The 117,076-nt window shown below is 41.6% G+C and overlaps 1 protein-coding gene across 1 annotated transcript; it reads left to right on the forward strand.

Annotated features, from left to right (window-relative positions):
* The first annotated feature begins 26,723 nt into the window (after window positions 1–26,723).
* On the forward strand, window positions 26,724–102,209 carry smox (spermine oxidase). The gene is made up of 7 exons (XM_062983670.1): window positions 26,724–26,884; window positions 71,734–71,968; window positions 82,250–82,476; window positions 86,283–86,456; window positions 89,043–89,742; window positions 98,629–98,789; window positions 101,696–102,209. Exons 2-7 carry the CDS (start codon window positions 71,761–71,763, stop codon window positions 101,831–101,833), a joined length of 1,608 nt encoding a protein of 535 aa, XP_062839740.1. The 5' UTR covers window positions 26,724–26,884; window positions 71,734–71,760; the 3' UTR covers window positions 101,834–102,209.
* The last annotated feature ends 14,867 nt before the right edge of the window (window positions 102,210–117,076 follow it).

The following is a 117,076-nucleotide window of genomic DNA, read 5'->3' on the forward strand; positions in this document are numbered from 1 at the left end:
TCCTCGGGCGCGGACAGAGGGCGAGGGGACCCTTAGGCGTCTGTCCCTCGGCAACAGCGTCGACAACCGCCTCTCAAGGCGATGGGACAGTGTAAGAAGAAAATTTAGAAAAGTGGTGGACAAGGCCGAGGTGTCCCGCTTTCAGCGGTGCGGTGATTCCACCCTCTTCTATCGTCGCTGCCAACAAGGCAGCAAGAAGCACTTCCGTAGCCAGAGGACATGCGCCCAGAGGTCACTAGCAGCCGCAAAGGCACACGCCCTGACGGGCAAACGCCACCGCCCGCGTGCGCGGAAAGATTGCGGGGGAAAAAAAATGCGGTCGTCACGCGGCCGCAGCGTCGAGTACACTGCCTTTAAAGGCGATGGGAAAGTGGAAGAAGAAAATTTAGAAAAGTGGTGGACAAGGCCGAGGTGTCCTGCTTTCAGCGGTGCGGTGATTCCACCCTCTTCTATTGTCCCTGCCAACAAGCCAGCAAATTGAAGTTCCCACGCCACAGAACCTGCGCCCAGAGGTCACTAGCAGCCGCAAAGGCACACGCCCTGACGGGCAAACGCCACCGCCCGCGTGCGCGGAAAGATTGAAAGGGCGACCAAAGGCGGCCGTTCCGCAGCAACAGCGTCAATCACAGCCTTTCAGGGTGATGGGACCCAAGGTTTACATTTTGTAAAATTTGTTCAAATTCGATGGTGTTCCACTGACTTTGACGATTTGACCCTCTGAGTTATACCAACAAGCCAGCAAAATGCGGTTCGCACTTGACAGAACCTGCGCCCAGAGGTCACTAGCAGCCGCAAAGGCACACACCCTGACGGGCAAACGCCACCGCCCGCATGCGCGGCCAGAGGGAAAGGGCGACCAAAGGCGGCCGTTCCGCAGCAACAGCGTCAAGCAAAACCGCTCAAGCCGATGGGACAGTGAAAGATGAAACTTTAGAGAAGTGCTGGCCAAAGTCGAGGTGTTGTATTAATCCCCGTGGCAAAACACGTCCTCAAAGGTTCTGATGGACAGATATATCAAAAAAATATGACTCTGGCGTATTCCTTCACCTTAAATGAATATCCGAAGTATCCTCATCAAATATATCACAGCTCTTTCTGTACAGGAACTCATAGGATCTGGAGAAGACCAAACATTCCTGGCTCATGAGGGAAATAATTTTGTAACCAAAAAAATTAATAAAGGGAATGGAATGAAATCCGAAATGAACCCAAAGAGGATGCATATCCTACCTAGGATTTCATGCAGTAATTTCTCACAAAAAATCCTTCAACCTCTAGAGCGTCAGTATTGAGGGAGAGAAATAACTTTGTAACTTCAGACTACAGAGATGGCCCAAAAGTAACTTTATTAAGTTCAACAGGGACAAATGAAAGAAACTACACTTTGTTAAACATAATGTAAATCCAAGCGACATTTCTTGGGACGCCTAGCTTGACAGCACTGTGTGAGAAAACTGTCTGTGAGTCCTCGTGGACAACAACATAACAATGAGCCTACTATGGTTTGCGCCAGAGCAAATATCCAATGGGCTTTAGGCATGCATTAATTAACAGGGGAATATCGTCGTCTAGATCCAAGGCAGTCCTGTTCCCACTCTACTCTGCCGTGGTCAGACCGCACCAGGAATAATATGTCCAACTTTGGGCAACGCAGATAAATGGAGATGCGGTCAAGCTTGAAAGTGTATAGAGGATTCTGACTACAATGAAAAAGGGTCTGATCAAGCAGTATGAGTAGAGGCTTTATTAGCTGGTAATCATTGCTTAACCTGCAGAAGAGAAGGCTGAGAGGAGAAATGTTAGCAATGTACAAATATGTGAGGGGTAGTGATAGGGAGGAGGAAGCAAGCTTATTTTCTGCTGCCCAGAACACAACAGGACGGAGCAGTGTGTTCCAACAAGTGGAATGGTGATTCCACCGGTACATCAGGAAGAACTTCCTGACTGTGAAGACTGTTCTGGAGTGGAACTGTCTCCCCCGGACTGTGTTGGGGCCTCCTTCTTTTGAAGCTTTTAAGCATAGGCTCGATGGCCATCTGTCGGGAATGCTTTGAATGATACTTCCTGTGTGTCTGTTGGGTGAGAACTCGATGGCCCATGAGTTCTATTCCAACTCTACTTTTCTATGGTTCCATGATTCAATGATTCGGGAAACGGCGCCTTGTGATTGATGAACCCAAAAACAACAGTGGGCAACGGTGAGTGATGATAAAGACGAGAAAGGAAGGAAAAAGAGAGAGGAAAGCATTGTAGGTTAGAGGAGAGAGTTCTTTGACAGAGTGCAAAGGGGCAACCCCTCCCCTGGCCACCCACCAAATTAGCCAAAGTTACTCTGAAGCAGAGCTGATTAAAGGAGAACTATTGCTCTATGAGCCGTCGGTGTCAAAATCCAAATCTGGGATATTCAACACGGGAAGGTTGGCCTTCAGGAAAACCAGTTTCTCAACAGTTTGCGGGTCCAGCAAGCTGCGGTGGGGCATGACTACATCTCCCGCTAGGCTGAAGACCCTTTCGCTCTGCACGCTCGTGGGAGGACAGCTGAGGAACTGGCGGGCTACGTGTGACAGGTCCGGCCACATGTGTTCGCGTGAAGCCCAATAGGCCAATGGATCACAAGATATTATCTCAGGAGGCTCCTCAAAGTACCTGTTGACCGAGCATTCGGCCGAGTCTACCTTTTGAGCAGAAGCCAGCAAAGAGGATTCTTCAGAGCAGGCTAGTATGGCCACCGTCTCCGCAAAAAAAACGTTTCCTGGTCGCTGCTGGAGATCCGTATCCCTACGGCAAACACCTCCAGGCTCCACGGGACTTTCTGTCTCGCCACTAGCGCTAGTGCTGGGGGTTACAGGCATTTCCGGAAGAGGGGCCGCTGTGCCCGTTTCCTCCACCCTGGCAGCAAAGACCTCCCTTACAAGGTTAACTAGTTGGGCCTTCCACACGGTAAAGTCTTTTGGGCAGACGTTGTACTTTAGCCGGGGATCACACAAGGCCGCCAGCATATGGACCTTGCTGGAAAGAAGTGGCTCAAGGCGTTTCCGTACAGCAAAGGACAATCTCCTCACCACCTCCTGGGCCGGCGGTGTCAGCGGTCCAGCCAGGGAGTCCATTGTTCGACCGGCCCCAAGCCTTTCTAGGTGCCTCCTTAGCCTCAAGACCATGGGCACTGCCTGGCTAAGAAGGGCTTTTGAGTCCGAAAGGGTGTCAGTGGCATGTTTGAATGGCTTTAGTATGTCTACTAGCTGGGAGATGGTGTCCCACTCTTGCTTATTAGGAACAAGTTTGCTAACTGGCGCAACCAATGTGAGGGAGATGCCGTGTACCGCCTTCTGCTGCTCGACCATGCGTTCAAGCATTTTAAAGGTTGAATTCCACCGAGTTGAGACGTCCTGGAGCAGCTTGTGCTGCGGGAGGCCTTCAAGGCTCTGCCTCTCTCTCAGCTGCCGGGCTGCCTTGATGCTCCTGTGGAAGTAGCCCGCGATCTTTCTACAGCGCTCAATCAGCAGGGAGATGTTTGCGTTGCTGGCTGGCTGCTCTTCCGGGCTCTTTAAACCTTCCTTGACGGTATTGTGAAGCATGTGGGCCATGCAGGACACATTCTGAAACCCGGCACTTTCAACCGCTTTGATCATATTTTTCCCAGCGTCAGTCACCATAAAGCCCCTCCTTATTTCTTCCGGCCTATACTGCATCCACTCCCCCATAATGTTTTCCAGAGAGCTGCAGATGGTCTCTGCCTTGTGATCTCGATCCACAACCTCCAACGCGAGGAGTGCCCAACGATGGGATGTATCCATACTGCCTTCCTTCTCCCACCAATGTGCTGTGAGAGAGAGGTAGGAATGGCCTCCTCCCAAGCTTGACCAAATGTCAGAGGTAAAATGGATGTGTCCTCCCATGGCGCTACGCAACATCTGGGAAATGCGTTCCTTACAGCCCTCGTACAATCCGGGAATTACTTTTCTGGAAAAGGTGTGACGGGAGGGGATTTTGTATCGGGGGCACAGCCGTTTCATAAGGCGTATGAAGCCTTCTTGTTCAACCAGGCGGAAGGGATGGTGATCAAGGGCAATCATCTCTCCCACAGTTTGGGTTATCTGCTGGGGTGTGAGTAATGTTTCCCCCGTTTTCTTTCTGGGTAATGGAATGGCCCAATCCTCCAAGGTGGACTGTGTCTGCCTTCCACCATCTTCACCAGGAGAACTTTGTGTGCTAATGCTGCCACTGGAAGGGCTTGCAGTTCCCCCTCCTACCGATATGGAGGGATGGTGTCGCTTCAAGTGAGAACTCAACCCCGAGGTCGAAAGATGTCTCAGGTCTCTGCCTCTGCTGATATTTGCCCCACAGTGCCTACAAACAGCCAAGGTAGCACTCTGAGAGTGCACATGGAAATGGTCCCAAATATAAGACCTAGGCCTCCCCACAGCCACTGTGGGGACGCCCACTGAGATAGGAGTCGTGGGCACCCTTTCGTCAGCTTGAGAAAGTTTTTCTTTGGATGGTACAACCTCCTCTACCTCCTCCTCACTGTCAGTAGTGGGTGGAGGGGTGGGGTTATCTATATCCTCACTATCCACCACCTGTAGTTCCAGGACGGCTAAACCTGTATGTTCCATTGATCTTCCTGTGGTCTCAGCTCTATAAGACAACTGGCTCGGTGTGGAGGGCTGTGTACTTTCTGCATGCGAACAGCCGGCTTCTTCATCAAGTCCACCCACTCCCATAGTTCGGCGTTCAAGACGGATGGGACCCACCCTTACTTTTTTGGCCCCCCACAGTGTCCTGGCTGTGCCTTTTCCACTATCAGGACTTGCTCCCCCAGACCCGCGTACAGCTGAACGTTTCATGACAGCAGGAGGGTTTTCAGGAGACAGATGGGGGGATGGAAAGGTGTCGTGGAAGTGGTGATAAATATTTCTTGTTTCTTGATTGGCAACGTGTTATGTTATTAAGGGTATCTTAACTGCCGCAAAACCGTCTATTTATTTTTTAGCTAAATTTATTTTTTTACAAGGGGATACCTGTACTTTCCAGTTCTGGCAAGGATTAATGGGAGCTGCAGTTCTTTTTGGCCAAGTTGGCTTTGGAAACACAGAAAGCGACCCTTTCACGGAGAGACTGCCCTATTAGAGCAATGAAAGGGCCAAAGTGGGTCCCTTGTTCCCCCAAAAGGAGTTTGTTGTAGTTGTGCCAAGGACTAATGGGAGCTGCAGTTCTTTTTGGCCAAGTTGGCTTTGGAAACACAGAAAGCGCCCCTTTCACGGAGAGACTGCCCTATTTGAGCAATGAAAGGGCCAAAGTGGGTCCCTTGTTCCCCCAAAAGGAGTTTGTTGTAGTTGTGCCAAGGACTAATGGGAGCTGCAGTTCTTTTTGGCCAAGTTGGCTTTGGAAACACAGAAAGCGCCCCTTTCACGGAGAGACTGCCCTATTAGAGCTATGAAAGGGCCAAAGTGGGTCCCTTGTTCCCCCAAAAGGAGTTTGTTGTAGTTGTGCCAAGGACTAATGGGAGCTGCAGTTCTTTTTGGCCAAGTTGGCTTTGGAAACACAGAAAGCGCCCCTTTCACGGAGAGACTGCCCTATTTGAGCAATGAAAGGGCCAAAGTGGGTCCCTTGTTCCCCCAAAAGGAGTTTGTTGTAGTTGTGCCAAGGACTAATGGGAGCTGCAGTTCTTTTTGGCCAAGTTGGCTTTGGAAACACAGAAAGCGCCCCTTTCACGGAGAGACTGCCCTATTAGAGCTATGAAAGGGCCAAAGTGGGTCCCTTGTTCCCCCAAAAGGAGTTTGTTGTAGTTGTGCCAAGGACTAATGGGAGCTGCAGTTCTTTTTGGCCAAGTTGGCTTTGGAAACACAGAAAGCGACCCTTTCACGGAGAGACTGCCCTATTTGAGCAATGAAAGGGCCAAAGTGGGTCCCTTGTTCCCCCAGAAGGAGTTTGTTGTAGTTGTGCCAAGGACTAATGGGAGCTGCAGTTCTTTTTGGCCAAGTTGGCTTTGGAAACACAGAAAGCACCCCTTTCACGGAGAGACTGCCCTATTAGAGCTATGAAAGGGCCAAAGTGGGTCCCTTGTTTCCCCAAAAGGAGTTTGTTGTAGTTGTGCCAAGGACTAATGGGAGCTGCAATTCTTTTTGGCCAAGTTGGCTTTGGAAACACAGAAAGCGCCCCTTTCACGGAGAGACTGCCCTATTAGAGCTATGAAAGGGCCAAAGTGGGTCCCTTGTTCCCCCAAAAGGAGTTTGTTGTAGTTGTGCCAAGGACTAATGGGAGCTGCAGTTCTTTTTGGCCAAGTTGGCTTTGGAAACACAGGAAGCGACCCTTTCACGGAGAGACTGCCCTATTAGAGCAATGAAAGGGCCAAAGTGGGTCCCTTGTTCCCCCAAAAGGAGTTTGTTGTAGTTGTGCCAAGGACTAATGGGAGCTGCAGTTCTTTTTGGCCAAGTTGGCTTTGGAAACACAGGAAGCGACCCTTTCACGGAGAGACTGCCCTATTAGAGCAATGAAAGGGCCAAAGTGGGTCCCTTGTTCCCCCAAAAGGAGTTTGTTGTAGTTGTGCCAAGGACTAATGGGAGCTGCAGTTCTTTTTGGCCAAGTTGGCTTTGGAAACACAGGAAGCGACCCTTTCACGGAGAGACTGCCCTATTAGAGCAATGAAAGGGCCAAAGTGGGTCCCTTGTTCCCCCAAAAGGAGTTTGTTGTAGTTGTGCCAAGGACTAATGGGAGCTGCAGTTCTTTTTGGCCAAGTTGGCTTTGGAAACACAGAAAGCGCCCCTTTCACGGAGAGACTGCCCTATTAGAGCTATGAAAGGGCCAAAGTGGGTCCCTTGTTCCCCCAAAAGGAGTTTGTTGTAGTTGTGCCAAGGACTAATGGGAGCTGCAGTTCTTTTTGGCCAAGTTGGCTTTGGAAACACAGAAAGCGCCCCTTTCACGGAGAGACTGCCCTATTAGAGCTATGAAAGGGCCAAAGTGGGTCCCTTGTTCCCCCAAAAGGAGTTTGTTGTAGTTGTGCCAAGGACTAATGGGAGCTGCAGTTCTTTTTGGCCAAGTTGGCTTTGGAAACACAGGAAGCGACCCTTTCACGGAGAGACTGCCCTATTAGAGCTATGAAAGGGCCAAAGTGGGTCCCTTGTTCCCCCAAAAGGAGTTTGTTGAAGTTGTGCCAAGGACTAATGGGAGCTGCAGTTCTTTTTGGCCAAGTTGGCTTTGGAAACACAGAAAGCGCCCCTTTCACGGAGAGACTGCCCTATTAGAGCAATGAAAGGGCCAAAGTGGGTCCCTTGTTCCCCCAAAAGGAGTTTGTTGAAGTTGTGCCAAGGACTAATGGGAGCTGCAATTCTTTTTGGCAAAGTTGCCTTTTTATTCAGAGACCCTGGCACAGAAAAAACAGCCCTGCATGAGGCAAGGGCCAAATCACCAGGCTCCCTTGTTTCCAAAAACCCTTTCGAAGAAAAAAAAGGCGCAGCAGAAAGATTGCTGGCCGTGTGGGAAAATTGCAAACGCCAATCTCGTGAGGAAAAAAACACCCACAGGCCCTTTGCAAAAAATTATAAAAGCAACACCCAACACCCAACTGTTTCCCCACACCTCCCAAACTCACCCACCCAAAGTTTTCTCCCGGTCTTCAGCTAGCTCAGCTCTAGAAAACAGCCAAGGATGCTGTGACGCAGCAAAGTTTACTGCCTGCCTGCCTGCTACCCAAACTCCCTTCCACCCTCTTCAGAATCCCCGGAGCGAATGAGCCACGAGGCTGAGTGCAGGCTCTTTTCATTCAGGACGTCCTACCAGCCCCTCCCCCTGGTTTAACGTGCTCTCTGATTGGCCACAAGGTGCCAACAACACGCTAGGTTGCCCCAGTGCCATTAAACAAGTTTGGGTGATTTGCAAAAGCATTTTTTAAAAACGAAAAAAAAGGCGCCATAACGGAAAACGGCCAATCGCGGTTCGAAACCGCGATATCCAGGCGTGTGGACAACCAAGGTTCAATATTGCTTCAAAACTAACGAAAATAACGAATTAATAACGGATAACGGGAAAAACGAATTATTTGAGCAAGCCTAGTAATTTCTGTGCCCAAACCAAGCGTAAATCCTGATTAAAATGGATTTACAAATTCAAGCCCATTCACACGGTTATTGACGCACAACCTGTTCATGTTCTCATCCCAGAAAGAGGCCCTTTAGCTGTCGGCTTGGAGATCTTGAGATTTTCTGGGTCTGAGGAGCAGCTATGCTTCTGAGTCCTTTATGGAATTGCTAAAATAAGTGAAAAATATGACATGCTGTTCCTTTTTCCTATACTTTCGTTGCTCAGCAACCACAAATAAGTTTATTCTCCTTCCTGTTGAATGGAAAAAGTCTATGGACTTTATCACACATGGCTGGTACAATGGTAACCATTTCTGCTACCTAGGCAGCCATCTCTCCACGAATGTTGACATTGAGGCTTAAATGCAGCACCGTCTGAGCTCTGCGAGTGCAGTATTCTTTCAAATGAAGCAGAGGGAGTATGAGGATTGGGACATCTGTAGGGATACCAAGATGCTTGTTTATAAAGCTATTGTCTTTCCAACTCTGTTACATGCCTTCAAAACATGAGCCTTCTACAAATGTCACTCTCGACTTCTGGAAAGATTCCATCAGTGTTGTTTCCGAAAAATCCTGCAAATCTCTTGGAAGAAGACAGGTGGATAAATGTCAGCACCTGGAAGAAGAAGCAAAGACCACCAGTATTGTAATTCAGCCTGTGATTGTGTCTGATGTCAATGGGGATGATGGTTTTCCTGGGCCTGTGTCTGATGTCACTTGGGATGAGGGTTTTCCTGGGCCTGAGTCAAGTCCAGGCCTTGCTGAGAGGTTCAAGGAATTGAGTGCTTCTCTTGTAGATGCTCCAGGTCAAATTTCCGAGAGAAGCCCACAGCAGCCTTTCTCTAAGAAACTGTCTTCTGAGGATGATTTGTCAGGTGCAGAAGTTAATGAGATTGAAGATAGAAGACAAGACTTTTGTAAACTAAGGGAAAGTTCTCAAGCTCACCGAAAGTCAGCCCATCTCTGGGAAAAGAGGGATAAGAAATCATTATCTGGTTGTAGAGGAAAATGAAATGTTTTCTTTTCATTTCATGAGTCAGGAAAGGCTTTAAATGAAACAGGGAAATGATTTTAGCTCAGTCTCGGCAACATTGAACCTTCATGACAGTCTTGCTTCCAAGTGGATTTCTAGTTTCATGTTTCAGGTTTTGTCAGGTTCCAAGTTATGCATATTGGATCTTCATGCTGACTTGTTCTTTTGGGTTTGTTTTTACCTCTGTATCTTGGAAGTTTATGGACTACAGTAGAGTCTCTCTTATCCAACATTCACTTATCCAACATTCTGGATTATCCAACGCATTTTTGTAGTCAATGTTTTCAATACATTGTGATATTTTGGTGCTAAATTCATAAATACAGTAATTACTACATAGCATTACTGTGTTTTGAACTACTTTTTCTGTCAAATTTGTTGTATAACATGATGTTTTGGTGCTTAATTGGTAAAATCATAACCTAATTTGATGTTTAATAGACTTTTCCTTGATCCCTCCTTATTATCCAACATATTCGCTTATCCAACATTCTGCTGGCCCATCTATGTTGGATAAGTGAGACTCTACTGTATTTGTTACCTGTGGAAATTACTGTTTTTGGACTGAACTGATTCTTTCAATTTAATCGCTTTGCTCACATATATCCTTCAATAAACTGCTTGCTGATTTTACCATACCGGTGTGGTGTTTAAGGTCAGAGATGTTCCTGCTCTGGAGTATAACAAACAGCATTGAAGTGATGATCTTCTGCCATCAGCTTTGCTGGTCCAAATGCCACATTATCCTAAGGCCGCATCATGTCTCCCAAAAATTATATTACATGAAGGGTTCAATAAAGGATTCTTCAAATAATATGGGAAAATACAATATTGAAACAACTCACCATTCTGGTTTGGGAGAGATCCAAGAGTCCTATTCCAAGAAAGTAACTTTTCCAAGCTTTTTACCCTGTTTCCCCTAAAATAAGACATCCCCAGAAAATAAGACGTAGTAGAGGTTTTGCTGAATTGCTAAATATCAGGTCTCCCCTGAAAGTTAGACCTAGCAAAGTTTTTGTTTGGAAGCATGTCTATCGAACAGAACACCAAAGCATGCAGGATCGATAAATGTACATACCATATACATGGAAATAATGGTAGTAACAAGAAATTCTTGATAGGATTCACAGTTTGTCTGGTTATGCTGGTTTGTGATGACAACTACTGTACAGTATATAATAAATGTTCATTTTTTTGTTCAACAATAAACATCAATTTTTCTTCATGGAAAAATAAGACATCCCCTGAAAATAAGACCTAGCGCATCTTTACAAGCAAAAATTAATATAAGACACTGTCTTATTTTTGGGGAAACACGGTATTTTGGACAGTTTCTTTTTGACTTAAACTAAGATTTGCTTTTTATTTGCTTGCATTAAAAAATTCAAAATTGAAAGCTCACACGTGGAACATTTCTGTCTTAGACTGAGATGGAACCTCCTACTCTGGAAGTTTTTAAACAGGGGCTGAATGCCTATCTGTTGGGAGGGCTTGGATTGTGTTTTCTTGTATGGAAGAAGCGTTTTGGACCGGATGGTCCTTGGGGTCTTTTCAAAATGTAGGATTCTATTATTGATTGGATAGTGCTGGTGAAATCATGGCTAAAGACCCTTAGATGACCCTGAGCTGAGGTCATCCTGCAACAATGCCATGAAACAGGCTCATTTTTCCTCCTTCTCTGAGAAAAGTTCATGCGCGAGGCATTTCCTGTCTTCTCCGGCTGACACGTGGCTGGCCTCCCACAGCCCATAATCTCCAGGCGCATGGGCTTGGCAAACTTGCGGCTTTAATCGAAACAAGCTTTGGCCTTGTGTGCGTAGACAAACACAAAAGGGAACAATGAGAGGAATTAAGCAAGGACCTGGCTGGAGGAGAGCGAAGCCAAGAAAGAGCTTTAAAAATAACCCAATTGAAAGCAAACCGTAAAATAAAATCTTATCCAGATGGGTCTGGGGAAAGAGCATCTGAAACTCTTTAAAGGGGAATGTCCCCAAAAAGGCCTACATTGCTACGCCTTGGTGCTTTGGAACAAAAGCACTGATTTTTGTATCCAATAGAATACGGAGACTTATAGAAGTACAGGATACTGGGTGCTGCAGTTCAAAAAGGAGATTGACAAGCTGGGATGCATCCAGAGGAAAGCAGCTAAGAGGGTCAAAGGGCTGGCAAGCAAGTCTTGCAAAAGAGTGCAACGACACTGTAGAAGGAATGCAGTTTGATACCACTTTAACCTCCATGGCTCTGTGCTATGAAACTGTAGGAGTTATAGTTTTGTGAGGCATCTGTACTCTTTAACAGAGACAGCTAAAAGCTTTGCAAATCACAAATCCCATGATCCTATAGTACTGAGTCTTGGCAGTGAAAGTGGCAGCAAACTGCATTTGTTCTACACTGTAGATGCAGCCAATATTTAATTTGGAGAAGTCTGAGAGGTGATAAAATAGCTTTATCTGAAGGGATGTCATATAGATGATGGAGTGTGTCTGTTTCTGCTAAACTCTGCTAAAACAGATAAAAACAGAGCTTTGGATTAATCACCAGTATCTCCTAAACATACAGGACGGCCCTTGTATGTGTTCCTGAACTTACCATGGAATCAGGAAAGTATAAGCAATAGTGAACCCAACTGAAAATAATGGTGTCCGCCAGAAGTTACCATACAGTCACCCTAGAGGACCTAGAAATTTGCTAGAAAGATATCCTCTCTTGGATATGTTGCCTTGGTGGATTGAGAAGTGTTAAACAAATGCCTTAAGTAAATAACATAGTAATATGTATCAATGGCATGCTTTTGCCAACCTAGCAGTTTGAAAACATGCCAATGTGAGTAGATCAATAGGTACAGCTCCTATTGGCGGGAAGGTAACGGCGCTCCATGCAGTCATGCCAATGGCCACATGACCTTGGAGGTGTCTAGGGACAACGTCGGCTCTTCGGCTTAGAAATGGAGATGAGCACCAACCCCCAGAGTCAGACATGATTGGACTTAACGTCAGGGGAAACCGTTACCTTTTATCAATGGCATCTTAAGGGACAAGCCTTCACCAAGCATTGAAAAAAGAGGAACGTCGGTGATATAGCTGGGAATACATCACCAAGAAAGCCATCTTGGGTCATCTTCACTCTGAGGAGTCTGAAGAAGGAAGTCTAAAGGTATAGAGTAGTGGTTCTCAACCTGTGGGTCCTCAGATGTTTTGGCCTTCAACTCTCAAAAATCCTAACAGCTGGTAAACTGGATGGGATTTCTGGGAGTTCTAGGCCAAAACACCTGGGAACTGAGTGTGCTTCTTAGGCCAACTTTATAGCAGCTGTTGTCCAAGGTGCTGATCCAAATTTGGGGCAAAGGTTGAGCATGACCACATTTGAGAGGGTTCAAGCAAAACTCCAGATTGTATTCAATGCCTCATGGACATGGGATCCACCAGCCACCTCTGCCACAGTAAATGGTATTTATAATAGGTTCTGATAGAACGGAATATAGTTTGCAAAAGCTTTCACCAAATTATAGCTAGCATCCTATTGATTAGTCCCAGCTACTGTAGACCCACGCAGCCAATTGTTTACCAGTACTTGAAACCCAGTTTGGGTGTATATAAATTAAATCAGTATATCAGCCAACGAATCAACTAACCATATTGTTAAGTGGTGAGTCAACATTTAGGTACATCTTGGGTCCATGCTATCGCTTTGTCAGCTGACATGTGATAATCCTCAAGATAGCCCAATGTAAAGTGCATCACAGAAGTCTAACTTTGAGGTTTCCACCATCTTTAGGTCTTTGGACTCTAGGATGTCACATCTCCTTGAGCTGACATTTGGAGAGACCAATCTAGGATCTCTTGTCCCAAGCTGAGGATACAGTCTTTTAGGGGGAATGTGACCCCATCTAGTACTGGTTGACACACCTCCACCACCAGATTAGGACCCTTGATGGCAAGCACCTTTGTTTTGTCTGGATTCAAGTTTGTTTTTTTCTCATCCAGCCCATTACCTCTTCCAAGCATTCATTCAGAAGAGACGTCATCGTCGTCTCACTTGTTCAGTCATTTCCGACTCTTCGTGACCTCCTGGGCCATCCCACGCCAGAGCTCCCTGTCGGCCGTTGCCGCCCCCAGTTCCTTCAGGGTCAAGCCAGTCACTTCAAGGATACCGTCCATCCATCTCACCCTTGGTCGGCCTCTCTTCCTTTTTCCTTCCATTTTCCCCAGCATCATGATCTTCTCCAAGCTTTCCAGTCTCCTCATGATGTGGCCATATCTTTGCCTCTAATATCCTTCCCTCCAGTGAGCAGCCATTGGGCATTATTTCCTGGAGGATGGACTGGTTGGATCTTCTTGCCAAGGTCCAAGGCACTCTCAGGACTTTGCTCCAGCACCAGAGTTCAAAAGCGTCTCTCTTCCTTCGCTCAGCCTTCCTTATGGTCTAGCTCTCGCATCCATAGGTTACTATGGGGAATACCATTGCTTTCACTACGTGGACCTTCGTTGCCAGTGTGATGTCTCTGCTTTTTATCGAGATTGGCCATTGCTCTCCTCCCAAGAAGTAAACGTCTTCTGATTTCCTGGCTGCCGTCTGCATCTGCAGTGATCTTCGCGCCTAGAAATATAAAGTCTGTCACTGCCTTCACGTTTTCTCCCTCTATTTGCCAGTTGTCAATCGGTCTGGTTGCCATGATCTTGGTTTTCTTGATGTTTAACTGTAGCCTGGCTTTTGCACTTTCTTCTTTCATCTTGGTGATAAGGCTCCTCAGCTCCTCCTCGCTTTTGGCCATCAGAGTGGTATCATCTGCATACCTAAGGTTGTTAATGTTTCTTCCAGAAATTTTAACTCCAACCTTGGATTCCTCAAGCCCCGCATATCGCATGATGTGTTCTCCGTACAAGTTGAATCGGGAGGATGAGAGGATGCAGCCCTGATGTCCGCACTCCTTTCCCAATCTTGAACCAGTCTGTTCCGTGGTCTGTTCTGACTGTGGCTACTTGGTCTTTACACAGATTTCTCAGGAGACAGACAAGGTGACTTGGTATCCCCAGACCACCAAGTACATGCCACAGTTTGTTATGGTCCACACAGTCGAAGGCTTTAGAGTAGTCAATAAATCAGAAGTAGATGTTTTTCTGGAACTCCCTGGCTTCCTCCATTATCCAGCAGATATTGGCAATTTGGGCTCTTGTTCCTCTGCCTTTTCTAAACCCAGCTTGGACATCTGGCAGCTCTCCAGAAGAGACACACTATCTTTAATTAAAGCTGCTTTGGAAAGCATGGAGAAATATATTTGGTGTCGAATGCTTACGAATGATCTCTCCCAGCGGTTTCATGCAAATGTTAAAAAGCATTTGGGACAGAATGACTCCTTGTGGGATGGTGGAACTATCCTGAGAGGTTTGATTGGAAAGATTGCAATACAGTGATTCCCAAGGCCCCCTTCATAGTGTTCCAGAAGGATACCATGGTCAATGGTGTTGAGAGATGTAGAAGAACCAACAGGGACACATTCCCTTTGTCAGTGTTGAGACACCAAGACCTCATCACACTATAGTTTGGATCCACTTTAAATCCACTTTAGGGAGGGGCCTTCAAACAGCTCAGCCAGACGGTCCTGGGCCTCACCAAACGACAAAACCCAGAATTCTTCAAGAGGCAGAAACTGGATTTAAAGTGGATCCATGCTCTGGTGTGATGAGGCAATAAGGCGACCATTGCGGTTTCAACTACATTAAATTGCATTACATTCAAAGAGATTATATCACTCAACTGCTGGGAATTCAACCCTCCAGATGAACCTTGTTTCCTACTGTTATTAATGCGCATTTTCCAATGATTGTGGAGGAAGAAGATGCAACTTAGCTCCAGGCTCGACCATAAGGCCATGCATATGCGGAGGGCTCCTTTTGTGAGATCACAGCCAAACCCCTTTGGAGACATGGCTCTCCTCACATCTCCTTCCTTTCCTGGTTTCTGTCTCCAAACAGCTGGTCCATAGGACCAGTTTTGCCAGATGTTTGAGGGCTACGCCCAAAGAATGGAGTCTGCTTTCGGACCCTGCAGCTCTGCCTGGGCAACCTCACCCGCCTTGTTTCGGCAAATCAGCAACTCCTTCACTATCTAGCTGGGAAACGGCTCTCTCTTGCAGAAGTATCTCTTAATGGAAAGAGCTGTATTTTTATCATCATTGCTTCGTGTTATGTCTATTTAAACTGTTCTAAATTACAGCAGTTTTTTTGTAAGGTAATTTATTTAATTGCCTTAAAATGACGGCTTCTTCTTCAAACCATTTTAAAACTGTTCTGGTGCTTATCTACGTTGCTAGCTTCCATATTCCAGAGAGTCAAGATATAAAACAAATGGCTGTATGAACAGAAAAATAAACCAAACTGTACATTCATTTTGTAAAGTAGTTCACTGATATTGTTAGCAAACAAGGTAACAAATAAAGCCAACTGGCTTCATTGACACAAGTATTCAAAACAAACTTCTTCAAACAGATCAGATATATTAAAAGGCAACTATACTAATCCCATTTACATCCCTTATACCATTTCCCCATTCCTTTCTCTTCCTTCCCTCCTTTTTCTCCCACCCTTTCTTTTTCTTCTTTTTCTCTTTCCATCTTCCTTCCCTTTCTATCATATACAGTAGAGTCTCACTTATCCAACACTCACTTATCCAACGTTCTGGATTATTCAACACATTTTTCTAGTCAATGTGTTCAATACATCGTGATATTTTGGAGCTAAATTTGTAAATACAGTAATTACTACATAGTATTACTGCGTATTAAACTACTTTTTCTGTCAAATTTGTTGTATAACATGATGTTTTGGTGCTTAATTTGTAAAATCATAACCTAATTTGATGTTTAATAGTCTTTTTCTTAATCTCTCCTTATTATCCAACATATTCACTTATCCAACGTTCTGCTGGCCCGTTTATGTTGGATAAGTGAGACTCTACTGTACATGTCACATAGCAGCAGCCAATCTGCTTCACCTTCTTTCTTTCCCAGTCACAAGACAGAGGGCCACTTCACCTAGCCACAGCCAATCAGCCTTGTTTATTTTCTTTTCTTCTGCTCTGGTCTGAAACAAGTGGATTTTCTACCTGATTCTAGAAATTCTTGTAAGTTGGGTAATGAAAGGTACGTGTACTGTAAAACCACGTAAAATCCTTTGTGGTGCAAGCCAACAAATATAGATACACACATAGAATAATAGAGTCATAGAGTTGGAAAAGACCTTGTGGGCCATCCAGACTAACCCCCTGCAAAGAAGCAGGAAAAGTGCATTCAAAGCACCCTAAGAGATGGCCATCCAGCCTCTGCTTAAAAGCCCCCAGCAAAGGAGCCTCCACCACACACCGGAACAGAGAGTTCCATTGCTGAACAGTTCCCTCTCACAGTGAGGAAGTTCTTCCTCATGTTCAGGTGGAATCTCCTTTCTTGTCATTTGAAGCCATTGTTCCGCATCCTAGTCTCCAGGGCAGCAGAAAACAAGCTTGCTCCCTCCTCCCTATGACTTCCCCTCACATATTTGTACATGGCTATCATCATGTCTCTTCTCAGCCTTCTCTTCTGAGGGCTCAACATGTCCAGCTTTTTAAGCCGCTCCTCATAGGGCTTGTTCTCCCTTCTCTGGACAAATTCCAGCTTGTCAACATCTCCCTTCAATTGCTGTGCCCAGAATGGACACAGTGTGATTCCAGGTGTGGCCTGACCAAGGCAGAATCGAGGGTAGCATGACTTCCCTGGATCTAGACACTAGACTCCTATTTATGCAGGCCAAAATCCCATTGGCTTTTTATTTTGCCTCCACATTGCATTGTTGGCTTTTGTTCCCCTTCCTCCCCACGATGACTCCAAGATCTTTTTCATACGTCCTGCTGTCGAGTAAAGCTTCCCCTATTCTATATCTTCGCATTTCATTTTCTTCTGCTCTGGCCTGAAAGAAGTAGATTTTCTACCTGAACCTTTGATAATGAAAGGTACGTGTACTATAAAACCAAGTCTTTGTGATGCAAACCAACAAACATAAATACACACATAGATACTTTGACTTTTACATGCCAGTATATAGATATGTAGGAACTGCAACATCTCCTCTCCTCCTTTTTTTTTAATGCTCCCCTTCACAAGTTATAGTGCACTAGTGCAATGGTACTTTAGCACTATAATACTATACACTATAATACTATACACCGGAGCCACCAGTAATGCAGTGCGTTAAACTCTTGTGAGAACAGGACAAATGACTTGAAGGTTGGGTTACTGACCTGAAGTTGCTGGTTTGAATCCAACCCGGGGAGAGCATGGATGAGCTCCCTCTATCAGCTCCAGCTTCATGCGAGGACATGAAAGAAGCCTCCCACAAGGAGGGTAAAAACATCAAAATATCCAGGCACCCCCTGGGCAACGTCCTTGCAGACAGCCAATTCTCTCAAACCAGAAGTGACTTGCAGTTTCTCAAGTGGCTCCTGACACACACACACATACACAAAACTATAATACTATGGCTCTAAAAAAGATGCCACTCAAACCATAGGATTATTTCTGTAAACCATGCCCCTAGTTCTTTGGTTAAAAAATAGTATTTGGAAGAGTTCTAATGGAAATTGAATAAATTACTACATATCTCTTCCCAAGAAAGGAATCCAGTGGAGGGAACCTGATGTACCCTGTTTCCCCTAAAATAAGACATCCCCAAAAAATAAGACCTAGTAGAGGTTTTGCTGAATTGCTAAATATAAGGCTTCCCCCAAAAGTAAGACCTAGCAAAGTTTTTGTTTGGAAGCATGCCCTGCGCCCACCAAACAAAACACCATAGCATGCAGGATTGGTAAATGTACATACCAGTTGTATATGGAAATAATGGTAGTAACAAGAAATCCTTGACAGAAGTCACAGTTTGTATGGTTTAGTTATATCGGTTTGTGATGACAACTAATGTGATGACAATAAATGTTCATTTTTTTTGTTTCAACAATAAATGTGAATTGTTCTTCATGGAAAAATAAGACATCCCCTGAAAATAGGATCTAGCGCATCTTTGGGAGTAAAAAATATTATAAGACACTGTCTTATTTTCGGGGAAACATGGTATGTGAATCCATAATAGAAAGGCAGTGTGGCTGGGATGCATTGATACTTATATCCATCAGTTAAAAAGGATGCTCCAGGAACAGTTGAGATATAAAGCAGCCATAGGATAAATATGGCATCATGTGGTGAGTAACATCCAAATATGGTATTACTTTGTGTAAATATTATAACGCTTTCCCATCCTCATCTGATAAAATCCTGAATCAATAAATGACCGCAGTAGTGACCTTTTGACTCACTTAAGTCCAAGACCTGGCCACTATTTTACCCCAATAAATGAGATGGTCTCATTTTTCAAACATGGACAAGGAACAGGATCAAAGAAGTAGATCAAACGTGGTTCAACCTAAACGTTAATTGGAGTCAAGATGTTGTCTTTTGCAAATCTCCAGTTTGGTTACTCTGGCTAGAGATAGACTGCACAAACGTAGAGGAGCCGGGCCAAGTCTGGAAGCACGCTCATTGTACAATTATCTCTTTTTCTCCCTCTCGCTCCCGGGTCATGTTTGCAGCAAAGGCCATCTGAGGACAGCGCTACTGGGTTAGGCTAACACTGGCGGTGTCGTTAGGAAACCACAATTTTGGAACGGTTTTAGAAACGTGTCCTTTGCTTGTTTAAAACAAACAAAAAAAAGAGCAGAGTTGAAAGAATGTATAAATAAATGCACACGTGGCGTTTAAAAAAAAGAGGATTCTGTGTGTCTGATGCTCTCAGGGAAAAGAGCAAAAAAGACTTGCTGCCCATTCTTTGTCATATAAGATCTGTTCTGCAAATGGCAAAACAAGGCTCATTTCATGGATGGACAAAACACAGTGATCTCTCTCCAAATATGAGGTCTCTCTCTGTCAACTTTGTGACTCCTCTCTTGGCAACGGTAGGGGTATGTATGAATCAAATAGAGTAGGCAATCATACCAATATAAAGCTATATCTGAACATTGAAGCGATGCTCCTACGCCATCAACTCTGCTGAACTGGCCATGCTGTCCAAATGCCCGATCACCATCTTCCAAAGCAGTTATTATACTCCCAATTCAAGAACGGAAAACAGAATGTTGGTAGACAAAAAAAGAGATTTTAAATATGGGATTAAAACCAACCTTAATAACTGTGGCATAGAAATCAAGAACTGGGGGAAGGCCTGGCCCTTGGAAGCCAGCTGTGACCAGCAGTGCTGTGGAAGCACGAATGGAGGGTGAAAGGGAGAAATGTGCCAAGAGGAAGGTGCGTCAAGCCAACCCTGACCGGAACCGCCGTCTGTCTGGAAACCAATGTCCTCACTGTGGAAGAAGAGGAGCCTCTAATGGTGCAGTGGGTTAAACCCTTGTGCAGGCAGGACTGATGACTTGAAGGTTGGGTTGCTGATCTGAAGGTTGCTGGTTCGAATCCAACCTGGGGAGAGAGCGGAAGAGCTCCCTCTATCAGCTCCAATTCCATGTGGGGACATGAGAGAAGCCTCCCACAAGGATGGTAAAACATCAAAATATCCGGGCATCCCCTGGGCAACGTCCTTGCAGACGGCCAATTCTCTCACACCAAAAGTGACTTGCAGTCGCTCAAGTCGCTCCTTACACAAAAAAATCCCCTGTGGAATAATAGGGTTCTACCTGCGGAAGAACATGTGAGTCAAGAATAGGGCTCGTACAGTCACCTAGTTTCTGATACAGAACATGTGCCATCCAGTAGTCGCCATCTGCTCGCCCATGAAAACCATATTTAATTAATTAGAGCTGATGTTGTAGCTCAGCCATCACGGCCTGCTCTTCAGCAGGAAATAGAGTTTGATTTGGATTTCGGGCCTACTCAAGACTTGGATCAAAGCCCGTTGGCTTTGCAGGTGCCCGAAGTTGTGCTTATAGAGGATCCAGTAATTGGGGAACATAGGAGTCGAAGGGAGAGTGTGAGAAGAAGTCAGCGCTTGGCTCTCAGGAGCACTAATGAGTAGGTTTCCCATGTGAAGTTCTGCCCGTTCTGACTCTCATTGTGTCTTAACCTTGGAAACTCTTTAAAGATGCCCCGCTCTTTGTTCTCGTTGTGGTGTCAACTTTGCCATCCTTGGGAGAAGAATCCTTGTTCCAGTACCTTGCTCCAAGTTTGCCTTGTTCCAGTGCCTTGCTTCGTAACTTCCTTGCCAAAACTGTGCCTTGCGTCTTCCGAGTTCTTCTTGCCTTGTTGACTCTGGATTCAGTGATACCTTGTTACTCCTTGTCCCTGTGGATTACACTTCGTGGATTACCAACATTTTGCTCTTGTTCCCTATGACTTTCAGCTGTTCCTGCTTGGACAGTGTTGTGGACTAGCTCTGACTGTGATTACAACTTTGGAAGACTTTATTGGACTTACATTCAAACAGTTAAGGACAGTGTTTTATGGACTTTTTACGCTGTTGACGTTAAACGCTATTTGCTTGCATATACAGTAGAGTCTCACTTATCCAAGCCTCGCTTATCCAAGCCTCTAGATTATCCAAGCCATTTTTGTAGTCAATGTTTTCAATATATCATGACATTTTGGTGCTAAATTTGTAAATACAGTAATTACAACATAACATTACTGCATATTGAACTACTTTTTCTGTCAAATTTGTTGTATAACATGATGTTTTGGTGCTTCATTTGTAAAATCATAACCTAATTTGATGTTTAATAGGCTTTTCCTTAATCCCTCATTATTATCCAAGATATTCACTTATCCAAGCTTCTGCAGGCCCGTTTAGCTTGGATAAGTGAGACTCTACTGTATATATATATATATATATACCGCTTGTTTGCTTATGATCCTGGCTCCAGTGTGGTTTTCAAGGTGTCCACGTAGCCTTGGGGTATAACAGCTGATGTGGTCTATCCAATGCAATTTTCTAAATCAGCACCCCAAATTACCTCATTGACAGGCCTAGGTGCCCCTGGTTCCAGGCGCCACATAGAACGGCTCCGCTCAGTGGGAGGGAGGAGGAGGAGAAGCAGCAGTCAGGAGGCTTGTTGTCGTGCCTTTTGTTGGTAGTCAGCCTCTCCCCTCCCGACATCCCCGTTGTCTCGGCACTATAAGAGGGTTTTGAGAGACTGGTTACTCTCCTTGCAACAGTGTAGTAACAGTGAGACTATGGACCATATTTTAGTTCTTGGGGACCACTGATGGTCCATGGATCACAGGTTGGGAACCACTGTGGTAGACGGTCTCCAAATGAGCATCGCTGCTTCTTTTCTCACCAGTAATCCTCTTGCATGATTCTGTTACAGTAATTTGTTTAAATTTATTTATTTGTCAGGAATTGTGCAATTTCGATATGTCGCCACTTAGCTATTGCTATAATTCCCCCCCTTTTAAGACCTAGGTTTCAGATTTTTGCAAATTGGAGGTTTCCCCTTTTTAAATCAAAATAAAAGAAATTATTAAAATTAAATTAAATTAAAATAAAAGCGGTATGGGCGGGGACTATACACATCTGTGTGATAGCTCAGAACGTGGAGGATTACTACGGAAATGAACAAAAGGTACATTGCGTGTGATGGGGGCGAATATGTTTTAATTGTAAACACAGCGCTACGGTTAGAAGACGATTCCCCTCGCTTCCTTCATGGGATGACATTCCTAGAGATTCCTAGTTATTTCAGGTTTAAAAAGTAGTGTTTTTTCATGATTTTTCCACTTTCTTATGCCCTTAACCCCAGTGAATGTGGTGGACGGTTTTACATAGCTCTTTTCCAATTTGTTTTCCAGAAGGACTCATATAAAGTTTCTGGCAGAATTGGTGGGAACAGGTACTTTTTGTTCAAAGGCTGTGAGCGATTCCAGCTTCTCCATCTCCACGTTCGTTCGACTGGAATCAACTCAGTTCGGCTCTTGACTCCCGATGTTGATGGGTGTGTTCACACTGGTAGTTTATGCTTGGAACCGCAACCGGTTTGGCTCTTAATTCCTGCTACAGCCTTTGCAACGGAGAGCAGTGGAGTTTAGCATTACATTTTCTGCCAAGGCAGAGGAGAACAGCACCAGGGCTTGGATTCCCAAGTCACACATATTTTTTGAATCATACAGGATTTCTCTGCTGGACCAAAACACCACCGTTTGATAAGGTAGGTGCGAATGCATCCTTTGGCTATTATACCAGACTCTCAGTTAACCAGAAATCTCAAGCAACCAGAAACTGCATTTATCCAGCATCTATCAATCCCCATGGGTTATGGTTAGCGGAGAATCTACTAAATATCATATTTAGTTATTGAAACTGCAATCATTAACTCACATATTTGGAATTAAAAAATTGGTAACTACACAGAAATAGGTTTGCTGTTAGTTTATTTATTATTATTATTATTATTATTATTATTATTATTACTACAATAGAGTCTCACTTATCCAAGCTAAACGGGCCGGCAGAAGCTTGGATAAGTGATTATCTTGGATAATAAGGAGAGATTAAGGAAAAGCCTATTAAACATCAAATTAGGTTATGATTTTACAAATTAAGCACCAAAACATCATGTTATACAACAAATTTGACAGAAAAAGTAGTTCAATACGAAGTAATGCTATGTAGTAATTACTGTATTTATGAATTTAGCACCAAAATATCATGATATATTGAAAACATTGACTGCAAAAATGGCTTGGATAATCCAGAAGCTTGGATAAGCGAGGCTTGGATAAGCGAGACTCTACTGTATTATTATTATTGTGTTGTCGAAGACTTTCACAGCCGTAATCACTGGGTTGCTGTGGGTTTTCCGGGCTGTAATGCCATGTTCCAGAAGCATTCTTTCCTGATGTTTCACCCACGTAGAAATTTATAGTCAGATCTAGGTGGGTCAAATGTCAGCAGTAAAAGGGTGCATCTACACTGTAGAATTAATGCAGTTTGATACCACTTGAACTACCATGGAGCAATGCTATAGAATCATGGGCTGTAGTTCTCTGTTAAAGAGTGATAGTGCCTCATCAAACTACACATCCCAGAGATCCCATATCATTGAGCCATGGCAATTAAAGTGGTATCAAAGTGTGTCAATTCTACAGTGCAGACACTACAGATACTGATTAATGTTTACTTTGAAAAAAATCGTGCTGACCTTAGTGTTAACTTTATTTCCAGCTTTAACAGAATGAACCAATATTTTTCAGTTTCAATTCCCCTCTGTTCAAATTCAACAGTAGAGAAATCCTTGTGGAGAGAAAAGGCAAGGTGTAAATACAGTAGAGTCTCACTTATCCAACACTTGCTTATCCAACGTTCTGGATTATCCAATGCATTTTTGGTCAATATTTTCAATACATCGTGATATTTTGGTGCTAAATTCGTAAATACAGTAATTACTACATAGCATTACTGCGTATTGAACTACTTTTTCTGCCAAATTTGTTGTATAACACAATGTTTTGGTGCTTAATTTGTAAAATCATAAACTAATTTGATGTTTAATAGGCTTTTCCTTAATCCCTCCTTATTATCCAACATATTCGCTTATCCAACGTTCTGCTGGCCCGTTTATGTTGGATAAGTGAGAATCTACTGTAACAATAATAATGGGTTGCTGTGAGTTTTCCAGGCTGTATGGCTATGTTCCAGAAGCATTCTCTCCTGACAGTTCACCCACATCTATGCCAGGCATCCTCAGAGGTGGTGAGGTCTGTTGGAAAACTATGCAAATGGGGTTTATATATCTGTGGAACTCTTGCCTGCTTGAGGCAAGTGTGAATGGTGCAATTGGACACCTTGATTAGCACTAAATGGCCTTACAGCTTCAAGGTCTGGCTTCCTCCTGCCTGGGGGAATCCTTTGTTTCCAACAGACCTCACAACCTCTGAGGATGCCTGCCATAGATGTGGGCGAAATGTCAGGAGAGAATGCTTCTGGAACATGGCCATACAGCCCAGAAAACTCACAGCAACCCAGTGATTCCGGTCATGAAATAATAATAATAATAATAAGCAATATATGCTATGTTACTGAAATAATGTATTTATTGCTCTCAGCGGAGCCTGTGAGTTATCTGGGAAATGTGAAAGGTGTGAAATTAAATTAGGCGAGGTTTGCAAGGCAGCATAAAAGGGATTTTTCATCGGCAGCCAATGTCTCGAAAGTCACTTTCTCTGTTTTGCACATTTCCTCGGAGTTTCCTTAAAGAATAAGGCGCCTCACTCTGGAAACCTTGTGTTAAAATAAAAATCTGTTCCTCTTGAATCAACTTAGCGGTTCATGGAAACAAGCCACCCGACTTGATGGAAAACCTTTGAAAGCTTCTGGCACCTGCGAGGGCGAATTTCCTCTTGCCTGGAAAGGCTTTTTCTGGCACCCAAAAAGGTGAAAAAAAAAAATAGAGAAGTCTTTATACATATTGCTAAGTCTGGACAACTTTTATGATTTGTGTACTCACGTATATTTCGTATCTACAGCGTGCAATGAATGGAATTTGGTCCCATGTTAACTGCCACGTGTCAAGTGCTATGAGATCTTGGGATTTGTAGTTTAGTGTTGTTCAGGACCTCACAACCTCTAAGGATGCCTGCCACAAATGTGGGAGAAACGTCAGGAGAGAATGCTTCTGCAACATGGCCTGGAAAACTCACAGCAACCCAAGGCTACAAGTTTTGCAAAACTATAAATCCCAGGATTGTATAGCATTGAGCCATGGCAGGTAAGGAACTTGGTTGGATGAAAGACACTTTGCATATGCTCTGAGGCACTAGGGAAAGAGGGTTTTATTCCTGGGCTGATAAAGAAGTGCGCTGAAACGAAAGGCACTCTGCACATGCTCTGTGATGCATCATAGCCAAACCGTATGTTTCCTGGGCACGAAAGGAGATAAATAGAAATGTGCTGAAACAAAAGGCATTCTGCACATGCTCTGTGATGCATCATATCCAAATGGTTTGTTTCCTGGGCACGGAAGGAGAAAAATAGAAATGTGCTGAAATGAAAGGCACTCTGCACATGCTCTGTGATGCATCATAGCCAAATGGTACGTTTCCTGGGCATGAAAGGAGAAAAATAGATGGGTGCTGAAATGAAAGGCACTCTGCACATGCTCTATGATGCATTGTAGTTTTGGGCATCTGGGACTAGCTAGGAAAAATACGATATAAACAATGTTGAATGAAGGGCACTCTGCATATGTTCTGAGGCACTGTTGTCAGAGGGTGTGGAGCCAGGAAAAGGGGAAAAGAAACCCACTGAAATTAAAAACACTCTGCACGTGCTCAGGCTTGGACCTAAGGAGGAAGTCTTTTAAATGCGGCATTTATATGCAAGGCACTCTGCACATGCTCAGGGGTAGAGGGAGGAAAAGGGGAAAAGAAACCCACTGAGATGAAAAAAGCACTCTGCACAGTCAGCTTTCATATAATATTATTTCTAGCACCCACATTTTGTTTGATATTTAAGCAGTGCTTCTTGTAAGTCAGAGCATGGTCCAGAAAATTCACTGAGATGGAAAAAAAACACACTCTGCACATGCTCTGAAAGACACTCTGCACATGCTCAAACTGGGACCTGGGGATGAAGTTTTAAAAATACAGCACCTTATATGCAAGGCACTCTGCACATGCTCAGGGGCTTCCTAGCAAGACGGTCCAGTTCCAGGGGAAGAAGAGGCAAAAGGAAAGCCATTGAAATGGAAAAGCACTTTGCACATGCTCAGGGACATCGTAGTAAGGTCCAGTTTCAGGGAAAGAAGCGAAAAGGAAACCCACTGAAAGGTAAAAACACTCTGCACATGCTCAGGGGCATCATCGCAAGAAGGTCTAGTTCCAGGGAAATAAGAGGCAAAAGGATACCCAGTGAAATGAAAAGCACTCTGTACATGCTCATGGGCCTCATAGCAAAAACGTCCAGTTTCAGGAAAAGAAGCAAAAAGAAAACCAATTCAAACGAAAAGCAGTCTGTACATGCTCTGGGGCATATTCGCCAGTTCCAGGGAAAGAAGAGGCCAAAGGAAACCTAGTGAAGGGAAAAAGACTCTGCACATGCTCAGGGGCATCATAGCAAGAAGGTCCAGTTGCAGAAAAGAAGCAGAAAAAAAGGAAATCCACTGAAAGGGAAAAACACTCTGCACATGCTCAGGGGCATCATCGCAAGAAGAAATAAGAGGCAAAAGGATACCTAGTGAAGGGAAAAAGACTCTGCACATGCTCAGGGGCATCATCGCAAGAAGAAATAAGAGGCAAAAGGATACCTAGTGAAGGGAAAAACACTCTGCACATGCTCAGGGGCATCATCGCAAGAAGGTCTAGTTCCAGGGAAAAGGATACCCAGTGAAATGAAAAGCACTCTGCACACGCTGAGGTCCCTCGTAGGCAGAGAAGGAAGAGGCCAAAGCCACTTTGTATGGAAAGCACCCTGCGGGAGAAGCGCCCGCCGGCAAGGCCAAGCCCTCTGCACGCGCCCCGAGGCCCTGCAGCCGCGGGCAGGCTCGGCTCAGGCTCCTCCTCCTCCTGCTGCTGCTGCTGCTGCTGCGAGAGGCGGGCCCACGGAGGAGGAGGAGGAGGAGGAGGAAGGAAGGAGCGGAGGAGGAGGAGGAGAGCAGGAGGTCCGGCTGCCCAGGAGCAGGCCGACGCCGGTCGTCTCCGCCGCCGCTGCTGCTGCTTCTCCCGCTGCTGCCGCCGCTGCCTTCGCCGCCTTCGCCGCCTCCCTCTTCTCGCCGCCAGGCTGAAGGGCCAGACTTCTTCCCCCCACACCCACGGAGAGAGGTACCCCACCACCCGCAGCAGGCCAGGCCAGCCTTTCCTGCCTTCTATCCTCCCTCCCTTCTTCCTTCCTTCCCTCTTTCCTTCTTTCTATCCTTTCTTCCCTCCCTTTGATTTGCTTCCCTTCTTCCTTTCTTCCTCCTTTTCCTCCTTCTTATCTTTCCTTATTTCTTATATCCTTCCTTCCTTCTTTCCTTCCTTCTATTCTCCTTCCCTCCTATCCTTCCTTCCTTTTCTCTTTCTTTTTTCCTTCCTTCCCTCTTTCCTTCCTCTCTCCCTTTCCCCTTTCCTTCCTTCTATCCTCCTTCCTTCCTTCCTTCCTTTCTTCCTCCTTTTCCTCCTTCTTATCTTTCCTTATTTCTTATATTCTTCCTTCCTTCCTTTCTTCCTTTCTTCCTCCTTTTCCTCCTTCTTATCTTTCCTTATTTCTTATATCCTTCCTTCTTTCCTTCCTTCTATTCTCCTTCTATTCTCCTTCCCTCCCATCCTTCCTTCCTTTTCTCTTTCTTTTTTCCTTCCTTCCCTCTTTCCTTCCTCTCTCCCTTTCCCCTTTCCTTCCTTCTATTCTCCTTTCCTCCTTCCCTCCCATACTTCCTTCCTTCCCTCTTTCATTCCTCCTTTCTTCCTCCCTCCCTCCTCCTTTCCTTCCCCTTCCTTCCCTTCTTTATTTCTTCCTTCTTTCCTGCCTCCCTCTCTCCTTTCTTTTCCTTTCCTCCTTCCTTCCTGTCCTCCCTTCAAGTGTAGACCCTCTCTTAATATTCCCCATCCAATTTAGACCCCAATGTATTATATCCCCTCTGATATTGCTTTCTTTTTCCTTTCTCTTTCCATTTTCTTCCCTTTCCTTCTATTCTCCCTCTTTTCCTCCCTCTTTCCTTCCTTCCTTCCTTCCTCCAGGTCTCCTCTGATATTCTCCAACCAATTTGGACCCCAATATACTATATCCCCTGTGATATGTTCTCCTTTTCCATTCTCTTTCCTTCCTTCTATTCTCCCTTCATTCCTCCCTCTTCCTTCCCTTTCTTCTGTCCTTCCTTTCTTCCTTCCTTCTTTCCTTCTTTCCTCTCTCCAGGGCTTCTCTAATTAATTCTCCAGCCAATTTAGAACCCAGTATATTATGCCCTCTCTGATATTGCTTTCCTTTCTCTTTCCTTCTATTCTCCCTCCTTTCCCCCCTCCCTCTTTCTGTCTTTCTGTCTTTCTGTCTTTCTTTCTTTCTTTCTTTCTTTCTTTCTTTCTTTCTTTCTTTCTTTCTTTCTTTCTTTCTTTCTTTCTTCCTTCCTTCCTTCCTTCCTTCCTTCCTTCCTTCCTTCCTTCTTTCCTTCTTTCCTTCTTTCCTTCTTTCCTTCTTTCCTTCTTTCTCTCCTTCCTTCCTTCCTTCCTTCCTTCCTTCCTTCCTTCCTTCCTTCCTTCCTTCTTCCCTCCCTCCAGGTCTTCTCGGATATTCTCCATCCAATTTAGACCCCTATATGCATTATTATATCCCCTCTGATATTATCTGACCAATTTGGACCCCCCCCCCCCCAATATCCTCCTGCTATTCCCCCAATTTTAGACCTCCCATAATTGTCCCCTGTAATATTCTCTTACATTGTAGACACCCTCTCCCCAATATAGTCTAATTAATATTCTCCTATATTTTAGACTCCCCCTTAGTATCCCTCCTATTATTATATTTATTTATTTATACTTTAGACCAGGCATGGGCAAACTTTGGCTCTCCAAGCGTTTTGGACTTCAACTCCCACAATTCCTAACAGCCTACCGCCTTTTAGGAATTGTGGGAACTGAAGTCCAAAACGCCTGGAGGGCCAAAGTTTGCCCATGCCTGCTTTGGACCCACACTTAATACCTCCTGCCATTTAGACCCCATAATATCTCTCTAATATCCTTCCATAATACTCCAGCCTTTTCAGACCACCCCCATAATACTATTCTACCATCTTATCCTATACTTACCCTGTTTTCCTCCCATTGTAGAGCCCTCATTATCTTCACCTTAATATTATCCTGTCATTTTAGACCTTTAATAAGCTCCTAATATTCTCCTACTATATAATCTATTTAAAAGGCCCCTAATATTATTCTATTATTTTCAAGTCCTCCTTAATAGGCCCTTAATAGTCTCCTGTCATTTTAGAGCCACCCAATATTTTTCTACCATGGTAGGCAGTAAAGTCAATAACAACAACAACAACAACACAGATTGAGCAGCCCATATCTATAAACCTGAAATGCTCTGAAATCCAAAATTGTCCACTTCGGTGGCTGAGATAGTGTCACCTTTGCTTATGGACAGTTCAGTGCTCAGACTTTATTTCAGGCACAAAATGATTTAAATCATTACATAAATCTACATTATATGTGGCACATAAATGAATTTAATGCTTAGACTTGGGTTCCATCTCCAAGATATCTCATTAGATACACACACACACACACACACATGCAAGTATTCCCAAATAATGTGTTGTCAAAGACTTCACTGGGTTGCTTTGAGTTTTCCAGGCTATATGACCATGTTCCAGAAGCATTCTCTCCTGACGTTTCACCTACATCTATGGCAGGCATGCTCAGAGGTTGTGAGGTCTGTTGGAAAGTAGGCAAGTGGGGTTTATGTATATGTGGAATAATGTCCAGGGTGGGAGAAAGAGCTCTTGTATGTCTGATGCAAGTGTGAATGTTGCAATTGATCACCTTGATTAGCATTTAATGTCCTTGCAAATTCAAAGCCTGGCTGCTTCCTGCTTGGGGGAATCCTTTGTTGGGAGGTGTTAGCTGGCCAACAGACCTCACAACCTCTGAGGATGCCTGCCTTAGATGTAGGCAAAACGTCAGGAGTGAATGCTTCTGGAACATGGCCATATATTCCAATGTATCTGATATCCAGAACTCTTCTGGACCCATTTTGGACAAGGAAGACTCAAATATTATTATTTGATACACAGCAAGATTAGCACACAGCAAACAAGATCACTATGTTGGGAAGTGTCCATCACATGTTGGACACTTCCCAAGTGTCTAGGACTATGTGTATTATTATTATTCCTGGGTTCCTGGGAGTTGTATTATTGTTAATGTTTTATTATTATTATTGTTGTTGTTATTATATAAAGTGGCCCAGTGCTCTGGGTTCCTGGGAGTTGTATTATTTGGTAATAATGGTGATAATAATAATGATAATAATATAGCTCAATGTGGGTTCCTGGAAGTTGTATTATATGGTAATAATGGTGATAATAATAATGATGATGATAATATAGCTCAATGCTCTGGGTTCCTGGGAGTTGCATTATTATTATTATTATTATTATTATTATTATTATTATTATTATTATTATTATATGAAGTGGCCCAATGATCTGGGTTCCTGGGAGTTGTATTATATGGTAATAATGGTGATAATAATGATGATGATGATGATGATGATGATGATAATATAGCTCAATGCTCTGGGTTCCTGGGAGTTGCATTATTATTATTATTATTATTATTATTATTATTATTATTATTTGGTTATAAGATCATAATAGGTTTTCAGCTCAGCCTCCCCCTTTCCTCCAACCTGGTGGCCTTATTCTTATTTTAAAGCCCACTACTCTTTAATTGACCCCCTTTTCACAATTTTAATGCAACTCACTATTTCAATGCACTCAATTCCATAGGTGTATATTTCCCATCTATTAATATAAGGTAACAATGCAACCCCTCCTGCCATTTCTTTTAAGGATTCAGATGAATGGGAAAAGGAGAAATGAAGTGGTGACATTGATCATTCATGTGTTTATGTGGGGTGTATTTCTCCCCCAGTTATTCCAGTATGTCATGGATAATGGATAGATAAAGCCACTGGTATCTATTGTTGTGTCTCCATCTTTCCCTTTGTCCAACGGAGCTGTCCGTCTTCATGATTTCTGATGTTTCCTGTCCCCTTTCCTTGACCCCCACTTAATCTCCGTATTTTGGCTAGGAACAAACACTATATCATTCAATGAGACAAAAGGCAGAGTTGTCTCGAATATTCCTATTATTATTATTATTATTATTATTATTATTATTATTATTATTATTATTATTGTTGTTGTTATGATAAGAGACCAGAAAGATGTTACATCTGTACAAGGATTTCTGAGTTTTATTGGAACTGTGTCCTTGTGTGCATTTGTCTTGGGAATATATGTTTGTGTTATCCATTTGTACCGATACTAATAAATTCTTACCCCGGCGCACACTGCTCGTGTGCGAAGGTTTGCGGTTAATTAATACCATTTGAGTGCATTGTGTCACACCCACAAACGATGAACGCACGCGCCTTGTCTTCTGTGGCATTCACCTTTGTTCCAAATGACACATCTCTCTGTCCTTCCCCTTCCATCTCATTTTCGGGATTATTTCCTCTTTTGTGTGTTTGCTTGCAAGTGTGACATTTCGACAGCAGGAGTGACAACATGCCCGGTCCTTTGCCAGAGAATAAAGCCTGCTTTATTTTTTTATTATCCCCCCGTCTTTGCCCCAATGATGAAATGGACAAAATGTACAAAACAAGGAGCTCTCCGGAGAACTCGAATTGTGTTGAAATACAAACATAGACAATAGGGAAGCAGTGAAACAGTGGAGCATAGAAATTGTATTGGTGTTACCTTTCCAAGCTGTGTTTCAGCTCAAAGCAATGGACACAAAAACATTTTGTTAAAAACAGGATTAAAGTACATCTTTAGAAACTCTTTCAACCCTCCTTCAGGGCGTTTTTATCTCCCCAAGTTGTGCTTCATTGCAGGATTTGCACAAAACCGAGCTTGTGTTTTGTGACATCCAGAGCCTGAAGAGTTGTAAACAATTTCCCTCGATTGCAGCCACCTGCCATGTGACGATGGGTGCATCTACACTGCAGAATCAATGCATTTTGACACCACTTTAACTTCCATGGCTCAGTGCTATGGAATCCTGGCAGTTGTAGCTTTACAGTCCTTTTCGACCATATTTCAAATCCTTAGCATTGAGCTGTGACAGTAGCATCAAAGTGCATTAATTTTAGTGTAGATGCACCTTATAATAATATAAATGCTGTAAATAAATAATAATAACACAGTTTGGAAGGCAGGCATTGTCTCAGTTGCCTTTCCCTCCTTTTGTTTGTGTGAAAAAAAGAGGAACAACACATACTCGGAACAAATGTTTTCCCTGCTGTTTTCTGGCTCTGTGTTTTGGTTATTATGAAATAGCCTCGATTTAGTCCCTACAAACAATCTGTGGCTGTGCAGAAATGTTCACTGTCCCAACAATGTATTGGAATTCTCATTGTGCTCAGAAAACATCCCTGAATAAATCACACAATTTAAGGTTTTTTTTTTTAAATGCCTGGATGTAGGTTAAACACTATAACAAAGCTGACGTTTTGTGTTCAAACTGTATTTACCTTTTTTTGTCAACTCCTGCAGCCTGGGGATAAAATGCCATTGTGATATGTTTCACAACCCCAGTCTTATTACCCTACTTCTTTGATTCTAAACACTTCCAGGCACACACTAATTTCATATATAGATGTGTGTGTGTGTGTGATATACACATCTGAAATTAGTGTGTGCTTATATATCTGAATATATATATATATACACACACACACACAGTAGAATCTCACTTATCCAAGACTCGCTTATCCAAGGTTCTGGATTATCCAATGCATTTTTGTAGTCAATGTTTTCAATATATTGTGATATTTTGTAAATTTGTAAATACAGTAATTACAACATAACATTACTGCGTATTGAACTACTTTTTCTGTCAAATTTGTTGTATAACATGATGTTTTGGTGCTTAATATGTAAAATCATAACCTAATTTGATGTTTAATAGGCTTTTCCTTAATCCCTCCTTATTATCCAACATATTTGCTTATCCAAACATTCTGCTGGCCTGTTTAGCTTGGATAAGTGAGACTCTACTGTATATATGTAGTATATATGTGTGTGTGTGTATATTTCAAATGTTTACCATATTTCTTCTGTTCGAAGATGCCACTTTTCCCATATGTAAACATTTCTAAAACTTGGGTATATCTTAAAATACCAGATTATATATATCTATAGCTATATATGTGTGTGTGTGTGTGTGTGTATATATATATATATATATTCCATGATTCTAAGATATACCCAATTTTAGATATGTTTATATGGAGAAAAAGTGCATTTAGAATTGAAGAAATATGGTAAATATTCCAATTGTGTGTGTGTGTGTGTGTGTATATATATTTTGTGTTTCTAAGATATACCCAATTTTAGATATGTTTATATGGAGAAAAAGTGCATTTAGAATTGAAGGAATATGGTAAATATTCCAATTATGTGTGTGTGTGTGTGTATATATATATTTTGTGTTTCTAAGATATACCCAATTTTAGATATGTTTATATGGAGAAAAAGTGCATTTAGAATTGTAGGAATATGGTAAATATTCCAATGGTGTGTGTGTGTGTATATATTCCATGATTCTAAGATATACCCAATTTTAGATATATTTATATGGTGAAAAAGTGCATTTAGAATTGCAGGAATATGGTAAATATTCCAATTGTGTGTGTGTGTGTGTGTGTGTGTGTGTATATTGTGATTCTAAGATATACCCAATTTTAGATATGTTTATATGGAGAAAAAGTGCATTTAGCATTGTAGGAATATGGTAAATATTCCAATTGTGTGTGTGTGTATATATATATATTCAATGATTCTAAGATATACCCAATTTTAGATATGTTTATATGGAGAAAAGTGCATTTAGAATTGAAGAAATATGGTAAACATTCCAATTGGGTGTGTGTGTGTGTATATATATTCCGTGATTCTAAGATATACCCAATTTTAGATATGTTTATATGGAGAAAAAGTGCATTTAGAATTGAAGAAATATGGTAAATATTCCAATTGTCTGTTATGCAAAGAGATGATGAATATATCCTACATTTGGAGATATTCATCACATCTTTGCATAACAGACAATTGCAACATTTACTACATTTCTTTACCAAAAATATTCCTCTGAGCTTTGCACCTTGTTTGCAGTTTTATTTGGGTGGGGGCTGGAAGGAAATAAAGGGAAACATTTGCCAACAAAGCTTTTTCTTTCCCCTTCCCCCAGCCACACTGTTAGAAGTGCGATCTAGTTTGAGCTGCATCAGCTGGGCATGCTTTGTGCTGAGATAATGCGCTGGCTGGGAGTATGTTCAGCATTATGCGCCTTGATGGAAGCGTTCCAAAGAGTGCCTCATTTACGAGAGAATTGTAGCTCCGGCGGCTCAAACTGCTGATGTGTATGAAACATAAATGAGCGTGTGGAGCTCAAGGAGATAGCGGTTGAACTTGGAAAGGGGTGTGAGGCTGTGCCTGACTCTTTCCAGAAATGCTTGCGCACTGATTTGGATAAGAAGAGCATTAAGGATTGTCTTGCTGGATTAGACCTGTCTAATCTGGTATCCATTTTCGAGCAATGGCTAGCCGTGGGCCTCTAGGAAACGATGCGTGAGCACATCGCCTTTATGCCAGACCTTTCTGAATACTTCACACTTTTCAGACATTTTGCGACACAGTCATTCAGTTTTAAACCAGAGGTGAAACCAACTCCTTATGAGAGATATGGACACATATTTAATTTGAAATGAAATGTATGGACATGCAACATATACCGTGAAAACCTTTCATTTACAGTAGAGTCTCATTTATCCAAGCCTCTGGATTATCCAAGGCATATTTGTAGTCAATGTTTTCAATATATCGTGATATTTTGGTGCTAAATTCATAAATACAGTAATTACAACATAACATTACTGCATATTGAACTACTTTTTCTGTCAAATTTGTTGTATAACATGATGTTTTGGTGCTTAATTTGTAAAATCATAACCTAATTTGATATTTAATAGGATTTTCCTTAATCTCTCCTTATTATCCAAGATATTCGCTTATCCAAGCTTCTGCCGGCCCGTTTAGCTTATTGCTTTATTGCTTATTTCACATAGACACAGAGGTTACTTCTTACATTTACACAACATACCCACACAGTGCAGCTGACATACAGTAGAGTCTCACTTATCCAACATAAACGGGCTGGCAGAACGTTGGATAAGCAAAAACGTTGGATAATAAGGAGGGATTAAGGAAAAGCCTATTAAACGTCAAATTATGTTATGATTTTACAAATTAAGCATCAAAACATCATGTTTTATAACAAATCATCAGAAAAAGCAGTTCAATACATGATAACTTTATGTAGTAATTACTATATTTACGAATTTAGCACCAAAACATTGCAGTGTATTGAAGACATTGACTACAAAAACATTGACTACTAAGAAATTGACTACAAATAACGACAGAATTGCATAAAATGAACTTACAGTAACAACATTGTTGGAAGTTAAATCCATAAAAAGTTTTGTCCTTGCTGCCTAGAAAAGCAGCTGTGGATCTGGGCAGGAGGCAGTCTGTGTTGGATAAGCCAGAATGTTGGATAAGTGAGACTACTGTACGAATGTATTGTTGTGACACACAGTTTGGAAAACTTTGCTCAACAGAAGCATTTGGATCATTTTATCCTCTGATCAAACGTCTAGAGGCCAAGTGGCTGTGTTCGACGCTTTCTCTGGAGGATTAGAAGCAGAGGCTGGATGGCCATCTGTTGGGAGTGCTTTAATTGTGTCTTCCTGTATGGCAGAAAGGGGTTGAACTGGATGGCACTTGTGGTCTATTCCAGCTCTATGATTCTCTGATTTTATTTTGAGTTAAATGGTGTGGAAATGACAGCATAGTACCATTGCATATGTGGTCCCATTGTATATTGCAGTTGTGCATTGCACATTTGCTTTTGCAATTCTCTCTTGCAAAATTGACTCATAACGTTGTGAGCGAAAAGTTAGACTCCGTCTCCTTGAAGTAGGATTTCAGAGGTTATTAGGAAGATCTTCCTGCCTGAGCTTCTGGCCATCGTGCATCATAACAACAACAACTCTTTTACAAATGGTATTAGTTTCATTTCTTTTATGCCTACCTGTAAAGCAAGTTGGTATGAGAGATTGTGCCAACTCCAAAGGCACCTTGTGAGGTTTGCAGGGACAAGAGCCTAGACCTCCCATGTTCCTGGGCTAACATACTATTTCCTTTTCCATACTATGCAATTACTGAGAATTTAATAATGGCATAATAATACCATTAGGTGATTTTTTTTTCATGTCAGGAGCAACTTGAGAAACTGCAAGTCGCTTCTGGTGTGAGAGAATTGTTGCCCAGGGGACACCCAGATATTTGATGTTTTACCCTCCTGTGGGAGGCTTCTCCCATGTCCCCACATGGGGAGCTAGAGCTGACAGTGGGAGCTCACCCCACTCCTGGATTCAAACCTCCAACCTTTCGATCAGCAGTCTTGCCAGCCCAAGGGTTTAAGCCATTGCGCCACTTGAGGCTATAATAATAATACTGCTTGACAACAGTACTTATGAAGGAGATCTAGAACCAAGCCACAGTCCAACTGTACCTTTAATCTATATTCTTGGGGTGATGGGATATACCATAGATCCCTGCCTTCCTAGATCTGGTCCCAAATTTTTAGGGTTTTATCAGTGAATACCATCCTTTAGATTCAGCTTGGAAAACCCATCATAAGTCATTGCATTTGGTTCAGGACATATGGTCTGTAAACTTCATTCTATCCAACAATCTGGCAGTTGCGTTTCCAGTTGTGTTGTAATCATTGGCTAGTTTTGTGTCCTCTGTACACTGTACTTTTGTGTGCCCACACTTTTTGCTTTGTTTGACTTCTGCGATCTGCAGCACAGATTGAAGTCTAGAAGGGTGTCCTTCCTTCACCCTGCTAATCCCATGTTTACACAGTGTTGGTGCACTTAGTGTGTAGTATTATATCTACAGAGTAACATGGAAGGGTAAGTTAAGGACAGAACAGAGTTGTACATTGTAGGTAGACGTCTATAGAATTTGACACTTGTAAACTGAACTTTTATTTGATGCCTCTTTCTGCTATGCATTGAAACATCCTCAAATTGCTCTCCAAACTTAGGGCGCTTCCAGACAGGTCCTATATCCCAGGATCTGATCCCAGGTTTTCTGTTTATCCCAGATTATCTGGCAGTGTGGACTCCTATAATCCAGTTTAAAGCAGAAAACCTGGGATCAGATCCCTGTCTGGAAGGGAACCCAATAGCACCATTGCAGGACATTGGAAAAGTACAAATACACAGTACACATATAAAAGTACACAATACAAATCTGTGTCCACATGGAATACGTTCCCCATCTTTGCATGGATACAAGTTTGTATTCTCTGACCTACAAAACACCTTTTTTGCAATCCTACAAAACCATAGCATCACCTGTCCAAACATTGTATTCTCATCCTCAGTTTATCACCTGTAAAATGGAAGAAAAAGAAGGGACAAAGGTTAGTTTTCTTGGCCTTTAATCATATAGCAGATGTTAGACTGCGGGATTGGTATCCATGATTTCATTTATCAACATCTGATAATATATTTATGCTAATAATAATAATAATAATAATAATAATAATAATAATAATAATAATAAAAGGTAAAGGTTTCCCCTGACGTTAAGTCCAGTTGTGTCCGACTCTGGGGGTTGGTGCTCATCTCCACTTCTAAGCCAAAGAGCCGGCGTTGTCCGTAGACACCTCCAAGGTCGTGGCCTTCCCGCTGGAGCAGTACCTATTGATCTACTCACATTTGCATGTTTTCGAACTGCTAGGTTGACAGAAGCTGGAGCTAACAGCAGGCGCTCACTCCGCTCCCCGGATTTGAACCTGGGACCTTTCGGTCCGCAAGTTCAGCAGCTCAGCGCTTTAACACACTGAGCCATCGGAGGCTCCTATAATAATTTATTATTATTATTTATATAATAATAATTTATTTGTATTCCTCCCTATCACCCCAAGGGGACTCAGGGCGGAGTCCAACATTCAATGCCTCTGTAAACAAACAAATACTGACATAAAATCCCAGCGAAACCCCGCATATAAAAATAACATTAAGACCTAACATCAAATTAAAGCCTAACATCAGTAAATTAAACCTAAGCATTTTCTAGCTCCTCCAGTGCTTGGATCAGAGAGGTCTTTCTTTTCAATACAGCTTCCTGTAATCCATGGTTTTGCATTTCTAATTGATTTGATCAGTAAAATATTACTGTATAATTATGGGTCGGTTTTGGTGGTAAGAGCTGCCGCTAAAAAGTTTTTAAAAATATTAAAAATACACTGCCTGATTCAAATCAGTGCATAAATTGATTTGCAGCAGCTTGGCAGTGGTCATAAACACACTTAATAGAAAGTAAACCCCACTGATTTTAGGAGTACCTTAGTTCTGAGTTATCTACATCTATACTGCTATATAATTCGGTTCCAGTATGCAGATTAACTGCCTTGAACTGAATTATGTGGCAGTGTAGACTCATATAGTGCAGTTTAATCTGAATTATATTATATTCCATTTTAAACTGCATTATGTGGCAATGTAGATAGGGCCTAAGTTTCAGTATTATAGTCTGTTCAACAGTGGAACTCTCTGCTTCGGAGTGCGATAAAGGCTCCTTCTTTGGAGGCTTTTTAACAGAGACTGAATGGACATCTGTCAGGGGTATTTGATTGTGTTTTTCTTGCAAAGCAGAGGGTTGGACTGGAGGATCCTTGGGGTCTCTTCCAACTCTATGATTCTAACTACAATCAATTTAGTATTGCTAATAGTTTGAAATTTGAAGAGGGAGTTTGACCCCTTTACAGAGGCAAAGTCATTTTTGAGTGAGTATTGCAAGTGTGGTATAATAGTTTGAAAGGTGGACTATGATGCTGGAGAATAGGGTTCGAATCCCTGCTCAGCCATGGATCTCCACAGGGTGACCTTGGGTAACTTACTGTATATACTCGAGTATAAGCCGACCCGAATATAAGCCGAGGCACCTAATTTTACCCCGAAAACTTGGGGAAACATTGACTCAAGTATAAGCCGAGAGTGGTAAATTTCAGAAATAAAAATAGATACCAATAAAATTACATTAATTGAGGCATCAGTAGGTTAAATGTTGGATAAGTGAGTGTTGGATAAGTGAGACTCTACTGTATACATAAAGCTCAAATTTAAGATAAGACTGTCCAACTCTGATTAAATCGTTATTCTCGTCTTCTTCAATGTAAATTTGCTTATGTATCCTTTTAATAATAATAGAGTAAAATAATACATGTAATAATAATAATAATAAATTCAGAAAAATAATAAATGTAATAATAATATCAGAGTGAAATAATAAATGTAATAGTAGCAACAATAATAGAGAAAAATAATAAATGTAATAACCAATAATAATAGAGAAATACAGTAGAGTCTCACTAATCCAAGCCTCGCTTATCCAAACTTCTGGATTATCCAAGCCATCTTTGTAGTCAATGTTTTCAATATATCATGATATTTTGGTGCAAAATTCGTAAATACAGTAATTACAACATAACATTATTGCGTATTGAACTACTTTTTCTGTCAAATTTGTTGTATAACATGATGTTTTGGTGCTTAATTTGTAAAATCATAACCTATTTTGATGTTTAATAGGCTTTTCCTTAATCTCTCCTTATTATCCAAGATATTCGCTTATCCAAGCTTCTGCTGGCCCGTTTAGCTTGGATAAGTGAGACTCTACTGTATAATAAATGTACCATATATTCTCGAGTATAATCTGACCCAAATATAAGCCAACCAGGACCCTCACCCGAGTATAAGCCGTGGGGGCTTTTTCAATCTTAAAAAAAGGGCTGAAAAACTAGGCTTATACTCGAGTATATACAGTATATTTTCTCAGCCTCAGAGGAAAGCAAGAGTAAATAAATAGCTTCTGAACAGATCTTGCCAGGAGAACTCCTTGATAAGGTTGACATATAGATGAAATGACTTGAAGGCACACACAACAACAACAACAACAACAAAGGAGTGGTCTTCCTTTTTTCAAGTGGTTAAATATTGTCTAATATTCAGCTTTCCCCAGTCAAGTTTTTAAAGATGCAGAGTATAATTAAATATCTAAATTGGTGCTTCCCGTGTTTTTCGTGCTGTGTCTGGACATCCTTGAGAACATCAGGTCATTGAGTCAGACCGACCGGTCATTTGATCACCTATTGTTTGATCATGGTCAAGTATTGTCAAATATCCTAAGGAGCCAAGAACAATTTGGTGTCGGCTTATCTTTCCGTCCCATTATGGTGCAATTTTGCTGGCAAGGAAGAGTGGGAGTGAACCAAGCCATTCTGGTTTGTGGGAGGAGGCTTGATGCCATTGCGAAATTTAACAAAAGGGAAATCCGTCTCAATATGATTAAGACCTGAGTCATGTTAATAGCACCTGGTTAAGGAGACCCATTGGTATTTAGCATTATATAGCATCCTGAACCTTAAAAACTATAGTTACAAGTTTCACTTGGCACAGTCCTTTATGGGTAATTAGCTGTGCCCGGCCACGCGTTGCTGTGGCAAAGTATGGTGGTATGGGAAATAAAGTATTGAGGAATTGGTGGTAGTTAAGGTAAAGGGTAAAGGTTTTCCCCTGACATTAAGTCCAGTCGTGTCTGACTCTGGGGGTTGGTGGTCATCTCCATTTCTAAGCCGAAGAGCCGGCGTTGTCCGTAGACACCTCCAAGGTCATGTGGCCATTGGCATAACTGTATGGGGCGGCGTTACCTTCCCGCTGGAGCAGTACCTATTCATCTACTCTCATTTGTGAGGCCTAACTCTGCCTGTCCCCTGGGCTGAGTGAGTTGCTAGGAGACCAAGTGGGTGGAGCTTAGCCTTCTAACTGGCAGCAATTGGATAAAAACAATTATTCCTCTCCCTCTAATTAGGACTTTATTTTTCTTTTTCTTTTTTTGTTGTATGAACGTAGAGGCATGGATGAGGGGTTGTGCTGCCAAGTTTAGTGTTTCTGGGATGTGTAGTTTTGTTGTTTTGTCCTAGGCCGAAATTTCATTACTCTTTTATATATATAGATGAAGGGTCACAAAATTCTCTGCATGTAACCGAATGTTTGGTAACCAGTAACAGACCTCTCCTGTCTTAAATGAGTTTGTTCTGCCCTCGTTTAAAGTCATCTAACGTTACATCTTGTAACAGTAAGTCTCATAAACCTGTTGTCCAAAGAGTCCTTTTATTGTTTTGAACCTGTTGATAGTAATTTCCTTGTTTTATCCTGAGTCCCGTGGTGGCTTGAATTTGACACATATTTTCATTGACAATGGTCCACACAGTATCTCCCCTTAATCTGTTTCCTTTAGAGGTCAAAAAGTGTTAAACATTTTAGCCGTCATCTTAGGAAAGATGCTTCAAACTCAAGGTAATTTTGCTTGCTGCTTTTTGCAATTTCGCCATCCTTATAATTTCCCCCCTTAAGAACTAAACCTGATGTTCTGTGCCTTTAAGGTATTTCTGACCTATGGTAACTCTTTAGGTAAAGGTAAAGATTTTCCCCTGACATTAAGTCCAGTTGTGTCCGACTCGGGGTTGGTGCTCATCTCCATTTCTAAGCCGAAGAGCTGGCGTTGTCCGTAGACACATCCAAGGTTATGTGGCCGGCGTGGCTGCACGGAGCATTGTTACCTTCCTGCTGAAGTAGTATCTATTAATCTACTCACATTTGCATGCTTTTGAACTGCTAGGTTGACAGAAGCTGGGTTTAACAGTGGGTGCTCACTCTGATCCCCGGATTCGAACCTGCGACCGCAAGCTCAGCGCTTTAACATGCAACCCTATCACAGGGTTTTTTTTGGCAAGATTTGTTCAAAAGAGGTTTGCCATTTCCCTCTTGTGAGGCTGAGAGTGTGTGACTTGCCCAAGGTCACCCAGTGGGCTTCATGGGATTCAAAGCCTGGTCTTCAGACTCTTAGGGTCCTTCCACGCTGAATATCAAGGCAGAAAATACCACAATATCTGCTTTGAACTGGGTTATTTGAGTACACACTGTCATAAATTCCATTTCGAAGCAGATAATGTGGGATTTTATTCAGCTGTGTGGAAGGAGTCTCAGTTCAAAGCGCAAACCACTATGCCATGCTATTACTAAGAACTACTGGCAGCATTTCAATTGCAGCTGCGTACAGCGTTTATTACAATTTAATATAATTTAAATCGTTATTTAATTTGGTTTTGTAATTAGTATGATCAAATTAAGTGTTCTTTCCGTTCAATAAAGTTGTTGTATTCCTTCGGAGTTGTTCCCGACTTAATAGCCACCCCAAGGGGTTGTTTTCTTGGCAAGGTTTGTTCTGATATGCAGTTTGCTGTTGTGCTTCTCTGAGGCCGAGAGAGTGTGACTTGGCCAAAGCCATCCAATGGCTTTCCAGGGCCAAGCAAGATTTGAATTCTGGTCTTCAGAGTCATAGTCAAACAATTAAAATAACAGGGTCTATTATTATTATTATTATTATTATTATTATTATTATTATTATTATTATTATTTCTGCAATTTTGCCATCTTATGTGTTTTTAGGGCATTGAATAATTGCCAGAGGTAAGCCACCTTGAGTTCCCTTCAGAGTAGAAAAAGGAGGGGTATAAATAGGGTAAATAAATAAAATTATTATTATTAGTAGTATTGACACAACAGTTTGACACAGCAAACAAGATAGATATGCTGGATTTTGTATCACAAAATCACAAGTCGAACACTTCCCAAGCCTTTAGGACTGTGTGATGTATTTTCGGATGATGCTCGAGGTCCCAGTAGGGTGGCCTTTTGCAGTTGACAGATCGTGATTTTGTCAATGTCTATTGTTTCCAAATGCCGGCTGAGATCTTTTGGCACGGCACCCAGTGTGCCCATCACCACCGGGACCACCTGCACTGGTTTCTGCCAGAGTCTTTGAAGTTCAATCTTGAAGTCCAGATAGCGGCTGAGTTTTTCCTGTTGTTTTTCGTCAATGCGACTGTCACCTGGGATGGCAACATCAATGATCCAAACCTTTTTCTTTTCCACAACTGTGATGTCTGGTGTGTTGTGTTCCAGAACTTTGTCAGTCTGGATTCGGAAGTCCCACAGTGTCTTTGCATGATCATTTTCCAATACTTTTGCAGGTTTGTGATCCCATCAGTTCTTTACTGCTGGGAGGTGGTACTTGAGGCATAAGTTCCAATGAATCATTTGGGCCACATAGTTGTGCCTCTGTTTGTAGTCTGTCTGTGCGATTTTCTTACAGCAGCTGAGGATATGATCAATGGTTTCGTCAGTTTCCTTGCAGAGTCTGCATTTTGGGTCATCAGCTGATTTTTCGATCTTGGCCTTAATTGCCTTTGTTCTGATGGCTTGCTCCTGGGCTGCAAGGATCAGGCCTTCTGTCTCCTTCTTAAGGGTCCCATTTGTGAGCCAGAGCCAGGTCTTCTCCTTGTCAGCTTTTCCTTCAATTTTGTCAAGGAACTTTTCATGCAATGTTTTGTTGTGCCAGCTGTCAGCTCTAGTTTGTAGTGCGGTTTTCTTGTACTGGTTTTTTGTCTGCTGTGCTTTGAGGAGTTTCTGATTCAAAGCAGGTTCTTCACTTTGCTTTACATATTCTGCCAGGGCATGTTGTTCTTCTTTGACTGCTTGTTTGACTTGTAAGAGTCCTCTGCCCCCTGATCTTCTAGGCCGATATAGCCGATCAACATCACTGTGAGGGTGCAGTGAATGATGAATGGTCATGAGTTTTCTTGTTTTTCTGTCCAAATTGTCCAGTTCGACCTGCGTGTAGTTTATGGTGCCAGCAGTATATCTTATGACAGGTATGGCCCAGGTGTTTATGGCCTTGATGGTGTTGCCTCCATTGAGCTTGCTTTTGAGAATTCTTCTGACCCTTTGTGTGTATTCTTTGCTGACCACAGTCTTCACATGTTCATACTTGATGTTGTCCAGCTGTAGTATGCCCAGATATTTATAGGCCTCTGGCTGGTGACACTTTATTGTTTGGCCATTAGGCATATTTATGCCCTCACTTTCAATTATTTTTCCCTTCTTCAATGCCACTGTCGAACATTTGTCCAAACCAAACTCCATGCTGATAACAGTGCTAAAATAATACTCTACTACTAATAATAATTATTATATTATATTATAAAATAATAATAATAATAATAATAATAATAATAATAATAATAATAATTACATACACAACAAGATTAGTACACAGCAAACAAGATCACTATGCTGACTGTTGTATTGGATCACACATTGGACGCTTCCCAAGTGTCTAGGACTATATGATGTATCCGCAAATAATGCGTGCAGATCCAATTAGTCTGGTCTTTTTGCAGCTGGCAGATGGTAATTTTGTTAGCGCTGATTGTTTTCAAGTGCTGGCCAAGATCTTTAGACACTGCACCCAGTATGCCAATCACCACTGGGACCACCTTGACTGGCTTGTGCCAGAGGCTTTGCAGTTCGATCTTTAAATCCTCGTATCGTGTTTGCTTTTCCAGTTGCTTCTTGTCAATTCTGCTTTCACCTGTGATTGCAGCATCGACAATCCATACTTTGTGTTGTTGTTATTGTTGTGTTGTTGTTATTATTTCGTTCATGTTGGCCCATTGAGTGACCAGATCTTTTTAATAGGTAAAACTTTGAGGACATATGTGATGGATGTATTTTGAGATCAGTTCAGGAGATTCTATTGATGGCATCTTTTATTTATTGTGGCCTTTGTGAATAACTTTTTTTTTTTTGCATTTGCGTTTGAATTGCAATAGATTTACAATATCTCTCATTGAGTTAATTGGGACTTGTATAGGATTGCGGCCTTAGTTCCTTTTCCTTAAGAAGCAGAGGAGGAAAGAGGTCTCATTGAGTTCTGTTCTCGTCTGTTTTCTGTTTGCACTTTGTAAAATTAGCCATGGATATAAAACCTAATTTCACAGTGTCTGCTGAGTAGTTTGAGTAACTTTCAGTCATGATTTTTGAGTTTGTCTACAGAAATCCTTTTATGAAGTTGCACCAGTGTTTCCACTGCAAAGATTCTTTTTACATTTCTGTAACCCAAGTCTGGATCAGTGCATTTATCTGCTGTGAACAGGATACAGACTACTTCATGTGTTGTCTTGGGCGGAAAATACCCTCTTAGGAAAAAGGGGCCGAGGTTTGACCAGCTTGATTAGCACTGAATGGTCTTGCAGCTTCAATGCCTGGTTGCTTCCTGCAGCTTTAAAGCCTAGCTGCTTCAACAGAAAGGAGGAAGCCATGAAAATGAACAAAATCTGGCTACAAATTAAAAAAAAATTCTCTAAAATTGGGACAGTAACTATAGAGCAACGCTCAAAAAACCAGTATTCCAGATAGGAAAAAATCAGGGCGAGCTAGCACCTCCCAACAAAAGATTCCCCCAGGCAGGAAACAGCCAGGCTTTGAAGCTGAGGGTCATTCAGTGTTAATCAAGGTGGTGAGTTGCAACATTCACACTTGCTTGCAGCAGGCAAGAGTGCTTTCTTTCACCCTGAACATTATTCCACAGGTATATAAAACTCCCTTGCCTAGTTTCCAACAGACCTCACAACATAGATGTGGGTGAAACGTCAGGAGAGAGTGCTTCTGGAACATGACCATACAGCCTGGAAAACTTACAGCAACCCAGATTTTAGTATAGGTTGAGAATCTCTTATTCCGAATTCCAAAATCCTCCAAAATTGTCACATAAGTGGTTAAAATATTGCGACCTTTGCTTCCTTGTTGTTCAGTGTACACAGACTTTGTTTCATGGACAAACTCTGAAACATTTCTAGTCTCAAGGGATATTCAGTCTTGTAGTAATAAGTAAATTCCATGTGTTGTTTGGATTGTTTTAGGTGGGAGAGCTAATTTGGTAATAGGAAAATATGATATGTCTATTTCGTTTGCATGGCAACACAATTATAGCAGTGAACACAGCAGCATCTCCAACATGGATGTTCATCTGTATGGATAAAAGAAATAAGTTGCATTGATGGACGTCTAATGGTATTTCCTGACCCCATGGGAATTCAAATGTATTCCATAGGACGGTTTGTGGGCGTAGAATGAAGGCTATTCATCCCCATACACCCAAAGCTAGAAAACAACATATATTCATCTTGGCAGAACATTTGTTTGGAGAAGTTGATAGATGTCCTTATCTGATTTAAAAAAGGGGAGACAACGCAATGTCTCCATCCCAAATTGCAAGAATCACAAGGACCTTTTTGTTTATTTGTGTTCAGCCGGAAATAACAACGTTATTAATTTTCAACCAAAAACAAAGGAAACCCTTCTTGTGAACCGTAAAAATTAGGAATTAAGCATAAACCTTGAAGGAAAACAGCTGCTTTTATTTATCTGCCTGATATTTATCTTGTTCTTCCCGGTAACAAAATAGGGCATACATGAGAGAAATGTCCTCCAGCGAAAGGCCATATTTTATGTCAGTTGGCTGCAGGAACGGGAGCATGTCATTCAGATGCCGCTGTGATCCTTGCAAACGCATTTGCCATACATGGAGGGCCATCTGCTGTGTTTCTTATCTGCAGAAGGAACATATGTGGGGCTCGGTCCATTGAATGGTGGCAATGCGTATTGGGTCTTTGTTTGGTAGACCTTCTGGCACTTCGAAGCCATTCCTTTAGGTCCATTTTGGAAATAATGGTTCAACTGGTGGCATCACCAAATCAGATTTCCGGCAGTGTGCCAGGATACCTGCCCAGGTAAAATGCTGTCCTTCCAAGGACACATCATAGGCCACATTTTGGTGATCGATTTGGTCTTTAGTTCTGGAATGAAATTTGCTTCTAAACACAACTGTTCGCTCAATGGTTCAATCCATCCCTGGTCTGTGCTATTTTTGGAGATATTCAGAAGGCATCGGCTGCATCTATAGTACACTGTAGGATGTATGCAGTTTGACATTACAGTAGAGTCTCACTTATCCAACATTCTGGATTATCCAACGCAGTCTGCCTCCCGTCCAGATCCACGTCTGTTTCTCTAGGCAGCAAGGACTGAACTTTTTACGGATTTAATTTCTGAAAATGTTGTTACTGTAAGTTCATTTTATGCAATTCTATCTTTATTTGTAGTCAATTTGTTAGTAGCCAATATTTTTGTAGTCAATGTTTTCAATACATTGTAATGTTTGGGTGCTAAATTCGTAAATACAGTAATTGCTACATAACATTACCGTGTATTGAACTGCTTTTTCTGTCGATTTGTTGTAAAACATGATGTTTTGGTGCTTATTTTGTAAAATCATAATAGGCTTTTCCTTAATCCCTCCTTATTATCCAACATTTTCACTTATCCAACATTCTGCCGGCCTGTTTATGTTGGATAAATAGACTCTACTGTATGTAGTAATTTACTGTATTTACACATTTAGCACCAAAACATCACAATGTATTGAAAACATGGACTAAAAAAAACTGGCTACTAACAAATTGAATATAAATGAAGATAGAATTGCATAAAATGAACTTACAGTAGCCACATTGTTAGAAATTAAATCCGTAAAAGGTTCAGTCCTTGCTGCCTAGAGAAACAGCTGTGTATCCGGGTGGGAGACAGGCTGTGTTGGATAATCCAGAACATTGGATAAGCGAACGTTGAATAAGTGAGACTGTATGATTAAACCATGTGTTTTTCCTATTAAATAAAGTTCTTGTATGCCTTCAAAGTAGTTTCTGACTTATCTCAACCCTAACACGCATTTTCTTACAACACTTGTTCAGAGGCTTTGAGTTTGGTTTTGGGTTCCTCTGAGGCTGAGAAAGTGTGACTTGCCCAATATTGCCCAGTGAGGGTCCATGGCCAAGTAGGATTTACACCCTGATCTCCAGAGTCTTTGGGTGCATCTACTCTGTAGAATTAACGCAGTTTGACACCACTTTAATTGCAGTGGATCAATGCTATGGGAGCCCCTGGTTAAACCACTACCTGTTGAACTTGCTGACTGAAAGGTAGGCAGTTTGAATCCAGGGAGTGGGGTGAGCTCCCGCTGTTAGCCCCAGGTTCCGCCAACCTAGCAGTTTGAAAAACTGCAAATGTGAGTAGACTAATAGGTACCGCTCCGGCGGGAAGGTAACGGCGCTCCATGCAGTCATGCCGGCCACATGACCTTGAAGGTGTCTACGGACAATCCCGGCTCTTCGGCTTAGAAATGGAGATGAGCACCAACCCCCAGAGTCGGACACGACTGGACTTAACATCAGGGGAAACCTTTACCTTTACCTACACTTTCCCTGGGGTTAGGGGCACAGGACCTCTGCAAAACCTGAAAACCCGTGGTTAAACTTCCCCCAGAATCTTTTAACTGAGGAAACATTTCTCTAGGAATCTCTTCATGCTCAAATTCTGGTAGACATCTCTTCTGAAGGGAGAAATGTGGACCCCAGCTCCAGTTATCCCTGATAGGAAGTTGAAGTGCAATATCTGGAAAGGCAGGGGTTCCTTGCCGCTTCTATCTCTGCTGCTGTGGCAAATGAGTTGGCTGGAAAGTTTGCAAAATCAATCCAGCATATGTGATATTACTCTTTTTTTCCTTTAGTTTAAAGTGAACGGCATGGGATGATGACATTTCCATACCCACTTGTGCTTGTTTAGGAAGTATTTAGTCCACCTTCAGAAGTCTGGCCGCATTCCATGTTTGCAAATAATGGGGGAGAATGGATTAAATTACTGAACACAGGTGGTAAATGACGTTGTGATTAGAATTCATAATTGGGATTAAAATGTCAGTGTGCAAAGGGGCCTTGTAGCCCCTTAGAAACTTAGGCCCGTTCTACATTGCCATATAATCCAGATTATCAAAGCAGATAATCCACATTTTCTGTTCTGAACTGCATTATATGAGTCTACATTGGCATGTAAACCCAGTTCAAAGCAAATCTAGATTTTATATGATGACGTAGAAGGAGCCCAAGTAGTACAGAATTAGTACAGCTTGACACCTCTTGAATTGCAATGGAATAATGGGACTTTAGCATTTTCTGCCTTGCCAAACTACAAATCCCAGGATATTCCTTTCTAGAAATATAGATGTATAATAATAATAATAATAATAATAATCATCATCATCATCCAGCTTATCTATCTTGTTCGCTGTGTCATACTATGTCATTGTGTCAATAATAATAATAATAATAATAATAAATAAATAAATAAAACATGTATAAGTAGATAACTTATATCTACTTATAGATAGATATGTAGTAAAGTTGTAATGGAAAAGTTTAATACTGATAAGAAATATACTTAAAGATGTTATTGATTTTTCTTTACTGTCGGATTGTATACAATATGATATGTTTAAGATAGTGTAAAATGACGAAAGAATGTAAACTTATACATTTTGATTGATAAATTAATAAAAAAGGGGAAAAAAGAAATATAGATGTATAGAAAAAAAGACGATGGGAAGCATTTTTCCTTGTTTTGGATAGGTGGCAAAGAAAAAGAGGCAGCGAATCAGAACAGAGTCCTATTTAGCATGCAACAATGATTGGTATTAAGTGGCGAGTGCAAAACTGCTGAAACGGAAATAGCATAATAAACAGGTAGAAGGTATCGCCAAGCTATGAGGTGGTGGCCAAGAATTTAGCAGGGTTTTAGATCAGATAACGGTGACATAATCAGATAACACCCATTTTAATATATGTATAATAAAGAGCTATTTCCGAAGGCATCAAAGGATGCGGTTTCAGAAGCGAAGCCAAGGGTCTTCAAAGCAGAAAGTCAATTTCTGAGAAAGAGAAAGAAACCTGCCACTGGATGGCTTCGGGAAGTGCACCAAAGTTGGCTCAAAGTATTTTTTTTAATTAGAAAGGCAACCCCCCCTCTCTTTGGAACAGCTCTTACTATCAGAGAGTTTCTCCTAATGTTTAGGAGATCAGGCAAGCACCCTCCCTGTTAGTCTTTAGAAAAAGCTTAAAAATTGCTTTTTCAGCAGGCCTTTGGAGAATGAATATTCATCCCCATGTCAGGTCCCATTCCAGTGACTACATTCAATGTACTTTATTCCATCAGTTGGACATAATCCCAACGTCTACCTCATCCCAAGTCTCCTATTAATTGTAGCACTTTGGTCATCTACTTCATTCTCTAGTTTACAATATACACTCCTTGCACTTTGGCCCAGTTCGCTTTTGTTCAGGTTTTTAATTATGTTTACTTATACTCTGACATTACTGTAATTTTTACTATGTTTAATGTGTATAATTTGTATTTTATCTTCTGATGATTGTAATTACCTGGGTTTGGCCCCATCTAAGCCAATGGAGGCAGGGTAGAAAAATAAAGTTCTTGTTGTTGTTGTTGTTGTTGTTGTTATTATTATTATTATTATTATTGACACAACAACATAGTATGACACTGCAAACAAGATAGATATGACGGATTATTATTATATTATTATTATTATTATTATTATTTTATTGTATGACACAGCAAACAAAATAGATATGCTGGATTTCGTGTCACAAAATCACAAGTCGAACACTTCCCAAGTGTCTAGGACTGTGTGATGTATTTGCGGATGATGCGTGCAGATCCCAGCAGGGTGGCCTTTTACAGTTGGCAGATCGTGTCTATTGTTTCCAAATGCTGGCTGAGATCTTTTGGCACGGCACCCAGTGTGCCCATCACCACCGGGACCACCTGTACATAGTCTTTGAAGTTCAATCTTGAGGTCTTGATGGTGGCTGAGTTTTTCCTGTTGTTTTTCGTCAATGCGCCTGTCACCTGGGATGGCAACATCAATGATCCAACCCTTTTTCTTTTCCACAACAGTGATGTCTGGTGTGTTGTGTTCCAGAACTTTGTCAGTCTGGATTCGGAAGTCCCACAGTATCTTTGTGTGTTCATTTTCCATTATCTTTGCAGGTTTGTGATCCCATCAGTTCTTTGCTGCTGGGAGGTGGTACTTGAGGCATAAGTTCCAATGAATCATTTGGGCCACATAGTTGTGCCTCTGTTTGTAGTCTGTCTGTGCGATTTTCTTACAGCAGCTGAGGATATGATCAATGGTTTCGTTGGTTTCCTTGCAGAGTCTGCATTTTGATCATCAGCTGATTTTTCGATCTTGGCCTTAATTGCATTTGTCGTGATGGCTTGCTCCTGGGCTGCAAGGATCAGGCCTTCTGCCTCCTTCTTCAGGGTCCCATTCATGAGCCACAGCCAGGTCTTCTCCTTATCAGCTTTTCCTTCAATTTTGTCAAGGAACTTTCCATGCACTGTTTTGTTGTGCCAGCTGTCAGCTCTAGTTTGTAGTGTGGTTTTCTTGTACTGGTTTTTTGTCTGCTGTGCTTTGAGGAGTTTCTGATTTTTGACTTCAATCAAAGCAGGTTCTTCACTTTGCTTTACATATTCTGCCAGGGCATGTTCTTTTTCTTTGACTGCTTGTTTGACTTGTAAGAGTCCTCTGCCCCCTGATCTTCTAGGCCGATATAGCCGATCAACATCACTGTGAGGGTGCAGTGAATGATGAATGGTCATGAGTTTTCTTGTTTTTCTGTCCAAATTGTCCAGTTCCGCCTGTGTCCAGTTTATGATGCCAGCAGTATATCTTATGACAGGTATGGCCCAGGTGTTTATGGCCTTGATGGTGTTGCCTCCATTGAGCTTGCTTTTGAGAATTTTTCTGACCCTTTGTGTGTATTCTTTGCTGACCACAGTCTTCACATGTTCATGCTTGATGTTGCCAAGCTGTAATATGCCCAGATATTTATAGGCCTCTGGCTGGTGACACTTTATTGTTTGACCATTGGGCATATTTATGCCCTCACTTTCAATGATTTTTCCCTTCTTCAATGCCACTGTCGAACATTTGTCCAAACCAAACTCCATGCTGATATTATTAGATGGAATCTCTTTTCCTTCAATTAGAATCCTTTGCTCCATGAGCAGCATGAAAAAGGCTTGCTGCCTCTTCAATGTGACATGTCATCTCTTAATTTTCTGTCTTCAGACTAAACATGCCCAACTCCCTAAGCTGCTCCTCATAGCAATTCAGAGTTTCCAGACCTTTGACCATTTTGGTTGCTCTTCCCTGGACATGTCTCATCTTATTCTTATCCTTCTTGGATTGTGGTGCCCTGATCTGGACTCAGTATTATTCCTAATGAAGTTTGACCAAAGCAAAATGGAGAGGTTGGTGTGAGTTTTCCGGGTTGTATGGCCATGTTCCAGAAGCATTCTCTCCTGGCGTTTTGCCCACATCTATGAGAGGCATCTTCAGAGGTTGTGAGGTATATTGGAAACTAAGCAAGGGAGGTTTATATATCTGGAAGTTCCAGATTGGGAGAAAGAACTCTTGTCTGCTGGAGGCAAGTGTGAATGTTGTAATTAATCACCCCGATTAGCATTTAATGGCCTTGCAACTTCAAAGCCTGGCTGCTTCTTGCCTGGGGGGGGGGGGAGATCCTTTGTTGGGAGGTGTTAGCTAGCCCAGATTGTTTCCTGTCTGGAGTTTTGCTGTTTTCTGAATGTTGTTCTTTATTTACTGTCCTGATTTTAGAGGTTTTTTTTTTTTTACTACATGTAGCCAGATTGTGTTCATTCTCATTCCAGTGAATATGAAGAAGCAAAGAGTTGGACGCAAAGCTGAACATCCCATCCTTTCTGTCCCACCCATCTCTCTCGCTTTCTCTCTCTCCCTCTCCCTCTCTCTCTCTTTTTGCAGAGAGGAGATCTGAGTTTCAGAGGCAGCTTTGAAGCTTTGATTTATGTAATGGTTTAATTTTATTTGAGGCTCCTACAGACATTGCATTTGTTTCCTCTCGATCTGTCTGAGCTGTCAGTCAGCAGCTGAGAAGTCTACCCATCTGTGTGCATTTGGAGGTGTCTGTCTTTGAACATTTTAAAATAGAACTTTTCTAAAATCACTGCAAATTGGTTGATTTTCCTTTCTTGGGAACAGAAGTGTATTTGTATCTATGCACATGATGAGATATCTTGGCGATGGGACCCATGCCTAAACGTCAAATTCATTTCTGTCTCATATGCATTCTATACATATAGTTTGTAGGTACAGTAGAGTCTCTCTTATCCAACACTAACTTATCCAACATTCTGGATTATCCAAGCCAATTTTGTAGTCAATGTTTTCAATATATCATAATATTTTGGTGCTAAATTCATAAATACAGTAATTACAACATAACATTACTGCATATTGAACTACTTTTTCTGTCAAATTTGTTGTATAACATGATGTTTTGGTGCTTTATTTGTAAGATCATAATCTAATTTGATGTTTAATAGGCTTTTCCTTAATCCCTCCTTATTATCCAACATATTCGCTTATCCAACGTTCTGCTGGCCCGTTTATGTTGGATAAGTGAGACTCTACTGTATTGGTTGATTTTCCCTTCTTGGGAACAGAAGTGTATTTGTATCTATGCACTTAATGAGATATCTTGGCGATGGGACCCATGCCTAAACGTCAAATTCATTTCTGATTCATATGCATCCTATACATATAGTTTGTAGGCAATTTTATACAATATTTTAATATTTTTGTGCATGAAATAAAGTTTTTCTACCTAGAACCATATTAATGCAAAGGTGTCTTAGCCACCCATGTGGACAAATTCAAATACTTTATTGGAGTATTTCAGGTTTCAGAATTCCAGATGTATCATTTGTTTTGATAGAAGCATTGTACAGTAGAGTCTCACTTATCCAACACTCGCTTATCCAACATTCTGGATTATCCAATGCATTTTTGTAGTCAATGTTTTCAATACATCATGATATTTTGGTGCTAAATTCATAAATACATAGCTTTATTTTGTATTGAACTACTTTTTCTGTCAAATTTGTTGTATAACATGATGTTTGAGTGCTTAATTTGTAAAATCCTAACCTAATTTGATGTTTAATAGGCTTTTCCTTAATCCCTCATTATTATCCAACATATTTGCTTATCCAACATTCTGCCGGCCCATTTATGTTGGGTAAGTGAGACTCTACTGTACTACATAACATTACCATGTATTGAACTGTATTTTCTGTCGATTTGCTGTAAAACATGATGTTTTGGTGCATAATTTGTAAAATCATAACGTAATTTGACGTTTAATAGGCTTGTCCTTAATCCCTCCTTATTATCCAACATTTTTGCTTATCCAACGTTCTGCTGGCCCGTTTATGTTGGATAAGTGAGACTCTACTGTATTTCCATTGCAGCAATGGGTAGATATATAGATATTTCAGATTTCAGAATGCTATACAAGGCTTGACTAGATGGGAAGCCTCCCGTCTCATTCAGAAGAACCTCTTAGGTTTGAATTGCTGCTTGAATCGCACCTGCGAGACGTGCCTAGTCGTGCAGTTCACACTTCTCTGCATAGTGACAAATAGGCCGCCTCCAGTGGGATCGGAAACAGCGTTTTCCTCGTGAATGTTATGGTTTGGCTGTTGGGAAAACACTCTCTCGGCAGTCTTGAAAGAAAAAAGGTTGGCGCTCGGCGCAACAGCTGTGTGTTTCTTGGCACCTGCGGCTTCCTCTCTCCCCGTTCCCGGCTCCTGAGCCTCTTATGAACCCGTTCCCCTTCACATTGCTTTGCCTCCCCATCGCTTTGACATTTGTGTTCCTCCCATTTAGCCAAGTCCCAAGAAAAGACAATTTGGGATGTAAATAATGGTACAAAAGTGCCATGCGTTTACAGAAGCCCTAGTTTGCAAAGGTGTCTTTTGGGAGCCCCTGCCAGCCTGTCCCAAAATAGCCCTTGGTCAAAACACAGAAAGTGCCTGTTCTTCCGTGGTTTTTCTCCCTTTTGGGTGACATTGGGAAAAGGGCTTGAAAGGGCACTTTCATTCTCCTAGAGAAAAGTCTTGGAGATAAATAAGGATGAAAGTCCTTTTATGGATGGATAAGGCAGTGCTTTTTCCCAGGTTGTGAAAATATAAAGGTCCCAGTAAAAAGACGAGGGAGTTTAGTTCATGTGCAAATTCCCCACTTCTTTTTGAAAACAATAAAAATCCATCCAGAAAAGTCATTGTTTTCTATTTCAAGGTCCAAATATTGATGTTGGGAGAAAGGGGTGAAAGAAAATTGGAATTGAAAAAGAGGGATGGGAACTGTATAGCCTCATCGAACTATCCATAAGATATTGATGTGGCAGTTCAAATAGGATTGCAGTTCTCTATGTGTGTAGTGTGAAGTGAACCTTGGCCATTTGGTTAAATTGAAAGTCCGGAAAGACATTTTGGAAACCTTTTGGGTCAGACCGTACTCAGATGCTGAGCATTTTCTGGCAAGCTAGACTCTTTTGGGTTGCTGTGAGTTTTTCAGGTTGTATGGCCATGTTCCAGAAGCATTCTCTCCTGACATGACCATGCAGTCTGGAAAACTCACAGCAATCCAGTGATTCTGGCCACAAAAGCCTTCAACAACACACTAGACGCCTTTCTTTGTTCATGCTTGATCCAGTCATCAAAATTGTCAAATTTCGAGGTTGGGGGGGCCTGTACTTTTGTTGTTTTGTGGGTTGCCGTGATGCCATCACTCTTATATATATATAGATTGTATACACATATAATACTGATAATAATATTATGTAATACCATATAATAATAATACACTATTATCATTGTCTATTCTATATTACATGTAATATTACTGATAATATTGCAATATAGTGGTATAGTACAATATAGTAATATATAATGCTTATATTGTGCAATGCTAATAATACAATATATTGTATGTACATATAACTTGTAAGCTACCCTGAGTCCCCTTCGGGGTGAGAAGGGCGGGATATAAATATCGCTAATAAATAAATAAATAATAAATCTCCTTATCTTCTCTTTCCCACTTCCTTTTTCTATATAGACTTGATTTCGCTTGGGCTTTCTTGCGCTTGACTGCGTAATTCCCCACCGTGACTCATGTCTCTTACCTGGAGGAACATGACTTAATTTGTACTTTTGTTCTGAGGAATTGCCCGGACCTTCCCCTGGGTAGCTTGTGTGCTTTGACTGTATGTCAGCAACCAGTTCTTCGGATTGGTGGAAGGAAGGAGGAAATATTCCAGCTTTTGTAACTTGTTAAATGATCTACTGACAGTCAACAAGTTTGGAAGGAGAAAAAATGAAAAAAATATGCTGAGGTGGCCTTGAACAAATACGAGTGTGAGAGGCAGTGTGGTGGAGTGGTTTTGGTGTTGGACTACCATGCTAGAAATCAGAGTTTGAATGCTCATTTGTGTATAAACTAACTGATATTGGGCAAGTCCCATGCTCTCAGCCCAAGAGAAAGGTAGTAGCAACATCCCTGCGATAGACTTAGGGTTGCCATAAATCAGAAATAGTTTGAATGCATGCAAAACACATTTGTTTGTATTCGCAGGGCAAGCAGTCAATAGCACTAGTTGGAGAGTTGTTGGTACAAATCTGTTAGACTTTGATCCACATTATATCCATAGTTTTATAGCATATAATGATATTTGTTGTTAAAAGTTGCAAGTGCAGCAGCCTAAATACCCTAAAGGTGCCATATCCTATCTGATCTTAGAGGCTAAGCAGCGTTGGACCTGGATAGTACTTGGATTAGAGACCACCAATGAATTCTAGGTATGGTAGGGTATATTTCAGAGGAAGGGACTGGCAAAACCAGGGCTACGTATTGGTTTTCCTTGTCTAAGAATAATAATAATAATAATAACTTTATTTTTATATCCCTCCACCATCTCCCTGCGGGACTCAGGGCAGCTTACATGGGGCCAAGCCCAACAACACAATTAAAATAGAGTAGACAAAAACATAATGTAAAATTCACAATATAACATACATAAAAACAACAGTACAATATAAAATGAAGTGTTATAACAGTAGTTTATAATATCAACCAACCACCAATTTCTATCGTCTTCATGGGAGGGGAGACTAAGACAGCAATACAAAATAGGATAAAGGTTAAAGTGCATAAGAGATAGGGACCTAATGAGGTGCGGGATCGATTATCAATACAGTAGAGTCTCACTTATCCAACATAAAGGGGCCGGCAGAAGCTTGGATAAGCGAATATGTTGGATAATAAGGAGGGATTAAGGAAAAGCCTATTACACATCAAATTAGGTTATGATTTTACAAATTAAGCACCAAAACATCATGTTATACAACAAATTTGACAGAAAAAGTAGTTCAATACACAGAAATGCTATGTAGTAATTACTGTATTTACGAATTTAGCACCAAAATATCATGATGTATTGAAAACATTGACTACAAAAATGCGTTGGATAATCCAGAACGTTGGATAAGCGAGTGTTGGATAAGTGAGACTCTACTGTAATATCATCTGGAGCTAGAGCTGGATTATCTCATGACTGTCTTGCTGAAAGCCAAACGGAACAAAGAAAATGCTATGAAATAATAATAATAATAATAATAATAATAATAATAATAATAATAATAATCATCATCATCATCATCATCATCATAATTTGTTTGTAGACCGCTCTATCTTCCCAAAGGCATTCAGGGTGGTTTCCAACACATATGGCAAACATTCAATGAAATTCATGGGGCCGCTTGAAGGCACAAACACACAAACTATTAATACAAGCTGATAGTGTGGCCGGTACCAGATACCTTTATCTTAGGTGTGCTTGGGTCAGTTAAAGGGCGAATGATAGGTTTTGATTCTGACACAATGCTGGGTCCTATCTGGTTAAAAGTATTATATGTTGTCTCCAGTCATGCAAAGCTGTCAAAACGATAATTCCAAAATCCTTTGTTAGACTAAAACAAAGATGGACAAAGTGCCTCTTGTGCACTGCATGTGGTCCTTGGGATCTAAAGCTGCACCTCTGGAAGGTCGCAGTTATATTAATTTTTTGGTGCTGGGTTTTTGGATTTTTCTCATCTCAAAATTTGCCCAAAGCAGCCAAACTGGCTGAAATCATGGCAACTTCCTTCCTTTGCCACCTTGAACTTCTAAACAAAAATAACCCTAATTATTGAATGTAATTGAATGTGATGCTTCATATCAAAATACAGTGATGCCAAGGATTTGGCCTCTTTGCTTGCCCACTTTTGTAGTAGAGCGAGACCTTTGGTTTCCCCCCCTTAGTTTGCATAGTGTTCAAGCATTTTTTTTTCGTGTTAGGAGCGACTTGAGAAACTGCAAGTCACTTCTGGTGTGAGACAATTGGCCGTCTGCAAGGATGTTGCCCAGGGGACGCCCGGATATTTTGATGTTTTTACCATCCTTGTGGGAGGCATGGGGAGCTGGAGCTGACAGAGGGAGCTCATCCATGCTCCTCCTGGATTTGAACCGGCAACTGAATTATGGAAGTTGTCAATAACTCTTAGGAAGCTCAAAAATATTGTGTGGTGGAAACTACCTTGGCTGTCCCGACCCCTTGATAGTTGGATATACATATAAATGCGCAAACTTCGGCCATCCAGGTGTTTTGGACTTCAACTTCCACAATTCCTAACAGCCTACCGGCTATTAGGGATTGTGAAACTTGAAGTCCAAAACACCTGGATGGCCGAAGTTTTCCCATGCCTGATGTACACTATATCTACACAACATTTTTGAGCTGTCCTGGTGGGAAAGACCTGTTCTGCCGAAAGAAACAAGAATGACCGGCATTTAAGCCGACAAGTCAGGGCAATACCTGTCTCTTCATCCAACCTGATACCTGAGATAAAGAGGTTGCTTTGATCGTGACTGATAGATAACAAGTAAAAGGCCTTGATGGATTTGTCATAGGTAAATGAGATAGGGAAATCTTTCATTGGCAGCCAAAGTTTTCAAAGTTGGTTCCCTCGTTTGCGCACCTCCTTGGGGTTTCCCTAAAGAACAACGTGCCTCATTCTGGGAACCTGGAATCCAAATCTGTTTCTCTTGAATCAACTTTGCAATTAATGGAAATAAGCCATCCAACTTTATGGAAAACCTTTGAAAGTCTCTGGCGTGTGCGACGGTGAATTTCCTGCTGCCTGAAAAGGCTTTTTGGCACCAAAAACAGGTGGTTAAAAGAAAAGGAAAAAGAAAGTATTATACATATAGCTAAGTCTGGACAATTTTATGATTAGTGTACTCACGTATCTCACATCTACATTGTGCAAAGAATGGAGTTTGACCCCACGTTTACTGCCATGACTCAATGCTATGAAATCGTGGGATATGTAGTTTGGCGAGGCGTCCACATTCTTTAGCAGGGATGGGTAAGGGTCTTGTAAAACTCCACATCCCAGAATTCCAGAGCATTGAGCTGTGGCAGTTAATGTAATATCAAACTGCACTAAGTCTCCAATGTAGATGCAACCTAAAATGCTGCATTTTTATGTCATGGAGTTTGACAGCATTGGATACATGGCACAGCATTGCCGAATAATGGTTTAGCAGCTGAATAGGCACCCTTTTAATATTATAATAATAATAATATAATATAATAATATAATAATAATAATAAATTGCACAGACAGACTACAAACAGAGGCACAACCATGTGGCCCAAATGATTCATTGGAACTTATGCCTCAAGTACCACCTCCCAGCAGCAAAGAACTGGTGGGATCACAAACCTGCAAAGGTTGTGGAAAATGAACACGCAAAGATACTGTGGACTTCCGAATCCAGACTGACAAAGTTCTGGAACACAACACACCAGACATCACTGTTGTGGAAAAGAAAAAGGGTTGGATCATTGATGTTGCCATCCCAGGTGACAGGCGCATTGACGAAAAACAACAGGAAAAACTCAGCCGCTATCAGGACCTCAATATTGAACTTCAAAGACTCTGGCAGAAACCAGTGCAGGTGGTCCCGGTGGTGATGGGCACACTGGGTGCCGTGCCAAAAGATCTCAGCCAGCATTTGGAAACAATAGACATTGACAAAATTACGATCTGCCAACTGCAAAAGGCCACCCGACTGGGATCTGCGTGCATCACACAGTCCTAGACACTTGGGAAGTGTTTGACTTGTGATTTTGTGAAACGAAATCTAGCATATCTATCTTGTTTGCTGTGTCATAATAATAATAATAATAATAATAATAATAATAATAATAATAATAATAATAATAACAACAACAACAACAACAACTTTATTTATATCCTGCTACCATCTCCCCGAAGGGACTTGGGGCAGCTTACATAGGCACTCCTGGGTGCACATATAAGATACAACAGGTAAAAACGGTACGTAAGTATAAAACAGGTGACATAAAATTGTTACAACAACCCCTGTCAACACATATGGCATAAAATCAAAGTAATACGATTTTAAAAACAACAGTAGATAAAACTAACAATGTGCCAAGTGTCATAGGTCTTTCACATATAGGACAAACAGATAAATATATAGAAATCAGAGGATTAAATAAAATATGAAATACACTATTAAAATGCTATAATAATCATTCAAATTCTATATAAATCACTAGAACACACAAGGTCTTATACTTTTCCAATATTGTTTGAAATATTTATATACTGCCTCTCAGCTTGCTAAGAATAAGCACTTCTACACTATATAAAAATGCAGTTTGATACTAATATTGGCATTTATTTGTTTGAGATATTTATATACTGCCTTTTGGCTAACTCAGAATAAGTGATTCTACATTATAGAAAAATGCAATTTGACATCACTTGAATTGCCATGGATCAATATTATTTGATTGTGGGAGTTGCAGTTTCACAAGGTATTTAGCCTTCTTTGCAAAAGAGGGCTGGTGCTTCACCAAAATACAACTCCCAGGATCTCTAGCACTGAACTGTGATACTTAAAGTGGGGTCAAACTGCATTAATTCTATAGTGTAGATGGGCATCTTGTAGGAGCATTTTTGTTGTGTATTCCTCTGTATGTATCCCTGTAGTGCTCCCTTCCAGGTTTAGGATTTTGTGATCTTTATATGGGAAAAAGGATGCTGACCCAAACTCCTTGGGGAAAAATGCAACATGGTAGAGAAGGGCAAAGCACAGGATCAAGTACAAAATAATACAAATGTGCCACATTGGACCAAAAAAAATATCTATTGTGTTCATAAGGAAATGTGGAACCAGTATAGTGGAGTGGTTTGAGTGCTGAATTATGACTCTGGAGACAAGTTTTGAAATCCCTGTTCAGCTGAGAAACCCACTGGGTGACTTTGGGTGAGTCACACACTCTCAGCTTTCAGAGGCAAACCTTTTTTGAACAGATTTTGGCCCAAAAATAGACTTGTGATAAGTTTACCTTAGGGTCGCTGTAAGTTGGAAATGAAGGCACACAACGGCACCAATGATGAAGTGTGACATCTTGATTGTCTGTGTGCACAAGTCTTCTTTTCCAGACAGGCCACCTGTTTCCTTTAACAGCTAGCGTTTTCACTCGAAAGCATCTGGAGGTGGGTTGCGAAACAAACAAAACCAGCTTGCAGAAGCTTCATTTCTTTGCCCAGTTGCTTTCCTTGCCCACTGTTGGAACATTCCTCGCATTCTCTGACCGACATTGGAATGCATGCGCTGGAGCTTGATTGCGGGCAACGAGCTTCTCCAGCCTTCTTATAGTGTTCACCTACACTTGGAAATCCATGCAGTTTAAGTTTCATGGCTCAAAGCAATGGAATAATGGGAGTTGTAGTTTTACAAGGCCCTTTTCTGCCAAAGAGTGTTGGTGCCTCATCAAACTACATCTCTCAGGAGTCCATAGCATTGAGCTATGTCAATTAAAGCGGTGTCAAATTGTGTTCATTCTGAAAGTACGGATGCATCCAGAGTGAAGCATTTGGAACTATGCTGTAATTTTTTAAATTTTAAAACAGCTTATGCTAAGTGGTAGCAAAGTTTGTTTATTTACCCTGCGACGGAAAGAAAAATCAAAGCAATATTCAGAGGTGGCTTTGCCAGTTCTTTCCTCTGAAATATCACCTCCGGCACCTGGTATTTGTTGGCGGTTTCTCTTCCAAAGTACTCATTAGGGCGGCTTAATTTCCAAGCTCCTGGCACATTTTGTGAAATATTCGACAAGCTTGTGATTTCGAGCCATCATCCCCAGTTCTGGATGCTTTGTGTGTTAGTGTGTGGGCAATATCAAATCTGGCCAAACAAGCTTTCCAATAACCTGAAAAGTTCAATGTCTTACCTTGTTTCTACCTTGTGGTTACTAAGCTATGGTCCTCCCAACCCTGCTGTATGCCTGTGAAATGTAGACCATTTACAGACGTCACACTCTACTTCTGGAATGATTCCATTAGCGTTGCCTCCAAAAAATCCTGCAAATTTCTTGGGAAGATAGACGGACAAATGTCAGCGTGCTGGAAGAAGCAACGACCGCTAGCATTGAAGCAATGCTCCTACGCCATCAACTCTGCTGGGCTGGCCACGTTGTCCGAATGCTCGATCACCGTCTCCCAAAGCAGTTACTATACTCCCAACTCAAGAATTGAAAATTGAATGGTTGTGGACAGGAAAAGAGACTTAAAGATAGGCTTAACCTTAAAACTGTGGCATAGACACCAAGAACTGGGAAGCTCTGGCCCTTGAGTGTTCTAGCTGGAGGTCAGCTGTGACCAGTAGTGCTGTGGAATTTGAAGAGGCACAAATGGAGGGTGAAAGGGAGAAATATGCCAAGAAGAAGTCATGTCAAGCCAACCCTGTCTGGGACCACCTTCCACTTGGAAACCCGTCATCACAGTGGAAGAACATGAAGGTCAAGAATAGGTCTCCACAGTCACCTACGTATCCACCGCCAGAACACTACACCTGAAAGACAATCATACTCAGACAACGAGGGATCGCCTAAGTACTAAGGCAAGGAGGAATCGTATGGAGTGATAAGGAAGTATCTACAGAATAAATGATGCCCAATCCAACTTCATAAATATTGACACCCAGGTAAGTAGCTGGTAAACAAATTCACTCGCCTGTCAAGAGCTGGCAGAGGAAGAGTGGAGAATTGCTTTGTTATCCTTATAAGTCAAGGCAGTTTTGGGGTGAAAATCATGGATTTTGATACAACCCATGGATATGTCAAGGATCATTCTATGGAGAGGAGAAAGCACAAATGGCCACTGTCATTTTCCTATCCAGACATTCAAAAAAGCCAGAAGTGGCATCACAATGAGGAGAATACAGGAATTGGTGCTTTTTGGATCCTCCTAGGACAAACTAAGCTCTATCCTGTTACTACTATACGCAGAAAAGGGGATAGTTCTCATATATATACACACACACACACACACACACACACACACACACACACACACAGAGTAGAGTCTCGCTTATCCAACGTAAACGGGCTGGCAGAACGTTGGATAAGCGAATATGTTGGATAATAAGGACAGATTAAGGAAAAGCCTATTAAACATCAAATTAGGTTATGATTTTACAAATTAAGCACCAAAACATCATGTTATACAACAAATTTGACAGAAAAAGTAGTTCAATACGCAGTAATGTTATGTTGTAATTATGTATTTACAAATTTAGCACCAAAATATCATGATGTATTGAAAACATTGACTATAAAAATGCGTTGGATAATCCAGAACATTGGATAAGCGAGTGTTGGATAAGTGAGACTCTACTATATATATATATAAGTTAAGGTACAGTCTTTAAGTTGACCCATGGATACGTCAACCCAAGTCTTTCAAGTTGTTGTTTTTTGTGCCAGGTTTCTAGACCTATACATGACTTATTTCCTATAGCTACCTTTTGCATTTCTTGCCTTTGGCAGGAACTTGAATTTGAACTTTAGACGCAAAGGAAGAATGGAAAGTCCTTTTACCTCTTTGGAAGCCAGTTTTGTCCTTCCATATTCCATTGTTTCTTGCCTGTGGTGACCAGCTGGGCCAGATAAATGGCTGCATAGTTTATCCCGAATAAAAGGCACCAGATCCCATCTGATCTTGGTAAAGCTAAGCAGGGACTGCTCTGGTTAGTACTTGGGTGGGAGACGACCAATGAGTTTTTGGAGCTGTAGGTAATATTTCAAAAAAAGGGAACTGGCAATACCACCTCCGGGCATTCCCTGCCTTAAAAAACCTTATGAAATGCATAAAGCGATAGGCATCTCAATGGTATGCATAGACTTTGTGATATCTTCAGTTTTCTTGATGCTTTCCCTGGGACTTGATAGTGAATCCAGGCAGATCCAGTTCTCCAAGGACTATCTATGTGCTTTGTAACCTCAAACAAAGATGAAAAACTGGATTCCCTTTCGTTTTATAGTGATTTGGATCTTGGATCGTTCACATAGGTTGTCTCTAGTTTTTTTTTATCTACATAGACCTTTCCTCTCTACAACCTCAAGGCAAAAATGTTGATGCTGTGACTGTAGCATAGTTGTCTTTCCTTTCTTTTTTCCTTTCCTTTTTTAGGTCGTTTTTACATAATATAGTAAATCTATGAGCTTTGAAAGTTAGATTAAAGCATTTTGTGCCTTTCAGTTGGCCTTGAGCACCATCATCATCACTTTGGATTTGTCATATGCATTCAGGGCAATTCTTACGGCACAGAGATTTATTTGGAAGATAGTTGCCGCTGCTTTCCTCTGAAGCTTAGAAGGTGTGACTTGTCCAAGGTTGACCAATGGGTGACCATGGCCAAGCCAGGATGATGATAATGATGATATTTATTTATATCTTGCTTTATCTTCCTGAAAGAGACTCAAAGTGGCATAACATAAAGGCATTACCATACAATTTAAAATATAAAAGGTAAAGGTAAAGGTTTTCCCCTAACGTTAAGTCCAGTCATGTCTGACTCTGGGGGTTGGTGCTCATCTCCATTTCTAAGCCGAAGAGCCGGCATTGTCCATAGACACCTCCAAGGTCATGTGGCCGGCATGACTGCATGGAGCACCGTTACCTTCCCGCCGGAGCAGTACCTATTGATCTACTCACATTTGCATGTTTTCAAACTGCTAGGTTGGCAGGAGCTGGGGCTAAGAGTGGGCGCTCATTCCGTTCCTGGGATTTGAACCTGGGACCTTTTGGTCCGCAAGTTCAACAGCTCAGTGCTTTAACACACTGTGCCGCCAGTGTGCAAACATTGAACCCTGGTCGAACCCTGGTCTCCTGAAGTGCTAATCTAATGCTCAAACCAGCCTGACTGCAAACTTAGAAGATATATATTATGTCTTGAGAAGATGCGTCTCAAACCTTACTAGGAAAAGTTAAGTTGCGCGTGGAAGAAATAATGTAAATATATTCTATTCCATTCTGAGCAAAAAATGGGCATTTGTAATGCAATTGTGAACAGAAATTTGTAAAAAAAAAGTATTAAAGGAGCAAGAAGTACTGTATTGGCAGAATTCTGCACACCACTGCAGGTGTTTCTGGTTCATTTTGGAGAGCACACTGTGTCCTTTCTCAGACTCATGCTGTTTGCCTAGGGAACGTTGCTTCTTAAAGTCCGGTGAGTTGTGTGGAAGTTCATCACAAGAGGAGCGTTTCCAGTGGCTCCTTATTTCCATTTCTCCCCTCCACAAAAACTCTTGGCAGCATGGAGTTTGCTGCTCCTGGTTTCAGCCTGCCCAAGCCGGATATGTGTGTGTATGTGTGTGTGTCATCGCAAAGGCCCCGGTGTGTTTGCATTTGAGCAACGGAAATCTGTCCAGAAGTGACGTCAGTCGGCTGGGAGAACAGACATGACTTTTGTTGCTGCCGATGCAGGAAATGAATAAATACAAAAGCAATGAACATATATTATCTGCTCACAATCAATAACCCATCTATACCTAAATATATAAGAACATAGAGTGCATCCACATTGTGGAATTAATACACTTTGACCTCATTTTAACTGATATGACTCAATGCTATGGAATCATGGGAGTTGTGGTTTGGTGAGATGCCAGGACTCTTTGGCAGAGAAGTCTAAAGACCTTGTAAAATAGCAACTCACAGGATTCCATAGCCTTGAGCCATGGTAGTTAAAGTGGGGTCAAACTGTATTAATTCTGCAATGTAGATGCACCTTTAGATAGGAGACATTGGTCCTGGTATTGTATATAGTCCTTTATGTACCTTTAGATAGGTGACATTGGTCCTGGTATTGTATATAGTCCTTGATGTACCTTTAGATAGGTGACATTGGTCCTGGTATTGTATGTAGTCCTTGATGCACCTTTAGATAGGTGACATTGGTCCTGGTATTGTATATAGTCCTTGATGCACCTTTAGATAGGTGATATTGGTCCTGGTATTGTATATAGTCCTTGATGCACCTTTAGATAGGTGACATTGGTCCTGGTATTGTATATAGTCCTTGATGCACCTTTAGATAGGAGACATTGGTCCTGGTATTGTATATAGTCCTTTATGTACCTTTAGATCGGTGACATTGGTCCTGGTATTGTATATAGTCCTTGATGCACCTTTAGATAGGTGACATTGGTCCTGGTATTGTATATAGTCCTTGATGCACCTTTAGATAGGTGACATTGGTCCTGGTATTGTATATAGTCCTTGATGTACCTTTAGATCGGTGACATTGATCCTGGTATTGTATGTAGTCCTTGATGTACCTTTAGATAGGTGATATTGATCCTGGTATTGTATATATACCTTAATGTACCTTTAGATCGGTGACATTGGTCCTGGTATTATATATAGTCCTTGATGCATCTTTAAATAGTGACATTGATTCTGGTACTATATATAGTTCTTGATGTACCTTGAGATATGTGACATTGGTCCTGGTACTGTATATAGTTCTTGATGCACCTATAGATACATGACATGGTCTTCTGTGGTTCTGTTTCTGGGCTTTGTATTGGTTTCCATGTTCCTCTAGCTTAACCTGTGAAAACATTGACTTCAAACAAGTCCTGAATCTGTTGTTTAACTGAAACAGGAAATTGCACAAATGGCAATTCAGAAGTGTGATGCGTCTGCCAGCCACAGCCTGGTTTCCTTAATATGTTTATGTGGTTCTTGAAAATTGCGCATAAACAAGTGAGGCCTGGGAAATGTCTCAGCAAGAACAGGATAGAGAGGAAGATGAAAGGCATATTTTTCTCTTGGTTTCCTTGGTTTCCTCCCATACCTGAGAGGCAGGATAGGACATGAAACCTCTCTCTGCTTCCCTCCCCCCATCTCTTCCTTCTCTAAAGACATCAATGGGCTTGATTTGGATGCAGGAAAATGGCAAAAAGGTGTTGACCAGTGGATGCCATTTGTTGCATCCTCCCAATTCACTGTTTTAGGTGTAGAGGGTGGTATTTTGCACCTGGGCCCTTGAATTAAGTGAAAATGCACAAGGTGACACAATCCACACTCAGAGTCTGCTGGTCAAGCAGGGAATCGTACTCTGGTCTCCAGAGTCATAATCTAAAGCTCAAACCACAATGGAATAAAAAGCAATTGGAAAAAAGTCCACTCTTTCACCCTTTCTTAAGCTTCTCTTTGCAGACCTCGCTCAGGCCATAGTCAACTCTTCTTTTTGCTAGGCTCGTAAGAAACTATAATTCCCAGGAAAACAGATAACTTCCCCTTCTCGTGTAGATGCCGATTGCAAAAAGCCTGACTGCTTTGCCTCCTGAACTTGTTGGGAAACATTCTGTTGTCTGGTGTCAGAGGTGTCATTACAAATGTCACAATACTCAATAGCTATGTAATGATGGTTTCCAAGGCTGATTGGAGTACATAGATATTTCAAAATTGTCTCCTTGGGCCATCCTTCTTTGGAAGGAACTTTGGTACTGGAAGCAGAAATTCCATGGGAAGAGCAAGGGTAGGTCCCTACAGCAGAAAAAAATGCAGTTGAACAATTTTCAGAAGAAGTTTTTGTTCAAAATGAAGAAATAATCATGTGTGAGATAAAACCAATGGAAGGTAAAGCCTTGCAGAAGTTGACAAAAATGTTTAGAAAAAGATGGCTTGAAGACAACTTTTTCCTCATTGTTTTGCTCTTCGTGCATGTTCAGTAAGATATTCTGGAGGCAGCTGTTGTTTACCTTGGCAGTTTTAGGTAGTCACATACAGTCACAGTAGAATTGAATAGAGTGAATCCGTGGAGAAGAATGAGCCTGCTGAAAATCTTCTAGTGCTTCCCAATGGCTCCTCCTTCTCCTTCCTGTAGAGAAGTTATCAGTAGGGTGCCAAAAGGAACAAGTGCTATTCAACATCTTTATCCATGACTTGGATGATGAAACAGAAGGCATGTTGATATTATTTGCAGATGACACAAAATTGGGAGGGAGAACTAATAACCTAGAGGACAAGATCATGATCCAAAATGACCATAACAGGTTAGAGACCTGGGCTAAGACTAACAAAATGTATTTCAACAGGGAGAATGGCAGAAAATACCCATATATAGGATTGTGTGACACCTGGCTAGAAAACAGTTCATGTGAAAGGGATTTACAAGTCTTAGTTGACCACAAGCTGAACATGAGCCAAGAGTGTGGCAATTAAAAAAAAGGCAATTTGATTCTAGGCTGTGTCAATAGGAGGATAGTGTCTAGGTTGCAGGAAGTCATAGTCCCACTCTCTCCTGCTTTGGCCAGTTCTCGCCTGGAATAATACTCTGTCCAGTTCTGGGCTTCACAGTTCATGAAGGCTATTGGCAAGCTGGATATTGTCCGGAGAAGAAGGACCAAAATGATCAATGGTTTGGGGACCAAGTCCTGGCAGAAATGCCTTAAGGAGTTGGGTAGGTTTGGGTTGGAGAAAAGAATACCAAGGAGACATGATAACCATGTTTAAATATTTGAAAGGATATGTTGTCGAAGGCTTTCATGGCCGGGATCACAGGGTTGTTGTATGTCTTTCGGGCTGTGTGGCCATGTTCCAGAAGTATTCTCTCCTGACGTCTCGCCCACATCTATGGCAGGCATCCTCAGAGGTTGTGAGGTATGGAAAGGATAGCTTATTTTCTGCTTCCCTAAAGGTTGGGCACAGAATGATAGATTCAAATTGTAGGAAAAAAGATTCCATCTAAACATTAGGAAGAATGTCCTGATGGTAAGAGCGGTTTGGCAGAGGAATATGCTGCCTTGGACCATGGTGGACTCTCCTTCTCTGGAGGTTTTTAAGCAGAGGTTAGATGGACATCTGTTGGATTGTGTTTTCCTGAATGGCAGAATGGGGTTGGACTGGATGGCCCTTGTGGTCTTTTCCAGCTCTGTGATTCTAGATATCAAGGAAAATCCTTTGTAAAAAACAAGATATGTCAAATCAATCGATAAACCAGCCAATGTGATTCCTGTTAGTATCTCATAACAGAATGGCTTCATGCATCTTCTAAAGTAACTAGGATCACAAGATTCAGGTGTAGCGTTGCTGTAGAGTAGAATAGGTGCACCACATCCACAAAGGTTCAGCCCAAGTCCTATTGTGGATATGGAAAAATGTGCATGATTATGCGCCATATTATTAAATACTCACGCTTCCCTACTACAGGGATCAGTGATCTGTAGTCACTGGAAATTGCAAATTCAGATCCAGTGGGTCTAGAGCAGGGGTCTTCAAACTAAGGCCCGTGGGCCAGATGTGACCCTCCAAGGTCATTGACCTGGCCCCTGTCCTAAACTTTAGACTTAGGGTTGACCTAAGTCTACCTGGTCTTTGGAGGTCTCTTTGCTTACTTATGGCCTTATGAGATCATCTAGATGGTCTTTGAAGGTCTCTTTGCTTAGCTACGGCCTTATGAGACCATCTAGATGGCTTTTGGAGGTCCCTTTCCTTACCTATGGCCCTATGAGACTGTCTAGATGGCCTTTGAGGGTCCTTTTCCTTACCTATGGTTTTATGAGATTGTCTAGATGGCCTTTGGGGGGGCTCTTTCCTTACCTATGGTCTTATGAAACCATCTAGATAGTCTTTGAGGTCCCTTTCCTTATCTATGGTCTTCTGATGGCCTGATGAGATCACCTAGATGGCCTTTGAGGGTCCCTTTCCTTACCTATGATTTTATGAGACCATCTAGATGGTCTTTGGAGGTCTCTTTGCTTACCTATGGTCTTATGAGATCGTCTAGATCAGGGGTCCCCAAATTAAGGCCAGTGGGTCAGATGCAGCCTTCCAAGGTCATTGACCTGGACTCTGTCCCAAACTTCGGGTTGATCTAAGTCTGAAACGACTTGAAGGCACACAACAACAATCCTAATTTTTTACTATTTCATCATAATCCGGCCCCCAACAGTTTGAGGAACTGTAAATCGGCCCTCCACTTAAAAAGTTTGAGGACCCCTGGTCTAGAGGGCTGGCTGTACAGAAAAGAAGCCAGACATCCCTGTTACCAACCCAGTAAATATTGATTGCGATGCATTCAATAAAACCTTTCAGCAGAAACAAGGATCCGCAATAATAAAGCAAAATGAATAATGACTCCTTAACAGGGCAGCAGATCATTTAATAAACATTGTTCAGCCCAGTCACTTAGTGTAACAAACACATATTTAAATCAATAAATGAGATGACTTTATTTTCAGCAGACAGAGCCACCATACAACCGTTTATACCATACACTGCCTTTTTATTGTTTCTGTTTGAGAAAAATAAGTACGTTGTCTTAGAGAGTACATAAGGACCAGACTAGACAAGGCATCATTCATACAATTGGCAATTGTATGATTGAGTGGGTGCTTCCAAAAGAAATAAGTATGGGTCTCCAATATGGGAAGCGGTGATGCTAGGATTTAACCCCTTGTTTCCTGCTGCAATCCCAGTCTGTTCTTGTTTCTGCCATCCCTCCAGTTTGTATTAGAAGAAAGGTACTGTTTGTTCTTCATGGAAGCTGATTGATATCCAAACAGGGAGACAAACGTGAGAGAGGAGAACATGCTGAAAAGCAAAACATCTCAATGTGTCCATGGATGCACCTATACTGTTGGATTAATGCAGATTATCACCACTCGAACTGCCATGGCTCAATGCCATGGAAGCATGTGATCTGTAGTTTTACAAGGTCTTTAATCTTCTACCAAATTGCAACTCCCAGGATTCCATGGCATTGGGTCATGACAGTTAAAGTGGTGTCAGAATGCATTAATTTGACAGTGTAGATCCGTGGTTCTCAACGTGTGGGTCCCCAGGTGTTTTGGCCTACAACTCCCAGAAATCCCATCCAGTTTACCAGCTGTTAGGATTTATGGGAGTTGAAGGCCAAAACATCTGGGAACCCACAGGTTGAGAACCACTAGTATAGATGCACCCCAAGATAAGGGAAGGACAGAAAAAGAAGAGAATAAATACATTTCCAAGCTATTCACAGCCATAGTATGTTTCTCTATGTTTTCTGCCAACTCAGCTTTTCCTTGCCAAACTCTTTGGAGCTCCACCTGACTGCTATGTTTGACTTCAGCTTTGATGATGGGTGAGAGAAACCTAAATTCAGAATGTGCAAAGTGGCCTCGGTTTCCTTGTTTAGCTACCGAGCTGTTAAATTTAGTCTCCACTGCTTATTTCCTTATCTTTAGGACCTGAAGCATACGTTTTGTGGTTGCCAGAGAAGCAGCAGCAAGTCCAAATCATTCCTTTGCTCAGCAGGAGCGATGTCTGGACTCTCTGCCCTTTTTACCACAAAATTGCCACCTTGGATGGTTCTGTAGGTCTATAAAAAGAAACGCTGGGTGAAACATTCTGCGAGTTATCTCAAAATGTCATCTCTGATGACCGGGTGGAGGCCTTTCGTGGTCTTCAACAAGTCTCTCCTTGCTTAGGTCCAGGAACATATATATTCCAGGCTGGTTTTGTGTCACGTTTTCAGTGTGTCCCATGTAGACCGTTTGGTTCTTGTTTCCCAGTCTGTCCATCCTAGAGATTCTCTAGGATTTATTTGAGTGGGATATTGAATGAGACCATAGCGGAAGAGTCAACAGAGCAAAGAAAAGAATTGCCGTATCAACGTGGTGAACCCATTGTTGGTGTCTTTTCTTCTCGGCAGGTTCCTTAGAAAGAGAGCTTGGACGGCATGCAAAGTAGTGACATATCTGCAGACAGCACGGATGATCCTCTTAGTAGTGGCCTACGGAGAAAACGACAGCCGCGAATAGTAGTTATCGGTGCTGGGCTCGCAGGCCTCTATGCCACGAAAACTCTCCTGGAAAACGGTTTCACGGATGTGACTATCCTCGAAGCGTCTGACCGAATCGGAGGACGAGTACAAAGCGTCAAGCTCGGTAAGGGCATCTGACACCTGCTTTGGCTTTGATGGATTAAACCTTAGATCCTTCTTATCCAAGAATTGAGGAACTGCAGTTGGGTAGATCTCAAGAGTAGTCAGCTAGCTTCACTTCTTCACTTCATTTCACTTTATTTCTTAATTAGTCGCTCTCCACCAGAGTGCTGTGTGTGGGAAGCTTATAAGCCAAGAGGCAATAACCTTAGCATCAGGGAGAATGGAATGGGGTTTTGTGGAGCAGGGCATGGTTGGCTGATAGGGTGTGCAAAACGGCAGAAATAAGTTTTGAATTTCATTTCGAAATTTGGATGCCCCCTGTTTTGTTCTGAAATTATTTTGAAAAATTTGGGAGGGGGGGATTTTGTTTTGAATCTGAATTTCTGAAGTTTTGTTATCTGTGTTGTCGAAGGCTTTCATGGCCGGGGTCACAGGGTTGTTGTATGTCTTTCGGGCTGTGTGGCCATGTTCCAGAAGCATTCTTCTGGAACATGGCCATACAGCCTGAAAGACATACAACAACCCAGTTTTGTTATCGTTTCGTTAGTTTTGTCCCATTGGCGGCAATTGGGGAACTTTAGAGGCTCGTTTCATCATCATTGTTATGGCTATATCAGGATGAAACTTGGGACACATTTACAACTGTAAGCCTCCCAAGTTTCAAAATGTTTCGCTCATCCACTGATTATTTTTTTTTGAAATTTGTAATGTTTTTACAAATAACATTTTTTTTAAACTATAGCAGGTATCTCCTTGAATTTCTCTACAATGGCACAACATAGGCAGGGGATCATTCCTCCCAAATTTCAGAAATTTTCGGTCATCCATTGATTTTTTAAAGGAATTGTTTTCAATTTAAGCTATATCTATTCTATTAATGTGTTGACGAAGGCTTTCATGGCTGGGATCACAGCGTTGTTGTGCGTTTTCCGGGCAGTATGGCAGTGTTCCAGAAGTATTCTCTCCTGACGTTCCACCCACATCTATAACATGCATCCTCAGAGGTTGTGAGGTATATACGTCAGGAGAAAATACTTCTGGAACATGGCCATACTGCCCGGAAAACACACAACAACCCATTAATTTTATTACATGGAGCCCCTGGTGGCGTAGTGGATTAAACCACTGAGCTGCTGAACTTGCTGACCAAAAGGTTGATGGTTCGAATCTAGAGAGCAGAATGAGCTCCCGCTATTAGCCCCAGCTCCTGCCAACCTAGCAGTTTGAAAACATGCAAATGTGAATAGATCAATAGGTACCGCTCCAGCGGGAAGGTAACGGCATTCCATGCAGTCATGCCGGCCACATGACCTTGGAGGTGTCTATGGACAACGCCGGCTCTTCGGCTTAGAAATGGAGATGAGCACCAACCCCTAGAGTCAGAGACGACTAGACTTAATGTCAGGGGAAATATTTGCTTTTACTTATTCAAAACTCCTACCTTTATCTTAGATGTAGACCCAGGGAGGTGTACAAAAAGACAAAACATTCCAACAGAAATACATATACAGCAGGTCCCCTGCCTTTGCAAATTTAACTCTTGGTAATTTGATTTAAATGTTCTCTCCGGAAATCTCTAAATCCTCTAGCAAGGGTCATATTGGAAGACTAGGGATTGCCAGAGAGCACAGTTTTGTAAGGATTTGTAGATTCTTCCATTGTTTATCGCAGAGTTGTGTTTCCATTGATGAAAGAAAAATGCTGGGTTTGATACATCAATAACAAACTTTTCTACCTACCGAATATCTCAGGATGTGCCCTGGGACTTGTACCTTTGTCATTGCAACATGTGATTGTTTTGCTTTGCACATCTCAGTGCGCAAACGTCATTGTGAGTTGTTGTGGAGTTGAATAAGGGAGGAAGCCTTTGTTTTCCACGCTTGAACTCCTTGTTACAATCCGCTTGGGAGGCACGTCAAAAGCTTGAGTTGGCCAGAGTCACATCATTAAAAACAAAACAAAACCCCTCTCTTCCGCATTTGGGTTCCTATAAATAGCCCAAATTCCAGGCAAGGGGAGTTGCGTGAAGTCTGCTAGAACACAAACAAAGGAGCCTTGTGACCTCTTCAACCAGACTAAAAGGTTTATGACATTGCGAACTTTCAGGGACTGCAGCCTTTCCAATGCACTGCAGTGTTGTCTTTCCTTGGCAGGGAAATTTATGGCTATGGGTTGTGTGTATGGGCACAGCACCTGCGAAAAGGCCATATGTCTAATTGAGCTCTGTGGGGAAAGGTCAGAGACTGGACCTCCTTCATTGCTTGGCCTTTTGGCTTCCTTTACACTCCTGACCTCTCTTTCCATATTTATGTGCCGACAGAGGATGACACTTTGCTCATGAAACAATAAACCTCTTGGTCTTTGGGGTGCTTCAGGTTGGTTTTGATGCAACTGACTTTGTATGGAACCTGTAGATCAATCCTCCGGGAACTTAACTCATCGAGTCCTTATAAAACTCTTCTAAGAGTGCATCCTAAATTGCAGAATTAATGTGGTTTGATGCCACTTTAACTGCCATGGCTGAATGCTATGAAATCCTGGGAGATGTGGTTCCACAAGGTCTTTAGCTTTCTCTGCCAAAGATTGGTGCCTCACTCCTATGATTCCATAAGTAGTTAGCCATGGCAGTTAAAAGTGGTGCCAAACTGCATGAACTATAGTGTACACGACCGTCTGTCCTAAACTATCACTGGAAGTGGTGTTCCTAATTTAGAAACTCCTCTGCCAAGGCATTCAAGCCCAGATTTTCAACTGAAAAATGGATATAAAAATTGAAGTGACATCTAGCCAGTTTTTGCTTGATCCAGCTCTTGGTGTTTTGCTTAAGCGTTGTCTATTTTACTCTGAGTCTGCCATAAATGTGTGATTTAAAATTCTGGAAGATCTATCAGGGAATGGCTGAAACTTAGAGGTATCTTGGATGCATCTACACTGAAAAAATAATGCAGTTTGATTCCACTTTAACTGCCATGGCTCAGTACTATAAGATTGTGGGAGCTGTGGTTTTACAAACCTTTAACATTCCCTCCCAAAGAGAGATGGGATGGTGCCTTGTCAAATGACAAATCCCAGAATTCCATAGCTTTTAGCCAATATTATTTTATTGTATGACACAGCAAACAAGATAGATATGCTGGATTTCGTTTCACAAAATCACAAGTCGAACACTTCTCAAGTGTCTAGGACTGTGTGATGTATTTTCGGATGATGCATGCAGATCCCAGTAGGGTGGCCTTTTGCAGTTGACATATCGTAATTTTGTCAATATTTATTGTTTCCAAATGCCGGCTGAGATCTTTTGGCACGGCACCCAGTGTGCCCATCACCACCGGGACCACCTGCACTGGTTTCTGCCAGATTCTTTGAAGTTCAATCTTGAGGTCCTGATAGTGGCTGAGTTTTTCCTGTTGTTTTTCGTCTTTATTTATTTATTTTTGAAACACAAGATGAGTCCACAGCAGACACTCTGCTGGCTGTTGTATTGGATCACACATTGGACACTTCCCAAGTGTTTAGGACTGTGTGATTATTATTATTATTATTATTATTATTATTATTATTATTATTATTAATAATAATAATTTCTATCCCGCTTTTCTCTTGTGGGTGAGATTCAAAGTGGCGTACAACATAGAACATTCATACAAATACAACCACAATACATAATCAGATAAAACATCTTATAAAAGCCCAATTAACATATCAAATAAAACAATTCAAAAACTTACAGCAAGCACCATTTAAAGATATCCATAACCTCCAGCCACTGAAGTTGTTTGTCAAATGTTCTCAAAATATTTATCAGACTGGCAGTGCCTATTATTATTTGTCTGGGAAGGCCTGGCTCCACAGAAAGGTTTTAATTTGTGAACGAAAGGCCAGTAAGGAGGGGGACAATCGTGCCTCATTAGGGAAGGAGTTCCAGATCCGCTGGGCCACCACTGAAAAGGCCCTCTCTCTCTCGTTCCCACCAAACGCACCTGCGATGATGGTGGGACCGAGAGAAGGGCCTCTCCTGAAGATCTCAGGAGAGGATCTCAGCCATGGCCGTTGAAAAGGTTGTGTCAAAATGCACTAATTCCACAGTGAAAATGCACTCTTTGTTTCTTTTCTACTGCTTTAGGGATCTTTAGAGATGCAAAATCATGATGGACCAGTTATTTTGAATAGTGCACAAATACACTCTTCATGGTGCTGCTATTGACTTCCTTCGCGTCACTGCACAGTCTGGGTCCATTGCAATGAGCCAACTTCCTTTACTTTGGCCGCACACTGTTTGGCTGCCTCTGTTGTGCTTGTATGTTTGTGTTGTGTGTGCGTGCCGGAGCTGCCTCCTCCTCCCCACCCCTGACATCATCCGCTCCAGCTCAGTTGATAAACACACAACAGTAAATTAAAACGTGAACATCCGACAAGCTCTTTGGCTGGGAAGCGGATGAGAAAGGAAGCCCGACAAGTCCAGCGTCCGGCTTTTCAATCGCGAACTGCCGTCGCTGCTGTGAAAGACTTGGCAGCGCCCTCGGAATGGGAAACGGGCCCTAGACGGCAAAGCCGCAGTGTCAAAAATAGACCCTGGCAGCACATTGTGCCAGACAGGAGGGAAGTACTTCATATTCCAAGCCCTTGGGGGCCCTTGCATCGATCAACACACCTGTGGAAGGTTTCCTGCTTGTGCTCTTTATATAGATTTGGCCACAGAATGAAGATTTGGGAGTCATGGAGTGCAGCGTGGCTGTGGTGGCTTAGCATCATAGAAACGCAGAGTTGGAAGGGACCATAAGGACCATCTAGTCTGACTCCCAGCTATGGGAGATGGCCATCTAAAGATCTCCAAAGAAAGAGAGTTGTTGTCTCCTTCATACTGAGGCCATCCTTTTCACTGTGTACAGTAAATAACTTTGTTCTAATATTTCAGTGGAATTGCTTTTGTTGTAATTTGAATCCATTGGTTCACATCCTTGTCTCTCGAACGGCAGAAAACTAGTTTGGTCCATCTTCTGCATGTCATCTCTTCAGAGAGTTAAAGATGGTTATCATATCAGACTTTTCATCTCCAGGATGGACACACACAGCTCTCTAAGACATTCCTCATAAAGTGGGTCACTATTTTAGTCATCTTTCTCTGGATACTTTTTAATTAGTCAATACCTGTCCTTAACTGAAATGTACTGTATTCAAAGTGATTTTTGACTCAAGCAGAACAGATTGTCACATACTACTGTACTTTATTTGATCTGGCTCTTGCTGATTCAGACCAGAATTACATTGCCACATCACACTGTTGACTCATGGTTAGCTTGTAGTCTACTACCATGTTTCCCCGAAAATAAGACAGTGTCTTAAATTAATTTTTGCTCCCAAAGATGCTCTAGGTCTTATTTTCAGGGGATGTCTTATTTTTCCATGGAGAAGAATTCACATTTATTGTTGAACAAAAAAATGAACATTTATTATATACTGTACAGTAGCTATCATCACAAACCAGTATAACCAGACAAACTGTGAATCCTATCAATAATTTCTTGTTACTACCATTATTTCCATGTACAACAATCTATGGTACGTACATTTACCGATCCTGCATGCTCTGGTGTTCTGTTCGTTGGGCATGCTTCCAAACAAAACCTTTGCTAGGTCTTACTTTCGGGGGAGGCCTTATATTTAGCAATTCAGCAAAACTTCTACTAGGTCTTATTTTCTGGGGATGTCTTATTTTAGGGGAAACAGGGTAGAAGCCCTAGATCACCATTTCTCAATCTGGGGGTTGGGACCCCTGGGGTGATTGCAAGAGGAGTTTCAGAGTTGTAATTAAAGACCACCAGAAAACACACATTTCTGAAAGTCTTAGGAACCCAAATCCCTCCAGTATTTTCTGTTGGTCATGGGGGTTCTGTGTGGGGAGTTTGGCCCACTTCTATCGTTGGTGGGGTTCAAGGGGCTCTTTGATTGTAGGTGAATAATAAATCCCACCAACTACAACTCTCAAACGTCAAGGTCTATTTTCCCCACACTCCAACAATGTTCAAATCTGGGCATATAATGTATGTTTGGTCCAGATCCATCATTGCGCCTTTAAATGTATATTTATATGGATGTTTTAATTAATTTTATTGTTTTAATATTGTTTTAGTAATAGGTTGTAAGCCGCCCTCAGTCCCCCATCAGGGGTGAGAAGGGCAGGATATAAATGTTTGAAATAAATAATAAATAAATAATTGTTTGGAGTCCACAGTGCTCTCTGGATGTAGGTGAAATACAGCTCCAAAACAAAAGGTCAATGTCCACCAAACCCTTCCAGTATTTTCTGTTGGTCGTGAGAGTTCTGTGTGCCAAGTTTGGTTCAATTCCATCATTGGTGGAGTTCAGGATGCTCTTTGATTGTAGGTGAACTATAAATCCCAGCAACTACAACTCCCAAATGACAACATCAGTCCTCACCCAACCCCAGCAGTACTCAAATTTGGGCATATCGGGTATTTGTGCCAAATTTGGTCCAGTGAATGAAAATACATTCTGCATATCACATATTTACATTACGATTCATAACAGTAGCAAAGTTTACAGTTATGAAGTCACAATGGAAATAATGTTATGTTTGGGGGTCACCACAACATGAGGAACTTTATTAAGGGGTCACAGCATTAGCAAGGTCGAGAACAACTGCCCTAGATCCTTTTCTTTGGGTTTTGTAAACACCAAACGTTACGTTAGATATTTACATTTTCTAATTCTTTTGTGGTCACTTTTCCAAGTTTTAGTTGACTTCTAATTTCTTACTATAAATAAAAGTAGGATATTGATTTCTCCAAGTAGTAGCCGGGTAGATCTGATCCACATAGTTCTTGCACAATTCCAGTTCATTTCAATGTGGCTTGTTGGAAGAACTTCTAACTCCAAATGCTGCCCTGTCGTAAGCATGAAATGTCATGTTATTTCTGCTTTGGGTGCAATGGGAATATCAGTCTCCCAAGATATCCCTTGTAGGCAAGCAGTCACTGCATCATGTTCTGGCTGGCAATGTTTTCTTTTGCTTTTTCCTGTTTTCCCATGGAAATGCAGACCTTCCAGTTCTAAGGAAGGAAAAAAGAATAGGCACAGGGGAACACAAGCACAGTGGAAATTGGTCATAATAGCCTGCAATTAAATCAGCACACACATAACTGCTGCACTTAGTATCAGTTATAATACAGTTTGGTATAGAGGCAGTTCAATTTCCCAACTCCACTTCAGAGTAGCCTTTTAGTCTGGATTTGAGTACTTTTAAAGGATGTGATTAACCTTGGACTTTGATGTTGTATGCTCATCTGCTTTGAAGGTTAATGCATTTCTAAAAGGTACAGGTGGCCTGGACTATTTTAAGTCTTGTCTGTCAATTTCGGCAAAGACTGTATGTTTTTTTATGGAACCAGAAATTCTATTACGACTTTGGCCACACTTTTGCTTGTTTTAGACTCTATAATCTACAGTTTGCTTTAAGCACATCTCAGTGAGGAGAAGGAAGTCCAGAATGGAGATAAGTCAATTGGTCAACAGGAGCATCAATGACAAAGATAATAATAATAACAACAACAACAACAACAACTTTATTCTTATACCCCGCCCCATCTCCCCGAAGGGACTCGGAGCGGCTTACATGGGGCTATGCCCGGACATAACAGCACAAAGATATTCTTCTTTACATCTTTACTGAAATGACTATTTTGGCATCACTTCGTTGTCATGAATTCATAGTGTCTAGACTGTGACAGTTCTCCTTTTCATGGCCACTCACTGGCCTCAGTGTTGCACAGGTAAATGCTAAACAAACACCTTGGCAGAGCCTCAGAGGTGGAAACTGGACTTTGTGAAACCCTCCGGACTCTCCTTGCCGGGGGAATATCTCCTCCGATCCATAGGACCGGGCTGTGGCGCAGGCTGGTTAGTAGCCAGCTGCAATAAATCACTATGGCCAAGAAGTCATGAGTTTGAGGCCAGACCGTGTTGGAGTGAGCACCCAACCATTAAAATAAAAGATAGCTTTGCTCGTTGTTGACCTAAGCAACCCGAAAGATAGCTGCATCTATCAAGTAGGAAATTTAGGTACCACTTATGTGGGGAGGCTAATTTAACTAATTTATGACGCCATTAAAAAAAATCATCCAGCTGCGTTTGGAATGAGGAAGTATCCAAGGACTTGGTGTCACAGTGGATAATGAAGCATCTGCTCCCCCTGTGGCCAAAATCGAGCATACCCGCTGGAAGCTGAAGAAGGTTAAAATTGCCTCTCTGTCTTTGTCTCTGTCTCTATGTTCATATGGCACTGAATGTTTGCCATGTATGTGTACATTGTGATCCACCCTGAGTTCGCTTCGGGGTGAGAAGGGCAGAATATAAATACATTAAATAAATAAATTAGACCGGAGATCTCAAGAACCATAAACATGGAAAGTTTGCTTTTGTTCTTGGTTCTTCACCTGAGAGTCGCTTACTCTTTACTAGTGATAGAAAGGATATTTTCAGTCATTTCTTTCCTGGCCAACAAATGGGTTCTACAACAGTTGGAAAACCCCATCAGAGAAATTGAGCAACAAAACATTTGTGCAGGGTATTTTTTAAATACACAAACACCCCGGAGTGTTGCAATGTTGTTGTTTTTTTATGCAGAAAAATACATTTTTTAAATGCAAAAGTCAAATTTGTACATAGGGAGGATGAAAAAAATCCCCAAGGGTGTTTCTGTACAGAATAGTTCTTCCAGGGGAACAGTTTGGGATATTTCGGTATTGCAGGGACGTGTTTGTTTCTTTCACCAGCTGGGAGAAAATCACAGTAATTATTCATCCTTGCAAGTGAGGACAAAATAGCAAAGGGTTTACAGCCCTCCACCTAAATGTACTAAAAGCACCAGATCCTGTCTAATCTTGGAAACTAAGCTTTTAGTGAGTTGGGTCCTCCTTAAAAGGGTTTGGAGTTGCCTCATTATCTATATCTCAGAGCTGCATAGATGATTGAAATAAGGCTGGATTGAGTTCATGTGCAATTGCAGAGGAGTCTAAAATGTATTCCTTGCAAAACCAAATAAGTTCCTTATAGTCTATGTGTTCCTTGTACAGAATTATGTAGCTCCACTTGTAGCATTTTGGAAAAAAGCAAATTTGATTTCTAAATTATATTCTGATGTGTACTAATATATCAAACACAATTTTATGCCAAAGTAAGTTCTATATACAGTAGAGTCTCACTTATCCAACATCCGCTTATCCAACATTCTGGATTATCCAACACAGTAGTCAACATTCTGGATTATCCAACACAGCCTTTTAGTAGTCAGTGTTTCTGTAGTCAATGTTGTGATATTTTGGTGCTAAATTCGTAAATACTGTAATTACTACGTAGCATTACTGCGTATTGAACTACGTTTTCTGTCAAATTTGTTGTATAACATGATGTTTTGGTGCTTAATTTGTAAAATCATAACCTAATTTGATGTTTAATAGGCTTTTCCTTAATCCCTCCTTATTATCCAACATATTCACTTATCCAACGTTCTGCCGACCCATTTATGTTGGATAAGTGAGACTCTACTGTATAGTGCATTTTGTATTCCTAAAATAATAAAACTGCTTTCATTGTGTAAAAGAGGGGTTAATATTATATTTTTGTAACTTCCTCTCCCTATTGTTTCTTCCCCCAATGTTCTGGATTATCCAACGCAGTCGGCCTTTTAGTAGTCAATGTTTCTGTAGCAAGTGTTGTGATATTTTGGTGCTAAATTAATAAATACTGTAATTACTACATAGCATTACTACATATTGAACTACGTTTTTTGTCAATTTTTTTGTATAACATGATGTTTTGGTGCTTAATTTGTAAAGTCATAACCTAATTTGATGTTTAATAGGCTTTTCCTTGATCCCTCCTTATTATCCAACATATTCACTTATCCAACGTTCTGCCGGCCTGTTTATGTTGGATAAGTGAGACTCTACTGTATAGTGCATTTTGTGTTCCTAAAGTAATAAAGCTGCTTTCATTGTGTAAAAGAGTGGTTAATATTATATTTTTGTAACTTCCTCTCCCTATTGTTTCTTCCCATTACCCAGAAAAATAATTTCTCCTCCAAAGGCTTAACGTTTCCAGTAATTTTAGATTTCTAAGATGGAGAAATGAGGTCTCACCATCCCCATTTTTTCATGAAATCCCAGTGTAGTTCAGTTCCACCCTTCTTCCTTTTGTTCCTCTTCCAAAGGCCAACTTTGCCTTCTTCCTTTGGACTCACGTGTCCTCTGCTTCTTATTTGCAGAAAACGCGACTTTTGAACTGGGAGCCACGTGGATCCATGGTTCCAATGGAAACCCAGTCTATCATCTAGCACAAGATAATGGCTTACTCGAAGAGACGCGAGACGACGAAAGGAGCGTGGGCCGTATCAGCCTATACTCCAAAAATGGGGTGGCATATCACCTCACCAACAGTGGTCAAAGGATCCCGAAAGATGTGGTTGAAGAATTCAGTGATTTATACAACGAGGTTTGTATTTGGATGGCTCTGAAGATCCCACTCCTCTTGCTTTGGTTTTCTACCCATTATAATTAGGCAGCGGTTGTTATTATGTATGTCATGGCACTTTCTTATGAATACCAGCAGCCAATGCAACCAGTGATTTATGTACAAGGGTTGAATGAAAAGTAATGCCTTCACCTTCGTTACTTGGGTTTGGATGGGAATATTTTAATAAATCAAATGCAGAAATAATCCTTAATATGTGCTCTTTAACTACCACTATTTACTTTTCCACATAATCACCAGACAATTGGATACATTTCTGCCAACGATGAACAAGTTTTCTGAAGCCGTCACAGAAGTAGTCGACACTCTGTTTTCGCAACCAGCGTCTCACAGTTCTCTCAACGTCTTCATCAGAAGCATAATGATGTCTTCAGAGATCTTCTTTCATTATCGGGAACAGATGGATTCTCTGAAGAATCTCCTTTGCGGTGACACCTTCTGCTGTCAAGAATTCAATGACTGCACATGGCTTAAGTCACATTGATCGACCGCCTGTGCAGGGTTCCATACTTCACACTTTCACAAGACAACCGTTCAATGCTAAGGCTTCCCACCAAATGGAACTTTAGAGGAGAGTCTACTCAACAAGCCAGGACCTGCCGCAGACCAGGACTGCCATCTGTTGCGGAGTTACGAAGGTGGAGGCATTACTTTTCAATCAACCCTCGTATCAGTATGCCATGTCACTATTATGAATAGTGCACAGGGGCTGTTTTCAGGAATCCCATTGAATAAAGTGGTGCATTGAAGGCACTGAGAGATCCACCATCCAGAATGTGCAACTACATGGCTTGAATCCCAGTTGTTAGCCCTAACTAGAGTAGACCTTTCTGAATCAACGTTTGAATTGTAGCCAAGTTTTACAATTTATAATTTAGGTGATGGGAAATGTTTACATAATTGACATTTACATTCACTTACCCCTGAACTGAATATATTATTAATTATTTATTTATTAGCGACATTTATATCCCACCCTTCTCACCCCGAAGGGGACTCAGGGCAGTTTACAAGTTATATATACATACAATGTATTATATTATTAGTATAGCACTATATAAGGACTATATCAGCATTATATATTATTATATTGTACTATACTACTATATTGCAATATTATTAGTACAGTAGAGTCTCACTTATCCAAGATTCGCTTATCCAAGGTTCTGGATTATCCAATGCATTTTTGTAGTCAATGTTTTCAATATATCGTGATATTTTGGTGCTAAATTCATAAATACAGTAATTACAACATAACATTACTGCGTATTGAACTACTTTTTCTGTCAAATTTGTTGTCTAACATGATGTTTTGGTGCTTCATTTGTAAAATCATAACCTAATTTGATGTTTAATAGGCTTTTCCTTAATCCCTCCTTATTATCCAACATTCACTTATCCAAGGTTCTGCCTGCCCATTTAGCTTGGATAGTGAGACTCTACTGTAATATTACATGTAATATACAGTTATCATAGTGTATTATTATTATTACATTGTATTACATCATAATATTATTATTAATATTATATGTATATACAATATATTATAATATTAGTATAGTACAATATGAGTATTATATATTATTGTATATATCAATTGCATAAAAATATCCCACTCTACAAAGGACAACCAAATGTATAAAGGAACTTGGGTTGCCAGCTTAAAAACTAGAGGGTCCTATAATTTTTGTGGTTATGAGGTTAAACCCTTGTGCGGGCAGGATTGCTAATGGACAGGTCGGCGGTTCAAATCCAGGGAGAGCGGGTGAGCTTCTTCTGTCAGCTCCAGCTCCCCATGCAGGGACATGAGAGAAACTTCCCACAAGGATGGTAAAAACTTCTCCTGAACAAACCCTAATAATAATAATAATAATAATAATAATAATAATAATAATAATAATAATAATAATAATAAATTTATTTTTGTATGCTGCCTCCATCTCCCCAGTAAGGGACTCGGGGCAGCTCACATGGGGAACAAGCCCAATATAATCACATAAAATCATAAAACAACAATTTAGACATCAGACAACACAATTTAAAAAACAATTTAAACAAGTCATAGTTAACATCAACATAGTTAAAATCATCCAGGCATTAAAGGTCCAATATAGGATAACATCTGGGCGATAATCCAAACTGATTTAGGGAGTGTCTATTACAAATAGGACATACATCAAATAGATACAACAGGTAGAGAAGATAAATCTGAACCGGAATCAAACTAAAAAGTAAGCAGGGCAAGTTTCAGTGTAGATATGGACCAGGTTATAACGGACTTGTCTACTCAAAAGCACAACAGAACACCCTACCCAAAGAAAACCCTGTGAAAGGTTGACCATGGTTCAGAAAGAACGTGAAGGCACACAACAAGAACTTGAAGGCACAACAACAAGAAGAGGGCATTTCAGCAGTTTGTGCTTGTTACCTGCTTGGATGATGATGCATAGCTGCTGAAATTTCCTCTTTTACACAAAAGGTACAGGTACAGGGTACCTTTTGTTCCTGTGTAAGTAAAAGAACATATGCATGTGGAAAAATTTGACCATACAGATTTGTTTGACTCTGCCTTATCTTATCCTTGAAAGGGACTTGAGCAAATAGATATGTGAGGCTACAAGAGTGAGCCAGTTCATGTTCCATGCTGCCTTCATCCTGTTGTGCCAATGGGAACTTAGCACCCCTTCCTTTTCCTTGCAGTTTCTTTTTTTGGTGTCGGGTAATAATAATGCAGCACAATTCATGGCATATTTATTTAATGGTAAATCATCCCACGTTCCTTTTCTTTATTATGTAAACAATGCTTAGGGTAGCAAGCAAACAAAACACAAATTAAAAAATAGTATCAGGGAGGTTTAAAAAGATTCTAGTGTTACTGACTCCCAAGTCAGTTTGCCTTGGGCCCCTTTTACACTGCCATATAATCCAGATTATCAAAGCATATAATCCACACTATCTGCTTTGAACTGGATTATGAGTCTACACTGCCACCCTTCAGGTGAGAAGTGCGGGATGTAAATATTGGAAATAAATATAATCCAATTCAAATCAGATAATCTGGATTTTATATGGCCTTGGTCTTCATCTTTATTGATGCTATGTTTTGAGTTTCTACTCTGTCCATGTTATGGGGAGAAATGTGAGTTGAGCTTCCCTTGGGTCCTATCTCCCTGGTATTTCATAATGTGTGCATGCATATGCAAATTCCAAAATTAGAAAAAAATGCAAAACATGTAAGCATTTCAGATTAGGCGTACTCAACCTGTATTGCCTGGAGCTTCTTAGAATGTGCTTAATGCCACTTGCAATGCCAGGTCATGCAGTTGATTCAGAGTCTCCTTCCCTTTCTTGGGGCTTTGGAAATACAAGTTCACACTCGATGCGAGATTTAAAAATTAGGCATTCTGCACAAAGGCAGCAGGAAGAGCAATAAAAACGGCTAATTTCGCCCCTGCCCATTGGCCAACTGGGTTTTAGAGCGGTTTTGTTCATCTTGTGAATGTGTGATCTGCTTACGGTTGCAAGTAGCTTATGGAAGCTGTGCGGCTTTACACTGAGGCCAGGACTGGAGTGGCTTATAAATATTTTTGCTAGCTGGGATTTTGGCCTCATCAAGTTGGAATGTGTAGGAATGTGGTCACCATCTCTGGGGAGTGAGGTGGGGTGGGGATGAAAATGTGATTGTGCCCAGAAATGTGTTCTTGATGCTTAAGTCTCTGGATTATTAACCCCTTATTTGTTTGTTCCCGCTCCTTGTCCCGGAGCAGGTCTATAACCTGACTCAGGAGTTCTTCCAGAGTGGTAAACCAGTCAATGCTGAGAGCAAGAACAGCGTGGGTGTCTTCACGCGAGATGTCGTGCGCAAGCGCATCAAAGAGGATCCGGATGACTCGGAGGCGATCAGGAGGCTGAAGCTTGCCATGATCCAGCAGTATCTTAAGGTAAGGCAGCACTACCAGCTCTTTGTGTTTGAGATGCTGTAAAGCTGAGTAATGTCTTTGGCCTGGCAAGGAGGTCAAATGTCGATAAGGCACAGATATCTATATCAAAATGCTACAAGAATGGTATCAATAAAAAAACTTAAATATATATGTTCTCATACAAATTTAAATGTGTGTGTTGCTGTATGTTGTCCGGGCTGTATGGCCATGTTCCAAAAGTATTCTCTCCTGACGTTTTGCCCACATCTATGGCAGGCATCCTCAGAGGTTGTGAGGTATGGAGAAACCTCTGAGGTTGCCTGCCATAGATGTGGGCAAAACATCAGGAGAGAATTTTTCTGGAACATGGCCATTTAGCCCAAAAAACATACAACAACCCTGTGATCCCGGCCATGAAAGCCTTCGACAACACATTAAATGTGTGTATTCATAAGACAGTATGTTTGTATTGATCTTGTATTGTCTTTACAGTCCCAGCTGGGTACTATCTTATAATGTAACACGTGAAACAAAACATACATTAGTCTCAAACGGTAAACAGTCCAAGAATATGGTGTATATACGTACACAACTAATACAACAAGAAATAATCCCTGGTACAATGTTCTTGTTTTGGGGGATCCTTCTTCAGGTTGTCTATATTTACAATAAATCTTTAATAGTCTTTTGATATATGGTTATTGTCTTCTTAAAACCGTAGTCTCAGAATCCTCTCCTAGTAGACTGCGGTATGTTGTTATGGAGGTATGGCTGTCTCTCTTGCTTTGCCCTGCTCCAATTCAAGGCCTTTCCGTGCTACTTGTATTCTAAACATAGGCACATACTATAGTAACTGTAATTGTTGTACCAAAATAGATATGTGTAAACACCCCATATGTTATTCAATACTAGGTCTAGTATAGAGAAAATACTTATCAATACAAACATACTGTCTTATGAATACACACATTTAAATGTGTACGGGAACATATATATTTAAGTTTTTTTCTAAGGAGGTCAAATGCTGTATTACTTTAAGTAATTTTCTTCCAGACCAGTTTTGTTTCAGCATAGGTTCAGCCTTGGAGACTAGGGTTTAGTTTCCTACTCAGCCAGGGAAACCAACTGGATGATTTGGGTAAACCACACACTCAGCTCCAGAAAAACCTGCAGTAGGGTTGCCATAAGCCAGATTTTTTTTTTATCATGTCAGAAGCAACTTGAGAACATACTGCAAGGTGCTTCTGGTGTGAGAGAATTGGCCGTCTACAGAGACTTTGCCCAGAGGATGAACGGATGTGTTACCATCGTGCCGGGAGGCTTTTCTCATGTCCCTGCAAACTAGAGCTGACATACGTGAGCTCACCCCATCTCGCAGATTCGAATCGCCAGCCTTCAAGTCAGCAACCTAACCTTCAGGTCAGCAGTTCAGCCGGCACAAAGGTTTAACCCATTGCACCACTGAAGCCCCTCAAGTTAAAAATGACTAGAAGGGATACTAAAACAACAGCTCAGTGTGGTTGCAGTTGTGATTTGCTTTCAAGTCAACTCCAGGTTACTGTATTCTAAGGTTTTCTTAGTGAGATGTATTATTTGGAAGAGAGTTCCCTTTACCTTCTTTTTAGGTTGAGTGAGTGTGATTTGCCCAATGGCAACCAGTGGGTGTCCATGGCTCAGTAACTCCAACTTCAGCCACTCATATAGTAAAGGGTTTTGGCCAGATTATTTTGAGAATGTTTATTATTGCCTTAGTTTAAAGAAGATCATAGAATCATAGAATTGGAAGACTCCGCACGGGCCATCTAGTCCAACCCCCTACCATGCAGGAAAAGCACATTCAAAGCACCCCATGAAAGAAAAACATTCCCAAGTCACCCAGTTGTCTTCCATGGCTGAGCATTGATATGAAATTTACTTTCTTGGGCCCCTTCTACACTGCCATATAATTCAGATTATCTGCTTTGAACTGGGTTATATAAATCTGCACTGCCATATAATCCAGTTCAAAGCAGATACTCTGGATTTTAGAGTACTAGATCCAGCATTCAAAACCACTATGCAATGCAGGTGAAAATCATTTGAAGCAATGGAGCACAGCACAGTAAAGTGGGAGGAAGGTGAGTTGTATTTCTGTCCTGCTTGCACTGATTTCCTCCACATTATATGTAAATAAATCAAGACATATGGGTAGAATACAATTGACTGTTGCAACATAGCTAGTTTAGGCCTAATTGTATTCCAAGTTAGTGATTCCAAAACTATGGTCCTCTTAAGTATTTTGGATTTCAACTTCCAGAAGCCTCAGCAGCATCAGCCAACAATCAAGAATTGTGGGAGCTGAAGTCCAAAACACCTGGGAGAGCAGAGTTTGGACTTTTCTAAACAAATAAGAATTTATTTTGCTGGTTGGTGCTGGGTTTATAATATTAAAGTTGCAGCATTTCTAGCACAACACAGAAGACAGAACTCCCCAAACAATACAGGCCATGGGGAGACATCATCTACTTTCAAGATGGAGTTTATCAGACTCACGAAAACAGATCACTATACAGTTGAATCTTTACTTTTTATTTTGCACCATGATGTTCTGTGACTCTTTTGCTCCAGGTGGAAAGTTGCGAGAGCAGCTCCCACAGCATGGACGAAGTCTCGCTCAGCGAATTTGGGGAGTGGACTGAGATCCCTGGAGCCCACCACATCATCCCGTGTGGCTTCATCAAAATTGTGGAGATCCTGTCCTGCTCCATCCCTGAGGCTGTCATCCAGCTGAACAAGCCGGTCAAGTGCATCCACTGGAACCAGTCCATCAGCAAGGAGATCGAGCGTGTGGCCGACCATAATAGCGACCGCATGGAGGAAGAAGCCGGGTACCACGTCCTCCTGGAGTGCGAGGACTGCGAGTTCATCCTGGCCGACCATGTCATTGTGACGGTGTCCTTGGGGGTCCTGAAGAAGCACCACGAGCACTTGTTCTCCCCCCAGTTGCCAGAGGAGAAGGTCCTGGCCATCCAGAAGCTGGGCATTAGCACCACCGACAAGATCTTCCTGGAGTTTGAGGAGCCCTTCTGGAGCCCTGAGTGCAACAGCATCCAGTTCGTTTGGGAAGATGAAGCGGAGGCGGAGAGCCTCACCTACCCCGAGGAGCTGTGGTACAAGAAGATCTGCAGCTTCGATGTCCTCTACCCGCCGGAGCGTTATGGCCATGTGCTGAGTGGCTGGATTTGTGGGGAGGAGGCCCTGATCATGGAGAAATACGACGACGAAACAGTGGCGGAGACCTGCACGGAAATGCTGCGTAAATTCACAGGTTTGCATACCCAGGCTTTCATTTTGGTGGGAATGGAGGCACGGGCTGTGGCGCAAGCTGGTGAGCAGCCAGATGCAGCCAGCTGAGACTAATCACTCTGACCAAGAGTTCATGAGTTCGAGGCCAGCTCAGAGCCTGTGTTTGTCTTTGTCTTTGTTCTATGCCAAGGCATTGAATGTTTGCCTTATATGTGTAATGTGATCTGCCCTGAGTCCCCTTCGGGGTGAGAAGGGTGGAATATAAATACTGTAAATAAATAAATGGAGTTGGGGATTAGAGGAGGAATGTTGCACCCCAAGGCAGCGTGAGCACTCGAAAACCAGACAAGAGCCAATATAACACACTGTATCTTTATTAAAACAATTATAAATCCAAAAGAAATTAGGTATAGAGTCTGAGTAAGGAATAGTTCTTTTCAGAAAGTCAATGACAGTTTCAATTGTGTGAAGGAAAAGGTCCGATATTATAATCCAATAAGAACTCGATAGCTCTCCCAAGAAATCAAAGTCCATGAAGTTAAACAGGGAAACAAGGCTGGCAGAAATCAAATCCACTGGAAATGCTTCGTAGCAATCAAGGTAACAAAGTTGTTAAAGCTGAGGCAAACTTGAATCAGGAACAAGGAATAACATCAGAAGTAAAGTCAGGGTCTACTTTACCCGACTGGAAACTGGAAACTTGGCTTGAAACAGGAACTAGGAACGGAGAAACCTTTCTCCAGAAAGCATCATTGACACCGCAAGGGAATCTACCGAACAACACACTTTTAACAGATTCTGGTTTGTTCAGAATTTGGGGAATACAAACTCCCAAAACTTTCTCAAGGGAATGCTACCCGTTTTCCCATCTGTTTGCCAGTCTCTGGCTGCGGCAAATTTCCTATTTTGCACTTCTTTGTCTAGTCACAAAATCTCTACGATTAAAAACCCTGTTCCCAGGCATTTCTTCCACATCTGGCTCTGTCTGCGAGGGAAGACTAGAAGAATCCTCTCCAATTAACAAATCTCCAGAGTCAACATCTTCAGGCACCTGCAGCTGTAAAGGCCCTTCTGTGGAGGGTGCAATGTCAGTGAATTCCTCATCATTATCTGTGTCAAAGTGCAGGTCCCGAAACACTGCAGGCCTTGATGTCCTAGGCGGCTGGGACCTAACAAGGAAGGGAGAATACCCAAAAATATGAATCACCATTTTTCTTTTGGCCATAATTTGGTTGATGGGTCTAGGCAAGCGTCTACATTAGTTTCCGTGTCTCATCTGCAAATACAGGCAGAGCAATAAAGGTATCAAGCCTCAGGCAACAGTTTCCCTAAACCTTTTCCAGTCTTGTCTGGAGATATCTGCTTCTGTCATCCAAAACTGGACTGATGTTTTGTTCTCCCTCACCCAGACTATGGAATGGCCTGCCGGAAGAGATTTGTCATCTCCAGACACTATCTGAGTTTAAATCAGCAATAAAGACCAGTCTCTTCTGGCAGGACTATCAAGATGGTTTTTAAATTGTGGTTTTTAAAGTATTTATTGATGGATTTGAATATGCATCTGTATTGTATGGTATTTTAACTAGTGTTACGTGTTATTGGCTGTTCCTCGCCTCAGGCGACAGGAAGAGAAATATATAGTATTACAGTGGACCCTATGGATCTGCATGATTCTGACCGCGTTTTCCAGCAATGGCAGATAGTTTTGCCTCATATTAGTAAATGGCGGTGATATGAATGCAGTCACACTGAAATGTGTGATTGTTTGTGTGTTTCCGTTGTTGTTGTTGTTGTTGTTGTTGTTGTTGGGGTGTTGTGTAGTTTCTGGACAGTATGGCCATGTTCTAGCAGCATTTTTTCCTGACGTTTCACCTTCATCTGTGGCTGGCATCTTCAGATGATCATAATCATCATTATCATCATCTTCATTTATTTGCATCCTGCTTTATCTCTCAAAAAAAGAGACTCAAAGAGGATAGAGACTCAAAGCATCTGCAGGGGGTCCTGGAAGGGACCCCAAAGGATAAAGTAGGTCCACAGGAAATTGCTGGTGTTGGTGATGATGATTTAACTGGAGATCCTGGCAATTGTTAGGCTAAATATGTGTTCTTCTTCTCAGCTGTAGCCCCTTCCCACTTATTAAATATTTTTTGCTTCTGAGAGAAGGTTCATCCTAGGAACTTTATGTTTCACCACCACTGGTATTGGAAAATTCTCCTTTTTTGGGTCTTGGCTCTCAAAAGCCCCCGGCCAGCATGAATAGTGGCATTCTCTGACATATAGCCCCTAAGCAAATGAGTCCTTCATGTAAAAAGGTGATCTGCTCCAGATGTTGTAGAGCCAATGTCCCTTTAGATGTTAGGATTCAGTTCTGGGGTTGGGAACATGTGACTTCTGTCACTGGACTCAAGATTCCCATCGACCTCTTGCTGTGGAGAGAACCTAATAATGCTCCCAATGTCTTGTAGGAAGGAGAGCCTTTTAACTTGTCTTCTCAAAAGTTCAAGGATTTGCGTGGCTCATGCTTTAACTCTCCTCCAGCACTCTTATGTTTGCATTTGCGTGTATATGTTCCTTGGGCCCATTATTGGCAGAAGGAATTGCTTGTTGCAGGTGGACCATAACGGTTGATCACCTAACTCTCTCCGTGTCATGCACACACACTTGATTTTCTCTGTCTTCTTCTGTGGCCTCCCTGGAAGCGTTATGTACCAGTTGGGGAAAACATGCTCCAATTTATGTGGCTTTTTTTGTTGTTGTGTGCCCTCAGGTTATTTCCAACTTCTGGTGACTCTATCATAGGGTTTTCTTGGCAGGATTTCTTCCAAGGAGGTTTGCCCTTGCTTTTCTCTGAGGCTGAGAGTCTGACTTATGATGCCCATCCAATAGGTTTCCATGGCTGAGCAGGATTCAAAACCTGGTCTCCCAGGATCTTGGTCCAGTGGTCAAACCACCACACAATACTGGCTCCAGGTTATGTATGGAACACACTTTTCCCCACTATTGTGTTGCACTCATATAATGCTCAGTCTTAGGTTGGAGGCTAGACAATATTTTTGCTTGCCTTTTCCATAGTTTCTGAATCTTTCCAACTGCAAGAAAACTTACTTTTGTTTATGGCAGGGAATTCTGAGCATGTTTCGCGATTCATTCATCTCTGCATGCATCCATTGCATGAAAGATTCACCTTGAGAGTGTCTAATGGATCTGCCCTCCAAGGAAATCTTTCCAGCATCCACATTTGAAAACAGCTGCTCTTGGTGCTCTTGGAGAGAGTTATGCCAGGGACTTTGTCTGAGCACTGGGTCGGATTTAAATTCTGTGATGTTTAGCACTCCTGATCACTGGGTTTTGGCGCCCCTTTCATTGCAGAAATGATTAATCTCCAGGGCTTTGATTTCCCATACAAGTTGGCAGAGTGGATTATTGGGATTTAGCTGTCCAAATGCACCGGACTAGAGCGGCCTAGGAACCATTGACCACTGCGGCTCTTTGTAAATCTGATTAAAGTGGTGCTCCATTCAAACAACCCACTGCCTTGTAAACAAGGCTTTGTGGACTTAAGTCCGCTGTATTAGGTGCCTGGATTTTGGGGGAGCCAGGAGCTTTCCAGTGCTTTGGACTGTGATAGCTTTTGGCCTCCCTCCCAACACTCAGTAAACTCACAAATGTACTGTCTGTCTCTGTCTCTTTCTGTTTTCCTGGGGATGAATTTCACCACCCTGAACGTCTCAGCTCTTCCTTTTGATCTTCCCTTGTTGTTGCTGTTGTTCGACTGTCACTCGGATAACTTGCATATTTGAGCACAGTGTTAGGAAGGCCTTTAAATTTGGGGCTGTTTTGACAGGTGCACTGTTTTCTCTTGGCTTTATGGAAATTTGGAATCTAAATAGTACTATCAAATCTGGTTAGTGCTTGAATACCAGACGACCAGGAAATACCAGGTAGAGCTTCCAGGTAGGGATAGAAAAGGATTTAATCTGGTAACTTGGGAGAACTGTTACTGCCAGTCCAAGTTGTATTGAAGATCCCTTATCCGAAATGCTCAGGACCAGAACTGCTTGGGATTTTGTTTCCTTATTTTGGAATATCTATATTTTCCTTATATAGTCAGTCCCCAGATTGCGAACAAGATAGGTTCTGCAGGTTTGTTCTTAAATTGAAGCTATATGTATGTGTGTGTGTACCTATATCTATATCTATAAGTAAAGGTAAAGGTTTCCCCTGACGTTAAGTCCAGTCATGTCTGACTCTGGGGGTTGGTGCTCATCTCCATTTCTAAGCCAAAGAGCCGGCGTTGTCCGTAGACACCTCCAAGGTCATGTGGCCATAGACATGACTGCATGGAGCGCCGTTACCTTCCCACCAGGGCGGTACCTATTGATCTACTGACATTTACATGTTTTCGAACTGCTAGGTTGGCAGAAGCTGGAGCTAACAGCGGGTGCTCACTCCACTCCTTAGATTCAAACCTGCGCCCTTTTGGTCTGCAAGTTCAGCAGCTCAGCGCTTTAACACACTGCGCCACCGGAGGCTCCTGTATCTCTATATCTATATCCACACTTTATTTCTATCCTGCCACCATCTCCTTGTGATACAGTGCCGGTAGGCTGTTAGGAATTGTGAAAGTTGAAGTCCAAAACACCTGGAGGGCCGAAGTTTGCCCATGCCTGAGCTAAATGGACCACCAGTCCAACTAATTTTGGGTAACTTCCTGTTATCTTGGAGATTGCACCGGTCCACAGTTTTGTATATTTTATTCCCTTAATTGTATTCATTAGAGTTCTACCCTGCTTTTCTCCTGGGGTGTTTGTTTATATCCCTCCTCTTCCAGGATGGGTGGTAAAAGAGGTGTCAAACTGCATTAATTATTTGGTATCGGTGCACCCCGAGTTCACCTTTTCCTGACAGCTGTGTTCACTTTCTGGCTTTCACAGTCATAAATAGAAATTGGGAATAGTATTACATAGATGATTCTGACTTTGTTATTCATTTATATATCTTTTATATCTTTGATATTTAATTATTTATATTTGCACTTGAGGATTTGATCTAGTTCCTTCATAGCTGTCTTTCTCATTTTTCGCCCTTGGTGATTTCTTGACTGCAGACTCTGTTTTGATTTAATTCTGAGTCACATTACAGGAGATCTTCACAAATTTCCATCTCTTTACCTAACACTTTAAAGTTATGCTAATCTTGTATTATCAGTATTTTTTAAATAAGATTCTGTCTCTGCGGCATGAAATAGTTCTATTGCTGCGCGGCTTTTTCTGATGATTTATTTCTTCCAAATGCTTAGAGAGCATCTTTCATGTCATTGTAAAAAAATTGGAGTTCTTCATCAAAAGGATATTTCTTGAAGGAATCTGACATCTTTTCATCCCTTTCATCTTGCTTTTGGTCTAAATATGTATTTTCAATGCAATAGCAGTGCTACCTAGCTCTATGCACTTGTAAGAAGATTGATGTTGAATATAATGTAGTTGTGTGCACTTGTTGCTTATGTAGGGTCTGTATTCTGTTTATGATTCAGTCAGTCCACTGTATCTATGGAGTTTTCATCTACGGATTCAACCATCCACTGCCTGAATATATTAAAAACAGATCCCAAAAGCAATCTTTGATTTTGCCATCTTATTACACCATTGTGTTACACCATGGTATACAATGGGACTTGAACATCCGCAGATTTTGATATCCGTGGGGGGCCTAGATCCAAATCTCAACCATTTTTATTTATTATTTATTTATTTACAGTAGAGTCTCACTTATCCAACACTCGCTTATCCAACGTTCTGGATTATCCAACGCCTTTTTGTAGTCAATGTTTTCAATAAATCGTGATATTTTGGTGCTAAATTCGTAAATACTACATAGCTTTACTGCGTATTGAACTACTTTTTCTGTCAAATTTGTTGTAAAACGTGATGTTTTGGTGCTTAATTTGTAAAATCATAACCTATTTTGATGTTTAATAGGCTTTTTCTTAATCTCTCCTCATTATCCAACATATTCGCTTATCCAACGTTCTGCCGGCCTATTTATGTTGGATAAGTGAGACTCTACTGTATTTACAGTATTTATATTCCTTCTCACCCCAAAGGGGACTCTGAGTTGATCACAATGTACATGCACATGACAAATATTCAATGCCATTAGACATACGATATATAGACAGAGACACAGAGGCTATTTAACATTTTCCAGCTTCCGGCTTCATGAGGGTATGCTTGATTCCGACCACAAGGGGAGCTGCTGCTTCATCTTCCACTGTGACACCAAGTCCTTGATGGAGAACTTCCTCATTCTTCCGCATGCACGCTGCTGGACATTTTTATGGTGACATAAATTAGTTAAATTAGCCTCTCGCATAAGTGGTCTCCAAATTTTCCTACTTGACAGATGCAACTGTCTTTCCGGGTTGCTTAGGTAAACAACGAGCTAGGCTATTAATGGTCGGGCACTCAATCCGACCCGGGCTGGTTTTGAACTCATGACCTCCCTGTCAGTAGAGATTTATTGCAGCTGGCTACTAACCAGCTGTGCCACAGCCCGGCCCAATGCTAAGGACCCACAATAATCTGATTTAGGATAAGGCATCTTCCACTTTTTTTTGTGTTATAACTTTGTCAGTCATCTTCACCAGAATTTTTTGTGAATTTAAAGACTCCAGAACTTGGATCACTCCAAGTCTAAATACGACTTCCATGCAAAGTGAGGGATAGGTGGGCTCTCACCTCTATTCTTACACTAGCCTTTGGAGCTTTTTGGAGCCATATGACATTTACTGCTTTTGAAGGCCCTTCCAGACAACCGTTTAATCCAGAGTAAGGAAGTGGGTTTAAAAATCACTGAATCACATATACAGACCCATTAGTCCCAGTAAGTGGTCCCATGGCATCCACAAAAATCCAGTTAATGCTTATTGAATGGAAATGCAAAAGGTATGACGGGATATCCGCCAGAAGTTTTCCTTTAATTTTTTTCTCTAATGATGCTTCGAGATGCGCTGCACCTCATCAGCATTTCATCAATGTTGCAGCCCTGATGTGGATATAACGAAGGGCGCATAAGCAGATTTTCTATCATTGTCTCTTCCTCACTCCTGGTGCCTCCAGGTTTGCTCTTTTGAACCCCTTTTCCCTTTGGGGTCACTTGCCTGTGACATGCTGGCAATCACTGTAATTTCAAACTTTACTTCCTTTCAGTGATACAAATGGTTGTAGAGAGGTCTAATGGGAATTGCTTTCCTTGAGTGCTTTCATTTCACCATCTCTGTGTCCTGTCCACCAGCTGTTTTGAGATTTCAAAATGAGGATAAGTGCTGGAGCAGTCGACACCAGCACACCACAAGGAACTCCCATTGTTTTGGGGAGTGCTGGGATATACTGTGCTCCAAAGCAGCGGGGTTTTTTTTTTTCCGCAATATTGGATTTTTTTTGAACTTTTTAATCATGTGTTTTCCATGAAGTTTCGCAATCAAGCATGCAATACGGTTGTGAGTTTGAAAGCCACTCCTGCCTTTATCCCACTTTCTTCTGGGTTTTCAGGCTTCTTCAGATGGACCTTATAAAACTCAATATAGTATAATTTGAGTACCCCTTATGAGGAATGATTGGGACTGGAAGTATTTAGGATGTTTTGTGGATGAATTTTGGAATTCAGGTATTCCTCCACATTCCTGATTTTGACTTTTGCAGATTTGATGCAAAATCTTCTCTCTTGGAATCTCTAGGTCCTTCATGCTACTCTGGAGTCAGCTTCTGACCTGTTATTTTTTTAAAAGAACATGTTTTTAGGATTTTCTAGGCCTTGTTAAACAATTATATGGCCAGGTTCCAGTGGAAGTTGACAATAGAATGATGCTGGAAGACCTAGAGAGGTATTCTCTCAGGTTTGGACAAAAATAGTAATTTGTTTGCTTGTAGTTTTCCCACTTTCACAGAGGTCCTGTGCCCTTAAACCCATATTTGTACAAAAGGAGATTTCTTGGACCCAAGTAGCCAGTAAGAGATGACCATGGTGGGCCAGTTGGACTAATGATCTCAACATGGGTGCATCTACACCAGTGGTTCTCAACTTGAGGTCCCCAGATGTTTTTGGCCAACAACTCCTAGAAATCCCAGCCAGTTTACCATCTGTTAGGATTTCTGGGAGTTCAAGGCCAAAAACATCTGTGGACCTCAGCTTGAGAACCACTGATCTACATTGTAGAAATAATGCAGTTTGACACAACTTTTAACTTCCATGGCTCAATGCTATGGAATCCTGGAAGCTGTAGTTTGGTGAGGCATCAGACCTCTTTGGCAGAGAAGACTCAAGACCTTGTGGGATTTGTGGATTGGTAGTGTTTAAATGAAATTTGTGTCTTGCCAGTATTGCATACTGATTGCATCATCCAGAGTGTAACTATAGTCTGGAAAGAGTTAATTTCTGAGAAGCTGTGATGTCCTTGGTGTGTGGCTGGAACCAGGGAGTGTCCAGACACAAGTATGTGTGCATTGCTGATTGCATCAGATCTGTTCAGTTCTGTTCTGAGTTGTGTCGAGTGCTGTCTGCTGAGAGTCAAGTCCTGTGTGCATTGTCTACAAGTCTGTTTGTCTTGATTATTACTGAAATCAGTAAAACTTGTATATAGTTTTACCATCGTCTCTGATGTCTCTTCGTTCTGCGTTCCACTGATCCATCCAACTGCTTCTGCGCTGGAAATTACTTTGACAAAACCACTATTCCCAGCATCCCATAGTATTGAACCATGACATTTACAGTGGTGTCCAATGACATTACTTCTACAGTGTAGATGAACCCATAGACACTTTGAGATCTTGAGCATCTCTGGTTATTGGAACTTCATGCTAACCTCTGCATTTCCCTAATGGTTTTTCATTCCTCTCGTCTCTTTCAGGGAATCCAGACATTCCAAAACCTCGGCGGATCCTCCGATCCTCGTGGGGCAGCAATCCCTTTTTCCGTGGGTCCTACTCCTACACTCAAGTTGGGTCTAGCGGAGCAGACGTGGAGAAACTTGCAAAGCCACTGCCTTATACCGAGAGCTTGAAGACAGCTGTAAGTGCCACATGGAAGGGGACTCAGCTGCTTTTGGGAGTGGAAACACTTTTGTGTCTGAAAACAACTCTGCAAGGAATTAATCAGGCACCTTAAGAGACATTACTTGAACCTTCTACATTCTTAAATTAATCATTATTACTGAATGTCAACCTCCCAGGGTTACACTTACATGGAGCGTGACGGGTGATTATAGGGTACATCTACACTGTAGAATTAAATGCAGTTTGACACTGCTTTAACTGCCATAGCTCAATGTATGGAATCCTGGGATTTGTAGTTTGGTGAAGCACCAACACTCTTTGGCAGAGAAGACTAAAAACTTTGCCGAAGTGCAACACTCATGATTTTACAACTAGCACAGTCTCATAGTACTGAGCCATTGGCAGTTAAAGTAGTATCAGACTGCACTAATTCTGCAGTGTAGATGCACCCATAATATCCTTACCATATTTTATGTGAACACAAGATTGTCTAACTGGACCAGAATGAAGAAGGCGGGGCCAGGAAGACATCTTTCCACCATGTCTCCTGTATCAATTTAACAATATAATAATATATAATAATATTAAACTATACTAATATAATATATTGTATATACATGTAATAATAATAATAATATTATGATGTAATACAATGTAATAATAATTATAATTTACTATTATAATTATATATTTATATTGCATGCAATATTACTAATAATATTGCAATATAGTCGTATAATATAATATATTGTATGTATATATACTTGAGTCCCCTTTGGGGTGAGAAGGGCGGGATATACATTTTACTAATAAATAATAATAAATATATAGTTCATGGAAGGGCAGCTTTTGACCTTCCAGATGATAGACAGCAGCTCTCATCACCTCTATCCATGAAACAACATTGAAGTCCAGTAGCATCCAAGATAGTCTCAAGTTGCCCACTCCTGTTGTTGGACCTTACTCACTTAGGACTTAAGTTACACCTGGCATGGAATGAGGAAATTTGATGCCACACCTGTGCATAGTTCTTGTGTGCATCTTCCCTTTGACTGACAGTTGTCAGTCCCTGGAGGCTGTTGTCTGTTGATGTGGAAGGGAGTTGTAAGAGACCCCAAGGGCCATCCAGTACTAAAGAACACATGATCCAAGCCCTCCCAACAGATAGCCATCCAGCCTTTGCTTAAAAACCTCCAGAGAAGAAGACTCCACCAGATTTCAAGGAAGGAGATTCCACTGCCAAAAATTACTCTTACCATCAGGAAGTTCTTCCTAATGCTTAGGTGGAATCTCTTTTCCTGCCATTTGAATCCATTGCTCTGTCTTAGTCTCCAGAGCAGTAAAAAACAAGCTGTCTCCCTCTTCAATAGGACATTCTCTCAAATATGAAAGCATGGCTTTCATGTCCCCTCTCAGTCTTCTCTTCTCCAAGTCAAACGTCCTCAGATCCCTCAAACTGTCCTCCTAGAGATTCATGGTTTCCAAACCTTTGATTATTTTGGTTGTTCTACTCTAGACACTTTCCCACGATCTAGACCATGCATGGGCCAACTTGGGCCCTCCAGGTGTTTTGGACTGCAGCTCCCACAATTCCTAACAGCCGGTAGGCTGTTAGGAATTGTGGGAGCTGAAGTCCAAAACACCTGGAGGGCCCTAGTTGGCTCATGCCTGGTCTAGACTTCATAGACCAGAATCAACTTGTTTCCTTTTTGAAAATACTTTTTAAAATAAGTACCATATATACTTGAGTATAAGCTGAAAATTTCAGCCCTTTTATAAGGCTAAAAAATTCCCCTTCAGCTTATATTTGAGTGAGGATCCTGGCTGGCTTGTAGTCAAGTATATAGGTAATCAGAGTTGGACAGTGCTATCTTATTAAAGTCTTATTATTATCTTAAATTATAGTTTTATGTAAATATTAAGAAACATTTATTTATTTACAGTATTTATATTCCACCCATCTCACCCCAAAGGGGACTCAGGGCGGATCACATTATATACATATAGGGCAAACATTCAATGCCCATATACACATAGAACCAAGACAGAGACAGACACAGAGGCAATTTAACCTTCTCCTGAGGGGATGTTCGATTCTGGCCACAGGGGGGAGCAGCTGCTTCTTTATCCACTGTGACGGCACTTCCTCATTCCAACGTCGTAAGTTAGTTAAATTTGCCTCCCCACTTTATAAGTGGTACCTTATTTCCTACTTGATAGATGCAACTATCTTTCGGGTTGCTAGGTCAGCAACGAGCAGGGGCTATTTTTTTTTTAATTGACGGGTGCTTACCCCGCCACAGCTGGCCTCGAACTCATGACCTCATGGTCAGAGTGATTTACTGCAGCAGACTGCTCACCAGCCTGCGCCACAGCCCGGCCTACTGATGTTTCAATTAATGTAATTTTATTGGTACAGTAGAGTCTCACTTATCCAACATAAACAGGCCGGCAGAACATTGGATAAGCGAAAATGTTGGATAATAAGGAGGGATTAAGAAAAAAGCCTATTAAACATCAAATTATATTATGATTTTACAAATTAAGCACCAAAACATCATGTTTTACAACGAATTGACAGAAAAAGCAGTTCAATACACAGTAATGTTATGTAGTAATTACTGTATTTACCAATTTAGCACCCAAACATTGCAACGTTTACTACAAAAACATTGACTACTAAAAGCAGACTGCGTTGGATAATACAGAACATTGGATAAGTGAAGCTTGGATAAGTGAAACTCTACTGTATCTATTTTTATTTTTGAAATTGACTAGTAGCGGTTGCATTTCCCACCCTTGGCTTATACTCGAGTTAATAAGTTTTCCCAGTTGTTTGTGGTAAAATTAGGTTCCCTGGCTTATATTTGGGTCGGTTTATATTTGAGTATATACGTGTGTTTCCCTTTCCTCCCTCTCCAGCCTATGCAGGTGCTGTTTTCGGGCGAAGCCACTCACAGGAAATACTATTCCACGACCCACGGTGCTTTGCTTTCTGGCCAGAGAGAGGCGGCCCATCTCATCGAAATGTACCAAGACCTCTTGCAATGCAAGAACTGAGAGGCCCGAACTTTCGGAAGAACCACTAACTCACGATTCCTTTTTCTTTTTTGCAGACGAGCAATTGAAAGGATTCTTTTTTTAAAATAAAATGGCTAATAATAGAAACATTTCTATCTTTTTATAAGAAAAATAAAACTAAGTCTTAACTATTTTAACTGGTAGTTGGGTTGATTGTAGCTTATTCCCACGTACTGTCCTGTTCACGGGAGAAGGGTGTTCTTTCTGTCTGGGTGAAGGCTTCTTTCTTTTTGGTGTAATTTCATTTTCTGATTGAATTTTCTGGTGCTTCTTTTTTAGAGGTATTCTCCCCTAACCCCTGTCCTCCGGTATTGTAAGTGCCTTCTATACTTCAATAAATGTTGTAATAACCTACTGTGGTTTTGTGCAGTGTATTTATTTAGCCATTTGCCATGTTTTTCTTAATGTAATTTATTTATATTTCTGATTATTCATTTAATATATGCCCTGCTTTTTGATGCTGACACTTGCCAAGGGAAAAAGACCTTCCAGCTAGAGCCTTGGTTCCCAAAGTAGGCATAAATTGGATTCTTAAGGGAGGCAATTCGAGAATGAGTTATTAACAGTGACCTTTTTTGGCATTCCTTATGGTTCTAGGGGCCTCATATACAGTAAATAAACATATATTGTAGCCTACACATTTTTTAAAATTAAAATCAGAATGTTCTGCGTGATCAGCTGGTAACAGTGGAGAGGAGGAAAGTCCTCTAATAGAGAGGAGTGGAGTGTCAGAGTAATTTACGTAGTGCAACAGCAGTTGGATGAAGTCAGTGGAATGGAGAACGAAGAGACATCAGAGACGATGGTAAAACTATATATACAAAGTTTTACTATACAACATACAGACTTGCAGACAAACACAGAACTTGACTTCTCAGCAGAACAGAACTGAACTGATGCAATCAGTAAAGCATACACACTTGTGTCTGGACACTCCCCAGTTCCAGCCACACATCAAGGTCATCACAGCTTCTCAGTAATTAACTCTTTACAGACTATAGTACACTCTGGATGATGCAATCAGTATGCAATACAAACCAAGACACAAATTGCATTTAAACACTATCTATACACAAATCCCACATTAACATGGAGAGAGCATAGAGTTAAGGAAAGAGTAGAGAAGCACAGAAAAGTGAGGTCACTTTCACTCCAAACACCCCACTCCTCTCAGTGTTCTTTAAGCATTACAAGAATACATAAGCAATATATTTTTGTTCTGCGTATGAATGTAGCAAGAAATCTGTGGAAAAAATACAATGCACAGCTATCACCTTCTTAGGTAAGTCAATATTTGTGTATGAAAACAAGAAGAGAAGAGAGATGAAAACAATTATACAAGGGTTGAATGAAAAGTAATGCCTCCACCTTGGTAACTCCTCAACAAATGATTGTACTGGTCTGTGACAGGTACTGGATTGTTCAGTAGACTCTCCTCTACAGTTCCATTTGGCGGGAAGCCTTAGCATTGAACAGTTGTGTTGTTAAAGTGAGAGGTATGGAACCCTGCGCAGACGGTTGGTCAATTCAACTTAAGCAACGTGCAGTCATTGAATTCTTGACAGCAGAAGGTGTCACCCCAAAGGAGATTCATCAGAGAATGCACGCTGTTTATGGGGATTGTGTTGATGTGAGTACTCTGCGTTGTTGGGTGAGTAAGTTTAAAGATGTAGAGGTGGGAACATCTGACTTGTGTGACAAAGAGTTGGATGTCCTGTGACAGCAACCACTGAGTTTCACAAGCAAAAGGTGGACAGATTGATTCAGGACAATCGTCATGTCACTCAGAGACAAATGTCAAGCATAAACAGCATTTCACAAGAACGTGTGGATCACATTATCGCTTTGCTTGGCTATGGGAAGATCTGTGCACGATGGGTCCTGTGAGACGCTGGTTGCGGAAACAGAGTGTCGACTTCTTCTGTGACGGCTTCAAAAAACTTGTTCATCATTGGCAGAAATGTATCCAATTGTCTGGTGATTATGTGGAAAGGTGAATGGTGGTAGTTAAAGAGCACGTTCTAAGGATTATTTCTGTGTTTGATTTATTAAAATATTCCCATCCAAACCCAAGTAACAAAGGTGGAGGCATTACTTTTCATTCAACCCTCGTACATTGAGGCATGTTTGTCATTGTTTTGTGTCTTCAGCTTGGCTTTGGCTTAAGGTAAAACTATGAATGAGACCTCCAAGAGCGACACATATTGAACAGCTCAACTCAAGCCTTGCAAATTCAAGGCTGTGGCTTCCTTGATTGAATTAATCCACCTGTGTTATGGTCTTTGTTTTCCCCTACCTTCCATGTTTAGCAGCATTATTGTCTTTTTCAATAAACCATCTTAATTCAAGGGGTGTTGGAAATATGGTAGCCTCAATCATTTGGCTTCAAGCGAGATCTCAGGCTTGATTTGATCTTCTTGTCTTTCCAACTATACAGTGAGTAGAATATGCTGCTCCCTGGGAGTTTGGCGGATTTTGGAATATTTGCATCTGCATCATGAGATTCTTGGACATGAGATCCAACATTTTTTAAAAAGCCAGATGATATTTCATATACTCATTATACAGCTTGAAGGCAATTTTATGCACAAAATTTTTAAATAACTTTGTGCATGAAATAAAGTTTGTGTTCATGGAACCATCAAGAAATAAAGGTTTCACTCTGAGCCACTGATATGAATGGATTCGGATCTTGGAGCATTTCAGATATCCAGATATGGGATGCTCAACCTGCAACGATGTGGGCAGAGCAAATACCTAGTAATGCCATGCAGGAGCATTACATTAAATCTCCTTTCAGGTATCATGGTCCCCAGCAATGTAACCTCTTATTTGCTGCCCTCAACCCCTTGAATCAGGATACGTCAAGGTAGCATTTTGGAGAGTGTTGCATATGGCTCCAAGGTCATTTCAAGATGTGCAGGAACCCCAGTATTTTGCTTTACCCTCTGCCCTATATCAGTTCAGGTCATGGTAGCTCTCTGAACTATCTGCCCCGAGGCTCCGGGGTCACATTTCTCCCCTTAGGCTAAATTTAGCAATTGTTTACAAGCAGAGCTGTAAATTTAGATGTGTTTGCAAACTGAGGAGCCGGGCAGGGCGCGTGTGGGATTGAAATAAAAGTATGATCTCAAGAGATGGCTTCACAGGCAGGAAGGACGGATGATCATCTATATCTGGTACAGACAATGCTCTAACATGGATGTATCTACTCTGAGGGAGCTGTAGATTTACAAGGTCTTGTGCCTTCTCTGCCAAAGAGTGCTGTAGTGTCTCTCCAAACGACAACTCCCAGTATTCCATAGCATTGACCCATGGCAGTTCAAGTTGTCTTAAAGGTAAAGGTAAAGGTTTCCCTTGACGTTAAGTCCAGTCCTGACCGACTCTGGGGTTGGTCCTCATTTCCATTTCTAAGCCGAAGAGTCGGTGTTGTCCATAGACACCTCCAAAGTCATGTGGCCGGCATGACTGCATGGAGCGCCGTTACCTTCCCATCGGAGTGGTACCTATTGATCTACTCACATTTGCATGTTTTTGAACTGCTAGGTTGGCAGGAGCTGGAGCTAACAGCGGGCGGTCATTCCGCTCCCGGGATTTGAACCTGGGAACTTTTGGTCCGCAAGTCCAGCAGCTCAGCGCTTTAACACACTGTGCCACCAGGGGCCCCTTCAAGTTGTTTTACACTGCATTATTTCTAAGGTGTAGATGCAGTCCTAGTCCTGAAGTGGTCCAGTTGGGATGGCATGTGGAATGGCTTCTGGTTCCTAAATCTGTTTCTGCTATCTCTGAGCCATAGTGTCTACTTCAGGCGATGAAAAAGTTGCATTTTTACTTCTGTTAGCCACAATTTACCTTTTAAATCACAGAGGTGGAAACGATCTAAGAATGGATCAAATGCCATTTTTCCCCATTCACTCCGTGTGGGTCACACCTCCCTCTGCAAAGCCCAATCTAATAATAATAATAATAATAATAATAATAATAATAATAATAATAATCAGCAAATCAGCTGATGACCCAAAATGCAGACTGTGCAAGGAAGCTGACGAAACCATTGATCATATCCTCAGCTGCTGTAAGAAAATCGCACAGACAGACTACAAACAGAGGTAGTTACACTACCACCAGCACAACCCTCAGCATCCTCGGAATGGTTAAGCCCCCCCACCACGTCAAGGAGGCACCTGCACCTGTAAGAAAATTGCACAGACTGACTACAAACAGAGGTACAACCATGTGGTCCAAATGATCCATTGGAACTTATGCCTCAAGTACCACCTTCCAGCAGTAAAGAACTGGTGGGATCACAAACCTGCAAAAGTATTGGAGAATGAGCACGCAAAGATACTGTGGGACTTCCAAAACCAGACTGACAAAGTTCTGGAACACAACACACCAGACATCACTATTGTGGAAAAGAAAAAGGTTTGGATCATTGATGTCGCCATCCCAGGTGACAGTCGCATTGACGAAAAACAACAGGAAAAACTCAGCTGCTATCAGGACCTCAAGATTGAACTTCAAAGACTCTGGCAGAAACCAGTGCAGGTGGTCCCGGTGGTGATGGCCACACTGGGTGCCGTGCCAAAAGATCTCAGCTGGCATTTGGAAACAATAGACATTGACAAAATTACGATCTGCCAACTGCAAAAGGCCACCCTACTGGGATCTGCACGCATCATCCGAAAATACATCACACAGTCCTAGACACTTGGGAAGTGTTCGACTTGTGATTTTGTGATATGAAATCCAGCATATCTATCTTTTTTGCTGTGTCATACAAGAAAATAATAACTTTATTTTATATCCCTCTCCATATTCCTGATGGGACTCGGGGCGTTGTCTGTAGACACCTCCAAGGTCATGTGGCCAGCATGACTGCATGGAGCGCCGTTACACAATGAAATACAATCACATAAATATAATCGCTCCTTTTGCCTCTGCAGTTCCTCTCAAAGGGGCAACTACAAAACAAAGTAGAAGTTTATTATAATAATTAATTGCAGACACATTACTGCAATCCAGTATGGAAAGTCTATGGCTCTCCAGTCTCCCTTAATCATCTTTGTAATACGAAATCAAGCTTACTTACTTACTTAGGTGATCCCTCGTAGGCCGAGGATGATGGTCCTCTGTTTCCGGTGTCTTGGGGGTGTGTCCGTAGGTGGCTGAAGAGACCTATTCTCCTGCAGTGAGAACATTGGTTTCCAGGTGGAAGGCGGTCCCGGTCAGGTTTGGCTTGACGGGCCTTCCTCTTGGCACGTTTCTCCCTGAAGCCCTCCATTTGTGCTTTTCGAACTCCGCAGCACTGCTGGTCACAGCTGACCTCCAGTTAGAGCGCTCAAGAGACAGGGCTTCCCAGTTCTCAGTTCTATGCCACAGTTTTTAAGGTTGGCTTTAAGCCCATCTTCAAATCTCTTTTCCTGTCCACCAACTTTCCGTTTTCCATTCTTGAGTTGGGAGTATAGTAACTGCTTTGGGAGATCGGGCATTTGGACAACGTGGCCAGCCCAGCGGAGTTGATGGCGTAGGAGCATCGCTTCAATGCTGGTGGTCTTTGCTTCCTTAAACACGCTGACATTTGTCCACCTGTCTTCCCAAGAGATTTGCAGGATTTTTCTGAGGCAACGCTGATGGAAACGCTCCAGGAGTTTGGTGTGATGACGGTAGACCGTTCACGTTTCGCAGGGGTAGAGCAGGGTTGGGAGGGGAATGGCTTTATAAACAAGCACCTTGGTCTCTCTACGGATGTCCCAATCATCAAACAGTCTCTACTTCACTTGGAAAAATGCTGCACTCGCAGAGCTCAGACGGTGTTGTATTTCAGTGTCGATGTTGACTTTTGTGGAGAGGTGGCTGCCAAGGTAGCAGAGATGGTCAACATTTTCTAATGTGACACCATTAAACTGTATTCCTGGCATTGCAGAGGGATTAGCTGGTGCCTGTTGGAAGAGCACTTTTGTTTTCTCCATGTTCAGTGAGAGGCCGAGCTTCTTGTATGCTTCTGCGAAGCTGTTTAGAGTGGCTTGTAGGTCTTCTTCTGAGTGAGCACAGACTATGTTGTCATCAGCATATTGGAGTTCTATAACAGATGTTGTGGTGACCTTGGTACAAAAACAAGCACCTTCCACTGGGGAAGGCTGGGACAGGTGAAAAAGACTTATCAAAAAGATGCATGTTGAATCAATGCAGCCAGAAACCACTTTACTGCACCCTTGTGTATAATGGGTCCTGAGCATCCATGGATTCTAGTATCCATGGATGTGTGTGTCTTGAACCAAATCCCAGGACATACCAAAAGCCTACTAGGATTTTTCTTTCTTTTTAAAATTTTCTGTTGCATTGAAAGATTTGGGAAGAACTCACACCCTACACAGAAACCTGTTTTATAAGCAGAAGGGTCTTGAATCAATCCATGATGTTCCTAGTTCAATGTAGAATGATGTGAGACTAGATTAGATCAGTGCCCATCAGAGATAATAGTACCCTAAATCCAATCGTTGGACCATGAATGGAAGATTTGACAAATCAAAAGGTATCTGTTTCCTTGATGAATGGGTCCACTCTTCAATGAGGTTTTACTCCTGATTGATTGATTACTTTAGATTAGATCAGACAGATGGGTTGTATTTGAAAAGCTCATACATTACCTTGAGCTCAATTTATCTGTCAGGTGATTTGTCTGCCTCTCATTATTTTTCAGTTCAGCTTGAGGGATGAATATATAAAGATGCCAGATTCCATTTTATCATGGAACCTAAGCAGGACCATTCCTGATTAGTACTTGGATGGGAGACCACCAATAAATGTCAGGTTTCTAGGGTCTATAAAATTCCTGGAGTAGCCACAAATTTAGGCATAGAATCACAATTTTATATGTAAAAGTTGTGAAATGCTGCCATCTTGTGTATAAAGGTAGAATGAATGAAATAATTCTGCACAGAATGAAAAAATATGGGAGAGACAGGAGCAAAGCACGAACCCTTTACACTGATTTGTAAATGCCTTTTCATGATTGTAGAATCCCCTTTATTTCTTTAAAACACAACGAGATCATGACTTTGGAGACTCACAATCCAAAGGCTGTTCCGCTTAATTTTCAATTGATGGCCAAACCAAGGATGACTTGACTTCTTCATTTGCTCTTCATTGTTGGTTTCTATACAGTGGTCCAAATGCTGATATTAGCCCTAGATGGAGTAGATCCATAGAAGCACAATGCTGGAAAGGATCTCCAAGTGCCATACAGTATATTTTCTGAGTCTCTTGCGGAGATAGGGCGCTATATAAATGAAGTTGGTTTTAATATTGTTTTATCATGTATTGTTGTTTTTATGAGTTGTTAGAAAAGCTTTGTGTTGCTCGATTTACATTTATTTGAGTTTCTATTGTTTTAGGTTTGAATGGCATCGAACTGTTGCCAACTGTTAGCTGTTCTGAGTTCCTCAATGAGGGAGAGAGGGTGGGGTATAAAACAAAGTAATTAAAATAAAATAAATAAAATCTATTGGTTCATGTTCTGGCCTCTGGAACAGAAGAAACCATGATTGCTCCATCACCTACATGACATCCTTCCAGATGGCTGGCAGGTCACTTTTCCATTTTCTATTCAAGTTACGCATTCCCAGCTCCAATGGGCAGACCACTTGAATCAAAGAGATGAATATAAATGCCGTCTTACTATTCAGCGTTAGTTCCAATTATTCAGTTGTTTAGATGTTCTACTCTAATTGGGGTTCATAGGATTCAGGTCGATGTTGATTTGGCCGATGGATTAGGAGTGAGGCTACATGGGTATGAAAATCTGGACTCGTCATGAATCCTGTTCTGGTGAGTATCACATTTTTAAAAGTATTATACCAAATTTGCCCCAATTTGGACAAAGTTATGGGATACTCTGTTTTTTTTTTTTTTTGAAACTCTGGAGTATCCTGGGGCTTCAGGGCAGTCTGGACACTTTGAACTGATCCACTGCTGACAGAATCACAAAATGATGGAGTTGAAAGAGACCACAAGAGCCATCCAGTCCATATCTCTTCTGACATATCACAGCACTCCTATCTTTCAAATGGGTTGCTGTTACGGTAGTTTTCTGGGATGTATGGCCATGTTTCAGAAGCATTCCCTCCTGGCGTTTTGCCCACGTCTATGGCAGGCATCCTCAGAGGTTGTGAGGTCTGTTGGAAACTAGGCAAGTGGGGCTTATAATACCTGTGGAAAGTCCAGGTTGGGAGAAAGAACTCTTGTCTGTTTGAGGCAAGTGTGAATGTTGCAATTGATTACCCTTGATTAGCATTTAATGGCTTTGCAGATTCAAAGCCTGGCTGCTTCCTGCCTGAGGGAATCCTTTGTTGGAAGGTGTTCAGATACTGAAATATGGCTCTCATGTTCTCCCTCAGTCTTCTCTTCTCCATGCTAAATATTCCCAGCTCCCTAAACCACTTTGCAAAGGACTTGACTTCCACCTTTTTGCTCATTTTGGTCACCATTCTTTGGAAATGTTCCAGTTTGTCCATGTCATTCTTGAATTGTAGACATAGCAGTATTCCAGCTGAGGCCTGACCAAAGCAGAACAAAGTAGGATTATGACTTCCCTCCATCTAGACATGAGACTCCTATTGATGCAGCCCAGAATCACATTGGCTTTTTAAAGCTGCCGCATCACACTTTTGACTCATAATCAGCTTATAGTCGGCCAACCAAGACTCCTAGATCCCTTTCAAGTAAACTGTTTTCAAGCCAGGCTTCACCCAACCTATATTTGTGCATTTCATTTTTATTGCCTAAGTGTCGTACCATACATTTATCCCTGCTGAAATCTAGTTTCTTAGTTGTGGCCCAGTCTCTGATCTGTTAAGGTCATTTTGGATTCTGACCTGTCCTCTGGGGAATTAGCTAATATCTCCTAATTTTCTAAGTGATGACAGACTGCCTCTTTGACTACATTGAAACATTGACTACAAAAACACTGACTACTAAAAGGCAGACTGTGTTGGATAATATAGAATGTTGGATAAGTGAAGGTTGGATAAGCGAGACTTTACTGTACTTACCATCATAATATACCAATATAATCATGATACATCAATAGCTACAGATTCTACATCTACTGATTGCACCATCCATGGCTTGAAAAGTAAAGGTAAAGGTTTCCCCTAACGTTAAGTCCAGTCATGTCTGACTCTGGGGGTTGGTGCTCATCTCCATTTCTATGCCGAAGAGCCAGCGTTGTCTGTAGACACCTCCAGGTCATGTGGCCAGCATGACTGCATGGAGCGCCATTACCTTCCAGCCGGAGCAGTACCTATTGATCTACTCACATTTGCATGTTTTCGAACTGCTAGGTTGGCAGAAGCTGGAGCAACAGCAGGCGCTCACTCTGCTCCTGGGATTTGAACCTGGGACCTTTCGGTCTGCAAGTTCAGCAGCTCAGTGCTTTAACACACTTCGCCACCGGGGCTCCTAGCTTGAAAACAATACTAAAAAAATCCCAAAAGGCAGTCCTTGATTTTGCCTTTTTATTTATGGGGCACTATTTTACTCCACTGTTGTATATTACTGGACCCCATGGATTTTGGTACCCACGGGATTTCCTAGAAACAAACACCAGCGGTTTCCAAGGGTCCAAAGTATATACTTCCAAGTTGTGCATCAGATCCAACATTCACGAGACACATAGATCAATGTAGCATTTGCTTCTGACCCAGGGATATAGAATCTATATTGATATATCATGAACTGGGTTTCTGTTGTGAAGGTCGTCTGCTTTAGAATCGATTTCGTGTTCTTAAATAACTACAACTGTTCAGGACAGGCTGGGATGGAAACAAATGCTGTAAGGCATCCTTTATGACAACACATGGCTTATATAACCCTCTGTGGGAACAACTCCTCCCTTTATTTAGCTGTTTTAAGGGCAGTGACATTGAGCGAGTACCATGGGGAAGGAACGGAAACCTCACTGGACTCCTCTCTCATTGGGTTGTGCAGGTTCCAAGAGCAGCAAAGGAGAAGCAGCACATTTATTACTCTTCCACCCAAGGGATGCTCTCACTTCATTTAACACCATCCAAACAAAAGCATGAGGTTCATCTCTGTTTGGATTAATGAGATCTTTAATGCCCTGTTAATATCAGTCACAACAAGGGAGATCAATGGCTTTCTACCTGCCGTGACTGTGGCCGCTGCAAGCAAAGGCAGGGCTGAGATTTCCATGCCATAATTAACAGCCTTATTGTAATAAGATTGTGGTTTTCCCTTGGTACCAGTGAATCTTGAAAACAGTTTTCTTCTTCTCAGATCTCTCCTCCACACACATGCTACAACTTATTCTAATGCTAGAAACCACTAGAAGTAATGGAAACATATTCTGCACTGTCAGAGTTGGACTTCAGGGTGTCTTTTCTAAGGCTCCACTCACCACAATTGGTAGATCCGGCTTACCTGATTGTGAAGGAAGTAAATAATATGTGCTGACATACTGTGCACACAACTACAAGATTATTAAATCCAAGTGCAAATTTTTCTGGCTGCATCACTGCCCTGGAGTGTTAATGCTGGAGCAAGGATACAACCACAGCAAAACAAAAATATTCCCACTCCAAATAAGAATTCCAGCGCTTGAAATGAAATTTTCTGTCTCAAATGTTTAGCATTGCACAAAGAGACACTGAAAGGCATTCACACCTAGCATTTTTCTAGGGTGCATCTATAAATGTGGTCTGACACTATTTGAACTGCCCTGGCTCAATGCTGTGGAATCCTGGGAACTGAAGTTTGTAGAGTCCTCATTGCCAGAGAAGTCCTTGCAAAACTACAACTTTCAGGGTTTCATAGCATTGAGCCATAATTCTTAAAATGGCGTTAAACTGCATTAATTGACTCCTATTTGATGTGTTGGCATTCTTTTGTTGGCCTTGCCTCCTCCTTTTCTATGAATGCCTAAACTCTGTTTCCAAATGCTCTAGTTAAATTTTAAGTGACGGCAATGCTAGAGATTTGGTGAATGAAGGAACATTTCATTCATGGAGGCAGGATTCTATTTTTTGGGGCATGTCCTCTTTCCACATAATTCTGTATCTAAACTGCTCTGCTGGAGATCATGTTTCCTGGGAGTTTATAGAAGGTAGATGGTTGCATGTTTTGTTTGTCTGTTGGCAGAACCACTATGAGGTTACAACCTTGCCCAGATAAAATGAAGAGGTAACAATGTGCTTCCAATTTATGTGATTAGAATGGTAGCTCCCATTTTCAATATTCAGACTTGTAAATATGGTATTTATATACAGTAGAGTCTCACTTATCCAACACTCACTTATCCAACGTTCTGGATTATCCAACGCATTTTTGTAGTCAATATTTTCAATACATCATGATATTTTGGTGCTAAATTCGTAAATACAGTAATTACTACATAGCATTACTGCATATTGAACTACTTTTTCTGCCAAATTTGTTGTATAACATGATGTTTTGGTGCTTAATTTGTAAAATCATAACCTAATTTGATGTTTAATAGGCTTTTCCTTAATATCTCCTTATTATCCAACATATTCGCTTATCCAACGTTCTGCCGGCCTGTTTACTTTGGATAAGTGAGACTCTACTGTATATATAAATATTAACCTTTCTTGCCTAGTTTCTCCATGTCTCACAACCTCTGAGGATGCCTGCCATAGATGTGGGTGAAATGTCAGGAGAGAATGCTTCTAGAACATGGCCATACAGCCCGGAATACATACAACAACCCTATGGTATTTTTTGAATGGGGAACTCTTTCTGTGTGTAAGAAGCTAGCACATCATGTAATAAACCTGCTTATAAAATTGGCATGTAACTTAGCTAAGGATGCACCACTGTCTTGATGTTTTCTAGATGCTGAGACACTTAGATGGTGAGGAGCTTTCAAAAGCAGACCATCATTTGGTGAGACTGTCTAGAGTTGTCCCCATGAATTTCCAACAGCGTTACTAAAACTCTTTTGGGCTTTTCTTCGAGGTCTTACCTGTTCCATAACTTCTTGCTACTGTGGCTAATAGGTGACTTCAAGTTACCTTTGATTCATGGTGACCCATAAAAGGGTTTTCTTGGCCAGATTTATTCAGAAGAAGTTGGCCATTGTCTTCCTCTAAGGCTGAGGGAGAGTAGCTTAGCCAAGGTTATTGGTGTATTTTGGTGTATTTTGGTGTAAGGGTGAAATGTTGAATCAAGTGTTTTGCTGTTGGAGCTTTTTGCAACTGTGTATTCCGGTATGCTTTCCAGCAGCACACAGGTTAATGGCAGGCCAACTTGAATGATAGCCTGCCTAGCCAGTAGATCAAGTCTTCTGTCGGCAAAGAGAGAGGACATGCTTTGCCTTGCTTAGGGAAGCATGGGTCCTATGAGCGATGGACTTTGTAGTTGTAAATAGTCTGTATTGATAATAAAGTCTTGGAACCGCTGTCATCAGCTGAATTATGACTGTGGTGTTGTTTGTCGGTGCTGCTTAGCCAGATGCTTAAGCAGTCTGACCGAGGATGGATTGGTGAGAGGCCTGACTCACCAATAAATCAGGGTGGTTCAGAGCTGATTACCCCCTGACAAAGGCCACCCATGGCTGCAGGGATATTTGAATCTTGGTCTTCCAGACTATTAATCCAACTAGTAAACCACTACACCATGCTGACTCTTATGACCTTATCACACTGAGATGGGAAAGCATGGGTGTAGGGGATTGCCCCTCTTACACCGTCAGCAATTCTGTTTCGAGCTCTGCCTCCCCATTACACTCAAACATGGAAACCTAAGAGCTGGCAATACATTCATCTTACATTCATCACATGGTCAGTATTGCTTTTTTAAAAAAAATCAGGAGAAACAACAATATCTGAAATCTAAGAGATCCCTTACCCTGTCCAAAGCCCCTTACAGTAATGGAGACTGACACCAGTTTAAAACCACTTCTTTCCATGGGATAATATTGTTCTGCCCCAAAGCCCATAGGATACAAGAGATTGCTGATGGTTGGGCAATGAAACAGGATGGAAAACCTTTGCTGGTTCCCCCAACTGTTTTTCAGTTGTAAAGATTCAAGCAAAGTGTGATAAGAGGTGGGAGTTCTATGGGAGATAGAGCGGTATATAAATAAAGTGTTGTTGTTGTTGTTGTTGTTGTTGTTGTTGTTGTTGTTGTTGTTCCCTCCTTTCAGGACACTTCTGCCTCTTTTCAACCACGGAGGTCTATCTATCCATGATGTTCAGAAGTAGTTTTACTCACATGATGAGCTTCGTGTCTCTCTAAGTTTGAAAAGAAGCTAGTGTCCTATGACTGGGAAATTTCTCAATCTGATAAGGTGGTTAGGAAGCTATAGGTTTGCTTTCAATTTCCTAGATAACTCTCATACTAGGGAAACTTCACAGCCGTATGGCTGATAAAGAAAAGAAAAGCACCACACATTTGAAACAATGCATTTCCTTAGGCGGACTCGTCTGTGTATTTGGTACAAATAAACAAAAGATAATGTGCATTCTGGTTTTGCAAAGGTTTACATAAATCGACCCAGCAGAATTCGCATCAAGCCATAGGAAAGAAAACCTCACTCCAGCTAATAAATACACTTGCAGATTTCCAAAAAGAAGGGAAGGGGGAAAAAGAGAACAAGACATAAAATACCCAAAGATTCATTAAAAGGAAATGTACACCTATGTACACGTCTGTAAACCATAAAATAGAAAGGTTATAAAATATCAGTCTGGCAGAACTGCGGATGAAGTTCTCTTATATCTTTTGCCTTTGTTGCGAGATCGAGCTGACGCATGGACTCCAGCCAACTGTACCGATCTGAGCCTTATATAACAGAAAAGGAAAGAATTGACTATTCCTGCCTGTTATTTTCATGATGGAAAGCAGGACCCTCAGTTGGTCTTTTCTTTTGGTCCTATTGTCAAAGAAGGAAGCCTTTTGAAGAATGGAAAAGTGGCTTGTCTCTTCAACAAAGAAGGACCAAGAGAAGGTCTTGCTTAGTGGGTGGTTCTTTCCTACTTCGTGAGTGACTCTTCTCTGGATCAAGGCCTGAAGAAATGGCCGTGAATCCTTGAGCATACTATCAGAGCAGAATCACACCAAGAATTTATTGTCAACCTGTTGCTGAAGGTAAGAGTGGTGCTGTATCTCTGTCGATTTTGGTTGGATTGTCATACGATCCCTTTTGCCTCCTGCTTTGATGGAGACTGGTTCCACCAACCTATTCTGCAGTGAGAAGTTTTTTGTACATTGGTCTCTTATGGTCCGGGAGCATTCACAAGACAGGCTTAACACGACCATCTCACGAGAAGCTGGGAGCCCTGCCACTTTTGGCGCACGCACAAACACACGCAAACAAGCCATAGCTGGATGTATTGGAATGCGCTGCGACCTGGAGATCCACTCTTGTGATCTCCAGGTAAATCCTGCTTGAATGTCTCATGAATTTGGCCACCCATGACAAGGAGGGGCATTGGGTTGCCCAACCTTGTTGACCCAAAGGATATGGTGGCTATGTGAGAAGGGTCCTTAAGAAAACCTACATCTGCCTGCATGTAAGCAATTGGCTCTTTTCCATGGAAGTGTGAGCTGGCATGGATACCAGACATGGAGAGGTTGTGGGCGTTTGGAATTAAATGGCGGTTATCATACTTTGGAGGTATCATAAGATGGTGTGACTCAATGGAAAAGATGATCATGCTCACTCAGTAGAGTGGAAGGCAGTAGGAAAAGAGGGAGACTGCCTTGGAGGTGGACAGGATCTATCAGGGAAGCCTGAGTTTGCAAAACCTGAGCAGGCAATTGATGTCAGAGGCTTTAGGAGGTCTCTCATTCTTAGGCTCAACATAAGTTGAAGGTGACTTGAAGGTAAAAACGCCATCAGTAGGGCACTGCAGGGAAACCAAATAATATAGCCTTTGGATCTTGCTCTGGATAGTTTCTGTACACCTTCAGCTTCTCCATGTAGTACAGACCCCATAACAGCAGGGGATATGTTTCTGAACTGACTGTTCTTACCTAAAGCAGCACCAAAGGCCAATTGCATTGAGGGATGGCAAAAACGAATTTCATTCATGAGTTTAAACATATTTCTTATGGTCTGGGCAACATTACAGACAGCTCTTTGTTATGATCAAAGCTTTGTATATTTCAGAATCACAATGCACTTAGTGGTTAAGGACTGGAGGTGGGTTTCGTTTCCCGTTGACTTCAGGAGTTAGC

This window comes from Anolis carolinensis, chromosome 5 (assembly GCF_035594765.1).
Source record: "Anolis carolinensis isolate JA03-04 chromosome 5, rAnoCar3.1.pri, whole genome shotgun sequence".
Classification (NCBI taxonomy): domain Eukaryota; kingdom Metazoa; phylum Chordata; class Lepidosauria; order Squamata; family Dactyloidae; genus Anolis; species Anolis carolinensis.

Excerpts from the sequence above, each read along its gene's own strand:
- smox (XM_062983670.1), top strand. The coding sequence starts at position 71,761 with ATGCAAAGTAGTGACATATCTGCAGACAGCACGGATGATCCTCTTAGT. Across the intron at positions 71,969-82,249 it reads AGTACAAAGCGTCAAGCTCG|AAAACGCGACTTTTGAACTG; the intron begins GTAAGGGCATCT and ends TCTTATTTGCAG. Across the intron at positions 98,790-101,695 it reads CCGAGAGCTTGAAGACAGCT|CCTATGCAGGTGCTGTTTTC; the intron begins GTAAGTGCCACA and ends CTCCCTCTCCAG.